The 118,916-nt window shown below is 41.3% G+C and overlaps 8 protein-coding genes across 9 annotated transcripts in view; 4 read left to right on the top strand and 4 right to left on the bottom strand.

The window, feature by feature from the left end:
- Positions 1-11,549: 11,549 nt before the first annotated feature.
- Positions 11,550-16,925, top strand: nms (neuromedin S; the record flags this gene model as incomplete). The annotated part of the gene is made up of 6 exons (XM_084084115.1): positions 11,550-11,564; positions 14,091-14,147; positions 14,754-14,780; positions 15,092-15,142; positions 15,725-15,799; positions 16,920-16,925. The coding sequence occupies 6 exons, from the start codon at positions 11,550-11,552 to the stop codon at positions 16,923-16,925; spliced, it is 231 nt and encodes a 76-aa protein (XP_083940241.1).
- Positions 16,926-17,852: 927 nt separating this feature from the next.
- On the bottom strand, positions 17,853-23,719 carry pdcl3 (phosducin-like 3). Its single transcript, XM_084084778.1, has 6 exons — positions 23,626-23,719; positions 22,767-22,887; positions 21,810-21,900; positions 20,269-20,412; positions 19,130-19,338; positions 17,853-18,798 (listed from the first exon to the last, which is right to left on the bottom strand). Exons 1-6 carry the CDS (start codon positions 23,629-23,631, stop codon positions 18,650-18,652), a joined length of 720 nt encoding a protein of 239 aa, XP_083940904.1. The 5' UTR covers positions 23,632-23,719; the 3' UTR covers positions 17,853-18,649.
- A 4,162-nt stretch (positions 23,720-27,881) lies between these two features.
- LOC311064279 (E3 ubiquitin-protein ligase TRIM39-like) lies at positions 27,882-29,420 on the top strand (the record flags this gene model as incomplete). The annotated part of the gene is made up of 1 exon (XM_084084113.1): positions 27,882-29,420. One exon carries the CDS (start codon positions 27,882-27,884, stop codon positions 29,418-29,420), a length of 1,539 nt encoding a protein of 512 aa, XP_083940239.1.
- A 2,664-nt stretch (positions 29,421-32,084) lies between these two features.
- LOC311064826 (EKC/KEOPS complex subunit TPRKB-like) lies at positions 32,085-32,618 on the top strand (the record flags this gene model as incomplete). The annotated part of the gene is made up of 1 exon (XM_084084779.1): positions 32,085-32,618. One exon carries the CDS (start codon positions 32,085-32,087, stop codon positions 32,616-32,618), a length of 534 nt encoding a protein of 177 aa, XP_083940905.1.
- Positions 32,619-35,860: 3,242 nt separating this feature from the next.
- On the bottom strand, positions 35,861-83,500 carry tbc1d8 (TBC1 domain family member 8). Its single transcript, XM_084084761.1, has 20 exons — positions 83,066-83,500; positions 72,435-72,545; positions 71,199-71,317; positions 70,148-70,376; positions 69,480-69,720; positions 61,436-61,643; positions 58,542-58,739; positions 57,389-57,544; positions 55,522-55,672; positions 52,110-52,324; positions 49,907-50,024; positions 46,196-46,481; positions 45,642-45,795; positions 45,144-45,242; positions 44,799-44,867; positions 43,580-43,829; positions 41,852-41,917; positions 41,366-41,452; positions 41,069-41,178; positions 35,861-40,490 (listed from the first exon to the last, which is right to left on the bottom strand). The coding sequence occupies exons 1-20, from the start codon at positions 83,190-83,192 to the stop codon at positions 39,993-39,995; spliced, it is 3,492 nt and encodes a 1,163-aa protein (XP_083940887.1). The 5' UTR covers positions 83,193-83,500; the 3' UTR covers positions 35,861-39,992.
- Positions 83,501-85,843: 2,343 nt separating this feature from the next.
- On the top strand, positions 85,844-93,173 carry cnot11 (CCR4-NOT transcription complex, subunit 11). The gene is made up of 8 exons (XM_084084772.1): positions 85,844-85,959; positions 87,462-87,986; positions 88,470-88,634; positions 88,891-89,043; positions 89,439-89,641; positions 90,610-90,812; positions 91,287-91,383; positions 91,978-93,173. Exons 2-8 carry the CDS (start codon positions 87,632-87,634, stop codon positions 92,173-92,175), a joined length of 1,374 nt encoding a protein of 457 aa, XP_083940898.1. The 5' UTR covers positions 85,844-85,959; positions 87,462-87,631; the 3' UTR covers positions 92,176-93,173.
- Positions 93,174-93,581: 408 nt separating this feature from the next.
- On the bottom strand, positions 93,582-112,330 carry lcp1 (lymphocyte cytosolic protein 1 (L-plastin)). The gene is made up of 16 exons (XM_084084768.1): positions 112,152-112,330; positions 106,569-106,662; positions 105,918-106,066; positions 104,321-104,444; positions 103,949-104,081; positions 103,701-103,782; positions 102,230-102,395; positions 101,355-101,497; positions 100,809-100,904; positions 100,432-100,627; positions 99,338-99,416; positions 97,887-98,001; positions 97,537-97,670; positions 95,971-96,091; positions 94,725-94,849; positions 93,582-94,390 (listed from the first exon to the last, which is right to left on the bottom strand). The coding sequence occupies exons 2-16, from the start codon at positions 106,633-106,635 to the stop codon at positions 94,258-94,260; spliced, it is 1,863 nt and encodes a 620-aa protein (XP_083940894.1). The 5' UTR covers positions 106,636-106,662; positions 112,152-112,330; the 3' UTR covers positions 93,582-94,257.
- A 4,428-nt stretch (positions 112,331-116,758) lies between these two features.
- med11 (mediator complex subunit 11) overlaps positions 116,759-118,916 on the bottom strand; it is a 3,860-nt gene continuing 1,702 nt past the window's right edge. The window contains exons 3-4 of one of the 2 annotated variants that reach the window (XR_014602756.1): positions 117,604-118,208; positions 116,759-117,232 (exon numbers count right to left, since the gene is read on the bottom strand). Coding sequence is in view for 1 of the 2 variants with exons in the window: in XM_084084781.1 (XP_083940907.1) it covers positions 118,065-118,208 (144 nt within the window). In the remaining variant the exon portion in view is untranslated. Of the gene's footprint in view, positions 118,209-118,916 lie in introns of both variants that reach the window. The other variant, XM_084084781.1, reaches the window with a different exon arrangement.

Raw genomic sequence — 118,916 nt, 5'->3', positions numbered from 1 at the left:
CTCGTTGCTGTGTTGTGTTTGGGGGTTTAAAGAACAGTGGGTGAAATATCACTTAACAACAACAAAGCAGCATGCTATGTAAAGTAAAAAAAAAACACTTGTGGACACAAATCCTAATTCAGGTGCCCACTTGTCCCTAGTGCCCAGTTGTCCAGGTGTCCATCTCTCCAGGTACCCACTCATCTCCAGGTGCCCAGTTATCTCCACCCCTAAGTGCCCACTCATCCAGGTGCCCACATGTCCCTAGTGCCCTGATGGTTTTGGTGCCTAGTTGTCCCTTGTGCTGCTGCTCAGCCACAAGATGGCACTGCAAACTTTGGTGAAGGTTAGTTCACACAAAAGTCAGTTTTATAGAATACTATGTAGTATCATATACTGTGTGTGTGTGTGTGTGTGTGTGTGTGTGTGTGTGTGTGTGTGTGTGTGTGTGTGTGTGTGTGTGTGTGTGTGTGTGTGTGTGTGTGTGTGTGTGTGTGTGTGTGTGTGTGTGCGCGAGCGAGAGGGAGACAGTATGGTGAATTTGTGTCACCGTGACCTCTCTCTCTCTCTCTCTCTCTCTCTCTCTCTCTCTCTCTCTCTCTCTCTCTCTCTCTCTCTCTCTCTCTCTCTCTCTCTCTCTCTCTCTCTCTCTCTCTCTCTCTCTCTCTCTCTCTCTCTCTCTCTCTCTCTCTCTCTCTCTCTCTCTCTCTCTCTCTCTCTCTCTCTCCCCCTCTTGTTTCTAGGACACAGACACACTGACTGTCAGTCTTACTGGAAATAATAAGAACAAATTCTCCTTTTCAGGAACGCCGTGCTTCACAAACACATTAAAACCCGGGCACTGGCCAGTACAACCACAGTCTTTTACTGTTGGCCACTGAGCAACTCCACTGGAGCAGTGCCTTGCTCACGGGCACTTCAGCGGTGTTGTGGTAGGGGTAAGTTGTGGCCATTCACTTCCCCACCGAGATTGTTTCTGCCGTTCCGTGTTTGTCCTGGCTACAGCAGGGTCCTACATCACTGTCCCATGATGACCCTGCACTACCTTGCCTGAGGGAACTGCCGCCACGTTTACCAAAAAGAATTGCATTAGTATTTGGTGTTAACCGAGAGTTATGGTGTCACAAAGCCCTATCAATGCTATTTAAAGGGTGCGCTGTGAACCTGAAGATTGCCAGGAAAAAGTCAGACAGCTTCGAGGACAAAGAGAAACCTTCACAGAGGAATGCTGCAAAATGTTCAAAAATAGTGACGCGATGTGGCGCGTTGGAGCTTGTAGATCACCTATATAATTCTCACTATTTTTGTACAACACTGTTGTGCGATGAATTATAAAATAGGGCTTAAGTGGTTAATAGATTTGTTGATATATAAAAAATAAGATACATTTGGTGAGAAATTATCCATAGCTTGAAGATTAACTTTTGATTCAAAAAGGTCAAAGCTTAAGTCCACAATCAAGGTCAAGGTCAAATGATAGGCGGACCAGAGGAGTAATTTCATCCTATTGTAAGGCTGTTCAACATCAGATGTAAGTTTCTGCGTCATTCGTTAATGTTCTGTTCTGAGTTATTGTTTCTACATAAGGGCAGGCCTACATCCTCACTGTGCCTAAATATCTACAAAATACCTGGAGATGCTATTCAGTGTGCTGCCAGCATGATTGGGCTGTAACTGTCCTATTTTATAATGGAGGAAGAAAGCAATGAACTGGAACTCTGTTGACTCTTGAATCTACTCACTAGCCCTTTGGCTTGTTGGCATGCCACACTTATATAGACAAGTAATCAGAGGCCATCTTGTATGACGTCCAACCTAAGTGGCAACCAAGAAATTGGTGTAAATGAGCTTGTGGAGATGCAACTTGAGAGGTCTGGGAACGCTACAGAACCCAGCATGGCGTTTTGAAAAATTGACGGTATTTCATCATCAGGGTGCACTTCAGACTAGCATGCAAGCTATAGAACAGTCCATATCATAGCTGTCGGGCAGAAACCTTGTATCTCCATATTTCAACGTTTTTCATTTATTTATTAAGGCCTAGGGTCGTGCAAAAGTATTGAAAAAAGCAGAGCTTGTCGATCAGATTTTTCCACTATATGTAAAACATTTTTAAAGTGAAAGTGTGTCTGTGGGTTTTATAAATGTTTAACCAATGAAAAGTATCGACAAGAGTTAATACTGAGCGTGTGACTAAAAGGAAAATTTTTCCATTTCCTGAAAAGTTACGTTTTGGACATACAAGGTTTCCCCCCTACAGCGATGATATGAGATAAGGTCAGGCCCTTGAGATCAGAGATGAGGACCAGGCTTTCAGGCAAACGTTTTCCATTCGTTTCAGCTTCATCTTCATCTCGGACTACTTTATTTGTTTTTTTAAATTACATTGCTGTCTCTTTTTAGCAGCGACCATGTAACTGTAGGTCTGTCGCAGTGGTGGAAAGTAACTAATTACATTTACTCAAGTACTGCACTTAAGTACAATTTTGAGGTAATTAGGGTTAGGGTTACTGTACACGAGTATGTACACTTTTCAACACTTTATACTTCTACTCCACTACACAATGCGTCGTGAGCTTTTTGAACAAAAAAAATCAAAAGCAGTTTTATTTGAATGCAGGATTTTTACTTGTAACAGAGTATTTCTACATTGTGGTATTACTACTTTTACCTTTTACGACTTGGTCACAACCATCAAGTTCCCAAAGGGGTCCCCAGCAAAATGTTAACCCCATTTTATACTTCAGAAGTCGAAGAATTGAATAATCTTGAGCATTTTTTGTAACAAAAATCTTCTCAAATGGGGGTCCCTGGTGTAAAATCTTTTCAGATGGGGGTCTGCAGCCAAATACAATCAATTTAGGGGGTCTTCGACATGATCATGTTTTGAGAACCACGGTCTTGCTAGATATTTGAAATGCTGCATCTGCTGTAATGTCGTCTTGGTTCATCCCTGATTGCGGTGTGTGTGTGTGCGTGTGTGTGTGTGTGTGTGTTTGACTGATGGATGGTCTGTGCATCAAGGCAAGTGTGGGTGAAATATGAGAAACAGTGCTGCTTTGATTGCATCTGATTGTTTGATATTCCAGACCAGTGCAAAATCCTCAGTACACAGTCAAATCCTCAGTGTTAAAGGGATATTTCACTTTAAAGAAAATGTGGGTAATTTTATCGTCTTCTCAGGCTTTTGTGAGCCCCCAGACAGTTTTTAAGTTGCTTGATTCAGTACTTAGACATAAGACATTTGATATTCATTTTTATCAGACACGCCCCCTTCCTATACAAACCCATTATAACTTCAAACTCCATTTTGAACATGTTAGATTCATCAAAAACACCCGTCCTTGGTTCTGGTGACTCATCCTACCCTCCTAAGACGTGAGGGGGCCGTGTTTTTTTAATTACTTTTTAAATTTATTTAATATCATTTTTTATTGTATTTAATTGTTTTCATTTTCAAAAAAAAAAAGTAATTGAAAAAACACAGTCTCCTCACATATTAGAAGGACAATATCAGTCACCAGAACCAGAACAAAAGCTCTTTACAATGTGCAGTACATTCACACATTCACACACCCAGTCACACACCGACAGCAGGGGAAACCATGCAAGGGACCAACCTGCTCATCGCAGGATCAGTTAGGGGTCCAGTGTCTTGCTCAAGGACACTTTGACAGGGGGAGCCGGGGATCGAACCGGGTACCCTCCATTTCCTAAGCGAAGAAAATGTAAAAAATACAATGAAAAATGTACATTGTCACAACGTGATATTATCATCACAATATCGATATTGAGGCATTTGCTTAAAAATCCTAGGCTGCCAATCCAGCGTGTCACGGGTCCGAGTCCCGATCCCGACGACCTTTGCTGCCTGTCACCCCCCCCATCTTTCTCACCATTTTCCAGTCATTATATATCTATCAATAAAGGCAGAAAAAGACCAAAACATATCTTTAAAAAAAGCTATATCTATCATGATACGGCCCGGACGGTTGGCGTAGTGGTCCGGGCACCGGGTGCATTTCTCCTTTCCGACATGTCGCCTTTCCGACGTTGACGAACCCTATACCTAACCCTAACCCTAACCCTAACCGCACGCGGAAGCCACTAGTCGGAGTGGTGAGATGTCGGAATGGAGAGTGAACACCCCGGGCACCTAGGCTGCTAATGTTCTAATCCCGATCCTGACGAGCTTTGCTGCGTGTCACTCTCTCTCTCCCCATTTACTGTCAGTCAACTGTATACTATCAGGCAGAAAAAGCAAAAACATTTATCAAATATATACATATATATCATATTTGATTTTGTGCATGTCACCCAGCTCTAGGACTGAAGGTCACCATAAGGACGTCAAGCCCTTATGGTGTGGGGTGTAAGTGAATGTGACAGGGTGGTACTTAATATAAAGCAGAGAGCTTTTATTTTCTTAGGGACATGGACTTGCAATTGAGAGTGTACACCATTCCTCTTGCGAAGAATATTCCATCACAATGTAAAGAGACAAATTGCAAAATGACTTTCTTGTCTAAAACACCTTGGTCAACGCATGGAAAAACAACCAGGTTTTGTTTTCTCTGACGCATTGAACTGCAAACATTATGGAAGAAACAAAAAGAAGAGATAAACACCTCCCGTAAAGTTTCTTGTGGCATTTATCTTATTTTTTATCATAATGCTGGAATAATTACACTATTTGAAGGGCACTTTTTCCAAGCCCCTGTAGTTAATGGCGAAGTCCACCTTACTGGAAGCCACGTCAATGCTCTCTCCTTTATTAACCCAATAAATCTGGCCATCCTGCCAGCCAGCCCTACCTTTAAAATGACCCTTGGTGCTAAAGCTTACGCGGTCGATGGAAGTGTCTAAGGAAACGTTAAAACATCCCAGATGATGAAAGGCGCCGTTTAGCTCCAATTGAGATCAAATCTATTTTTTCCCTGAAAATTACTCCTGCCGATGAGTTTGGCATTCAGTTTTGTATTGTAGTCTGATTGGTGTGTGTGTGTGTGTGTGTGTGTGTGTGTGTGTGTGTGTGTGTGTGTGTGTGTGTGTGTGTGTGTGTGTGTACAAACCGGCATGTGAGTGCATGCACGAATGCATATTTATATATATTTTTTAAAGATATTTCTTTTGGGCTTTTATGCCTTTATTTGACATGACAGTAGGCTGACAGGAAACGGGGAGAGATGGGGGGTAACACACAGCAAAGGTCGTCGGGATCGGGAGTCAACCGACACGCTGTCAAGCTGGATTACTAGCGTATGTGGTATGCGCCTGCCCTGGACCGCTAGGCCAGCGGGCGCCCTGCACAAATGCATTCTTAAGCTAAAGTTAGGTAGGTTATACTTGTGTGTGCACCAATGGCGTGTACCCAAATGTAATAGTACGTATGTTTAATAGTATCCAAGTATAATAGTAAGCATAAAAGTGTAATGCATAATAATAGTATAATAGTATGTCGCACACTGAAAATAGCAGATCTAAAAGCTGTGACACGTTGTGTGTTTATAGATCTGCTATTTTCAGTGTGCCATACTGGTGCGCAACTACAGTATAAATCACCCTTATGAGGCATGCTTTGGCACGCACCTCATCGGTGAGTGTACCAATTCTTTCCTCACTGGCACCAGTCAAACTCACGTCACTGGCTGTGAGTTCAATATGCACTGTATGTTACATGAACGCTCCAGTTGACGTGACACCACAGAATTGATCTGGCTCATTCCTGTGGGTGTTGGTGCGTCGTTGCGTTGTCGTTGTTGTTGTTGTGGAGTCTCGTAACGATCGAGCAGCTCGTCCCTGGGGGCTAACATGTCAAGCCACCAACAAATTGCTGTGGAGATGAATGCGCTCCATTAACTCACTGTTTCTCAACGTTTGGTCTGGGGGCCCATCAGGGGTCCTTACAGGTCTGTAACTGTAATGTTTTTTTTAGTTTTTAGTTTTTTTTGGGACCCCAATCTACACTGTAAAATGCTCAGTGTTAATTCAACTCTGAGGGTACAAATGGAATTAAAAAAACATAAAAAGAACAGGTCTCCGCCAGGACGGGTTGCCTACCCAGGGCCCGCAAACGTTGGTCATAGCCACTTGGAATGGGATCTGAAAAAATCTAACTCATACATTGATCACATGACCCCAGAGATAATGTGTACCGTTTTGGACAAAATCTATAGGAGTAGTAGAAAAAAAGTGTAATTTGTAGAAAACGCAGAAAATGTAGTCTGGCACAAACAGGGCCTATATAAGTTGCGTCATGGTCCAAGGAATCCAGGGAAAAAAAGATGTTCATTGTACGACCTACGGTTCAAAAGCCATATAGGCCAAAACGTGAATATCACATGACTACAGAGATAATGTATACCGCGTGAGGTATACATTATCTGTAGGAGTAACAAAAAATATGTTTAGCAAAAATCGGTCTCATGGTGGCACTATAACTGACCAATCGGTCCAGCGATGCTTGTAGCATGTCGTGCAAAACAGGCCCCTCCAGCAAACTTTGAAAGCCAATCGTAGTCAATCGGAATAGAATCCGAAAAATCTGACAGATACATCTTAATCACATGACTACAGAGATAATATGTTTACCAATTTGGGTGAGGTTTGGCCAAAATCGGTAGTTTTGCAAAGAAAACACAACATGGTGGAAAACTTGTCAGGTAGAAATGGGCAGGGCTTTATTTCATGATTTGAGGCATTTTGTACAAAACGGGCCTCTCCTGCAAACTTTGGAAGCCAATCTCAGTCAATCAGTATGGAATATGGAAAATCCGACAGATCTGTCTTGATCACATGACTATAGAGCAGGCGTTTTCAACAGATTTTGACCCAGGGACCACCATCCTGACTTAGAGCAACCTGGGGACCACTACTATTGTGCGTGGTGGGTCCATCATAGACCCAACCCACTTTTTTCCCGATATCCGATATTCCGATATTGTCCAACTCCTAATTTCCGATACCGATATCAACCGATACCGATATACTGTATGCGGGCTTTTTCACCAAAAGTCAACTAATTGTCAGGAACATCACATATCTAATCAAATAAAATAGCTATAATATCAACATAATATCTAAAACAATAGTTTTTTTTTATTCTGAATGCATGGCCAGGGACCACCTGCAATATCTCCGCGGACCACCGGTTGAAAACCCCTGCTATAGAGATAATGAGTAAAAATGTGCATGATGTTTGGACGAAATCTGTAGGAGTAATATATATATTTTTTTGTGCTAAATTCAGCCTCCTGGTGGCGCTATAACAGGCCGATGTGAAAAATTTAGGGGCAGAGGTTCTGCTCTGGCCTCCAGGGAGTGCGCGCACAGTTTCACGCCGATTGGTCCAATGGTGCCAGAGATTAGACAAAAACACACACACACACACACACACACACACGGACGGACAGCGGTGAAAACATAGTCGGTTTCTGCCCAACCGCATTGATTTGCTGGGGGCGGGGTCCATGCATGTACTGTATAAAGTACAAGCAAGCCTTGAGATTTTCACCTGCCCCTTATTGAGCCTAAACATGAAAAGTTTGGAAACCACTTGTGTGCAGTATGAATTTTTAAGTGTTTCTATACTAGAAATAACAATCAACATTCTCTTTATTGTGAACATGTTATTTTATTCTAAACTGAATAGAGTTCTGCCATAAATGTTTCTGGAATGGTTGCCAGTGGTTACAGGGGAAACACCCTCAACATAACATAAGAAAACGTACACAATAAGGGTTGTATAATGACATCTTGCTCTCTGATAGAACAAGGATGGCGATGCACAGTTCAAATTATTGTGACAAAAGTGGAAAACAATCAGGGGAGGATTATTGTTTGTTGTCAATATGGTGGCTTGTCACTTGAAACCCACTCCGGAAAATATTCCACGAAACGACTCCATTTGACCTCCACCACAAACCACAATGATGCCATTTCGGCACAAGCTCCATTTGACATAAAACTTTATGATTATATATGACTAAATTACATCTTTATAACAGACGTCACATTAATTTACAGGGGGTGTATGGGGGTGCTGTTCCGAGTCACCGTACGCCTGAGTTATGAGGAAAAATATCAATAACATCACTTCACAATAACATCTATATTTTCCTGAAATCTTTAATTTAACTTGGCCCAGGTTTGGCACTTTTAATAAAGAAATCGTACAAGCACAGTGAGCCCAGCAGTAAAACTTAACAACTAACACAAGCAGATTATTGAGCTTTTCTGATGAATCACCTGACTCATCATGCTTTAATAAAAGTAAGTTTATAATGGATGTGCCCCCTGTTCAAGAGCTCACAATGTGTTGTGATGCAATACCCTGTGAGCTTGTAGATTGGCTATTTTCAGAATTATAGTATATAGTATAAAATACGGCTTAAGTGGTTACTCGATTTGTTGATATATAAATAATGTAAAAAATATACAAAAAAATCTGCTTCTCGATTATTCTAATTTATTAACCGAAAAAGTAATCGATTAAAATAACCACTAAACAAATACTCGATAGTTGTCCTACCCCCAATAACAAGTGTTAGAGGAGAACGTCCCCTCGAGGGTCCCTCCTGACACTGTGGCCACACAGCTGTCCTGATAGAATTAATCATCTACTTCTGGAGGGTATAGGTTAAGGTTGTATAGTTCTAAAAGTTCTAATAGTATACCTGCAACGAACGATGTGCTTTATGCATTTGATGTTGAAACCCACAGATGGCTCAACCCAAGGTTTCTGGGACTGTTGCGTGGGGGAAAAAACGTGAAATGATTTATGATATTGATTGTTAAGGGTTTGATTAGCCTACTTCATTGCACACAGTGTCTTGCACCAAGAATAGCAGATCTACAAGACGAGCGTAGATCTATTCTTTGGTGCATTACACCCGCTCGCAACTATGTTACTTTTTCTAGGGCGTCAATTGAATATGGCAAAGGGTCAATATTATGGTCCCTGGTCAATATTATTATATGCTAATTGAAACACATTTCAGGAACATTTTCAGCATAGTTAAACAATTGCAACCAAGGTAGCACGTATCGCTTAGCAAGAACACTGACAGGTGGACTAACGCTTGTGCCTGTTATTATTATTATTGTTAATTATTTTAAAAATGTTGCTTTATTGCTTGTGCCATTATGCAGTGGTGGAAGTGGTGGAAGAAGCACTGTACTGCTTCATGGAGAATTCTAGTTGAAGATGTTTAAAAGATTACACAGTTTTTCATAAAACAGTTGTACCTATCTATAGCCTATGAGGGAAATGATCATTTCCTGACCAGTGATGATGTTGATGCTGTCTAGTCAGGATAATGACCTTGTCAAACCTTAGCTTTTTGCTGAACTGACTCCACTGCACTCTCTCCAGTGGTAGACACTATATATTGTTGTTTTTTGAACATGTCTGGAAAATCTTTAATTTTGTTTTTAATGTCTATATTTTAACACAACAATGCATTAATATTAAAAAGAAAATGTACGTTGTAATTTGTACTTTTGAATACTTATGTTGCATGAAGACTACTTTTGAACACGTAAGTATTTTCTAAAGCACATATTCCAGTACTTCAAGTAGCCTACTCATGAATGAATAATAATACAAAAATAATACTTCTGTATTATTATTAGTATGTGTAGGGTAAGCCTCCTGGAGGAGATGTGCATTCGTCTGAATTATTGGAAAATGTTTATCAAGCATAAGTAGAACTACTTATAGAAGTTGTTCAACCTGGATGTGGCTAATCACTTAAACATCTTCTTTACAACCATAGCCACAACACTGGTTAACATACTGCCTTCTCACTCAACGAAATCTTGCGGGGCACGTCCCGCAAGATTTCAAACAAGCGAGAGTAACCTCTCTGTACAAAAAAGGACGCAAATTAGACCCGGCAACTACCCTATTTCTATTCTTAGTTCTATCTCAAACGTTAATGGAAGAAAATGTAAATGAACATGTTGAAAAGTATCTTACTGAAGAAAAAAAAAAGTACTGGCTTCAGAACATCTCATTCCACTGACACCTGCCTACTCTATTTGACCGACCACATCAAACATGAGGTGGACACAGGCAAATACAACGGCATGGTCATGCTGGACCTCCAAAAGGCATTTGAGACCGTATATACTAAAAACGGAACAACGGAAAGCTGATAGCACATCAGTGAACTATCAAATCCTATCTCCTATCTGGAGGGGAGAGAACAGGTGGTGGAGGTGAACCTAACCCTGTCTTCGCACCTCCAAGTGAGCTGTGGAGTTCCGCAAGGAAGCATACTAGGCCTTTACTGTTCCTAATATATGTGAACGACATGACAGCTTGTGACTGCAATTCGTTCTTGTTCACAGATGACTCTGCTCTCCTGGTCTCGGGCAAGGACAAATTGCAGGTTGAAAAAGCCCTTAGCTCTGAACTCGGTAAACTCTGCACCCGGCTCGCTGATGATAACAAACTATCATTACACCTGGGTAAAACTGAATCCATTCTCTTTGGGTCCAAAATAAACCTCTGCAAGGCCGATGGCGTCACAGTCAAAGTGGGTGACAATGTTATCACAAGAAAAGAGGAAATGATCTACCTAGGTTGAATTTTAAAGGAAAATCTGAGCCATGGTGATAAGCGACTCACCGCTCACCTCAACAAATCTCTCTGTTTTTACTAACCGAAATCAACCGAAAATTACCTGGGTTGAATTTTAAAGAAAATCTGAAAAAAAAGTCTAAGCCTATCGCCAGAAATGCCCCCCACCCCCCAACTGTTTACTGTACACATCTTTTCTTTTTGATTACTACTCGTTTAATATGATATTATTGCATATTATTGTTTGTCTTTAAATGTTTTGATGAATTGAATACTCAGGACCCCAATGGAAACAAGACATAGTGCTTTCTTGGATTTTAATCCTTTTAGCATCCTTTTGTATGGAACTGTACTTTTTTGCAAACTGTTAATAACGAAGGCCTATTCAATCAATCAATCAAGTTCACACCCCTTCATCGCAAAACAGTCTTATAAGTATAGGCCTATATACTGGCTCTTTCCTAGAATAAACTGTGTGTGTGTGTGTGTGTGTGTGTGTGTGTGTGTGTGTGTGTGTGTGTGTGTGTGTGTGTGTGTGTGTGTGTGTGTGTGTGTGTGTGTGTGTGAGAGAGAGAGAGAGAGAGAGAGAGAGAGAGAGAGAGGAGAGAGAGAGAGAGAGAGAGAGAGAGAGAGGGGGGGGGGGGGGGGGGGGGGGGGGGGTACTTACTTGCGCACGAGGACTCGGTTGATGACCAAGGCAGTCACCTCGGAGAGCCGTGGGGACATGATTGGTGATTGGTCACCCTGTGCGTAGTAACGTGGGAGATGATGTTTGTCACCCGTCAAGTTGGAGCCTTTTTAACTGTGGCAGAGAGTCGGTGCAGGTCAGGTGCTCACAGTTTGAGCTCGTTGTTGTAGTGAATAATCATTCGGTGCGGGAGAACTTGCTTAACCTTGGAGCAAAGCTTTGCTGCCTCTCTATTTTTCCCTCTTTCTCTCCTTATTTCTTTCTCTCTATCTATCTATCTCTCTCCAAAGAGAAGAGATGTCCATGCCCGCTGTGAGACAACTGTGTCTGATACATCTGGTCTGGTGGTGTCTCGGATGTTGGCGCTGTGCAACAGCAGGTGAGAACAATTACGCGCTAATTAAGACTTCAGTCAGCTCTTATTCTTTTGCAACTTAGTTATATAGCCTACAGTAGTCTGTGAACAAAACAATTAAATGCAATTAAAGGTAGGGTAAGTGATATTTTTTGGTTAAAACAAAAAGTATTTTGTTTAAAGGTTAAAATACTATATTCTGATAGTAATCATTGCTATAGCGTGTTTTTTTTAGTAACAGATGTCTCCCTGTCTCTCTAGCTCTTTAATAAACAGAAAATACATTTTTCGGTAGGTGTCAAAATCTCAGCCAATCAGGAGAAAGTACCCATTTTTAAGCTTAATTTGTATAGTGTTCCAGTTCCAAGTTTGTCTGCTCATTTCTTAGTGTCATCACTTCCAATTTCACTTGTTTAATCTGTATCCTGATTGAGTTCTCTGTCCTGATTGGATAAAATTGGAAATGAAACTGAAACTGAAACGAAAATGCATTTTCTGTTTTATAAAGAGCTGGAGAGACAAGGAGACTCCTTTTACTGAACAAACACTCTATAGCAATGAGTACTATCAGAATATAGAGCTATTTAACACTTATTTTAACCAAAGAAAATCACTTACCCTACCTTTAAATCTTAGACAATTATGATTATTGAGATATGGTGGCTATGAATTATAAGCTCCTATTCAGCTTGGATTTTGCAATTTTGATTATAGTAGCCCAGTGGCACAGTAACCTATATCAGTGGTACAGTAGCCTAAATCAGTGGTACAGTAGCCTATGTCAGTGGTTCTCTATTCATGTCTATTCTGTCTATTTCATGTCAAGGAAATGTATTTGGCCGTGAACCCTCATTTGAAAATATTTTGTGGTAGGGACAAGGGATAGGCTAAGAAAAGATTTATGTAAAAAAAAAAGGTAAAAAACATACAAAAATAGTTGATCTACAAGCTTCTAGCTCTGCTGTTTTTGAATATCTGAAGTATAACATAGGGTGAAAGTGTATAGCACCAAACTGATTTTGATGCTATATTAATATATTTTTCCGGGGACCCCCTGGAACCCCCTCAAGGACTCCTGGGGATCCCCGGACCTCCCTTTGAGAACCACTGGTTTATGTTACCAAATCAGTGATCAATGAGTATCTATCTAATCCCTCTTTCAGAGTCCTATGGCAATCATTTCAGTCAATGGGAAGATGGGATTACTTTAAGACAGGTAATCTTTTTTTAAATTAATCCATGACATTTACCTCATTTAACTAACAATAGTCGTAATGAATTATTCTATGAATGCATGCTTATTTTTAATTCATTATTGTTGATAGTGATATTTATTGTTGAGTCATATTTTAGTCAGCAAAAGTTAATTGCTTCCATTATGAAAGTTGTTTATGTATTTACAAGTCTGTGCTATTAAAGAGTTCTAAACTATTCCATGCTGTTTTTAAACTTTAAAAAAATATATATTTTTTTTTATGCCTTTTATTATAGATAGGACAGTAGGTTGATAGGAAATGGGGACAGAGATGGGGAGTGACACGCAGCAAAGGGACTTGAACCCACGACGCGCAGTCAGGCTACATTCATTGTAGCCTAGGTGCCCGGACCGCTACGCCAGGGATCTGGGCCTGCTTTTTAACTTTTTAACCCTACTTTACAATTGCCTCGACGGTGGGTGGGTAGGCAGGTGGGTGGACCGACAGCGGAAATCACAAACGTAATTATACAGACTAGCGAGGCGCCCGTTGCTCCGATTCAGACCAAACCTGGCACAATTTACACTGTTCAGAATCTGCCATGAGAATAGCCACACCAGGGGCCACATGTGGCCTTCTACTGCAGCTCTACATTGTGTAGAGCTTGAAAGTGATGGGAGGATTTTTTATCATGGAGTATTACTACAGTACAAAAGTTACATTTTACTCAATTCAATGTACTGTAGGACTACATTATAAATCTAAAATTACTCAAGTAAAAGGGAAAATGGGAAGAATAGCTCACTAATACGAAATACGAGGAAATACGTTTCCTCCATTCCTAACATCAACACATCACTGGATCTAATAAGATGGACTTTTATTGATCCCTGTAGAGAGATTCAGGTGTTGTAGCCTGGGATCAATACCATTTTCAGGTTTCTGATCCGGCCGGGAGCGAGTCATCAGGCGACCGGAACCCACGACCGGAACCAAGGGTACCGGTATCACCCAAAATGATTCCCCGCGATCAAGGGCATCATAATTTTAGGGCCTACCCAATAAAACCCTTGATGCGGCGTAGTTTAGCTTATAGAAATAGTTCATTTGGTATATCCATCCTTTATTCCAACTCGTAGCGACTGGCGAGACAAAACTAGTAGTTATACTCGATTTAGCATTTAATTGCTAACTATCGATTATGTTTTTATAATCGTTTAATTCAATTCGTTTGATTAACTGTTGCACCCCTAATTTCTAATAAAGTGTGTTTTTATTCTTCTCTAGGTGCCTGATATTCGGAGTGATGAAGTGAGGGATATTGAGCTGGCAGACCAGAATGAGGTGGGTTGTTGTAACTTAGTGATTCTAGTGTGTGTGTGTGTGTGTGTGTGTGTGTGTGTGTGTGTGTGTGTGTGTGTGTCCATGGCTAATCTTGGAAACTACTGTGATCAATCTGTGCCAGATTTCTTGTGCTCATTTAAAAACCTTAATTTTGTACTTGAAGTCAGTGGAGAGGCAAATAACTATATATGTTTATAATAGACTATTTGATTAATCAATTCATTCATCATTTATAATTGATTAACTCGATTAGTTCGATTAACTGTTCCACTCCTACTCTAAGTTGTCTGTATCTTTCAGGACTTTACCAACTCTAGTAGCAGTTATGTTTCAAAATGGAAAGGATTTGTAGAAGATCTTGAAACAGGGTTTTCTCAAATGGGGGTATGTCTACCCCTAGGGGTATGCGGCTGTACTACAGGGAATATGTGAGAGAAAGTGGAACATGAAAGCATTTATTTTACTGTTATGTTCAATGATAAATCATCCATCGACACACTTTGCGAGAACCTGCTGATCTGTTAAGTGTTAAAGCAAATTGAATAATTTGCAACTAATATTAATAATAAGACTGTTATTACTCTGTATGATTGTGTGTGTTCACAGGAGGAAGCTCAGAATGTATTCAAAAGAGTAAGTTTCTTTTAATTTACAATACTCTGACTTTTAACTACTTTCAACCTGGTGTCCCTATTTTGGCCATGTCATTATAGGCAAAAATGTCAAAAAACAAAACAAAACAAAAATGTACAAACTACTGCAAAAAATAGCTGATCTACAAGCTCAGAAAGCTGCGTGACGCGATGCGTTGTGAGCTTGTAGATCGGCTATTTTCACTGTCTTCGAACATTTTTGAAAGCATACAATAGGGATCAAGGGCTCAAGTCTTTGATCCAATTTGCTCCTGTTTCAGCGTTAACATGATATATTGTCTCTCCTTTCAGTTTCTGTTTCATTACTCCAAAGCACACAAGGCTGTGGGTGCAGTACAACAGGTAAGCAAAGGCTCACACCTGCATATGAAAAACCATGATTAGTAATCACTAATGGGTTAGGATTGTTTTTCTTGTTCCTTTTTAGAAACACAAAACAACAACACAGAAGCAAACTTATTTAGTTGCTTATGTTAATTTAAAAGGATTGAATGCACTGAAGATATTAGACAAACTGTTCCTTCAGAATAAATCAATAATTGAAATGAGTCTGCTTAAGGGTGTGAGGTGAACATGTAGCTTTTGCAGACATTGGTTTATGGTTTATTTGGTGTCATTACCATTTCCCTTAATAGAAGATTATTGTCTAAAATGTCGATCCATTTTAGACAATCTTGTAATCAGGATAATGGAGCTCTCCATTCTCCTTTCTATTTTTTTACTGGTTATTTGGTTTGAGGAAGTGTTTAAATGTTTGCTGCAAGATGTCGTATGTATCCATTATGGCGATATGAATATATGGAAACACTATGCAGCGTTTTGTTCAGGCCTGAAATAGGCATTGAAGATACATGGTAGTAACATAGTAGCAGACAGTGAATCATTCCACTGTACATAATGAATGAACTATTATGCTTTATCTAGTCCAATTCAGTGCATCCCCTCATGCGATTGTCCCCCAAACTGTCCCAGAGGAGAAAGAAACAGCTGCTACTCCTGGTAAATCATTACAATATTTAAAACCATAACTGTTAAAGTTGCCTATATGTCTCTATATTAAATGTACTGAAACAGATAAAGGCATACTGATGGCTCAGCCAAGCCGGACACATGCATGCGACATAAACGTAGATATATAGACACTGCATTGGCCACTGGCCGTACATCAACGTTGCTGCCATATTAGCTAGGTCAGCTTGCCATAACTCCAATGCAAGAAATAAGCCTGAGTTGTATATAAATATCTGAAACTAATAACCATTACTCTCTACGTAAAATAAGGTGTTTTGGTATGAAAACCCACAAGTATCCTTCTATGCTATATCATCAGGACTACATGTCTGGCATTTGTAACAAACCGAACCGTTTGAAAATAGGTTGAGAACTCAGCAACTTATGATTTTAGTTGTGGAGATACATCTTGCTTCAATTAGACATACATACAAAAAACATGCATAAGGAGGCATGGCTTGATCTAGCCAATATGGTGATCGCAATGACACATTGCTCTAATGAACAGCAGCGGCCAATGACGTATCTATGTGTATATACTGTATCTGTAAACATAAGCCATTGTGTGAAATCGTGTTCAAATCCAACCCACTTATGTTGAATGTCAACCCCCTTTTTCTGTACTTTTCCTGTACAATAGACCTTTTTCATGGCAGCCATGTTGTCATGATAGTAAGGTAAACGGTGTTACCAAATTACACTAATTAATGTTCCATTCCATTTAGTGTAGCACTCAGTGCCATTCCAGTGAGCCAACATGCACAAAAAGCACCTCTGTTTGACCTGAACGGAACTCAACTTTAAAAGGTAGGGCAACAGATAAGGGACAACTTTAGATATTTACATTCTACATTTGTAGACCACAATATCATATAATTATGTAAATGTAATTACTTCAAATTAAAGGTTCTGAAAAGGCAGCTGTACAGGTAGCGGAAAGGAATTGAACAATCATGACATCACAAGTGGAGGAAGTTGCTAGTGGCACTCAATATTTTGACTGTACAATATTGGCCTGAAAATATACATTGCAAATTGCCCCGGTCTGCATGTCAAAGTGTCCCTTAGAATGACACATAACCCGCAACTGCTCCCCATGGCGCTTCAGCCTTAGTGCACACTGCTCCTGATACTTTAAAAGATGAACACATTTCACTGTATATGCTCGTGACAAAAAACGCAAAGGAGTGCAGACTATATTATTATCTGTTTAGTGTTTACTCTACTATTTTGACAAAATGGCTGCTGTGAAAAAGGTTTATTAAACTGAACATCCACAACAAGTTGAAACTGGAATGTGTAAAAATATATATTTATAGTTATCGTTATGCCTGATTTATACTTATTAGAAAATACAGATCTATGACTATCCTTCTTGATGTGGACGGCCCTTGAAATGCTGAAAGAAAATCTAGAAACTTTGAAAGATATCCGCTTAAGAAAAACAGATACATGGACACTGACAAACATTTTCTCTTCCCATCTGGTTAACGATATAGAAGATCCGTGATATCCCAGAGGGAATGTTCTAGAGCCAGGAAACGCCATGAGAGCAGCACGAGGAAGTCACCACCACTTCAGCATCATGCACAACATGGCAGACAGAGCAACGTGCAGCATTTATTCAAACAGAACTTGACGCTTTATGGAAAATAAATGATTATAGATAAAGATAGACCTGGACTGTCATGACTTCCATGTGTCCTCCTGTTTTCAACCACAGCAGAATAACCACTTATATAAATCCTATACTTCATTGACCCCCAGGGGTCTATATTGGGTCTAACCTTTTCTCTAATTCTTAGCTGAAAACAGCCGATCTAGAAGCTCACGCCACACCGTGAGCTTGTACATGATCCATTCTCACATAATGTTCGCCTATTCTATTTTATTATGACATACCCAGAATAGGGATGCGAGGATTCATGTGATTAAAGATCTGGAACTTATTACCGTGTGAATGGTTTAAAGTCATTTTACATTTTGTATCCTCACAAACAAGACACAAAAATGGACAGAAACTCTTTCAAAATACACCCAATGTCCAAAAAAAGTATTTTATAGAATAAATCTTGTAATAATCAACAATGACAGACGATCAGTAAAAAGCAGTTACCAAAAACTGGCATTGATGATGGTAGCAGAGGTCATTTCACTTGTATTTGAACGATTAGAAAATGTATACATACATTCTGTGACAATTATCATCAATCGTAAGGATCCAGAGTTGCCTCTGCTTCAGGAGCGGTGAGAAAACAAAGAATGAATATCAGATGAACTTATTTATTTGGCAATAACGTTCCTTATGGCTGAAGATGATGCATACCAGAAACTAGGGATGCACAATTAATTGCACATTTATAGTATCTCAACGTCCACCAGGGGTCCAAATGGACCCTTATGGGTCTGTAACTCTGAGAGTTAAATACATACTGAGGATATTACAGTGTAGATTGGGGTCCCAGAGATAAAATAATAATTAAAAAAAAAATCTAATGGGGGACTGTGGCCTAATGCATATCAGCTGGTGGTCCTTCAACTGAAAAAGGTTGAGCATAATTACATACTATGAGTATATTATTAGTTTTCATATTGGCGACACTGATATATGCTGCAGTAGTTGATCATCATGAACACATATTGTATTCTCCGGTCAGTTTTAAAACAGCTGCATGTAAATGTATTGTTAACAAGATGGAAAAAATAAAATAAACCTGTGTCCCCAATCGTCCTCGACTGAAATCATAATGTCTAAGTATGTTCCACAGTAGTGACGGAGTCTTCCGACTGGTGTGTGAGTGTGTGTGTGTACGTTCGGGAGGAACAGGAACTTTTCTATTAGTCCTCGTCTTCGGAGTCGTCGCTGTCTTTCCGCGTGGGGAGTGTCGATCTGATTGAGGTCATGAGTTTGTCTTCGATCTGCTTCCTCGGGTTCTCCTCCAGGTCTGTTTTCACGGCTCCACTCTCCGATAACCTCCACTCCAACTCTGGATGCCACAGCCACACAACAGACAGAGAGCAACATGTAAAACCTCAGCATTAGGGCCGTCACAATCGTGATATTTTATTTGACGATTAATTAAGTCACACATAATTGTGTCACACAAATAATTGCGATTAGCGATTTAATTGTGTTTTTGATATTGAACATCGGAACATAAATACAAATCTATGTTAGAAATAATGACGGATATATGACATCTGTTAATTCTACCAGTCTTTATCCAGATGAATAGAAACAAATACTAACAATTATTTAGTCACTATAACTGTGACAGGCCTAGATACAAGGTTCTAGTAGGGGGGTCCCATACATACCTTCAACTTTGAGGTTCATACCACCGAAGACGAGAGGGCCGATAAACTGAGCCTTCATTTCTCCCTCAAAGTACACGAAGATAGTGGGCAGGTTCCGGTCGGGATAGTTGGGGATACAGGTGGTGGAGATGGACTTGACGAACTTGGTCTGGGGGAACTTCCTGGCCAGCATGCACAGGTGCTGGTTGATCAGCGTGCACAGAGGGATGCTGGGAGAACATGGTGGAGAGAACAGAGAATGAACCGGTTAGCAGCCTATTTTTTTCTGCATCTTAAACAAACTGCCAAAATACAAGACAAATGTTATGCACACCTGTTTGCTTATCTGTCTTGTTGGTCAAATAGACTTGTTTCACCAATGAGAAGTTTAAGCTGTGGACTCCAGCCATAGCAGATTGCTTGGCTGAGACTGTTTCATTAAACAGCCCCCATTCATTTCTTTAAAAAAAAAAAAAGATATCGGGGTCCACATGGGACTGCATGGCTCCAATGTGGATCTTGGATTTCATGTGACATCAGGCATCTATGACTTAAATAGTCTGTGACGTATCTATTTATGTATGATTCCAAAATTGGGCAATGTCTCAGCCCAATCAGAGTCCCATTGACTTTGATTATAAAATAGAAATAATATAAAGTGAAGGATTAAAAAATGTACCAACTGATGACACTGCACCAAGACAAATAACACAGCTATTCAGATCTCGGTCACAAAAGAGTAATAGAAAAGTAAAAAAGTAATGAAATAGATATATATCTTGAATTTGCTGCTATAATGATTACATGTTATTATAAGCATCCATGTCCGTAAGAACATGTGGAGGTTGTTTTTGTAGTGATACGTGAGGGGATATGAATTCTCTGCCTTTGACCCAGCAGTGTGCTGCTCCAAGTGAGCGCATGTTGGAGCAGTCTTATGGGTTAACCGACATGAACCCTAGCATTCCTATTCTGGGATAATATATAGGTGAACAATCTGTGGAAATAGGCAAACATTTGGTAAATTAGTATAGTGTATGACTCGGCAAAGGGATTTAACCCCAACCTCCCAAACTCAGGGGCCAGGCTGGACACTGAGCTGGTTCTAAGTGGTTAACAGGTATACAAAGGGCCCATCTACCGGCAGTTGGATGTCTTACCCCTGTTTGTAGAGATGCAGCACCACCCAGATACCCTCACCGGCCTTGTTGACTTCCTTGATGTAGTCCTGTCCAGAGATCTCCGTCACCTCCCCGAACACGTTCTTGATCTGCATCGCTTTCCACTCCGCAAGGCGCTTCTGTCTGAGATGGCAAAATAAGACCCAGAACATACAGACAATTATAAATCTTAAGGTAAATCTAAAGACACATTGTAAAGAATGAAAAATAAGTCTGCCATTATTATAAACCAGTAAGACTCCCTAATCGGGAGATAAGCGACCGTAGGTCACATGTATACAGAAGAGGGCTGTAACGGCGATTGGTTCCTAGTTGTGTGGGCAATGGATAGTTTTGTTTGGTGGTCTAAATGTGGGGTTAGCTGTGACATGGTGGCGTTTATGTGGGCAGAAAACGTGTAATGTGTAGCTGGGGGGCAAGCCCCCGAGTTACGGCATTTTATGTGAGCTGCAGTGGCAGGGGGTCCTCCACTGGGGGCGCCACCACTTTTGCATCCGTTCTGGAGCACCAGGAGTGGGTGGTCCCCGGGAATGCCCCGTGAGCAGCCCCGTTGGGGTGGTCATTTGGTAATTTGTCCACATGTGCTCATTTTTTACACTTGGGGGTCCCTGGAGCTCCGGGGGTCCTTGGAGGGTGTAGTTTGGCAGGTAAGGAGTGTGTGTGGAAAATGTGGCATGGATCGGGGCAATGGGTGCGGAGATATGAGCAGGGCAAAAGTGTGACGTGTGTGACGGAGTGACGGACGGACACCTGGAGCAGCTTTCTGTAGTAAGTGCGACCTACGGTCGCAAAAATGTTTACAACATAAAAAGAAAATACAAAACCCTCTGAAAAGGGGCTGGAATCACATCTAACTCTTATCTGCCTATTATCTGTCTGAAATTCTGGGTTTGTTACTAATTAACAAGCTGTGAGAATCAGTCCCTCCCTCCCCCGATCTTGCCCTGCCTAGAGCTCGTTTTTTTTTTAAGGCAGTTGGCAGACACCTCCACTTTCAGCAGAGGAATGTGAAAAAACATCTGCAGTGACAAATTTCACACAAATACCATTTGCTATGGTCATTTCAAAACCTTTTTTTTTGGCACAGAAACACAGGAAAAACAAATGTGATACTTTCAATTCAGCATATAACACTTCTAGAGAACTTCTGTGTGAGTTACAATTATAAACAATAGAATAATTTATATTATTTATGTTCCTTTCAATTGAAGGTTAATAAGTCCTGAACGGCTAGTGACCCATGTTTTGATTACAGTTAACCGTAATACATTTTTTTTTAAATCACTGCATTCTAATACAGTGAAACTGTACTGTCAAATACACATTTTTTTCTTACCCATAGATTGGATAGTGTGTCAAATTCCAGTGAGTCTTTAAATAAAACTTTAAATTAAATGAATAAATAATTAAAACCCAGCAGGTCTAACATGCAGGCTCTCTTTTTCAGCAGCATACTGCTTCCCATTTATATGCTTACACAGTTACCCAGTAAAACCATGGTGGGACTTTCTCCTCTTTACCTGTACATCTCAATGGCAGCCTCGTCCTCTTCTTCAAACTCGTCCTCGTTGTCGTCCAGCTCATCCAGTGTCATGCTTTCATACGTTTTCACTGGTTAATAACAAGGCAGGTAGAAGAGTCAATTAGACCATATACTGTAAATATACTGTATATACTGTATATATACTGCATATAACAGAATATTAGCTTTTAGTCAACTTGATATAACACTTTTCAGAATAACTGTTAGAAAGTGCTTGACAGCAGTGGTTCTCAAAGTAGTGTCTACCCGGGGAGCCCCAGGGGTCCTTGAGGGGGTTCCAGGGGGTCCCCAGCAACAGTAGTTAATGTAGCATTAAAAGAATTGTAACCATTTTAACACTATACACATCGGCTATTTGAAACTAGCCAAAGAGGAACCATTGCTCTAATGCAGTGGTTCTCAACCTTTTCAGGCTGTGACCCCCCAAAATAATCATATTTGAACTGGGAACTCCCCAAAATAATCATATTTGTACTGGGGACCCTCCAAAATAATCATATTTGAATTGGGGATCCACCAGTCTGAAAAGCACTTGGAATTGTAGGAGTTGAGGCATTACATTTAGTTCGACTCGGTTCCACTGATAAATATTGTGAAAATAGCCGATCTACAAGCTCACAGCGTCTTACGTTGCGAGGCATTGTGAGCTTGTAGATCAGCTATTTACATTTCTTTCCCCCTCTTTCTTATTATTTGACAATTTGGCCAATGTTTGTATAGTATAGTTTGTTGATTACTTTTGATGCAGTAATGGTCTTTTTTCATTTCTTATTTTAGGTATTACAAAGGTCTTAAAAGTCCTTAAATTGTCACTTAACTGTCATCTGGGGATCCCCCAAAAATCATGTGGGGACCACCTTGGGGGTCCCTCCCAACCTACACGTTGAGAACCAATGCTCTAATGCAAAAAAAACAACAAAAACAGCTGTCTTACCAACAGACTGCTGCCGAAGAGCCAGCTCCTCCTCTTCATCCTCTACATTGGGTTTTTCTTTGGGAGGAAGAATGCCTTTCTTCCTCAGAATATCATTCCACTCTGTGTCTTCATTTGGGTCCTGTGGAGGAAATACAAAAGACATTCATATAACTCCTCACAAAGTGAGAAAACACCCCCACCCTATCACTTTTATCACTAAATCAAAGGTTTCACAGGTTTGCCACATTAACATAGCTAGATTAGCTACAGGCTAAACAGAAGAATTCAATACCATAGCTGTACTTAGTCAAATAAATGACCCACATCTTATAGACACGCATGGTAAAAATGTATGTTTAAATGGACCCTTACAGGTCTGTAACCCTGAGACTGTACAAATAGAACCAAATGGACCCGTTACTTTCAAGAGTTAAAGAGGACTGAGGACTTTAAAGTGTAGATTGGAGTTGGAGATTGGAGAGTGAGTTGGGGTCCAAGAGATAAAAAGACAGACAGACAGATAAATACTATAGATACTACAGACAGATAAACATATATAGATAGACACACAGATACATACTATAGATACTGCAGACATATATAGATAGACACACAGATAAATACTATATATAGACAGATATATAGATAGACAGACAGACATACAAAAAACTATAGATACTACAAACAGATATATAGATAGACAGACAGATCCATTCGTGTTTAGCCACCCATGTGGCTAACTAAACAGCATAGGCTAGCATCATAGCCCTTCTTTAGTCGAATAAATGACACACATTAAAGACACGCATTGTGAAAGATTATGTCTCTAGGTAAACTAAAATGTCATGTAAATGATAATAAAGTAAAGGTTTCAAACCTGCATGGTGACACAACGGAGAGAGGAGAGTTCTGTCTGTGTGGAAATGAAAATCACACTGACTGACTGACTGTTGCCTCACACACGGAACCAGAAGGCTCGTCACCGGCGTTGCCAGGTTTCAAGAGAGAACAAGCAATCAGGTCTATGAAAACAATCCCAATAGAAGCGACCGTATGAGCACTAACCTAAATGCATTGGCTATTTGAAAATAGCCGATCTAGAAGCTCACAACGCGTCGCAACGCTCACATCGCATCTTGTAGACCTGCTATTTTCAAATAAGAAATATAGGAATTTCTATATAGGTTTTTCGAAACATTTGAACAACACAGATCGTGTACGGGGGTCCCTGCCTGACACAAAACATTTTCAGTTAGGGGGGACACTAGCTCCAATCGGAACCTCACCCTCCGCTGTATAGCTCCGAGATGAGGTTCCATATCGTTCTCTGCCGTTCGGCTGAAAAATGTCCGCACATTTGCCACTTTACATGTTTCTTACCCCTTTCTGAACATCGTATCCAAAAAGTAAAGGTATTCTGAAATGATCACAGATGTTTGAAATTTTAACTCACCATAAAATCTAACAAACGAGTTGAAAAAAGCACTTTATTCGCCTCTCTCCTCCGCCGGTTACATGTTTTTAAGACATTGCGCAAGAGTTGCGCCCATAGAGATAACATTACTGATTCCCCTACTGGTCAAATGTTGAATTGCATCTTCTAATGCATAATATTATTGAACCGGCTGAGGAGAGAGGCGAATAAAGTGCTTTTTTTTCAACTCGTTTGTTAGATTTTATGGTGAGTTAAAATTTCAAACATCTGTGATCATTTCAGAATACCTTTACTTTTTGGATACGATGTGCAGAAAGGGGTAAGAAACATGTAAAGTGGCAAATGTGCGGACATTTTTCAGCCGAACGGCAGAGAACGATATAGGACCTCATCTCGGAGCTACATAGCGGAGGGAGAGGTACTATATGGGGCTAGGGGGACACATACATATTATATTAAATAATTCGGGGGTCCATGAAATAAAAATGTTTGAGAACCACTGGTTTAAAAACACCATTAGGAAAAAATACCAAATAAGCACACAGCAACTACCATAGAGTTAAAAAATAAGGGCAACTACCAATATTTTACAAGCAGCTTTACAGAAAAAACAAGCCTAAAGTCGCTTATAAAAAGCGGACATGGCAACCCATCCCGTCACCTTAAACGCTCCGGAAGAAAACAACGCTGAAGGGATTCTAAAATAAGTATTGAACACTGTGGCGTGTTGAAATAAAACACACTACCGTGTGTATTTGTACGCACGACTCACGCGGTGATAAATGTCTGTCAGTTATTCTTACTTTTAGTTTTAATAATCCCCGTAATCGTCATTAAAAGCGGTGAAAAAGAACCAACTCTGAGGGGGACAATAATAATGGACGCACCCATATCCGTTTGGTCTCCAATATGTCCATATATGGAGTGGGAGCAGCGCAGCAGCAGCAGCGTTCCATTTGTGGCAGCGAGGCAACAGCTGTAGATACACTTCACACGCACACGCACACGCACACGCGCGCGCACACACACACACACACACACACACACACACACACACACACACACACACACACACACACACACCAAACGTGCGCCTGATCCCCCCTGTTTCAAACATTTTTGTTTTACTTTAAGGGTGAATGCCAGTGGTGGAAAAAGTACTCACATTTTTTACTTAAGTAAAAGTATCAACACTGCAATGTAGAAATACTATGTTAAGTAAAAGTCCGGAATTAAAAATGTACTAGAGTAAAATTACAAAAGTGTTGGTATCAAAATGTACTTAAAGTACCAAACGCAGCTGGGCTTGCAGGTGGTTTGACAGCCACAGCAAACCTACATACTGTGATGTCAGAAACCTTGTATCGCCATATTACAATATTTTTATGTTTTCTTTTTTGTAAATTAATACCCCACTTCGTCGTACAACAGTTTCGCACAAAAGTAGCGAAAATTTAAGATCTAGGCTACAAGTGTTGCATTTTGACAAATTTGAAAGGATTGGGGAGAACGTTTGAACAACATTGACATCTTGTGGTCATTCTGGCTAACTTCACCCTAGAGTGCTTCTCAAGGGCCCTTTTCACTGCTGCTGTTTTGACAGGTAATCGCAGCTGAAGGTTATTTGTTTCATTACATATACAGACCCATAACCAGTATAACATTACATACATATAGGCCCATTGCTAGTTGCTGTACTCTGTCGTCTACCCTGAGCCATCCGACTCTAGCAAAGTGAGCAGGGGTTAAATGAGTTGTAGATGTAAGGCCAAGGCCAAGAAGTACAGCCTTACCAGTTTATTTTGGGATGTCTGGAGCCTTGTTTTTAAGGCCTTTGTGGTGTTATGTTACCATGAGGTGCATGCATAAACGAAAATGTGTATTTGTACTTTACTTGAGTATTTCCAGTTTCCAATACTTTTACTTGTATTCCACTACATCTCAGAGGCAAATATTGTTACAATAGTTGTTAATAATTTTACTCCACTATTTGAAATCTTTATGCTAGTTACTTTGTAGATTTAGATTTTTACAAAACATACATTACCCATTTCGGCCATTTGAAAATAGCCTATCTACAAGCTCACAATGCCTTGCGATGTGAAAATATGTTTATACATTTGAAAACTTGAAATGGGACATTCTGCATAATGAGTACTTTTACTTTTGGTACTTTAAGTACATTTTGATGCCAATACTCTTGTACTTTTACTCAAGTACATTTTGAATTCCAGACTTTTACTTGTAAACGGAGTATTTCTATATTGCAGTATTGATACTTTTACTTAAGTAAAAAATGTGAGTACTTTTTCCACCACTGAATGAAACACACCCGCAATTAATGTGATTACTTTCAGCTGTGTTTACTTGTCAAAATGCTCAGGAAATCTTCCACAGGCACATGTCAACATCCACACCTAGCTGCCTGAACATACAAGTGGAGTGAATCTTTGTGTTGAAACTTGCACCACAGATCAGGTAAGAGAAGGTATTAATTTAATCAAATGTACAATTCTTCACTTGTTTACACAACATAGGCTTTAAGTCTTTTCAAACTGTGTGCTATGGGAAAACACATGTTAGATTAACCACTTGAAGCCTAGTGTTTCTCTTCTGGGGGCAAACATTCTGCAAAACTAGCAGATCTACAAGCTCACAATGCATTGTGTTGCAGCTTGTTGAACTGCTATTTTCAACAAAGAGGTTTGGTCCAGTGGTGGAAAAGGTACACATGTTTTACTTGGGTATCAATACTGCACTGCCAGTACTATACTAAATGTATAATAATATATAAAGTAATAGTATAAAACAAATTATTGAATAAAGTACATAAGTATTGGTATCAATCACCAAAAGTAGAAGGTAGTCATTATGCAGACTGTCTCATTTCACGCAAGTTTTCAAATGTAGGCTATGTATAAAAGTCACTTGAAAATTGCAGTTCTACAATCTCACGTCACATTGTGAGCTTGTAGATCTGCTATTTTCAAATGGCTTAAATGTGTCTATGGCTGAAGTGGTTAATGTATGTTTTGTAATACAAATCTACAAAGTAACTAGTAACAAAGTGTTCAAATTGTAGTGGAGTAAACCTACAATATTTGCCTCTGAGGTGTAGTGGAGTAGACCTAAAAGTATTTATTGGTATCAAAATGTACTAAGTAGAAAGTACTCATTAAGCAGTTTTCAAATGTATAAAACTCTTTTGAAAATGGCAGATCTACAAGCTCACATTGTGAGCTTGTAGATCTGCCATTTTCAAATGGTTGAAATATACATGGCTTAAGTGGTTAATGTATGTTTGTAATAACAATCTACATGGTAACGTTTTTCAAATGATTGTAGTGGAGTAAAAGTACAATATTTGCATTTGCCTCTGAGGTAGAGTAAACATACTGGAAATACTCAAAATTGTAAAGTAGTTACTTTACACCGCTGCCCATGTCAACTATATGTAAGGTTTGAACACTTAAACCTTATACTTAGTTGACAAGATTCCTAAGGGCTCTATACTAGGCCCCCTCCTCTTTTTGCTCTACATTAAACATTATTGCTGAAAATGTCCGCTCTACAAAAGCTCCCACAGTGTTGTGTAACGCTATGTGTTGTGAGGGGCAAACACTAGGGGCAAATGTATCTACAACTGAAGTCTGCTTAAGATTAATATCATAAATGCTTTGTCTTCTCTCTATCCAGATATGGCAACTGCCAGGTTTCTTCTTTCTGACGAGCACTTGCTCTGTGCGATATGTCTGGATGTGGTCACTGAGCCGGTCTCCACACCATGTGGACACAACTTCTGCAAGGCGTGTATTCAACACTACTGGGACACCAAGGACATTTACCAGTGTCCTCTGTGTAACGCAACATTCCCAACCAGACCTCGAATGCAAGTCAACACTGTCTTGTCAGAGTTGGCTATAGGACTTAAGAAGTGGGCTGAAGTTCGAGACCAATCTGCTGACGATGTTCTTTGTGACATCTGTTCTGTGAGGAAGGACATGGCTGTCGTGTCCTGTCTGGTATGCCTGACTTCTTTCTGTGAGACGCACCTGGAGCCACACCAGAGAGTTGCAGGCCTCAGGGGCCACACTTTAACTGCTCCTGTATCAGGTCTTGAAGACAGGTTGTGCAAGAACCATCACAGGCTCACTGACCTCTATTGTAAGACAGATCAGACTTGCATTTGTGTTGTTTGCATGAACACGCACCACAAAGATCACCATATTGTACAACTTGAGGAAGAATCTGAAACCAAACTTGCAGAAGTGCCTGAGATGATGGCCAAAGTCCAGAGTTACATGGACAAAGTCCAGAGCGTGATAAATGCACGGTCACTGATGATCGGCGAGATCAAACGCTTGACCAAGACCGCACGAGTCGTCAATGACCAGCTGAACCTCAACCAGCCAGAGGTTGAGGTTAAAACAGCAGAGCAACAAGCGGAGGGTTTCATTAAAGAACTGAAGGTGGCAATCGCTGACCTCAACAAGAAACGTGTTGAGTTGGAGCATCTCTCTCACTCTGACGATCACCACGGCCTTGTCCTGTTGCTGTCAAGCCTGCCCACTCTGCTAAACGAGTACCAGAAGAACACCATGGTTGACCTCAATCTGCCTGACACCACCTGTGTGATAAGATGTGCAGCTCTGCTGGCTAAGGAAATCAATCTGCAGAGGCTGAAGATCTGTGCAGTGGATGTGACCCTTGACCCAGACACCGCACACTGGAACCTCATCGTGTCCCCCGATGGGAAAGCAGTGATGCATGGAGCAACACCTCAGACTGTTCCTGATGCTAAAAAGAGATTTAAATATCATGCGGTGTTGTCAAAGGAAGGGTTCACATCAGGGAAGTTTTACTATGAAGTTCAGGTAAAGGGAAAGACTAGTTGGGCTGTAGGAGTGGCGAGGGTGTCCGTTAACAGAAAGAGACCTGTCAGCATGTCTGTTAGGACTGGCTGCTGGGTCATGGTGCTGGATGCCGGCCAATATCGCGCATATGGCCCAGTGTCGTCTGCGTTCAATCTGTTTGCAAAGGAGAAACCACAGGCTGTCGGAGTCTTTGTAGACTATGACGTGGGACAGGTCTCTTTTTATGATGTGGATGCAAACACCCACATCTACACTTTCTTTGGCCAGTGCTTTAGTGAGAGACTGCATCCATACCTGTGCACTCAATCTGATCGCTCTCCATCTGATCTCAAGCCTCTGACTATCACTCCTCTCAATGTGTGATGGTAGCTGCCGTGTCAAATATTGGTAATTGTTTTATGTTAATACATAGGCGTTATGATTTTAATTTATTGGGTTCTTTCCCTCGACAGTGTGAGAACTAGTGTTTACTCACTGGTCTTTAACAACATTGCACTCAAAATGTAACTGACATTCAGTTTTGAGTATATTGTGTTACTACTTTTAAGGCTTAGACTTTTAGATGTTAGTCCTTATACTGTCTTTTAACTTAATGGAGTTTTAAAATTGTCTTTGAATTGTATTTGTTTTGTTTTAATAAAGCCTATATTTTACAAGAACATGGATTTCTTTTTTTCCTTATTGAAACCACTACAGCTTACCGGGGAGGGGGTCTTATTTACCTATGACCTGCGACGCCTAACAGCAGAGGGCATCAAATTGAATTTTGTTAACATCTACTTGTAGCTACATAAGATTACATTATTTTTTGTATAGCTTCTCAGATCATTGCAGCGGTACGGTAACCTGATAAACATCACTATAAGAAATTGTTCATTCTAAATTGGATAGTCAGTCTAACCACAATGTTATACTTTGTTGTGCAATAATGGTGTGAGGAAAAATGGCAAAATAGCTGATCTACAAGCTCACAACATGTGATGTACAGTATTGTGTTTGTAGATCGGTTATGTTAACTTTTTAAAATCATAATCAAGGCAGACAACCCTCATGCACTATGGCAGTCAGTTAGTAGCAGCAAATGGACCAAAGTGTCTGCACCTAATATCGTCAGCATGTGACTGTATATTAGTACAGCTATACATGTTGGCAGTCAGTGTACAGTAGCTGTGACATGTCCAGGGGGGTGTGCTTGTACATCAGGCCATCTCACGCTACAGAAACAGCAGACAGGCTCCTGCCCCTATCGGCTACTTATGCAAGTGCATGTAAAAACTATTTGAATCAAATTTGATATACGTATATTCCTTGTAGTTTGCTGACAACTTGGTGATCACCCCACTTGTCACCTTTCTTCTCTCAACCATCCTTTGTCTTTTGAGGATAGCTAGTAACGGCTGGATAAAAGTGACGGACACATTTTGTTATCAAGTCATCTTCATAAATAGTCATTTATAAATACCAGCTCAGTGCAGTGGCCTTATGGAGTGTCTCCCTGAGACTGGGAGTAATACCAAAATCTATAAAAATTATACCTAATGCCTCCCTGCTTGGCACTCAGCATCAAGTGTTGGATTGGGGGTACGTCCCTGTGACATACTAGCGTCATGTCCAGGGGGTGTACTTGTACATCATAGAAGTTCGGGCCGCTATGCGGCCCGAACGTCTAGCGTGACGCGGCGTCCACTTGGCAGGGCCACATTACCGGCACCTCACAGTGTGAGAGAGAGTTTTGTGCTCCCCTAAATCCACGCCAGGCTATGAAAATACCCACTTGACAAACAGGTGACGTGCATGACCTCTGCAATGACCAAAACCCACTTTGTGATTACTCACACCTGGCATGGCAGACCTGTGAGCACGGACCTCTGACGTCACGCTCATGTCACACGACTCAGCCATAACCATATAAAGAGTGGAACTTACACACACGGGGACAGGAATGATGCAACGTACATACTGACACACAGATTCAAATTGTATTATAGATGCTGCCTCACACTAAGGAAACAGGAGATCCTGACCTATAGGCCACATGGCTAGGGAAGCATTGGTTCTCAAAGTGGGGGTTCCAGGGGGTCCCGAGCAAAAAAGTAGTTCATGTAGCATCACAATCATCTTCACCATGTTTGGAAACCTTTGAATAATTTAGACAGTTAAAGATCAATTTCCTGTTTCTACCTAAGAAATATTGCAGCTATAACAGGCCCACGTGAAACATTTGGGGCAGAGGTTCTGCTGTGTGTGCACAGTTTCATGTCGATCGGGCCAACAGTGCCAGAGATTAGCTGTCCATAGACGGACGAACACAGTCACACAGACGGACGGACAGACAGACGGGGTGCAAATATAGTCTCGGCCACGCCTTCGGCCTGGCGGAGACAAAAATAAAGTGGTCATTATGAAAAGTAAATAAGCATATGTGGACGAAAACAAACATGGCAGATTACAGAGAGGCGCCCATGGCCACTCAGCCAAAAACACTAAATTAATATTTTCACTTATCGCAGGAGGGTTAGGGTCGTTTACGTACTACTCTAATAAACTGTATAGAACCAGTTGTATTGGTGGGTAATTCATATTATAATTATATTATTGAATGCTTGATCAGGGCTGAAACCGTGCCCAAATTTGGAGTCACACATGAGCTTGAGAATGTGACATTGATGAGTGACGTCAACAGTGAATGATGACATCATCAATGATGTCGTCAGTTTCTCTCACCCCTGTGATGTCTCAGAGCAGTGCTTCTCAAACATATTCAGGGCAAGGACCCCCAAATTGACATCTATTTGGCCTCGGACCGGATATTTTGTGCCACGTTTACAAGAATTTCCCAAAACTTTCAAAAACAACAGATCTACAAGCTTACAACACATCACAACGCTACGCATTGTGCGATTGTGTGTAGATTGTGACATCAGTGCGTAACGTCACCAAGTGACATCATCAGGGCCTATGTACCTTGCTAAATAAAGTCCTAGCGATTATTGGTTGGTGGTCCCCATGTGTCCAGGAGAGGATGTCATGCACTCAACACAGGAACTAGAGCTCTATCCAGAGCACAGCGTCACTCAGCTGCTTTTTAAAGACGTGAGAAACGCAGCCGAACTGAGACGGAGTGCCGTGGAGGGTCACATCAAGTGTGCCCTGGTCAACCCAACAATGCTACTGAATCCTTTCCAAGTGCTGATAGCCGCAAACAAGGCCGTGCACTCGCAGAAAACTGGCAAGATGAAGACCAGAGGTTTGTATTCAGAGATCATCTTCAATCTGTCTCCAGGTAATAACATATCGGAAGCTTTCAAGAGGTTTGGCATCAGGGACAGCGATGACTCCGTGCACGTGACTGTGGTTCACTCCAAAGACGAGTCACGTGATCTTCTTCTCTCGGACATCGTGGCTAAAGTGGACGGACGACAGCTTCCTGTGGAACACGTCTCGATGCTGAGCGGCCTCGACGAGATCAAGAAGATGTACAAAGTCACCGCGCAGGAGGAGAGGTGTGGGTCTCTGTTGGATGCAGTCATCTGCAGGATGGCTACCAAAGACGCTCTGTAGCTTCACAAACTCAATTCCGGGGGCCACCAGTGGACAAACTTAACCTTTTACGGGTCTGTAACGCAAGAGATTGTACAATGGGTTATCTCTGTGGCCACAATAAAATCCATATGGATTGTAACATTAGAGTTGATCAACCAAAAAACAACTGAATGGAACAGAAATGAAAGTCATAAAAGAAAAGGATGTTGATAAGATTGGTAAATCTGGACCATTTTGAGTAATCATAATCTATTTCACACAATGACATGGCACTTGACAGATTATGAATATAGAATGTGTTGGTCACAATTGAAACCTTTAACCTTGGTTCCATCACATTACATTTGTAACCTGTACTGTACTCAATCAATTAATGCACATGTAGGGCTGCAACAGTTAATCAGACAAATCAATTTAATCGATTGTAAAAAAAAATGTACATAATTTGGGCAAAAATAGCCCAGTCACATTGTGCCGAGTAAAATAACGCTTAAATAATTAATCCATTCATATAAAAAAAATTGAACAAAATATTAAAAACCTGCGCTTCTCGAATATTCAATTACTACATGTATGAAAACATGTGTCGACTATGACGGTGATGGTGTCTAAAGATAGTGACATAGCGACCGTAAAAGACTACCAGAATCCACTAGATTCCCAAATCAACCTAAAAGAACTACAAGACAAAATAAAAACACTTAAAACCAAGAAGGCCTGTGGGGCAGACGGTATTCTAAATGAAATGATAAAATTCACCGACCTCAAATTCCAAATGGCCATACTAAAACTCCTAAATATAGTGCTCAGCTCTGGGATCTTCCCTAGCACATGGAATCAAGGGCTGATAACGCCACTCCACAAAAGTGGAGACAAATACGACCCAAATAACTACCGTGGGATCTGTGTAAACAGCAACCTCGGAAAGATCCTCTGCATGATCCTCAACCACAGAATCCTAAACTTCCTCACAGAAAGCAATGTCCTGAGCAAATCACAAATTGGCTTTCTACCAAAATATCGCACAACAGACCACATTTACACTCTAAACACCCTAATTGACAACCAAATAAACAAAAACAAAAGCAAATTATTCTCCTGCTTTGTCGACTTCAAAAAAGCATTCGATTCAATTTGGCATGAGGGTCTGATGTACAAACTATTGGAAAGTGGCATAGGGGGGAAAACCTATGACATCATAAAATCAATGTACACAAACAACAAATGCGCAGTTAAAATAGGCGAAAAGCACACAGACTTTTTCCCCCAAAGCCGAGGAGTTAGACAGGGATGCAGCCTGAGTCCAACACTCTTCAACATATATATCAACGAGTTAGCAAAAACGTTAGAACAGTCTACAGCTCCAGGCATCCCCTTGGCAAACACAGAAATCAAATGCTTACTTTTCGCAGATGACCTGCTGCTGCTGTCTCCAACCAAGGAAGGACTACAGCAGCAACTTGATCTCCTACACAAATTCTCGCAGACATGGGCCCTGACAGTGAACCTAACTAAGACTAAAATCATGATATTTCAAAAAAGATCCAGCCGCCAAAACCATCAATTTTTCCTAAATACGATCCCACTAGAACAAACAAAAAACTATACCTACCTTGGCCTAAACATCAGCAGCACAGGGAACTACAACCAAGCTGTAAAGGACCTGAGAGACAAGGCAAGAAGGGCATTCTATGCTATCAAAAGAAACATCAAAATAGACATCCCAATTAAAACCTGGCTTAAAATACTGGACTCTGTGATAGAACCAATTTCCCTCTATGGTTGTGAGATCTGGGGACCATTAGCAAACCATGACCTTGAAAAATGGGATAAACACCAAACCGAGACCCTACACACAGAATTCTGCAAATCCATTCTCCGTACCCAGCGAAAAACACCAAATAATGCATGCAGGGCAGAACTAGGACGATACCCACTCATAATCAAAATAAAAAAGAGAGCACTTAAGTTCTACAACCACCTAAAAGAAAGCGACCTAAATGCACTCCATAACAAAGCACTCACACACAGCGAAACTCTAGAGAGATGCCCCCTCAGCCAGCTGGCCATGGAACTCCGGGCACAAACACAAACAGAGTCACGAGATAGAAAACCCATCGGACCAAACAAAATTATAAAACAGCAAAAGGAAAACTACCTGACACATTGGAAAGAAGCAACACAAAAGCAGAGTAAACTAGAATGCTATCTGGCCCTAAACAGAGAATACGCAGTGGCAGAATACCTGAGCACCGTGACCGACCCAAAACAAAGAAAAATCTTAACTAGATACAGACTCAGTGAGCACAGTCTTGCGATCGAGAAAGGTCGTCACAGGCAGACCTGTATCCCGAGAGAAGACAGACTATGCACCCACTGCACACAAAAGGAAGTGGAAACCGAGCTACACTTCCTAACCGTCTGTCCATTGTACCAAGACATCAGAGACACATACTTCCCACAGATTACAACCACACACAGAGACTTTGAAAACATGACCAACGACAAAAAACTCCCATATCTGCTGGGCGAAGTACAACAATGTGCAAACACAGCAGCAAGATTCGTGAGTTGTTGTGATAGGAGAAGGATATCGAACGGAACACAACCACCCTAAAGACTAATCATTGTGTATATTCCTGCACTATACCTGCACCCAGTGATCTTGGTACATAGAAATTGATCTATTGAAGATTCTGACTTTCAAATGTACATTTTTTGTTTTGATTGTATTGCTGTATTGTTGTATTGTGCTTTTTGCTTTGGCAATGTAAACGTATGTTTTCTCATGCCAATAAAGCCCTTTGAATTGAATTGAATTGAAAATTGACATTGGTACCAGTGCTGGACAAATCAAATGACACCTTACTTTGTTTCTCTGCTACAGTATATGCTGTTTGATACTCAGCTTTTATTATCATATAATATTCTCCCTACTCAAAGAATTCATGGGATCAATCCACCCAGTCTTGGTTTAAACAACAAAGAAAAGACACAGACGGAGGGCAAAAATCTAAACAAAAAAACGTAATAAAACATTAAACAGAATAATCTCACAGATTTTAATGTTGGTGGGATAAAAACACCTCACTGATCCAAACGTCAAACCTTATTGGACAACAGCAGTCAGTCTGTACATCTAATCAGCGTGGTAATATAAAATATCAGGTGATATCGGCTTGGTGGTTGGTCGACAAGGGACAGGAACATGTACATTGGAGAGAAAGAGAAAAACAGGCACAGAAACCATGCTTCAGGAAAACTGTAAAACAAGCTTTTATAGAACTTAACATTCAGCAATACAGTACAAGAAAATATATAACCAGGTGTACATTTTCAGTGTATCACATTCAGGATCGTGTTCTTTGAAGTCCTTAGGCACAACTGAAATATTTGGCAGTAAATTAAAGGAATTAACTTAACCCCATTTAACTCAACTTTTCAAATAGATGCCCTAAAGATTATTGTACTAAAAACACTGTTGTATTGCTTCATCTCAATAAAAATAAACAAACGTAAGAAAAAGGTTTGTTCCCATTTTGTCAGAGCAATTATGAAAATTTTCAAACTCGTCTATAAATACGGAACAATCTTTCCTTCCCTTTACAATGGGTAGGCAGGAGTTTTCACGTGTCGCATCATAACATGTCTATCGCATTTAAAACAGTCTATTCATTAATGTCATCCGAGCCCCTTTCACACATCGCCCCCCCCCCCCCCATTACCACAAGTGTGCCGTGCTATACAGCAGTTATTCTCAACCTTTTTAATTTCAAGGGCCACCAGTTTGATTTGCATTAGGCCACGGACCCGTTGCTGTGCAGTACATACCGTATTGTAAGATTTGGTTTTGCATACTGTTCGCTTCAGGTACAGTTAAGGCACACAAACATAGAATTAGTCATCATGACACCTTCAGTCTGTCTTGGCAGCGATGACATTCTAATAGTCACTTCTGGGAAAATGTACCCATAGGTATGCACCAGGGGGTGACTGTACTGTACCATACTGTAATAGGCCTGCTACTGTGCAGGGCTGCAACAATTGATACTTTCCTTCGCGATTATCCTATCGATTCCTTTTTCGAAAAATTGAGAAGCACATTTTTGGAAAGGGATAACATTGATTTATATCAACAAGTCGACACGACACAAAATAATTCAAACTGATTACTTATTATCATCGACTAGTTCGATTAGTCTGAATAACCACTTAAGCCCTATTCCGTACCTCGCCGTACAATGGTATTACGCAAAGATTGCGCAAATATCCAATAAAATTCATTGTGAGCATGTAGATTTGCTGTTTTCGCTAGCTTTGAAAAAGTTTGGAATTTTCATTTTCCCCCCATTTCCCCCCCCCCCAAATATTTTTTAAAAATAATGGTGTAAAATTGATTAACTGTTGCATCTCTAGTACTGTACCATGCCCAGATAGTAGATGCAGTATGGGTACAGTACGGTATATCGTTGCTATAGGGCAGAACCCTCTTATCTCCAACGTTTTTTCGTAAATGAATGCCCTACTTGATCATACTACAGTGTCACACTAAAGAATCATTAAGTAGCAGATCTGCAAGCTCTTTTTTGTACATATGTATGAGTGAATGGCCTTTAGAAAGGGATCGGAGACCTGGTACTGTATATACGTAGGTAGTACAACGGTATCACTTGCCTTTGCGGCCAAGAACTGATTTTTAAGCTAACTTGAAAATCGGAATTTGAATTTGGCAGCAAGCGAAACCATCTTGTGATGGAGAATAAATTAAGTTTAAGAGTCAGTTAATATCACTCAGCTACGATATAAGACATTATGCTAAATCAGTAAGCTGCTCGTAAAGTTTATGAACCTGTAATCACACACTTGAATAGAAGCATACTGATTTTGCATCATGGTCCAGCAGCCTATACTGTATGTAGCCCTGCACCATTAATCACAAGAAAATAATATATCTGTAACTTCCATAAACAATACATTTAATAAAGAGGAAAGGTTTTACAGGCCTGCTTTGTGGTTCTGGGCAGAATCCTGGCCCACAAATCAAATTATGTCACAGCGAGAGAAAAGCGAGAGAAAATAATGATGTGTGTTCAAATTGACCAATACTTACACCCCCCCCTTCACGCTCTTCTGTGTATGAAAGATTGTCCCACCTATACCATCCAATCCAATATTTGGCCAAGAATTAATTAATATATTTTAGTATCGTGCAGCCCTACCTACAGTATGTTTGTGATTCATGTCGATGGCATTGATTACCATGCATGTTTTCTATGCATCAGCAGCTTCTGAGGCCATCTTGTTCCCACAATGCGAGACCATCAGTTGTCCTGGTATTTCGATCAGTCTTACAGTGAATGTCGCACCTGCGCCTTTTTACGTCAAGCCTGTGAGGTCTAAAGTGCTGCTGGCCTTTCATTGCTTAAAGCTCCTTTAGGGGCCATCTCCACAGAAAGTGGTTCTTTTTTCTTTTTAGCTGCCAGCGCTTTTCTGCCACGCATTTCTATGGTACAGACGTGCTGGAGTTCTCCTCTTCCTATAGTGCCGAGCATCGCATTTCAAGTGCTCTCTCCGTCCAGCATTTTTTGAGAGAGCTTTGAGAGTCCTTGAACCCATCAATGTGACCGTTGTATGCATATGGTTGGACAGACAGGTCACAGATCATTGAGCAGAGGCATGTCACTCAGTGCACGTGTAGCGCTCAGGACATGATGAACAAAGCGCCCGTCGCTCAAAACAATGCTTTCTGTGGACAGACACATCCCCTATTGCAGTGGTTCTTAAACTTTTTCGTGCCAAGGACCCCCAAATTGATATGTATTTGGCCGCGGACCTCCCCATCTGAAAATGTTTTGTGCCAGGGAACCCCAGAAGAGAAGATTTACGTAATTTCTTTTTTAGGTTTCCAAACTTTTTTTCTCCAAACATTTTTTTTTTCCAAACTTTTTGTTTCATCAAAAATAGCAGATGTACAAACTCGATCTGCTATCTTTGAATAGCCAAAGCATAAAATACGGATAAAGTGGTTAAAATGATTGTGACGCTATATTAACTAATTTTGCTGGGGACCCCCCTGGAACCTCCCCAAGGACCCCACTTTGTGAACCAATGCCCTATTGTGTACTATGGTCAGGTGTCAGTTAAAATATGGTGCTGATCCAAGTATGTCATGGTTAGGGATGGGACGATATGAAAATGACATGTCACGATTACTGTGGCAAAAAGTATTGCGATTAACGATATTATCGTGATAATCAAAATACGCTTAAAACTTAAAATGGCACTTTTGTTAAACCACCTGAACCCCCTGCATCCCTATTCTGGGGGGAAAGTTCTACAAGCTCACGACGTGTTGCGTTGCAACACGTCGTGAGCTTGTAGATCTGCTATTCTTGGCGAATCGATTTGTGTAGAGTGAAATAAGAGCGTACCAAATGTGCTCTGTATAGGTCAGTTTTATAAAGTATAGAGGGTTTAAGTGGTACTGAATTTGCAGCTCAACAAAAGCAAATTCATCCTAGTGTATGACGGAGGAGAATTTCACGATAAATTAAAATCTCTGCGATACGATTATTGTCAGCGTTTTTTTTATCATGAGTAACAATAATAATAATTATCGTCCCATCCCAAGCAATGGTCTTTGGAGACATCTTTGATTCAATAGTGAACGAGTCCTAGATTCCCATTCATCACCCACACATCTTTCCTATAATATCCAATCTAGGGGAATTGACAGTGGTCACATGGCCACTGGCAGGCACTTGAGCATGAACCTTCAACTCAACCATGCCCATGTGACCATGAAACCAAGGTGCTCATAGTCTATACATCCACTGGATTCTGTGTGCTACAGTATATATTGCTTTTTACACACCGCCACCCTCATTACAGATTATTATAATTTTTTTAAACGTTTTTCTTAAATTTTGGTTAATTTCTTACGACAACATAGTATGAAGAGCACATATAAAGTATCAACTTGTATCATTAAATGCAACAGGTTCATTTGAACTCTTGCTTCGCTCCATACTTAATAAAATAAATTGGCTGGTCTAGTAGAGCAGAAGTGTCAAGGAGGCGACAGGCTCAAGGCTCACTACAGCCATCTAGTCAAAATGTCTCTGATCAAGACATTGAACCCTTATTTAATGAACAGTAAGTCACTTTCAATAAGAGTGTTGGCAAAACGTCTAACGTTAGCACGTAGTCCACACCGGCTGGACGGAGTGTACAGCACTTCCTGGTCTGCATCTGCAGTGCGGCCAATCATACCGTAGCACAGCTACGATGGCTCGGTTGGCGTGTCACATCATACTTATTCAAACCCATTACTGATCGCAGATTTTCCTACTTCAAAAGTAAATTGGGCGTTTCATCGCTTCGCATTTGGGATCAGCTGGTCCGTTGTTGGAGCATCAGCAAACCGGCGCGTTGGTGGTACTGCTTCTCCTTGGCCTCGGCTATCTTGGCCGGCAGCTGCACGACCTTCTCGAAAAAGTTCACCAGCGCCTGTTCCGTCAACAGAGAGGCCAGTATCTGAGCGTAGCTGACTGTCCAATCGCTCTCTACGCCGCCGCTAGTACTGCCGGCGCTACCGGTGCTTTGACAACGCCGGACACTGTCGTCACACTCTCCCTCGGCGCCGAAGACCGCGTGGTCTTCTGCGAGCCCCCCGGTGGGCGTGAGGGCGGCCGCTTCCTGGCCGAGCCCTGCCTCTTCCTGTCCGCCGCCGCTGACCTCCGAACCCGCGGAGGAGCGGCCGCGGTGACCCGCCTCGCCGATCTGCAGCACCAGGCTGGTCACTGTGGCGATGGCCTGGAAGAGGTCGTTCTCCTCGGGGTGGCCGTGGAACATGTTGCACAGCGTCTTGCAGAACTGGATGAACTCGTACTGCGGGGGGGCGGGGGGGGGCAAAGAAATATACAATCCGGTCACTGGGACAGATTGAACAGACAATATACAAGATGTTTTTCATCAATTAAAACCAATTGTGTCTTCTCCTTAACACATTTTGGGAGGGAACCCCTTTTTGTTACAATACCTTTCAGGACAGGAAGCCCTTTTGGGGTTCCTGTTGCTACAGTATGTACAGTATTTAGCAACGTACATTTTTTGTAATTTTTGAAGTTTTTCAGAAAAAAGGTCAGGATATAGAAGGCGTTTTTAGAATCGGCCTCAGGTCTAAATGGGTTAAGGCACAAGATCTCTCTTAGACAACTCAGCGTTTGTACTAGTTATCTATCATATCGTTGCTGTCGGGCAGAAATCTCTTATCTCCATATTTTAACTTTTTATGTTTTTTTGTAAATGAATGCCCTAGTTTGTCATAATACCAGTGTCACACAAGAGTAGCAAAAACAGCAGATCTACAAGCTCAAAACGAATGTGAATCCTGAAAAGTCCGCTTTGGACACATTCACCCGACAGCAACGATATAGTGTATGATGAGGTGTTAGTAATGCATGTACCTGGTTCATGAGTGGTAGTGGCTTCTCCACGCCCTTCTCCTTCTCTTTGGCCAGGTCTCGTAACATCTGCTTCAGCTGCTGCTGGTAATCCTTCACCTCCCCGACAACACCTACGCAACACTTACATGTTAGCACTGCTGTACCACACAAATAAAGGCCTATAGGTCTACAAAGGCTTAGCCTTGCCTAGAGGGCTGTACAGACATACATACCCAGTGGCGGAAGAAGTATTCCCATTTGGGACTTAAGTAAAAGTAGCAATACCATAACGGTACATAGAACAGATTAGACACATACCCTTGGGTAGGTCTACGTAGAGGGGCCTGGTGGTGGACATTAGAGGGCCGTTCATTGATGCAGGGTCATCCTCAATTTCTGTCAGAGCTGCAAGGAAAAGGACACACACATATACAGTACTCCCCACTTTATATGAACGTATGCAGTAGTGAATGTGAATGAAAAGTAGAATATATGTCCCAATCGGGCGGGGAATATAGTTAAAATCATCATTGCCGATGGGCTGGACGAAGGGGGAGCGTTCATTTTGTTTCACTCTCAGTCTCAACTGAATAAAGAATGCTTTTACAGCCATGCCCTTTTACGCCACTGACCAGAAGGCACGCATGCCGCCCTTGTGAGGCGCGTCCTAGTGAGCGTACAGATAGACACACAAGTCAGTCAGACAACATAACTAACCCATGGCCGTTATGTTGATATGATTTCTTTACAATGTCGATGGATTAACCAATGAGGAAGAATGGAAAGTGAAACATTATGTTTTACCTGGTGGTATGTGTAGACGATACAGCAGCCTTATCTTCAGGTTCAGGTCTTCACAGTAACAAGTGTCTGACACAAGGAGAGAAAAAAAAGAGAGTAGTGTTGTGACGTTTGCGAGCGATTCGTTCAAAGTGATACGTTCCCTTTGGTGAACGGGAACGAACTCGGTCACTCCCTCAAAAGTAATCGTTCCTCGAGTCGTTCATTTTCCTCTGCGTGGAAAGCCAAAGATAACAGGGGGGCTGTGAGGCCTTGTTTGTTTGTTGGTAAATTTTAAACATGCTCTACAAAATCATAACTGGCTTTCATCCACTGTCTGAACCTGTATGTTCTCAATGTGGTATCATCTTGTCCTGCGATTCTCTCTTTTATTTATTTATGAATGTCCAAATATGTCAATTTTGACCATGACTGTGATCTTTTGACCCAAAAGTGAATTCATCCTTTTTGGGGGCAGCTTACTGACAAATCGCTCAGAGTTTCATGACATTTGGAACAGCCATTGATAAGTCATTTTGTTAACAGATGTACAGGACTGAGTCAGGTAACACCTGATTCATACTTGGTTGCACGCTGTTACGTACCAAAAATAGCAATTCTAGAAAGCTTACAGTGTGAGTGCTTGTAGATCGGCTATTATCGATCAGGCTTAACAGAGAGAAGTGGAAGCCCATGCACTTACATAAAAACAATCCCTCAACAACAAAGGAAACAAAAGAGTGATAATAAATCAAAGAACCTGTATGATGCCGTTTTGTACGCAAGAGATACACATTCCATAGAGAGTTCCCTGTGGGAACCTAGTGTCCAGTTTTATTTTCAGATTGCACTACTGTGGAGCAGAGCCATGTCACGTTCTCCTGAGCGCTGTGACTTATTGATTCTGGTCCCTAAAAGCTTCATGGGCATCAAGCCAGATAGACTGCATACACTACAGTATATGAAAGTGGAATGGGCAGGGAGCCAGTGAGTATCAATTAACACACTTTGCTTGTAACGAAACTTGGTTGCCTCAGTGCTTTGGTCTTGGGGAGTTGAAATGTTTTTAGATAAATACTATAGAAGTGTAGTGATATTTGATATCTGATATCACTACACTTGATGACAAAAATTGCGATTTGAAACTGCCACAGAAGAATGTGTTTGTTGTGAAAGGAAAATGTTTATTATGTTTACAGTTTATAAGAGTTTATACTTAATAAAAGGTAGGGCAAGTGATTTTCCTGTTAAAATACGTGTTAAAAAACGATATATTCTGATGGTAATAATTGCTATAGACTGTTTGTTCAGTATTAGGGGTCTCCCTGTCTCGCCAGCTCTTTAATAAACGGAAAATACATTTTCAGGTCGGGGTACCAATTTTATCCAATCAGGAGAGAGAACCTTCCCCATAAAATCATAATGTGTTTCTCTGTCCGTCCTTCTCTCTCCTCTCATTGCCTCCTCCTTGTCTCCTATCTCTAACCCAAACGTTTTAGCTCGAGACCCAAAAGAGACATTTGTCTCCTCGGGACACAAAGCCGATCTACAACCTACTTGTAGATCTGCTATTTTCACTACTTCTTAAAATTAGCAAAAGTATTTTTTTAAGGAAATTTCTTTGATTTAGATTTTTTATTGTTATATTTTGAAATATAAATATAAATGCTTTTGTTGTTGTAGGAAACGGAAAAAAAGGGATATTTACTCGCGACCCATAAACATGGTTCCTGACCCACTGCTCTGACCTACCCAGCCACCCAGCAAACTCCCTGAAGGTGACGAGGCTGTCCTTGTCCTGGTCCAGCAGCGTGAAGGCCCTGTTGGCCACCGTGTCCGTGTGGTGGCTCCCACACAGCCAGGGGGCCAGCAGCACGTACAGGCTCTTGAACTGGGCCCGGTCCACGCGGTACTGCTCCACGTAAGGCCGGCCTGAGTCGTGGTGCTGCAGGGCCTTCGAGGTGCTCCCGTCGCCCCAGTACAGGTTGATGAAATGCTCTGTCTGGAGAGGAGAGGGAGAGGAGGTGGTGAAGAAGAGAGAGAAGTGAGGGAGAGAGAGTAACGGCAGGTTCACGGCACGCTGGACACAGAAGTGCTACAAATTGATTTGATTGATTGATGTTTGTCATGGAAAAAAACCTATCAATGTATTTGGACATACTGTATCTGTCAAAAGGATAAAACAAAAAGAGATGGGTAACAGAGACATGCAGAAAAATAAAATCATTCATAAATACATTGACACAATCAAATTCATACCAGCAGCATCGCATTTCACACCTCATTTCTTGTGTTGGGGTGTGAAGCTCAAACAGCTTCCCAACATTTATCTTTAAGGGGGTTGTATTCGTGAAACATGCTCTGACTGTTGTACAATTGCCTGCATTTCTCCACTTCAGTGCAGGTTAAATGTATTCCTAGTGCTCTCTATATAATATGTATGTTCTATTGTACTGATACAGCCTGAAGATGGTGCTGTTTGCTTGTTTATGTTTGGTCAATACAAGATTATCTTTGCCTGTGTGTCTGACAACAACATTATGTTGTGACTTCCTGGTTATTACTGAATGAGAAACCTTCATAGCCCTAACATGTTTGTTTATCCAATTCTGATGCATTTTTAATCTGACATATTGTCAGCAACGCTGCGCTCTGAAAAAAGTAGATAGAAGGTGAAACCACTGCTGTATATCTTCAGAGCTACACACACAGTGTTCACGGCCCAATCTGCTAAGATGGGCCCCAAAAGGAAAGTGGCTGGCATGCCCTGCGCTTCGTGTTGAAAATAGATGATGAGCTTGTAGATCGGCTATTGACTTATTGAAACATCTTGTATGGGGTTCCCTGGCACTTGATAAAATCATTTCACATGGGGGTTAATGTGTGGGTCCTTGACATGAAAAAGTTGGAGAACGGGTTTGGTTCTCAGACTAGACTACTGTAAGCTGTAAGCATACAAAGACAACAGTACCTTGAAGAGGTCAAAGACATCAGCCAGGTCCTCTGGAGAGATGGACACATCAGGGGTCACCACCCTCAGCTAGGAAAGGAAAGGGAGAGAGAGATCCGGTTTGTTTGTAGAAAAAACGAACCACTTTAACTTTGATAACATAACTTCCCTTATGTTTCAGCCAAGTTGTTTGAACTGGATGTCGCTAACATTAAGAAAGGGCACATGTTCAGTGATGGATACATAGAGGGGGGGGGAGAGAGAGAGAGAGAGAAAAGAGAGAGAGAGAGAGAGAGAGAGAGAGAGAGAGAGAGAGAGAGAGAGAGAGAGAGAGAGAGAGAGAGAGAGAGAGAGAGAGAGACTCACCGCGTTCTCTTTGGTGGTGTCTTCATGTGATTGAAGCACCTGGATTCTATGTCTGCATCTCAGCCTCTCCACCTGCCTCACCGTCAAGTCTCCAAATTTCTGTAAGCAAGAGAACAACAGTAAATATCTGCACTTGAACAAACAGATGTGTGTGTGTGTGCACATGCACTGTCAATCAATCAATCTTGATTCATATAACGATCATCAACTTCATTATATGAAGTTGATGTAGTCTAGTACTATATTATAGTACTTTTCATACATAATGATGCAGCTCAAGATGCTGCACAGTACAGTAAAAGTGTGCTGACATCCCGTTTGATGTGGGAAACATTTCATCCATCATGGAGTGTACTGCTGCGTTTCATCACACGTACATTCCATTTCTCCTCTCCCCTACCTTGCTCTCCTCATTGAACCGTCTGTTTTTTTTACACACACACACACACACACACACACACACACACACACACACACACACACACACACACACCTTACCTCATATGAGTCATTGATGAGCTCAGTGATATTTGTGTGTCCTGCAGGGGGGGCACTGGTGGGGGTTTCCTCCAGAGCAGGCTGAGGGGAGAGGGGAGGAGACGAAGAAGCAGAGGGGGGCGACTCCTCTTCACTCCTCACCTGGTCTAGAAAACTACAAAACAGATCACATGACAGTAAGATTAGAAAACTACAAAACAGAGTGCAGAACATGAATATTAGGGGACTACATCACTGGCATTCTTTCACACTAAGGGGCGGTGTCCACATAGAACACCCTTTGAGTTGGCAGTGCCAGTCTTCCATGTATTTATATGGTAAAGACACACTGGCGCTGACCATTGTGCTTCAGACAGATGGTTCTTTGATCTCGCGAGGCCATGTGTGTTACAGGGGCCAAGGGCCACACCAGAACTCTAGATTATTATGACTTTCTTTTTTAATTTGAACATTACTTTTCACATTCAAACGTTATTATTATTTTGACTATAATACGTTAGAATATAGAACATTCGTTGCCAGCCCTACACAACACTACACATAAACAATATCACCTGGTAAGAATCATGAGGGCTTGTCCGTCATCGGCGCTGGCGCACAGCTCCTCCGTGTTTGCGTCCAGCACGGCGAGGCCCAGCTGGAAGATGGCCTTGATGCCGTGGAGGAAGAAGCAGTCGACCACGCACACGGCGCTCCGGAAGGGCATCACGCTGAGGAAGAGGGTGAGGAACCAGGAGAGGGAGACGGACGACAGAGGGGACAGGTCGGGAATGCTCTCGGCCAGCACCGGCAGCCGCTCGCGGATGAGCTCCTCGAACACCGACTGGTCCACCTGGGCGCCTGGAAAGACACAACATAATGTGGCTGTCGGGTGGAAACCTTGTATGTCTAAAACACGTTCATTTTCAGAAAAAAAGAACCCGTGTTCTAATGGACCCAATGTAAATTTGTTATTATTTAGTCACAGGCTCTTGTTAATATTTTTTATTAGTTCAATGTTTATAAAACCCACAGACAGACAATCACTTTCTTGTAGATCAGCTATTTTCACTACCTCTGTGCAACGCGGTCTTACTTTTGTGCAACATTGTCATAAGACAAAGCATAAAATTGGGCATGCATTAATGGAAAAAACATAAAAAGATGAAACATGAAGATAAAAGGTTTTAGTCCAACAGCAACGACATGACATAGGACATAAGATAGACACATGACGCAAGACTTAACCACATTAACCCTGGCATCTCTATTGTGGCCATGTCATTATAGGCTAAATTTAGGCCTCTATGAGTAATGAGTATGATAATCAGCCGTACGCCAGTGTTGCTTGACAAAAATAGCCGATCTAAAAAACTATGTCTTCTACCAAGTAGAAACCAGGCTGAAGTGTTGAAGTTGGCATGCTATTTATATGTGAATAACTATCCATGTATGTACGTATTAGTATGCTGTGCTTTACGTGACAAACCCAACATTAAATGCAGTTTCATACGCATGTGTTGGCGGTGTTGCCAGACAAAAATAAAATTAGATCAGAAAAATATGTCAAACCTGTCTTTTACCTGTCGAATTGAATCATCTTGATAGATCAGACACATTCATCATAGTGATTCAACAGAAGACGGCTCGAGAAATGTTAAACCATTCAATGGCTAAAAACGTATTTCTCTATTCTTGGCAGCACTACAGAGCAACAATCTACCCACAAAAATAAATCAGATTGCTTCGGAAAGTCATTTTAGAGTGGTCTAAAAAACTTTAGTGTCCAAGTACTGCAGTATGTCACCTTCACGTTTTAATAAGCTTTTATATAACGCCAAAAAGCCATTTTGCTCCTTGTATTTACATAGATTTATATATATGGTTTGTATTCTGCTTTTCCCATTTAGTTTTGTTGTTGGAACACAACGGTTATAAGTCTTTTGTTTTGTTTTCTTGTTTTCTTGTGGGGTTGCTTTTTATTATCCTTGATGATTTTTAACATATGCAAACAACTGCAGTGCAGTGTTATATCTGATTTAACAGTCAAATAAACCATTTATTCATTCATTCCTAACACACACACACACACACACACACACACACACACACACACACACACACACACACACACACACACACACACACACACACACACACACACACACACACACACACACACACACACACACACACACACACACACACACACAGGACACAAGCCACTGCCATTTCAAAGCTACATGTATAAAGACACACACACAACAAAACATCCGCTTTCCAACAGACATTGACAGACAAAGGAAGAGGACATTGTTTCAAATAGACCTTTGCGTGCTGTAAATAAACGGCTGCACAAAGCACAGGAAATCAGCCATGTGGCTTAGCGGTGGTTGACAAGCCTCAGGGGCTGTTTGTCGAAGCCGCTGCAATGCTTAAATTTATACTCTGTTGTTGTAGGGCTGGGCAATTAACTGAAAATATATTGAAAACAATACTTATTTTATTTATTTATGTATTTTGATTTCTTATATATCAATGAATTGACACAAAACTAATTTTAAATATTTCTTATAATCAACTTAATCGTTCTTCAGAGATTCAGTAATTCCTCAAGAAAATTGTTTCATCAAAACATTCAACGCAATAAACGAGTGGAGCATTTAACCAGTGTGCGGACCTTATTCATTTTTATTTTCCGTTTGTCCTGCACCTGGACAGTGGAAACTGAACTGGTTGTGCTTGCACTATCTTCCTTATGAAAGTTGTCTGGTGCACCTTTTAATTTAGATACTCTGTTGTGCGAGGGTGTCGCTTGCCAAAAATAACAGATCTACAAGCTAACAAGCGACAACAAGCATGAACTAGGCCACTGGTTCTCAATGTGGGGTTTGGGGACCCCCCCAGGGTCGAAGTGTCCCTGAGCAAGACACTTGACTCCTAACTGCTCTGCTGGTGCTGCCCCTGTAGTGACCACTGCTCCTGATATAGGATGGCTTAAATGCAGAGGACACAATTCACACTGGCCACAGTTACATGGACAGTTGTATTCGGAATGAATACACTTCTATTCGGAATGGATGAATTCATTCCGAATAGATTTGCTCATGTAAACACCCCAATTGGAATAGAATATTCCATTCCAGTCTGACCCGAATGCATTTTCATTCGGAATAGGAGGGGTGGTATAGACCGTTTGAATCGGGTTAAATCAATCGGAATTGACCATGTAAACACTTTATTCCAAACGCTCCTGTCCGTTTGGAATACATGCATTCCTTTGCGCATGTCTGTGCTTAGTAGGGCTGTCAGAATTGTCCAAAAATGACCTATCAAATCTCTAATTCAGCCACGGTTGGTGCTGAGAAGCGCTCGCTCCTGCGGGATAAAATTAATGATTCTAATAGCGTCATTTAATAAGCCTGTAATGGTTAAGCCCAGACTTGTCCAGGAGAACGGACGCTCTGAGGATTGCTGGGATCTTTTTCTAAACAGGTATTTTAGTCCTCAGTTTTTAAAAAGAATCCCTGGCCACATGACCAAGATTTTTTTTTAAAATCCCTATCCACACGTAAACGCAGAAACGCATTGATCATAGACTGTAGTGTTGCGCTCTCTCTCTCTCTCTCTCTCTCCATTTATTATTATAATGACCATGTGCGAATGCGCGATGACATCATCGTACGGTACCTACATGAGAAATGTGACAAATACTATAGGCTAGCCTACGTTTTACCGTGTCTGGTACCAATACAAAAAAAGAAACTGGTCTGAACTTGTAGATCTGCTACTTTTGCATTAAAACGGCGATGACAAAGGAACACAGGCTTGCACCGCATACAACGCTGCCTGGCCAGGAGTCGGTGCGTTGCTTACCGGCCTGCCTACGACCGATAGACCTCCGCCGCCACGGAGGCACAAGGGGGCTATTGCCTCCTCCCATGCCCACCAGGGGAAGCTCTGCTCCGGGTAGTGGCCCCTGGTCCATGCCCGGGCGTAGGCGGGAACCACTTTGCGCATGTCAAAAGTTATATTCTGAATGAATGCTTTGGTCGTGTAAACGAGGAATACTTTTATTCAGGTCCCATGTAAACAGGTGAGTGGATCAGATTCCTCTATTCAGAATGAGTTAATTCGGAATGAATTCATTCTGAATGAATACATGAGTGTCCATGTAACTGTGGCCACTGTATGTGCAAATATACAATGACAAATACCCCAAAGGAGTGGGGACCAAATTATAATTATTATTGCATTAGGAAGCTGCTTGGAGCGCTGGCCCTCACCTATGACCCGGCGGTTGAAGTAGTCGGGTAACATCCTCTCACACACAGCAACCAGCAGCCAGAAGGCCTCTTCCTCTTTAGCGTAGAGCAGCAGCACTGATGCTAGGATGTTCATAGACTGTAGGGAGAGAGAGATGGATAGATATAGATATAGATGTGTGTGTGTGTGTGTGTGTGTGTGTGTGTGTGTGTGTGTGTGTGTGTGTGTGTGTGTGTGTGAGAGTGTGAGTGAGTGAGTGAGTGAGTGAGTGAGTGAGTGAGTGAGTGAGTGAGTGAGTGAGTGAGTGAGTGAGTGAGTGAGAGAGAGAGAGAGACAGACAGACAGACAGACAGACAGACAGACAGACAGACAGGGAATGAGAGAGAGACAGGCGCCGATGCCAAGATATTCACAGAAATAGTTGCCCGGGAAAGGGTAGTCTGGAGCTCTCTGCTGGAACCGTTGCCCCCGCTTGGGATAAGCCGTTATAGACGGCTGGATGGACTAATGGATGTATTTTACAGTGTAAATTGGGGTCCCAGAGAAAATGGAATCAAATGGGGGTGCATGGTCTAATGCATATGAAACTGGGGGGTCCTTGAAATTAAAAAGGTTGAGATTCACTGCTATAAAAAGGTGGATTAGAACCAAAGATGACAAGAGAGAAACTGCACTGGTTTTAGGTTATCAGTCCCACAGCCAACTAGAATAAGTCAAGATCAAACATGCCCACAGAAATCACCCAGGTAAAGGTGGATCTTCTTACCTTAGCAGCAAAGATAAATGAAGCTAAGGATCTTATGGGTGGCCAGAATGAGAAATAGAATGCTGTTTGCTGACTGAGCAGGGGTCTTTTCTTAACGTGATTCTGACCAAATAAATTATGTATTGATTTATCAAAAACACATACCATTTCCAGCTCAATCAAGTCAATAAAAATAAAATGAATCAAAACAAAAACAAAACAATCAGTATGAAAAGAACAACCAACACATTCCGTCCCCCATACTCTTGCTATGCCAGTCCTATCCTATATCCATCTATCTTATGATTCTATGTATTTTGACAGCATTCCTATAAATCAGGCATAAGGGTGAAGGGAAATACAAGGGGAACAAGGAGAATACAGAGAGAAAAAACAGAGCGAGTGAGAATGAATAGACTTGGGAGAAATGAACAATACACAAAGTAATAATACTCATAAAACATGACTGACATGTTCATAGACTAGAAAGAATGAGAAAGCCAGCAGGAACACACAGGGTGAACGGTGGAGAAGAAAGAGAGAGGGAGAAAAACAAAGAAGAAATATGGGAGAAAGACAGATAATCTAAATGAATGAGAGAAGGAGTGAAAAGGTGACAGCATGGAGGACTGAAAGAGAAAGAGAATGTAAACAAATGTGAGCGCCACACACGTCCAGAACCCTCATAAATCATGAATACGCTGACATGTCAGCACCGTTGGTACCATACACATTTCTGAAACACTAGTCCAAAATGGCTGTCCCACTAGAGATATGACTTCTAAAGAAAACATTTAGAAAAGTTATCTCTCTGGAGAGCACAGCAGCCATTTTAAAGAATTTAAAGAATTTCTGTACTTTATTTTTCATTCATCTATTATGGAGTCGACATTAACCGATGTGGTTGAAATTTACAAGAATTGGGGTTGAAACTAGCACCCCCAATCCTGCTAGCCTGGCATGGCCAGACTAATATCACTGCGAAGATATTAGTCTGGAATCTCTGTATGGAACCTGCATTTCCAAGGGGCGGATAAAATAAATCTATTCTTTGCAGCTAATGTCCTAGTTCTACAAGCATTGTTGTTGTGAAGCAATTTGTACTAACATGAGTGTTTAAAAAGTTGGCTATTGGCATACATAAAATCAAAGCAGCGGTAAAGTCAAAGCCGGAGAGTAGACAGTGAGTGAATATGGGAGACTGGCAACAGATATAGGCTAAATACTGTATGCTTCCATTTACAAACATAAACGGTTTTCCGTAGCTTTTAAAATATATTCATATAAGACACAGCATTGTAAATGTATTGTCTAACAAATATTCCTATTCAAATCTGCTTAATTCTTTTTTTAAAATGCTTTATTTCAACTTTGAAATTGCAGTATAAATCAAGGGTATCGCCACAAAAATGGGGTCCTGATATGAAAAAAGTTTGAAACCCCCTAGTTTAACGAATTCATCCCTGTATGTTGCATACCTGGCAGTAGCCGATCTTGGGGTTGCGGTGGGCGTAGGCCGTGAGGACGCGTCGCAGGGCAGCGATGCCTGTGGGGTTCTGGAACGCCGGGTGGTCCGGTAAGGAGCGGTGCAGGTCTCTCTCGATCTCCTCTGTAGCCAGGCTGGTGTGGCCCATAGACTTCTGGACCAGGTCTGTGTAGTAGTCCCTGTGGGATCCCAGGTCCGAGCACGCATCTATAGGATAGAGATTTGACAACTTGGGTTTAGTGGGCATGTTTAATCTAGAGCCAGACCACACCATTATTTCACTTTTTGACAACATCTGTATCAGCAGTTATGCAGCTGATGAGTCCCGAATTATGACCAATTTCAACTGACGTCCCTGGCTTAGGTGACTCACAAAATGTGATTTTTTTTTAACATTTTAGATTTTTTTAAAAGATTAATTTCTTTGCCTTTTTCTGCCTTTATTGATAGGAACAGTAGACTGACAGGAAATGGGGAGAGGGATGGGGGGTGACACGCAGCAAAGGTCGTCGGGATCGGGAGTCGAACCCGCGACACGCTGTCATACACTGGATAACCAGCCTAGGTGCCCAGACAGTTACGCCAACCGTCCGGACCCACATTTTTGAACATTTAATGATCAAAAATAGCCGATCTATAAGCTCACAACGCGTCAGCTATTTACGGTATTTTTGCACAACACTATTGTACGACAACATATAAAATAAAGCTTAGATACAGCTTTAGTCGATCAAACTAATCAATTTAGTCGATTATAAAAAAATCACACCCAGTGTGAAGTGGGCGGTGTGTGGTCATCACAACATGACTCACTTTAAGAAAAGGATGAATGACTTTTTTTAAAGTCCATACTGCTATTCATAGGGCTGCACATGTGTCATGTGTTTCGCTAGCCAATCACAGTCCTGAATTTGCAAAGTCAGCCAATCACATTACAGTTAGTGGTGATGACACTAGCTGTAATGTGATTGGCTGACTTTGCAAAAGTATCGATTTGCATTAACAATGGAAGGGTTAGGGGGTATAGACATTTTTTGGTCGGTGTCCAAAACTCACTTATAGGGGGTGGCTACACCTCCCCAAAAACATTGGAATTTTTATTGTTTCTTGGAATTTGTTGATATAGAAAAAATGTAACAAAAACATTTAGAAAAACATGCTTCTTGATTATCTGATTAATCGAAAAAGTAATCAATAGAATAATCGCTGAGAAAAGAATCGATAGTTGCAGGCTAGCCCTACTCTCTTCTTGCCCCCCACCCCCCCTCCCCTCCAGAGCATGCACTCAGCTCTCCACTCCGCTGGCTTGCATTCCGACATAGTGATGAGATCATAGTCTATTTGTGCGCGATCTAAATCCTGCCACTCTGGTTTTTACATTACATCAACATTCCACTTCACCGAAATAGTGGTGCAGGAAATAAGCAAGAGGCTGGTGAGTGAATTAAAGGCCTTGCGAGCAACGGCGCAGTAATTAACCCATCCATCACTGCCACGCTCAGGGACGGCTTGTGGGTACGTGAGTTTTAGTGGTTGTGACAGATTTAGACGGTGAGAAAGAACGAGTAAAAGAACGAAAAGAAAGAAATAAACACCTGACCTAGTATATCCCGGCACTAGTTTGTTAGTCAGGACACTGACGCAGGCTTGAATAGGTGACGTGCGTTGTGCAGGTGACTGCGGTCAAAGTCACGGATGTCAAAATACCGAAGACATGCGTAAGACAACCGTGTGGTTATGCAGTACATAAGAAATTCATCTACTTTTTCAACATTTATGCTTTTTAAAATTCATGGCAGTGCCACGGAGAGAGAGACAGAAAAGGCAGGAGAGAGAGAGGGGATGACATGCCAGCTGCGGGAATGACTATAGCCTTATCTATGCGATAAGAACTCTTACCAGGTGAGCCACCAAATTAAGAACTCAAATGTTTTATTTATTTCATGCTCGCTTGGAGGGGCCTAGGCAGGGGTGTATCGGTGTTTTTTCTTTTTTTTTTAAGTAATCTAATGACGTCACACGCACGGTGTGCGCGCATTTTATTTTACCTTAAAGTAGGTAACATGTTTGTATAGGAAATGTTTTTTAGCTTAGTTTTAGTCTTTTTAAACTAATACAAATTCAAGGAATGCCATGAATTATAGAGCTGAAACTAAAAGTTTGCTTTGAACGAGTATCTTTCTCGGCGGTGGCTGAGGCATTTCTGCGTGCAGATAGGATACTGGCAGCAGCGGCTACTGAAGCCAAGATGCTGTGGTGCTTACCGTGTAGCCTATAGAATAGATGCAAGGAGTGAGGAAACATTTTCACACTCACTTGTAAACCTGTTATGCAAAGTAGCCATTTGGGTACTTGGCTCGTGAATCTAGGAGGGAGCGCGTTCCAGCATGCACGTGCGTGCACTGTACCGTGCCGTACCTTGCGGGTGAAAATTTTAGCGGCCACACGCTGTGGTACTCCGTGTGGCCCCCATGACACCACTGGGCCTAAGCGGCCTCTTCTTTTGTTGACTGATGCCTCGGTGGGGTGGGTCCTGGCAGTTTGACTCTATGCCTCAGGTAGTGGGCCTTGGCAGTAGGACTCTGCTCCACAGCGGGCAGAGAGACACTGAAGCAGTCGGGAAGTGAAACCCAGCAGTGAAGCAGAACACCGAATAACATGTGTTTGCAAAGTATCATTCTGACGTACAGAGGAAATGTCGGCTGGATGCACAGCAGAGGATATGTCATGCATGACATGCTCTGCCGCTTTAGTTTAAAGTACCTCAGAGCAATACACACACACACACACACACAAACGCACGCATCAGCAGCGGTGAGCGGATTGCCGCAGTATGGAATTCCGCTAAATGGGCATGTCCGAGGTATGAGTGACACCCTCGTAAATAAGCACGCTGCGGTCTGGCGTGGACTCCGCTATTCTGGGCGGCTCAAGCCAGAAGCCGAGCTCGGTACAAGAGCCCACGGGCAGGAAGGAGAAGTACAGACACTCGGTGCTCGTCTCTGGCAAGCTTGTTTGTGAATCTACACGTTTTAGGTAATGAATAGTAAACGTAATAGTAATAAATGTAGTTACTCAATCTTTATTCATTTCACAGCTACAACTGCTAGTAGCAGTCCGATTTGGGTGTACTCTACGTCTAGTCCGCACCTATTTCAGACCACAGTGTGCTTCTGGTTGGCTGTTGCTCTGTCTCACGTCACTGCGGCAGCGGAAAAAAGTTGAACTTTTCTCAAGCGTTTCCGCTTTTAGCTGGCTCCATCTCCTGCCGCAGCAGGGAAAGCAGCAGTGACAATGCATGTAACCTCACCACTTTCTCAGAACACGGAATACTGCTGCTGATGTGTGAATTCAGTGTCACAGAGAGCACCCCACACAAACGCAAATACAGTACACACACTCACCAGACAACGTCATCCAGAGCTCCCCCCGTAGCGACTCGGGAATCCCTGTGGCCACCAGCTTCTGGATCTTCTCCGTGCGGAACATGTGGACCCCTCGACCAAACTCTAAGAAATGATCGTCCCATAGCCTCTCCTTCACCTGGTCCAGGCTCTGCAGGTCACACAAACACACACACACGCACACACGCACACCTCAAGCCATGAAATGTGACTGACAACTGAACGCTGTTACTTTTCAGAAAATGGAAAAAAGGAATCGGTGTTCCAATGGACACGATATAGTTATTATTTAGTCACAAATTCATAGAAACCCCCAGATACACTTAAACACTTTTTTTGTCGGATAGGCTATTTTCCCCACTTTTGTATGACAAAGGGCTTTCATTTATGGAAAAGACAAAAGATTTAATATGGCCAAGACTTGTGCTCAACAGCGACTATATACTGTATATCGTTGCTGTCGGACAGAAACATCTTATCTCCATATTTTAACTTTTTATGTTTTTTCGTAAATTAATGCACTACTTGATCACACTACAGCGTCACACAAACGCACAAATGCAAGATTGAAACGCGCAGCAAAGCGAGCTTGTCGATCTGCTATTTTTGAATTTGAATCCTGAAAAGTAACTGTTTTGGACATACAGTATGAGGTTTCCACCCGATAGATGATATTCATGCGCACACATACGCAAAATTACACCTACCCACACACTAAAATCCTCAGTCTGTATGATTGTATCTCAGATTCTTATGGGTCCGTTTGGTTAGATGTTGTACACTCTCAAAGTTAAATGAACACTGAGGATTTGACTGCACATCTAATATTCCAGTATTACTGACACAGAAAGTGGCTTGTCAGCAGGTTAGAGCTGGCTGCAGTTGAAGGTCATGTCACTCAACACTATGAGTGTACCCAGAGATCAATGCAGAGATAAATAATGGATGCCACACACAACCCCACCCGCCCCTGCCGATCCTCCACCCAGTTTACTCCTTCAGTGCAGTCTTGGAAAATAACTAAGTACATTCACAAAGCAGATATATGAAACATTAGAAAACCAGATTCTGCATTTTATTCTTCTTTTTTGAAAATAAAAATGTCAACTTCCTGCTGATTTTTGCCATTTGTACTAGGAAGACCCAGACTAGAACTGTGGATCTGGATCTTCAAATAGTAAAATCAACAGGAAGTTGACATTTTCATTAAAAAGAAAAAGAAAAACCTAGCTTCATAATGTTATACATTGTCAGAATCCACTTTATTTGCCTTTGTTTGTGTGATAAGAGTGACTTTGAGACCAGTTCCACTGTGCAAGCCAATGAGGAGAATGTTTTGGAATATTAACTACACAACCCAAACCTCTACCCAAGTTTAATTGTGCTTTAACCCATTCAATCCGGGAACGCATACCGTGTCATTTTTAGATGTTTCGCTATAACCGTTATTTTATGCTTTGGGCTATTCAAAAATAGCAGATAGCAGCTCATAGTGCCACGCTACGAGCTTGTAGATCTGCAATTGTTTTGAAAGATCTTGAAAATGTGTGCAAATCTTTGAATATATATATTTTTTAAAGCGAACATTTTTAACTCAAATCTTTGCTTCTGGGGGTTCTACAAATGTCTTCTAAATCCTAACAGTTTTTTTTTTTTTAAACTTATGTTGCTACATATCAGTGGTTCTCAAACTTTTTTCATGTCAAGGACACATTTTCACGATTTTGAACAGCCATAGAAATCTAAAGTGACACATATGCGTTCCCGGTTTGAATGGGTTAAGCTTATAAGCGATGGTGACGGGAACTGATCTTCTTGGAGATCACTTCTTGTAGGTTAGATGAGGGACTCTACAGACTCTTCTTACCTTGGTGTTATCGTTGTCTGGTCCAGTCTGGCTTTGATGGAAGGCTGTCATCAGAGCTTCACTGTTGACGGTGTTACGGAGAGCCTGCTCCTCCGCCTCGTCGTCGTCACAGTACATGGTGTCATAGTAGAAGGTGTAGTAGGGAGCAGGGTTGCTCTAAGGAAATAAAACACATCGTTGCTGTCGGGCAGAAACCTCCAAAATCTCCATATTTAAATGTTGGTGTTTTTTCGTAAATGAATGCCCTACTTGATCATACTACAGCGTCACACAAAAGCATCAAAAGTAGCAGATCCACAATCCCCAAGCTTTGAGCTTGTCGATCTGCTACTTTTGATACTTTTGTATTTAAATCCTGATAAGTAACAGTTTTGGTCATATGAAGTTTCCACCCGACAGAGACTATATATACTGTACATGGATTTTAAACAATGTAGAGACAAGCCTACTGTAAACTGGCCACTGACTTGTGCCTCACCTTCGAATGGAAATACACTGCAATCTTTATTAATATTTCCCCAATAAACTGTTTCACAAGAACAATGTTGGCATAAAAACGTTACCTTTTACATGCATAGATTAACTACACACCGCACTGGCATTAACAATGAGCTACTACAACCATCTACAAAGAGGAAATGAAAGTGAAAAAAGAGTGAAGTAGGCTATTGTTGATCATCTATGCATGTAAAAATAGTGTACACCTGTGTCCTTGTTTTGTTCCTGGATCAGACATTTCTTCTCCCAAAACTTGATGCAAATCGTTTGACTAAAACACAAATCTAAACAAGCAAGCAACAAAAAAAAGGAACGAGATTAGCTGTGCAAAGACGTAGCTTGTAGACACATAAACACAAAAAAAAAATCTCTGTCTCCTGTCGGAATACAGTATAATCAAATCAAATAGAAACACCCGATAGCCCAGGGCAGATTAGGTAGGACAGTGGTTCCCAAAGTGGGCTCCAGGGACCCTCAGGGTTCCTTGAGTTGGTTCCAAATGGATGCTTACAGGTCTGCAACTCAGAGAGCGCGCAAATGGAACCGAACGGACCCCTACGGGTCCGTTCGGTTCCATTTGCACGCTCTCTGAGTTATGGGGGTCCTTGAAATTAAAAAAGGTTTGAGAACGACAGAGAGGGGTCAAGGTCCATACCAGTGCTCTCTTGCCGTGTGGTTTGCTGCGGAACATGTCGTGTTTCCACTGCAGCGTGCGCAGTCTGGAGTTCATGCTGTCCACCAGATCATCCCTGTCATGCAGCTCGATCAGCTGGAAGGCCTTCTTACTGCGCACGCTAACGATGACCGGGTTGGGCAGCAGGCTGGTGCTCTCCGCTTTCTCTATGGACAATACCTGGTAGCAAAGACATAATGGAGAAACTACTGTACTGAAATGAGAAACGGCTATAGAATCGAGTTACCCAGCAATTAACCACATGAACCCTAGCGTCCCTATTCTGGGGGCGATTCGGCAAAAATATCTGACCTAGGTTAGATTATGAGCTTCGGCATAGACATTTGGTGCAGAGTAAAAAAAAAGGAGCGGACCTAGTACAGAGCCCTGGGGTACGCCGGTATATATTTGAAAAAATAATATATATATTTAAAAAAAGAAAGAAATGTAAACATGTGAGCTTATAGATCTGTTATTTGAAAAGAGGATTTAAGAGGCTAACAAAGCCTGCTGTTTGTACATAGAGTACACTACAGTATAGTATTGTGGGTTCCTGCATAAATAGGAACAGTGTTTACTGATAGGTTGGTTTGTTCACTATATTTACACAAGTGAGGCTTGTATAAACGATGAGACTAACGGACTTCAATTAATCAATGTAATCAATCAGTCTGTCAGCCTGGGAATATGCACCCTTGTGACTCTGTTATGTAACATTTGAACAGTGACCTTATTTGAACATCTGCCAAAGTGCAAACACATTGTGTATATGTACGTGTGTGTGTGTGTGTGTGTGTGTGCGTGTGCGTGTGCGTGTGCGTGTGTGTGTGTGTGCGCGCGCGCGCATGTGCATGTGGGTGTGAAAATTGCCAGCTAAGGGCAGGCTAAACTACTGCACTGCAAAAGCATGCCAGCTGATGCCATTTACATTACTGACACACTAACAATAGACAGCCATCGGGTCCTCCAGCTTTGCTCTAGTAGTTTGGATTAATTCTCTTGTGATTGTTTTTAAACAATGCGTCTCAGAGTGTATAAATGCGTTTGCAAATGGTAACAAACACATTTTGTGCAGCCATAACAGCAAAGTTTCACATGAGCTTCTATTTAAGTCCCAATAACACCATGTATGCTAATAGTTCTACAGTATGTGTTCTTGTACCCTTTAGCAACGTGTTCTTAACCACTTAAGCCTTATTTTATACTTCATCATATGATGGCGTGGCACATAACTGGTTTCAGATAGGACACATTTATTTCTAAATCAAAGGGAGCCCCTTGTCCATGACCCTTTTAGAAAATGTTGCGACCCACGTTTGGGTCCTGAGCCGCAGGCTGAGAAACCCTGCAGCAGTGTACTGTGTAAACCTGACAGCAGCGTCCTTGTGTTACACTTTAACCAGCGAGTGGAAGAGTCAACATGGACTGTTTAACAAGCCTGCCACAAGAGCACCAGCACACAAACCATTCAAGGGCGTCTTCATGTGTTTAGCCTAGTCAGGTTTTTCATTTGTTTAAAAATAACAGCGGGCTGGGAAATAATATCAATATTATATTGATATTGTGATATACGAGACTAGCTATCGTCTGGGGTTTTGGGATATTGTAATATGATGGTTTTAATCACTTTGGCATGTTGAAAATGTTGCAAAAACAGCTCATTAGCTGTATGATAAATATGATACAATATACATATAATATAAATAGTATTTAGTCAATCTACAAGCTCATTTCATGATTATTAATCAAAGATCCCATTGTGTAAATGTTTTGTGAATGCACTAATAATAATCCCATTCCCCACAATACCATATCGATAGAGGTATTTGATAAAAACCTATTGTCATATTTGATTTTGTCCACATCGCCCAGCCCTAATGTAATGCTAGCACTTGTTTTTTTTTCACTTGTTTTTTTCCCCCCAATTGTTGATTTCCAACTTCTTCCCTCTCACTGGCATCTCTGACACTTACGCTTTGTGGGTGGCAGGCAGTAGCCAAGTGCTTCAAGCTGTGGTCTTGTAAGGTTGCCAGCTCAAATCCAAGACCAAGTGGACAATAGGTCTTGTCAATACATTTGTCCACATGTGTCCTCTCCCAGCAGCTGCTGTATAGAATAGATTACCTTGAGCAAGGCACGTACTTAACTTAAATGGTTCCATTGGAGCCTGTCGGTGGCCTACAGCAGATGATTGTGGTTGTTTTGTGCAACTCCCAGGCGTGTGTGTGTGTGTGTGTGTGTGTGTGTGTGTGTGTGTGTGTGTGTGTGTGTGTGTGAGAGAGAGACACACACAGAGAGACCATTCCCTCTCTATATCCCTCTTTCCCACTCTGAACAAATGAAAGGTATTAACAAGAACTAAATAATAACTACATCGGATCCACTTGAACACAGGTTCTTTTTTCCCATTCCCTGTAAAGTAATGGTTTTGGACATACAAGGTTTCTGCTCCGACAGCAACGACATACTGCTCAGGATCCTTACTGAGGCGGGCAGTGGTGTAAAGTAACTAAGTACTGTACATTTACTCAAGTACTGTACTTAAGTACACTTTACTGGAATATTTAACATTTTCAATACTTTTACTTCTACTCCACTACTTCTTAGAGGAAAATATTGTACTTTTACTCCACTACAATTATATGAAAACTTTAGTTACTTTGTAGATTTTGATTGTTATTACAAAAAACACTAACCACTTCAGCCCTATATATATATATATCGGCCATTTGAAAATAGCAGATCTACAAGCTCACATTGTGACCTTGTAGATTGGCTATTTTCTAAAGATTTTGTATACATTTTGAACTTGTGAATGTGAACATTCTGCACGATTACCAACAGGTGGGGGTGTGTGTGTGTGTGTGTGTGTGTACCTCTGAGAGGGGGATGAGCAGGGTACACTGGCCCTCCTCTCGGCTGGAGAAGCACAGGTAGCTGTCGGTGGTGTAGAGGGTCCCGGCGCTGTGACGGCGGTTGTGGGGGGTCCAGACGGAGCAGGACGCCACCTCGTAGAGCTTCTCGCCGCGGGGCAGCCGGAACAGAGCCAGCACGTACTCCCTCAACATCTGCTCCTCCAGCACCCTGCATGGGGAATGGAGCGGGGAAGAGTTTAGACAGCGATACGCTAACAATGGAGGCGGCGGTCAGAGATTAAAGCAAAGCGTTGTTGTCAGGCAGAAACCTTGTATCTCCACATTTCAACTTTTTATGTTATTTCTGTAATTTTATGCCCTACTTAGTCATACTACAGTCTCACACAAAAGTAGCAAAAATAGCAGATCTACAAGCTCGCAACGAGCTTGTAGATCTGCTATTTTGTTTTAATTGTTTAACACATTGACGTCTATAGACGTCAATTCAAATCCAGCGCTTCACTGCCATTGACGTCTATAATTACGTTAGAGTTAGTTATCTTCCGCAACCGGTCAGTGACTCTCGAAGAAGAAAAAACCCGGAAATCACGTGATCAAAAAGAAAATCCAGCACGTCGTCCGGTCTAATGTCTGGTTTAACGTTATCAATGTGTTCAGCACTGATTTATTTTCCCAGATTGCATTTTTGGTGAAAACAAGCTATATTCAACTGCCGATAACTAAAGAACGGAAGATCGCAGATACAAATTATTTTTTTCCGGATGACAGAAGAGACCCTCGTCTTTCCCCCCAGACATCTGATGTTTACATCGTTATTGAAAAAAGAATTATGTGGGTCTCAAAACATTAGTGAAAACGCTGGCAGTGGCCGATTAATTCATTGATGAATTCACGGCAGTTAATGTGTTATAAGTGAAAGTGGTTAAGTCTGTCTGTGGGTTTTATAAATATTGAACAAATGAAAAGTATTTACAAGAGCTTGTGACTAAATAATAACTACACTGGATCCTGAAAAGTAACGGTTTTGGACGTGTGAGAGGTTTTTGCCTGACAATGATGAACTAAAAAAGGAATCTCACAACTGAGAGGTTTCGTTAGGCCAAGTCCCAATCTGCGATTTGCGAAACAGGGTGAAAGCAGCCCCCCACACACACAATATCTTAACAATTAGTACAAGATGTGAAATGATGACATTTTTGGTTTTAATCATTCTTATCATTCTTATCCTGTTCCTGCTGCCAACCAATCACAAATCATTGATTGAGGCCTTTAACCTTTGCTTTAACTATCGAGAGCAATAGAGTTTTATGGAAGATGCTTCCGAGCATGTATTCTATTGCTAGCTTGATCACTTCAAATACTGTTTAATCTTGAAGTAAAAAGTATCTACATTATTATTACTGTAGGGATTGGCTTTACCGAAAACATGGTGCAGCAGTGTTTAAGTCTAGCTGGCCTCTGTGGAAACCAAATGACTGAGAACTTTAATCCAGGGATGGTGTGTGTGTGTGTGTGTGTGTGTGTGTGTGTGTGTGTGTGTGTGTGTGTGTGTGTGTGAGAGAGAGAGAGAGTCTGACCTAGAAAGATATTTCGGTGGGAAGAATAAGCAGCTCCGGCTTGGGGGATTTTTTAAGCAAAAACTAGCTGACATATGCTCTGTTCACTCGCCATTCTAAAGCCTAAAGGGAGCCAGGGGGGGTAGGCGGTGGTTCTCACCCTGTGGGCCGGGGGCCCACTGGTGGGCCACGAGGATATTGCAAGTGGGCCCCAAAATAATTGGTAATGTAAATACAACATTCATCAAATGTTAAGTATGCATGTAAATAAAATGTCACGGCCAAGATTTCATTGTGATACCGATAAATAGTAACTTAAAGTATACTACGTTAGTAGTTCCATTGATCAAACAAAAGAAAGGCATGGGTTTCCGAGGCTACATTGATTGATCCAAGCCGGAACACAATTGATTTGAAAATAAAGAAAATGCCCACCCATCTGAGCACTTAACACGGCAGTCGATAGGCTCAGATGAGTGGGCCGTGATTTTTTTTTTTTTTTCAGAAAAGGTTGAGAACCACTGGGATATAACATACAGGTGTGTGTGTTATGTATGTTAAAAAATAAAAAATAAAAAAAATTATATATATATATATATATATATATATATATATATATATATATATGGAAAAACAAAAGTGAAACCACAACATAATATGAATTTAAAAAATCTGACATTTTGTTGCATGTTCCTGTAGATTCATCAGCATACATGTGAGAAACAACATTTGTGTGCCTCTAGGTTATGATCAGCAATGCACTGACCTATTTGACTGACAGCCAGAGTGCCGTTTCTGCTTGGAACTGATGGAGGTTATGCAGTCGGGCAGAAACCTTGTATCTCCATAATACTTTTTATGTTTTGTTTTCTTTCGTAAATGAATGCCGAGTGTTGCGCAAAAGTAGCACAAAATTGCTGATCTACAAGCTCACAACGCAATGCATTGTGAGTTCATGGATACACTGTATTTCAGACAACCATTAAAAGCTCAGCGTTGCGGTCCAGAGACTATTCTGGTCAATCATAAATAGGCCAGGCAGCTGTTTACTTCCTGTTATGGGGTTGAGGTATTTATTTACATTAAGTTACTAAGAATGGTGGTGGAGGAGGGGCACAAATGGCTCCCGTTTGGGTCAAGCCAGCTGAACTGGTATAATGTTTATACATGGGAGAGGTGGATTACTGACTCGCTGGACTCGGATGCAGTAAAGGCTAGGGCCGGGCTTTATGAACATGTGCTCCGTTTATCCGTTTCAGTTGAGTGAGAGGAGGACTCGTTCGTTTTTTGTCGTACGACGGTGTGGCGCGCCGAAAATAGCCGACCAACAAGCTCACAACACGTAGCGTGCAGTGGTTCCCAAACAATGGGCTGGGGACAATTTTTTGGGTCACGGAAAAATGCTTATGGGTTGTGAGTATTTTTTATTCTATTTTTTTTTTTACATTTCCTACCAAAATAATAATAAAAATAATATTTGAAAAGATAAAAAGAACTTAAAAAAAGTTAGAAAAAAACAATCCCCCCAAAAAAGGAAAAAAGGAAGTGAAAATAGGCAATATACAAGAGGGCATGTAGATCGGCCATTTTCATTATTTTTTAAATAGGGCTTTATGTATTTTAATAACATTTTTTAAGTTTGGGTCCCAGGGAGACCCTCAATTTTGCTTTTGGTCTTCAAGTTGTAACGTTTTAGAACCCCTGACATAGTGGACGCGTCGTTGTGATGTGAGCTTGTTGGTCTGCTATCTTCGGTGTGACACCGCCATACGGTGGAGCATAAATTAGTCATAACTATAAAACGATGTCGAAGCAAAGCGCCCTGCCCTCCCTCCATGACTGACAAACGTAACACAAAGACGGGAGAAAGATGAGTCAGGCAGACTAACAACAAGCAGACAGTTTACCTTTCACCTACAAAAAAATGCAACAAGGTGAATTTACAAGATACAAATCACCTACACACTCATGCACCCCCCCCCCCCCCCCCCCGACACACACACACACACACACACACACACACACACACACACACACACACACACACACACACACACACACACACACACACACACAGGGTATAATTTCCCACAGGATGCAACAGTGCCAACTGAAGTGCCTCCCAGCTGCTATGAAACAGACTGTGATTTATAGCGTACATACATTGTTACAGTCTATACACGTTTTATTTTTTTCGGGGTTTCTTCTCTTAATGCATACATTAGCACATTCTTTTTTTGTTTGCTTTCTTTTAATGTATATTTGCTATTTTTATCGTTTAAACGTTTATGTAATGCACTTTGAGCTTATGTATTGTATGTATTATTATGTATTACTGATTAATTACTGATTAACTGAGTACAATGGACCACAATCAATGGAAACAAGCCCCCTGGGGCTTTTTGTGTTATCCTTTTAGCATAACCTTTGACTGTACTACCTGTACTGTTAACAATCCTGCTAATAAAGTATGCAAACAATCATTGAATCAATCAAAGCTGCATGTGTTGTATGAATTATTACACACATACATAACATTATTATTATTATACAAATGTCAATGAACTTTTCCAATCGTCTCATCGCCTCAAATGGTTTCGGTTCACCATGGATGACAATTGTAAACAACATGTTGTGACTTGCCTCTGTGTCTCCGCTGTCTGGAAGCTGATTTTGCTCAATTCCAATTCACACACACAGCCCATTAGACATTATGCATAGAGTATACCGTTGCTGTCGGGCAGGAACCTATTATCGCCATATTCTAACTTTTTGTGTTTTTTTGTAAATTAACGCCCTACTTGATCATCCTACTGCGTCACACAAAAGTATCAAAAGTAGCAGATCTACACGCTCGAAACCAGCGCGAAGGGACACGTTTTGAGCTTGTCGATCTGCTACTTTTGCTATTTTTGAATTACAATCCTGAAAAGTTTTGGACATATGAGCTTTCCACCCGACAGAGACAATGTACCTGCTCACAGCTCATCATTCTTCTGTTGTATTCTCACAGTCAAACAGAAATCACAGCAGAAACAAAAACCCATTATGTACCCTATCTCATCTTCCAATCTCTCTCTCTGCAGTTCTACGTGCTGCTATCTATGTGGCCTATCCATTTTCACGGCGTGGTTCTGTAGAAGACTAGCAGTCTACAAGAGGTCTGCGTCTGTCCCCCTGTGTGTGTGTGTGTGTGTGTGTGTGTGTGTGTGTGTGTGTGTGTGTGTGTGTGTGTGTGTGTGTGTGTGTGTGTGTGTGTGTGTGTGTGTGTGTGTGTGTGTGTCCAGATCTCGTAAACCGCTGGATTAACCCAGGCCAAATCTCTAGTTTGTTTAATATTTTTGGAAATATTTAACTTTTATTTTATAATGGAAGCTTGTCTTAAGGACCACTTCACCTATTTTCAACCTCATCTTCATATAATTGGTCCTCACTCTACTTCTCATTGGTGGGATGTGGACAGTTCAGAAACCTACCTACCAATGACATCATCAATGGGGATTCCAAGGTAATACAACAACACCCTTTCTCTTGTTTGAAACTACCAAACCCTCCTTTGAGACAGATAAAGATAGATAGTAGATACCGGTAAGTAGATAAAGATGGTACCATCTTACAATGAGCATTAGTGAGGACCAATTACATGAAGATACGTTGAAGATGGGAGAAGTGCTCTTAACAGTCGTTGTCATTGTTGCAGTCTAAACTGCACATCACGCAGTATGCATTTAACTCTTCAGATTCCACAAGCACTTAAAAACCTTTATTGTCTCACAGAGACACTGTAATTGGACGCAGCATTCTACCCACGTTGTCCATTCATGTCCCGAGGGTGCTGTCTGCTGACACATCTTTATGACCTCATCACGGTCATGATACGTTGTGTGTTTGAACACTGTAGACGTCCCAGAGCAGTAGCTTTTAAACAAGAGCAGTGCAAACACACCTCGCCACGTGCGCGACATTATGACTCAATCATTTTCATGTCAGTGACCCCCAAATTCATATGTGTTTGGCCACGAAACTCCCATCTGAAAATATTTTGTGCCAGGGACCCCCATGAGAGAACATTTTTGAAAATCTTTCTCCGATTGTTCAAAATCTTTCCAATTGTTTTAAAAATAGCAGATCTACAAGCTCAAGCTTGTAGATCGGCTGTTTTCGCATGGCAAAAAAAGAAAAATGATTGGGCTAAATTTGTACATTTTGCTGGGGACCCACTGGAACTCCCTGAAGGACCCCCGGACCCCACTTTGAGAACCACTGATGTGGTGCATGCAATGGATACAATCATACATTTCCCTGAATTAACCATTTGAAGCCCATTCAATACTTTGGCGTACGATGGTGTACAACAATAGCCTACGAGCTCACAACGTGTTGTGATGCGACGTTTTGTGAGCTTGTAGATCTGCAATGTTAACTTAATTAATAATAATAATAATAATAATTTCAGAAAATAGGGACACCAGGTTGAAAGGGGTTAAAAAAAAAAACGGAGATCCAAATGGCAATATACTTTCCCACTCACGTTTAAAAGATAATGTCTCATCGTCTCAAATGGTTTCAGGACGCTATGTTGATACACACTTTTAAGAAACATGTTGTGACTTGCCTCCTTTGGTGTCTGGTAGCTGTTTTTGCTCAATTCCAAGAAACTACAAAAAGGATATACCGGTAGTACTTGTTACTACTTGGCTGTCATGTCTATTGTTTTCTGTCAGGCACTATTAAGAATTCTGACCCATAGCTCAGGATTTGTTGCTTATTTGTTGTTCATTCTCATCTCTTGAGACTAACTAGAGATATCTCATTTTCATATCATTCTGTGATAATTTGTTTCTGCTCTATTGCTCCTAAGGATCCCTTAGGAGCAATAGAGAGATGAAAAAGAGAGGACAAATCTTGTATCAACATCACAGTGGATTTTCAATGCTCACGTTAAAAACATTACCACCTAATGGCCGGCAATCAAAACAGTGCCGATTCCTCGCCTACAATGTCTCCCTCTCAGCTTTCCTACAGTCTAGCCTATCTCAAGGGACAAAATGCAAAGCGGAGTGGGCTGCACTCAGTCTTTGGCTGTAAAGCAGATCAGTTTCAGTGGGACACGTATGGACGAGAGGAGGAAATGGAACGGATGCCTTGTTCCACTTTCAGTGAGCATGGTGGATTTCAGAAGTACCTGGGTTAAGATCTCCCTTCGACATAAAATCAGAGTGTAATGCCTACAATAACCATGCATATTAACTACATTAACCATGCTATCCCTATATTGGGCATGTGATTATAGGCTCTATTGGTTTTTCATATTAAATTAAATTTCATATAAGATTTTAAATATTTTTCAATAAAAGCTTATCTATAAGCTCACAATGCGTCACAATGCAATATTGTGTGAGCTTCAAACATCCTAAGTATAAAATGGGGATTGAGTGGTTAAAACTAACTTTGTTCCCTGCCATTTCTCATCTCACGAGGAGAAAAGCAAGGAAATGTACTTCCCCCGGAAGCTGTCTTTTTTTACCAATCGCGACAGTTTTCATGCCTGGCGAATATAAACACAGCATTAACATAACTTCCTTTGGCTGTACTTCCGCTTAGACACTTTCAGAGGCCGTTCTCGTCCAGCATGCATAAATAGCAGTTAAACCCTACATACATAATTGACCGTGGTCCCCCAGGGCTCTGTAGTACTTGGTCCGCTACTTTTTTCCAACAACACCAATGTCTTTGGTGAAAATATGATATGATCTACAAGCTCACAACTATGACAGACGTCAACATTTAAACATACCCACCATCTTAGTGGTTCATTTCAATTTGAAAGTTTGAAGTTAAAGGACCATGGTGGTCAGGCATGTTTAGCCCACTGACTGTGACTCACAGTATATTTGACTATCATACTGACAGGCTGCTTTAAGAATTTTGTATTATTATTATTATCATTAGTTTTTTGAATACTTTAGTTTTTGAGGATTATCTGTCTTCTGATTCATGTATTATACTTATTGCTGTATTTGAATGACTCATTCTACCTGTTGAGAACTGCGTTATGTATTCTCGGCTACATTGAAAATGAGGGCTTGCCCCTCAACTGTACTCAAGAGTATAAATAAAGGTCATGATGATGACGATGATGACAAGGATTTCACAAAATGTTCTGTGGGTTGTTCGATTTTTGGGAGATGTTTGGGAGAGTGGGATCGTTTACAGTGATATATTTTTATCTCCTAGCACAAATCTCAGTGCAGGAACCTGCGATATATAAATACAAAATTGTCCTCTGAACGTCTATTCATCAAATTCTACTAAACTTGTGGGGACATTTGGCCCTCACAAGTACAGTAAAACAAGTACACACACACACACACACACACACACACACACACACACACACACACACACACACACACACACACACACACACACACACACACACACAGACACACACACACACACACACACACACACACACACACACAGACCTCTTAGTAATGCGGGTGGGTTGCTGCAGGATATAGTCCAGCTCCAGTCCTTCGCTTTCCAGCAGCCTTCGGAGGGCGATGTCAGCCAGCTGACCTATGACCCCGAAGGCCTCGTCCAGGTTCAGGAACATGGAGAAGTCCCTCTGACGCTGCCTGGTGCTGACCCGAACCATCTCTGTCATCAGGCCCGCCGATACGCGCTCCACGCGAGTCACCTCCGCCCAGGGGATCACGAACTTGACTGCAGGAAGAGAACGTACTTCATGTTTACATACATACTGTACTTTCACTGGCATACTGACCACGTAGTTGGCCAGAGCACATATTAACCACTTTCAACTTGGCGTCACTATTTTGGGCATGTGATTATGGGTGAAAATTGTTCAAATTTGTTTCATATATATAAAAAATATAACAAAGTACATAGGGCTTTAAACCTTCCAAATGTTCAAAATATTTCTAAAGTTGTAAGATCTACAAGATCACAGAGGGTTGTATGGGCTAAGTGAGCAATTGTCATTGAAACGAGTAGGCAGGTATTTTTGTGCCCTCTCTCTCTCCAGATATAATATAGCTCAATGTAAAGGTCAGCCTTATGCAGCTTGTAGTGTTTTTACCCTTCCGTAATTCTGTAAAATAAGCCTAGGGTCCATTTAATAGAGACGGACCTTCTTTGCCCAGCAGGAAGGAGTAGAAGGCCATGTGGTTGATACTGAGGTAGAGGAAGCCCTGGCGAGGCACGCGGCCCTTCCAGCAGCAGCACGAGTAGTGGGTGACCAGCTTCTCCGACGGCGGGAGGCCAAAGTGCCGCTCGAACTTCAGCAGCGCCTCGCGGAACTTTTCCGGGTCTTCCTCCTGGGCGGCCAGGCGCCCGCGGGCCTCTTCCGCTATCAGGCCCTTTTGAGGCGGGGTGCAGAAAACATGGGATGATGGGAGGAGACGAGAGAAGAGAGGAGGAGAGGAGACAGGATAAACAAGTGAAATTGGATCTGATGAAACAAAAAAAACAGGCAGCCAAATTGGAGCTCTATGAAATTGAAGCTGATAAATGATCTTTATGGAGTTCTCTCTCCTTATTGGATAGAACATGGTATCCCGAGTCCCGACCTGATTTTATTTTCCTGATTACTAAAAAGCTGGAGAGACGGGGAGCCCCCTGTTACTTAACACTCTATAGCAATGATTACAATAAAACTATAGAGCTTTAGTTTTTAAACATACCACCTGCACGCCCTTTAAGATTTGTTCATATTGTTTTGCTGTTACAGATGAATGTTTTACATCAAGTTAGCCACAATACAAATCCAACAACAGTGGTGATACTAAAGGTGTTAAAATAAAAGTTTATTGTTTAAAAGTTGAAGAGCTATATTCCAATAATAATCATTGCTATAGACAGTTTGCTCAGTAACAGGGTCTCTCCAGCGCTTAAGTAAACAGAAAATAAATGTTCAATGTTTTCAATGAACAAGCACTCTATATAGCAATGATTGCTGTTATTATAGAGCTAACACTTATTCTAACAATCTAATACCACTTAAACCACCTTTAACCACATGAACCCTAGCGTCTCTACTGTGTGAACATTCAGAAGTCATTTTGTGAGCTTGTAGATCGGCCATTTCTAGAGAAGATATTGGGTTTCTACACTGTAGACGAAGGAGGCGTGCGTCTAGTATTAGACCACCAAGAGTATAGGGTTTAAGTGGTTTAACATACTTTGACTTTGCCTTTGACGAAGCTGGCCACATCCTCCTTGTTCTCGAACACAGACAGAGAGTGGAGCAAGTTGTGTAGCAGCCAATCCCAATGCTTGTTCACTTCCTCTATGGCAGCCCCTGAGGGGAAAAACAACGACAACAACAGAGGACAGGATTTTTAACATTGTGCTTTAATAAGACCGGGAAAGCCTATATGCTGTTATACCTTTAAAACAAGGAAAGCATCTGTGTCATTTTAGATGTTGCGATATTATATAGCAACAGCAATTTCTTTTACATTTTTGAAAAAATCTGAAAACTTAGGGTAGGATTTAGAAAGTGTTCGGACGCAGGTCTAAATGTGTTATAGGGTATATCACTTTAAAACACTTCTGGGGTCATTTTATCGTCTAGTCTGGCTTTCGTGTGCATTGCTTGATTCAATAATATTTACATATTTGATATTCAGTTAATCAGAAATATTCCACTCCTATATTGTAGGAGCATTCGGCTTCAAGTGCTCAACGTGTTGTTTGTTATGCTTGTTTAACCTGTTCCAGTTCAATAATGCAGGTTTTATACCTCTGTCTACATCCGTCTAACTTGCTTCTTTCCTTACTAACTTTTCTGCTCAGTTACGTCCTGCCGTTACTGCTTTTTGCCTTAATTACTGTATGTCCTTTCTTTAAGGTTTTGTGCTTAGTCTGTACACATGTTTTCAAAGACACCTGTGCTGATGTTTTTTTTCTTTTTTAAGTCATCTATATTCAACCTCTTTCAAACTGGGGTCTCTATTTATTTATGTTTTAAAAAAAAATACACTGTAGCAGATCTACAAGCTCACAATGCGTCGCATCATCACAATGGGTTTATATAGGAGGGGGCGTGTCTGATCAAATCAATATCAAATATCTAAATATTGAACCTGGGTTGCACACAGAGTAGACGTTAAATTGACTCCAGAAGTGTTTTAAAGTGAAATATCCCATTAACTAGTGCATTGGTTCTCAAAGTGGGGTTCGGGGACCCCCAGGGGTCCTTAGGGGGATACCAGGGGGTCCCCAGGAAAATGTGTTAATATAGTGTCACAATGATTTTAACACTTAAACCATATTTTATACTTTGGCAGATCTACAAGCTCATAGCGCGTCACTTCGTGCCGCGCTATGAGCTTGTAGATCTGCTATTTTAGAAAAAGGAGAGGAACTACAGTATGCAAAACAAAAACAGAACAGATGTTTTGAGTCAGCCTCACCGCTAGCGATGACCCAGCTAATCTGGGAGCCAGGAACCTGGAGGAGGATTCGGAAGGGCGTGACCCTGGCGTTGGAGTCCAGCACCGTGTCCAGCGCGCCCACCAGGAGACCTGAACGCAACAGGACAAAACACAATGGCAGGAGCCTGCTGTCACATCTTCTAAAAGCCAGTGGCTCTCATCGTGGGGGTCCTTGTGAAATTACAGATCTGTAACTCTGAGAGTTACAGATCAGAGTTAAAATAACACATTTTACATTTTAGATTTGGGTGTCACAAGACTTATAAAACTGAGCGGTTCTTGAAATTAAAAAAGGTTGAGAATCACTGTTCTAAACATGTACTTTATATGGATGGCCACACACAAGCAGCAAGCAACACAATAGGTGCATTTGCATACAATGAGCTCACTAATGGAGCTTTTCCCCTGCATGGAACTGGCTTGACTCGACTCTCCTTTTTTGGTTTTCCTTCTTTTTTTTTTACCTTTATTTACCCAGGGGAGGTTCGCTGAGCATGAATGCTCTTTTTCAGCAACGCCCTGCTTCGCTCTCACACAGACACACAGACACAGACACACACACACACTTAAACCTTGGAGCTGACCAGTACAACCACAGTCTTATACGGTTGGCCACTGAGCATCTCCACAGGAGCAATAGCGGGTTCTATGACTTCTGTGTTGGCCCACCCAGATTTTTTTTTTCCTGCCGGTCTGCGGGACCGAACCGGAGCGCTATTGGTCACAAACGGCCTCCTCAATTTTCCATTAGGCATTAAGTATCTGCTACTTTTCATGCCGTGGCACAATAGGGGCTGAGCCTTCCAGAAGTCGCATCACGCACATTTTGTAGGCCACTGTTGTACAACAGAGAATAACATAGGGCTTAAAGTGACACTATGTAACGTTTTTTAAATGAATAAAATGTAATTCTGTCCAATCTGTATGGTAGAGTATGTTAATACAATATAACTTTACAATATAACAATTGAGGTGGTTGTATTTTGTCTCCCTGCTCTTCTATGGAGACATTTAGATCGTGTCAAAGGTCATGTCCCGCCTAGACACAGGATCTGACACGAATTCTGACCTGATGGTCAAGATTCAATGTATCCCCTGAGCAAGCAGGCGGGCTCTATTAGCTCAATGGTATAGATTTCAGCACAGGAAACTGGGTTCAAATCCGGGGTAGAAGAGGAAAGTTACATAGTGCAGCTTTAAGTGGTTAATCGGACTAATTGATTTAGTCCATTATAAAAGATCTACTCGATTCATTGACCCTGCTTCTCAATCAATCAATTAACCTACACGAGAAAGATTACGTTATATTTTCGGTTATTTTGCCCATCCCTAAAAGGCATTGCACTCAAGCTCATAATAGTCGAGCTGTCTCACAAATGCAAAATGTGAAACTAACTAACTCACTGAGTGCAGATGGAGTCATCTTGAGACACAAAATCAATAGCGTTCACATGTAGCCACAACACTGGAGTCTATTATTATCATCAGCCCTCTGACAGAGCACAGACATTTCACAGCCTGATGTTAGAGAGGAAAGTCAAGGGGTTCAGCTTCTTGGAACTGGGAGACCGGAGACTTATCAGAGTCTGGTCCGAGTTTATTTTCCGTCATGCCAATTATGACTGATGTGCAAGATGAATCATCTCTTTTAATTATAAATCTAAAATCATCAGCACAGCACGTACAGTGTGGTTATTGACCGGGGTCCCCCAGGGTTCTATACTAGGCCCTCTATTTTTTCCCCTCTATACCAAACCTCCGAAATAAAAAAAATAAAAAATCAGCGAAAAATGCTGATTTACAAGCTCACAACGCGTCGCCAAGCGACGCGTTGTGAGCTTGTATCATACAAGCTTGTATCAGCTTGTATCAGCTTGTATCAGCTATTTTTGCCCCCCGGAATAGGGACACTAGAGTTTGTGAGGTTCGTAAAGCACTTCAGATCATTCACTGTATACCTATCAGCGATTCCGACAGACTGTCGATGATCCATCTCCAGGAAAATAGAGATTCATTACCAGCTCTGTGGCTGCGACAATCCTAGTCTAGGGAATAATGCATTGCGACAAACCCGTTTTCTTTTTATAGATTTGCATGATTTTACAATGAATTATTTTTCTTAAGACATGATTTTTAAGGCATGATTTTAGACATTTTCAACTTGACATGTGGCGCAAATCAATAAATAATCTAAATCACAATGAATAACAGAACCATTGTAGAGGGAACTACCAACAGATTAAACAGGGCATCAGACAGGGCAGATATAGAGAAAAGGGAGGGGTGATTTTCTCTGACTAATCTAGCAGAGTCTCATTTAAAAACAGCAGCTAGTTAATGTGAAATTGGGCATAAAAAAATAAATAAAACTCCAGACACAAATTTAGGAGAAATTCTCAATAGCATCAGGCATGTGGATTGGACGACTAAAGAGAAGAGTTGGTTTTATGTTTACCAAACACTACGAGGAATCTACCCAAAGATATCGTGCTTTCTTGTTAGGACCCTCAGCAAAATGCAACCTAGACACAGATGTTCAGAAGAGCAACCCTCAGGGGAGCCAATATCTCAGACATGAACAAATGGAAACGGTCCAACCATGCACACAAAGACAATGGGCACACGTGCGCAAAAGCCGCGCATGCAAACCCACACCTCTGTAAATCTCATTAACCCATTCAATCCGCATCTGAAAATCTAAAAAATCTTGAACATTTTGTGCAAATCTTTGAATACATATATTTTTTGAAACACAGCTCAAAGTCCTTGCTTCTAACAAAATATTTTACAAATGTTCGCTTTAAAAACATATATATTCAACTATTTGCACACATTTGCATGATTTTTCATGATTTTGCATGAAATAGCAGATCTACAAGGTCATAGCGCGGCACTCGATTAGCTTCTATATCTGCTATTTTTGAATAGCCAAAGAAATCTTAAAATGACACAGATGCGTTCCTTCCTTGTCTTCTGAATGGGTTAAAACTCCCTTCCCACAGCCCGGTCTCATCATGCTTGCCTTTATGTCTTTCAACCGCAACTAATAAGCGTCACACTTTTCCACTTGAGCAAAAAACTTGCAGCACACTCATCCCCGTTGTTCACTAATCCTAAATATGTCCTCTGTGGAGACTCACACTGTCCCGCCATGTCCATTATTAACAGACGGTAGCATTTCAAGAAGCATGTAGTAGAAACAGGCGTCTTATTTTCTTCAAGAGAGATTCACCTGGGACGGTCACGGCAGTGGCTTAGTTAGGAGACAGAGTGGCCGCTTGGGAAAGCGGAAGGTTACCGGTTCGATGCCCGGCTCCCCACTGGGTCACTGTCCTTGAGCAAGACACTGAACCCATTAGTGCATGTGTAAAACACATGACTGAAAGTCTAGTCTATACACACCCGAGGCATTTTTTTGCACGGCCCAGAAACTTTTGAACTGCTGTTTATATCATGAGTACATGATACAGTAGAAGTTAGAACATGAATTTGTATTTGTTTTTTAGAGCATTGGTTCTCAAAGTGGGGTCCGGGGACCCCCAGGGGTCCTTGGGGGGTACCAGGGAGTCCCCAACAAAATGTGTTAATAAAGCGTCACAATCATTTTAATCCCTTTATGAATCTTTTATACTTTTGACAATTTTTTTTTAATCTTGAAAATGTGTGCAAATCTTTACATCTTTTTTTTAAAAAGGCGAACATTTTTAACACAAATCTTTGCTTCTGGGGGGTTCCTGGCACAACATATTTTCGGGTGGGGGTCCGCGGCCACATACAGTACATATCAATTTGGGGCTTGTTGACACAAAAAAAGTGTGAGAACCACTGTTTTAGAGTAACTAATAATGTTTTTACCTCTTTCTCACCAGTTTAGTAGTGGTTATGCCAACTGATTCCTCCCCACACACATTTCTGTGTGTTGTCAGGGAGAATGTAGAGCCTCCGTCCCGCCCAACACTCCCTGCTGACAGGTGCTGCCCCAGCCTGTAGGGAGGTACGTACGTGTCTATGTGTAGTGATAAAGATCACCCTCCTTCCCACCCGGCTTCCCTCCCCCAAACGCGGGCCAATTATGTTCGTAAAGACGCTCCACAAACAGTGGATTCCAACCCCTAGACTCCATGGTGGTGGGCAGGTTTAAACACTGTGCCACCCGAGCAGAACATGAATGTTACACTGCATCATTTTTTTAAATTCGGAACGAGGTTGATTCTTCTGAGCTTTACACAATCAACCCGTATGAATGGAGCATGCAAAATATTCGCCTGCAACTATTTCACATCATCCTATCATTCTATTCATCACGCCCCCGTGTTGTAAAGGCCTGGAGTCAGATCACTATCTAGCTGTGTTTACAAGCATTCCCGTTTCCACCTTTCCACACAATGCACAAGCACACCAACACATGGGCATGTGCAACCGTGCACACACACACACACACACACACACACACACACACACACACACACACACACACACACACACACACACACACACACACACACACACACACACACACACACACACACACACACACACACACACACACACACACAGTATGTTTGTATTACTATACTTGTGAGGACATCCATATTTTAGGACACCAATTTAATCAATGCCCTTTTCACAATTTTTACCATAAGCTACTGTAAATCTGAAAAATTGCAGATCTACAAGCTTGTAGATCGGCTATTTTTCGGTGCACGACACCAGCGTGAAACTAAGTATAATCAAGCCGAATGCTAACTCTAAACCTAACCTCTAAATGTCTAATCCTAACCTGAATCATTTCCTAATTGTAAGCCTAATGGAAACATCTTTTCAGATCTACAAGCTCGCGGCAGATCTACAAGCTCATAGTGCGGCACAGATCTGCTATTAGATCTGCTATTTCTAAAATCGTGAAAATGTGTGCAAATCTTTGAATCTTGTTTAAAGCGAACATTTGTAACTCAAATCTTTGCTTCTGGGGGGGGTCCCCGGAACAAAATATTGTGAGATGGGGGTCCGCGGCCAAATTACATATCATTTTGACATGAAAAAGTTTGAGAACCACCGTCTTATTGCACATAAAAGACGGTTCTGGCCCGCAGCCTGTTCCAAAAACCACATCTGAAGTCTGCCAACCCAACAACACAAAGCTCCCCGTGTCTCCCACACTGCAAACCACTCCACCACACAGTACCATAAACTATCCAGAAAGGCAGTCTTTAGAAATCATTGTGCTCTCTACTACCTTACAGTCACATTGTTGGGGCTATCACTGTGGAGATGTTGACACTAAATCTGCCCCCCCCCCCCCCCCCCCCCATCATTGTGCTCTCTACCTTACAGCAGTGGTTCTCAAACTTTTTCATGTCAAGGACCCCCAAAATTAGGCCACGGACCCCCATCTCAAAACATGTTGTGCCAGGGACACCCAGAATAGAAGATTTGTGTTAAAAAATTCAAATGTATTCCAAATTTTGAATTTGAGATATTTCAACTAATTTCTTGTATATATCTGCCATTTTTGAAAAGTATAAAATAAAATGGTGCATTTATATAGCGCTTTTATCCAAAGCACTTTACATTGATTGTGCCATTAACCCATTCACATACACATTCATACACCGATGGTGGAGGAAACCATGCAAGGCACCAACTTGCTCATCGGGAGCAATTAGGGGTTCAGCGTCTTGCTAAAGGACACTTCGACACTAACTCTGGGGGAGCGCCCCAGCCCGGGATCGAACTGGGAACCTTGCGGTTTTCCAGTTCACTCTACCCGGCCACTCTACCCCTGAGGCACTGCCGCCCCAAATAATAGTTAAAGTGGTTAAAATATTGACGCTATATTAACTACTTTTGTTGGAGACCCCCATGTACCCCCCCAAAGACCCCTGGGGGTCCCCGGCCCCCACTTTGAGAACCAATGCCTTATAGTCACATTGTTGGGGCTATCACTGTGGAGATGTTGACACTAAATCTGCCGCCCCCCCCCCCCCCCCCCCTCACCCCCATCAGCCAACTAGAACGGCTTTACAAAAGTCTAGAAGAAAAGTGCAAGATTGAAGAAATAATCACGTGCCCGCTAAGGAATTTGGCTCAGTGCCTACAGCAGTGGTTCTCAAAACGTTTTCAAGTCAAGGACCCCCAACTTGATATGTACTTGGCAGCAGACCCCCATCTGAAATGTCTTGTGCCAGGGACCCCCATAAAAGATATGTGCTGTCAAAATTATTTCAAATAATATTCCAACATTCTCGCTTCTTTTTTTAATCGCTCTCAGATTTGTGTTGTGAGCTTGTATATCAGCTATTTTTAAATAGCCCATCTAATATATACTAGGATTAAAGTGTTCAAACTGATGTTGATGGTATATCAACACATTTTGATGGTATATCAACGCATTTTGATTGACTTTGAGAACCACTGGCCAACACAGTACTAACTACTGTAGATATCTAACTACTGTAGATATGCTTTGTTTGAAATGAGAAGAAGCAACAAAGAAGATGCTGTTGAAATGAAAGAGTAGTCACGTCAGGCACAGATGTTTTCATGTCCAACCCTTCCCTGAAATGTGTTATCATTGGTGTGATGGGGAATGGAAAGTATTTGATGATATGAACACTGACAACACATTTTCACCTGTTTGTACTTATTGAACCAGTTATATACACTATAAGTGTTTGGTGGTCTAGTACAGTGGTTGTCAACCAGTGGTCTGGGGACCACCAGTGGTCCTTGAGGGGGTACCAGGGGGTCCCAAGCAAAATATGTTAACATAGCGTCACAATCATTTTACCCATTTAGCTTTGGCTATTCAAAAACAGCAGATATACAAGCTCATGCGCTTGTAGATCTGCTATTTTTGAAAATTCTTGAAAATTTGTGCATATCTTTGAGCATATTTTTTTTTTAAAGCAAACATTTTTAACTCAAATCTTTGCTTCTGGGGGTCCCTGGCACAACATTTTCCAATGGGGGTCCGCGGGCAAATGTATATCAATCAATTTAGGGGTCCTTGGCATGAAACAGGTTGAAAACCACTGGTCTAGTACTGTAGTTTATAGTGCTGCATGTTCCTGCTGTGCTGTATTGTCCATGAACTCTGTCTGTATTCCTTTGTTAATTGTTTAATGTCGGCTTATCACTGTACTACCCGCTAAGGCCAAACTCCCTTTATGAGTCTCATATTTGCCAATAAAGTGTTTCTCATGCTGACTGTGATAACCAGTGGTGGCAGAAGTTACAGATTTGTTTTTAACTTCAGTAAAAGTAGCAATACCACTACATAGAAAATACTCTGTATTCCAAAACGTTTGGCATCAAAATACACTTAAACGTTTTTCTACCTGATCAACAAGCTCACACGTCGTGACATTGTAGTGCTACTGAGATTGTAGTGGCTAATGCATGTTTTTTTTATTCATTAATAACTTAAATCTGCAAAGTAACTAATAACTAAAGCTGTCACATAATAGTAGTAGAGAAACAAATAAGTACAGAATTTGCCTCTGAGATGTAGTGGAGTAGAGGTTTCAAGTATCAAAACAATGGAAATACTCAAGTAAAGCAAATTTACCTCAGCATTGTACTTATGTACAGTAATTGAGTAAAGGTACTTAGTTACTTTACAACAGTGGCATACTATAAAAAATATCAAAGGCCAGGCCTAAGGCCTTTCATATAATTACAGTATACGACTTTTACCACAATCAGAATGAGAACCTGTATACAAACAATGTCTAGTTAAAGATCTAACTAAAAGACACCGCCAATGTCACCTTTGACCTGTGGAACAGTAGTTAAAACTAGGGCTGGGCAACACGACGTCAAATCAATATCACAATTATTTCACACTTTTGCCTTGATTACCATTAATGAAGGAGTATAAAAAAAGTAGATCGACTAACTATTTTTGTACGACACTGTTGTACAACCAAGTCTAATACAGGGCTTAAAGGGCAAGACCACTTTGGTAGAGGTTTGGGTTGTACATAGTTACCTTGGCATGATGTAACTCCAAAGGTGGACAAGAAAACAAAAATAATTGCTCCATTGATTAGAAATTGATGATTCACTCATTGACTTACATTGTATGGTGAAACAGCTCTCACTCAAAGTCACTCTTTTAGCACTTAAACGAAACACAAACAAATTTGATCCAGACAATATAGAACATCACCTGACCAAACCCAGTTTTTTTTTTTATATATAAAAAAAAAAGTAAATTTCCTGTTGATTTTACTATTTGATGATCCGGAGCCACGGATCCAGTCCGTGTTTTCTTCCTAATAAAAATCACAAAATCAACAAGAATGTAACATTTTTACTAAAAAAACAAACAGTACTGGGTTTTGTGACGTTCTATATCGTCTGAATCAACTTTGTTTGCGTTCATTTACGTGCGAAAAGAGTGACTTTGAGAGCTGTTTCACCCTACAATGTAAGACAATGAGGATCATATTTTGAATTTGCAATTTCTAATCAATGGAGCAATTATTTTTGGACCACCTTTGGAGTTACATCATGGCAAGGTAACTACACAACCCAAACCTCTACCAAAGTGGTCTTGCCCTTAAGTGGTTAATCATACTATTCGATAAAATAAAAATATATTAGAATTATTTTGTGTCGATTCGTTGACATGCAACTAAGTAATTATAAACAAAAACACAAAAACCAGCTTCTCGATTATTCGATTAACCTACGTGAATAAGATTACGTCGGTTAGAGATTATACATTTTGGTTTTGATCTATAGTTTTGGTTAATTGCCCAGTGGAAACCATCATGACATAAACATGTACAGTACAATGCAGTCCCTGGACAGGAAGAGCTACTATTCTCTTTTACGAGATGAGGGAAGTCCCGGCGAAGGAAAGACTAAAACAGGATGAATTATCCATCTAGCCCCGTGGTTCTCAACTGTGGGGTCTGGGGCACCCCCACGAGTCCCCATAGGGGGGTCCGGGGAATCCCCAGCAAAATGAGGAACAGTTACATTTCACTACCACCAGCTGTAAAGAAAACATGGCATGGAGAGAGAGAGAGAGAATATCAGGGTACAACTTGTACAATACAATCAAAGGGCCTTCATATGGAAACTGGCTGACCTGTGAGTCAAGCAGAAGCAATGAGGAAAATATACTGAGATGATATAATAGCTGAGATAATATCTCTGAGCTGCAAAGTAATTACATAATGAGAAACTAGGGTGGGGTATTCTCCAATAGCAATATTTCAGTATATAACTCAGTATAAAACGTTATTATTTTTAACCAATCTATTCGATGAGCCAAAGAAGAGGGGACAACCGGGGGTCCTTAAGGGGGTTCCTGAGGGACCCGAATGACTCCCCAGCTAAATTATTGATAGTTAGGAACCAAATAAGAGTTATGGGGGTCCTTGGCCTATGTATGTATATAAATAATGTAGGTCCAGTGGTATAAAGTAACTGTACTTACAGTAAGTACTATTTTGAGTATGTGCAATTTTCAATACTTTTACTTCTACTCCACCACACCTCAGAGACAAATATTATACTTTTACTGCACTACAATTATTGACAACTTTAGTTACTAGTTACTTTGTAGATTTTTATTATTATTACAAAACATACATTAACCACTTCAGCCCGGCCATTTAAAAATAGCCGATCTACAAGCTCGCAATGCCATGAATTGTGAGCTTAGATCTGCTATTTTCAAAATAATTTTATACACTTGAGAAGTTCAGGACATTCTACATAATGAGTACTTTCTACTTTTGGTACTTTAAGTACATTTTCATACCAACAATACTTTTGTAAGTAAACATACTTAAGTCCATTTTGAATTCCGGAGATTTCTTGTAAACAGAGTATTTCTACATAATACATTGCAGTATTGCTACATTTACTTGAGTAACATTTTCCACCACTGTGTGTTGAAATGTAAAAGTTAAAGACTGTAGTCTGCGACAACGACAGTGTCCATATGGGAACAGAACAGGAGTTGAGGTCAGCCCCGTTTGAAACCTCTCCCTCCGCTGTATAGCTCCGAGATGAGGTCCCGCTGCGTAAGGTGCAGGCAGAGTGCGACACCGGCGAACGGTGGCCAATATAGTTGATTCTTACCTTAAAAAATAAAGGTAAAGGTCGTCCCCCTTGCTCTAAGATGTTTGACATTTTAGCGGTCAGGAAAATCTAAGCGACAGGTTGAAACAAGCGTTTACATCGCTTTTTTAGTCAGCCTGTGCCATGTTTTCCCAAAGCAACCTGAACGGGAGCACTACTGCGTATGCGGACGGAGGTTGACCGGCCACAGGCTGACTAAAAAAGCGATTTAAACGCTTGTTTCAACCCGTCAGTTAAAATGTCTTGACCGCTAACATGTAAAACATCCGAGAGCAGGGTAAACGACCTTTACTTTTTGGATACGATGTGCGGAAAATGGTAAGAATCAACAACATTGGCCACCGTTCATCGGTGTCGTACTCTGCCGGCGCCCTACGCAGCGGAACCTCATCTCGGAGCTATTATTACAGCGGAGAGAGAGGTTCCGATTGGAGCTAGGGTTGCGGTGAGAAGTGGGGAGGAGGGGGGGGCGTTTGTTTTTGTTTGTGTCTCTAGTCTAGTCGTACCTGAGATCTTCCCCGCGGTGTCTCCATGGCCTCGTCTGCGCTGCAGGAGGAAGAACCCGTTGGACTTCTCCGTCAGCCACAGCTTCAGAGCGTTCTTCAGCAAAACTTCCTCTGGATTGAGCCACATATTACTTTCCCTCACGAAACCATTTATACACACACGGGAGAGAGCGCGCGTGTGTGTGTGTGTGTGTGTGTGTGTGTGTGTGTGTGTGTGTGTGTGTGTGTGTGTGTGTGCAGTGCGAGAGAAAGAAAGAGACGCAGAGAGAGAGACACTCGGAAAGAAAGTAAAACAAAAAAATCTTCCCGTTGTCAGCTCCAGAACACGCCTTTATCTACTTTAACAGTAAAGTGGACGTCCATGATACTGTGCGGTTCCTCCTCTAGTAGCGGCGTTGTGGTGGACTGACTGGGTTCATGCTTTCTGTTTCTGTCACTCCCGTCCGTCTCCTCCCCGTCCAGCGCCGTCCAGCGTCCACATTATGCAACTGTTTCTGCTTCTCACCGAACCAACCAGCGTTGCCAGATTGTGCGAGAGAAATAAGCAACTAGGTCTAGGTAAACGAGCGCAAAAGAAGTGACCACCAGCGGCCACATGAGCACTATTTGAACATAGCAGATCTACAAGCTCACAACGCGCCGGCTTCGCAAAAATCTTGAAAAAATGTAGGAAATATCAAATCCACAAAATCTTGTATGGGGTCTTTGGCACAAAATATTTTCAGAAGGTTTACAAATACATATTTTTGGGGGTCCTTGACATGGAAATGTTTGAACACCAGCATTAGGAAACAATCCCAAATAAGCAACTTTACAATAAAAAACAAGCCCAAAGTCGCTTATAATAAGCGGACATGGCAACACTGCAACCTTGTAGTTTTACCCAAGGAGTATGTTTGAGGAAGGAGAGGTCACACTCACGCAACACATTTCTCGGCCAGTGGTTTTTCAAAGTGGTGATGATAGCCGCTAGGCGGCGCCAGGAGGCCAACAGGAAAATAGAGGAATATGAAAGAGACAATAGAACAGAAACGTATATGGCCACTAGGCGGCGCCAGGGCAATTATGGCAATAGGCTCTATGCACAGCAGCCATATTGGGAATCAATGAATTGGGCCCCTTCCTTACTTCCTTCACAGGTGTTACCAATAATACTAATTAAGGCTCTGTTCCATTTAGTTTAGCACAGTGGTGGTTATTTTCAAGGACCCCCATAACTCTGAGAGTGTACAAATGTACACTCTCAGAGTGACACACCCACCATAAGGGGCCATTTGGGAACCAAAATGGAGTGTTTCTATTGAGCCAACATGCACAATATCAGCACCCTGTCCAGAATGGAACAGAGCCTTCATTAGTAGCATTGGTAACACCTGTGAAGGAAGTAAAAAGAGGCCCAATTTCTTTCCAATATGGCTGCTGTGCATAGAGCCTATGGGCTTATTAATTTTGATTGAGATGTTTATATGGAGCATTTTTATTCGGTTTGAGTGTTCAATATCAGGGTCCATGTAATGTAAACCCAGACTTCATTCATTCATCAGACTTCCAGTGGTGGAAAGTAACTAAGTACATGTACTCAAGTACTGTACTTATGTAAAAGGTACTTTTACTTTGCTTTTCCAATTATTACAAAACATACATTACCCACTTCAGCCCTATATATTTAGGTGCATTGTGAGCTTGTAGATCTGCTATTTTCGAAAGAGTTTTCATACATTTTGAAAACTTGTGAAATGGGACATTTTGCATTATGAGTACTACTTTTGGTACTTTAAGTGCATGCTAATACTTTTTGTACTTTAACTGAAGTACATTTTCAATTCCGGACTTTTACTTATTACTTATTTCTACATTGCAGTATTGATACTTTTACTTAAGTAAAAAATCTGAGTACTTATTCCACCACTGCAGACTTCCACTTGACCCCCCCTACTCGCTCCCAGTGCATAGATTGTGTTCTGTGTGACCTCTCCTTCTTTAGTATACTCCTTCACGCGGACCGTTGGCCCTTTAAATGCCTTTTATATTACGTAGTGCGACGATAATAGAAATATCCCATTTTTCAATATATCCAAGTTTTCTGTTTCAATGGTATCATTGTAGCCTATTTTTCATCAATAATAATAACAACAATAATAATAATAAAATACTCACTACATTTGGAAAGTAAGTTGCCGGAGTTATGTTTGGTTGGGGGAAAAAAGGATTTTGGAGTTGACATCTCGTTCAACTATTAAATATTCTTAAAAGTGGCATTTTAGATGCTAAATAATAATAATACTAAATTGAAACAAAGTTAAAGGAGTAGTTCACCCCCCAAAAAATGACTTATTTTCGATCAATTACACACCCAATGAAGCCTTGAATTCATGGATATGTTTTAGTTTTTTCCAACAATTTGATGACCAGCAGAAAGATGCTTATGTCTCCGGTCAAAATTATTGGCTCAGAAATGCAACAAAAACAAAAGAATCCCCATGAATTCAAGGCTTCATGGGGTGTGTAATCGATAAAAAAAAAAGTTTTTTTGTGGGTGAACTACTCCTTTAACTCTCACGAGGGACTACAGAGCAGCAAACCACAACAACACTGACTGCATTTCCCACAATGCCACGCGGCCGAAGTTCAAACGAGAGAGGTCGTCAAATCGGGCAACTGCTGCGCGCCGGTGTCGCGCAGCGGAAAACAGCGGATCTGCAAGCTCACAACGCGGGGCTGCGCCACGCGTTGTGATCTTGCAGATCTGCTGTTTTCGCTGCGCGGACATATCAGCCATAGCGCTTCCATAGTGTTGTGAAAGGAGCCGAACATTGCATACCTTTTTTTTGACAGCTACTAAAATCGACTTCAAATCGTTCCAAAACGCCTCAAGGTGGACACGCGTCGGCTTTGTGAGTCTATTATGTACACTTTGAATTGATCGGTTGTGACTTTTGTCACAATTATTTGATTTAAAGACACACAAATGACCGCCCTAGGTTTCCAAAGAGTTAGCTATAGCTATATATGCTATTGCTAACTTACACATTGTGCTAAACATGAATGAATGGAGTTTGTTGACATGTGTTTCCAGTGTGGAGAGACACAAGGTCTCTGTTGTTGTTTATTAGTTAGTTGATCTTCACCAGTGTGATGGAAGAAGTACTCGCATGTTTTACTTAAGTAAAAGTATCGATACTGCAGTGTAGAAACACTGTTGTTACAAGGAAAAAGTCTAGAATTCAAAATGTACTTGAGTAAAAGTACAAAGGTGTTGGCATCAAAATGTACTTAAAGTACCAAAAGTAGAAAGTACTCATTATGCAGAATGTTATTATAGCCCATGTTTAAATAGGACTGAAGTGGTTAATGTATGTTTTGTAATAATAATCCAAATCTAAAAAGTACTAGTAACTAAATTTTTCAAATACTTGTAGTGGAGTAAAAAGTACAATACATGCCTCTGAGATGTAGTGGAGTAGAAGTAAAAGTATTGAAAATTGGACACACTCCAGTAAAGCTTGAACAAGCTGATTTTAATGACTTTGTGTGCTGCTGGGTACCTTAACATTATACATTATCATTGATAGGTTAGCAGTAGTTCTCAACCTGTGGGGCGGGGCCCCCAGGGGGTCACCAAATTATTTTGAGGGGTCCCCAGATGATGTGCTAAATGTGCAACATTGTTTTCTCACTCAAAAGTAAACAAACCAACATGCAGTATAAGTGTATACATGGTATCTGCACATTTCTAAAGTGACAATTTAAGACCTTTTTAATACCTCTAAAATGAAAAATAACACCATTACCGCGTCAAAAGTAATCTATAAAATATACAATATACATTAAAATGGTCAAACATTGGCAAAATTACTACATGCTCAGTTGCTCACTATGCAAGGCGTTGTGAGCTTGTAGATCTGCTATTTTCACAATATTTATCTGTGGAACCGAGTCAAACAAAATGTATGCCTCAATGCCTCAACTCCTACAATTCCAAGTGTTTGTCACTGGATACAGTGACAACCAAATATGACTATTTTAGGGGGTCGCAGCCTGAAAAGGTTGAGATTCTCAACCTTGAGAACCACTAACTTAAAGTATGTTTAACTCAGTATCTAAATTGACAAAGTAAAAAAGCTAATAATAGTGGAGCAGTACAATATTTGAGTAGAAAAACAAATTGAAATACTGTAAGAAAGTAAATAAAAGTCAAATTAAACATAAGTAAAGTAAATATACTAGTAACTTTCCACCAGTGGTAACTTATAGTTAAAGTAATGCTGTAAGACTTTCAATTTAAAAAGTTGTTTTTGATATAGGACAGTATTTTTCATATCAACCAATCCACATAAATGTGTTGTGTGGCTACTTCTTCATTTATCTCTCTCTCTGTCTCTCTCTCTATTTTTAGTCGTGAGTGTCCGCCGCCCCCCCTCCTCCCCACACTGAGAATCGCAGTGCGCACAGACAGACGCTGTGATGACCACGTAGCCCACCAGAGGAGGCGTGGCCAAAGAATACTCCCCCCTCCCCTCCCCTCCCCCCCGCAAGTGGTGACACAGTTATGACTTCAAGTGTTGAATGATAACTACAGTGCCGTTCGACCTCCTCGACATGACGCTCGCCCCCAAGGAGCTGTCCAACCTGCTGGGCATCATCTCGGAGGAGGCCTGCACCAACACCTTCGAGAGCCTCTCGTCGGCCTTCCACCATTACTTCGGCAAGGCGGACCACTTCCGCGTGGGCTCGGTGCTGGTGATGCTGCTGCAGCAGCCCGACCTGCTGCCCAGCTCGCCGCAGCGCCTCACCGCCCTCTACCTGCTGTGGGAGATGTACCGCACCGAGCCGCTGGCCGCCAACCCCTTCGCCGCCGTGTTCGCCCACCTGCTCAACCCCTCCCCCGTCGGCGGAGAGGAGCACGAGAAAGTGCACTCTGGTGGGTCTGACAAAACGAAATGTAGAAATGGATGTGGTAAAGAATCCTTTTAATGTCGATTTAACCGCTTGAACCCTAGCATCCCTGTTCTGGTACGAATATTCGGTAAAAATAGCAGATCTACAAGCCATTCGGCCATTATGTAACCTTTTTGATGACATCGGTTGTGTAGATCGGTTTCCGATCTACACGCTCTCAACGTGTTGCAAGCTTGTATATTGGCTATAGTGGTTAAATAATGTTCAGTTCATGAAACTGAAGTTAATGGTTATATTTTGTTTGAAATGTAACAAAATATTAAGTGAAATGTTCTCAAATAGAAGATTTTGCACTTTTTCTTTATACAAAATATCGGTAATCTGTGGTCCAGAACTCTCCAAAATCGGGATTGGCATCGTTCACCTAAATCTGGCATCAGTCGGGCTCGACTCTTGTGGTCTCTTGATGTGTAACTGACTGTGTGCATTGTGTGATCCCTTCCAGGTTTCCTGCCACCCATCACCCAGCCAGAGAAGTTCTTCCTGTCCCAGCTGATGCTGGCGCCGCCCAGAGAGCTGTTCAAGAAGACGCCCCGGCAGGTGTCCTGCATGGATGTCAGTAACATGCCCCAGTCTATAGACATCAGTGGACTGCAGTTGGCCTTAGCAGGTACATGGAGCTAAACATCTAAACCAGTGGTTCTCAAACCTTTACATTTCAAGGAAGCCAAGAATGCTGTTAGACTTTTATATTTTGTAACTGTCGGTTGGAAACCTTGTATGTCCAAAACCAGCACTTTTCAAAGGTGACAGGTGCCGGACAGCAATGTTGTTATAATATTTAATATGTTAGCTACTGTTTCACTAAACATTTAGCATCGTTCACACTGTCCAGGTTTGTAATCATAAGCATGTTATGTGTACAGAGCGCCAGTCGGAGCTGCCCACACAGAGCAAGGCCAGTTTCCCCAGCATCCTGAACGACCCCGATCCTGATTCGTCCAACTCAGGCTTCGACAGCTCAGTGGCCAATCAGATCACAGAGTCTCTGGTGACGGGACCCCGCCCTCCACTAGAAAGTGAGTAAGCAAGCATTGCCATCACAGCTTTTAACCCCGCTTGAACCCTAGCGTCCCTATTCTGGGGGGAGCATTTGCCGAAAATAGCCGTGAGCTCGTAGATGGGCTATTTTCGGCGAAGGGATTTGGTGTTGAGAGAGGGGAAAAAGAGCGGACCAAGTACAGAGCTGACCCCGGTCAGCAAAGTATTCGTTTTCTAAATATAGAGGGAGTAAAGTATAGATCAAAAGAACGTACTCCAGGACGTGGTCGCTAAAACAGGGCGTGTTTGACACTGCTGCCATTTCCCGGTATTCGATATTATAAATCTGATTAATCGATAAAGTAATCGATAGCATTAGTCGCTAAGAAAATAATCTATAGTTGCAGCTCTAATCTCTCTCTCTCCCTTCCAGGCCACTTCCGTCCAGAGTTCATCCGGCCGCCCCCTCCCCTCCACGTGTGCGAGGACGAGCTGGCGTGGCTGAACCCCACGGAACCGGACCACAGCGTCCAGTGGGACCGCTCCATGTGTGTGAAGAACAGCACCGGAGTGGAGATCAAACGCATCATGTCCAAGGCCTTCAAGAGCCCACTGTCTGCCCAGCAGCAGTCTCAGGTTAGGGGGAAGGGGGTATGGGTGCCAGGTAGGGCGTAGCATATTCGCGCGAGCCAGACTGTTGCCTCCTACAATTTTCAAATGCTTCCGTCATGCAGTCTGGAGCAACGGAGGCTCTGAAAATGATCAGAGGATAAAGAGGATGTGACGCCTCCTCCCCGCTTCCGTTTCGTCTTTACAATTGCGCAAATTTGTCCTAATATAAATCAAAATAATCGCAGCACATATAGCTTGCTGCTTATCAGAAATGGAAATTCTAAAATAAAATGTAAAGATATTTTAATATACATTTTCGTGAACGGAAATGACGAACAGATGACAGCTTCCGTTCTCAGCTTTCGGGATGTTTAGTTCCACAAGTTCTCTATATAGCATTCGGAGATTGTGGAATAGTTGTCTGGCTACGCGAGACTAGGCGCAGCACGACCTGTTGTGAGCTTGTAGATATGTTATTTCCAGTGTGTGACACCCTTGCGCAACTAAGTATAAATCAGGCATATGCATCTCTTCATTTGTTCCCTTCTGCCTCTTAGAGGGATAGTTTGACTTTTTTTCTATCAATTAGTCACCCCATGGAGACTTTGGAGAATTCATGGATATTTTTCATTTTTGGTTGCATTCCTTGTAGGAGACACAAAGGAGACTCTTTGTGTCTCCTACCGGAACCGCTGCCGGTCATCACATTATTGGCCTAGGAATGCGACAAAAACATGTCCATGAATTCAAGTCTCCATGAGGTGACTAATCGAAGAAAAAAAAAGTCATTTTGGGGGTGAGCTATCCCTTTAAAGTCATACTGTATAAACCTTTTCAGTTGAACAAGTTATTTAACACAATAGCCATTCCACATAAATTTGCCAGAAATGTATATAGTTTCTGAAAATGTTGGATATCATGTCACAATTAGAATTTAAATAAATCATTTGGCTCCTCTTTCCTCTCCTCCCTCCCCCCACCCACCCCTGTAGCTGCTGGGTGAGCTAGAGAAGGACCCTAAACTGGTGTACCACATTGGCCTTTCGCCGGCCAAGCTGCCTGACCTGGTGGAGAACAACCCGCTGGTGGCCATCGAGATGCTGCTCAAACTGATGCAGAGCAGTCAGATCACAGAGTACTTCTCGGTGCTGGTCAACATGGACATGTCTCTGCACTCCATGGAGGTGGTCAACAGGTTAGTGGGACCAGTAAAGGAAGCCCAAATTATGCTTGACTGTGTGCCTTGTCATGCATGTGTGACACCGGCACCCAACTAAGTATAAATCACTGGTAACCTAATAGATTTTGTCTGTCTTTCCATTTTCCTTTTTGGGCAAACATTTGATGACGTGTGGAACTCCATGTTGGGCAAACGTTGGGGGCGAGCTTGTTGCGAGCGTTTCACCCAGAATAGGGATGTATAAAGTATAATATAATGGAAACATATTCTCATCCTATATCTCAGGGGGAAAGATTTACATATTTTCATACCGTCATATGACATAAGATGTTATAGAGTAACAATGTCAGCCAGGGGTGCCGTGGATGAAAAAGTTATTTACAGGAGCGCCCTGAGCCCAAAACGTTTGAGAACCCCTGTTGTAGAAGACTGTGAGTGACCTGTTTCTTAAACCAGAACATTAAAGGTTTGTGTGTGTGCATATTTCAGGTTGACGACAGCTGTAGACCTCCCTCCAGAGTTCATCCACCTCTACATCTCCAACTGCATCTCCACATGTGAGCAGATCAAAGACAAGTACATGCAGGTGAGGAGAACAGGACACTTCACAGTCTCAGACAAGAAGTGTTGATTTTGACAGCACATTTTGATTTAGTTTTAATCATAGTCTTCTGAATACAATTTCATTTAGTTTTAGTCATCTGAAATGTTTTAGTTTTAGTGGACTAAATATCATAAGATTTTAGTCGACTAAACGTACAGTTGATTTATTCGACTAAAATGTATTTTGGAGGTGCTTTGATGGCATTGTAATGCCTGATTTTACACTTGGTTGCGTGCTGAAAATAGACGATCTACAAGCCCACAACGCGTCGCAGCGCGACATTTTGTGAGCTTGCAGATCTGCTATTTTCAGAGTGCAAAACCCGAGCGCATACAAGCATAAAATGACTTGTCTTTTAGTTCTACTGGATCTCTACTCCACTACTACCCTAACATTTTAATCTAGTTTTTATTTGCTGACGAAATTGTCAATATATTTAGTCTTAGTTTTAGTCATCATAGCTTAGTTTTTATTTTGTTTTCGTCAGTGAAAAAAGGTAGTCGACTGCAGACGTCAGTCATTTGAAAGATGAAATTCATGTATCTCTTCTGCACATCCGATTCCTTTTCCCTGCAGAACCGTCTGGTGCGCCTGGTGTGCGTCTTCCTCCAGTCGCTGATTCGCAACAAGATCATCAACGTGCAGGACCTGTTCATCGAGGTGCAGGCCTTCTGCATCGAGTTCAGCCGCATCCGCGAGGCCGCCGGCCTCTTCCGCCTCCTCAAGACCCTAGACACGGGAGAGAACCCCACAGAGGCCAAGCCTGCCAAATAACGCTCCCTACAGAGTGCCTGTAGAGACGGGAAAAGTGGCCCTAGCTGCCATTTCATGCCCCCTGTGTTAAACGGAGAACGCCCACAGTGGCTTGGTACATAGACCCCGCCCCCTCATCCACTCAGTGATCATTGGGTTTCCTCTATGCTGGTTCTCAAAGTGGGGTCTGGGGGGGAGGACCCCCAGGGGTCCTTGAGGGAGTTCCACATCAAAATTAGGAACAGGTTAACCACTTAAGTCCTATCTAGAAAATAGTGAAAATAGCCGGTATACAAGCTCACAACACAACGTGTTGTGAGCTTGTAAATCGACTATTTTCACTGGTTTTGAATATCTTTGCCCATGAAAAGCCCAAAATAGGGACGCCAGGTTGAAAGTGGTTAATTTCACTATAATTTTACCAGCTAGAAGGTAAGAGAGAGAATGTACTGTTTAAGAACGACTGTTCAGATCATAGGTTTCACTCTCTCCACCTACTGTACACTATAGACAGTTGTAGAATTATGTACTTAAACTAATTTAACAGCTAAGATCTTCTCTTGGGGGCCCCTGGCAACAACATCTTAAAATGTGGGGTCCGTGGCCAAATGCGTAACAACTTGGAGGTCCTTGACATGAAAACGTTTGAGAACTACAACTGCTCTAAGCATCTTTGATATTGATAAGGGCTTTATTCCCAAGTTAAAAAAAAACTATTATGTTTTAGTTAAGATGCTTTTGGGGAGCTCAGTAGTTTGGGGAACACTAGCCGAAGTGAGGCTCAGTATTGTAAATATTTAGTAATCTACTGTAATCATCAGACTCAGATCTTACTGTTCTCTCCAAGTCATCTGCAGCTCCATTCAAAACTTACTATTTTTACTTATCCCTTTTCTGGAAGAAAAATAAGAAACTATGGACTTGATTTGAAAAAGGTTTTTCTCTCCTTTAGAGACTGATGCCTATGTTATTGTTACATTAAACAAGGATTGAAAAGAAGTGTCTTTCAGGTTGCTTGCTTGTGCTTTCATTGGTTTGTCTTAATACGTACACTACACCAGCGGTTCTCAAACTGGGTGCCATCGTAAATCCCAAGGCACAGCTGTATTTATGAAGGAGCAATTTACAAGCCCACGACAACACGCCTCGATGCAACGTGTTGAGCTTGTAGATTGGCTATTTTCGTTAAAGCATTTAATGAGCGTAAATTCTTGCTTCCATGCTCAAATAAGGGATGCCACATGCCAGGTTGAAAGTGGTTAGAATTTGCACAAAGTACTGATAAGTAATTTCCTTTCACTGATATGTTTAATGGCTGTGGCTAGCGATTAAGGGGCTGGAGCTAGGCTAAATAATGTGAGGTTGTCACACCATTTGAGAAACACTGCTCGAGGCCACCCTTTGACCATAGAAACTAATCAGCACAGTTTGATAGAAAACATCTTTATTTCATATATTTGCGTTATTTGGAATGCATAAACCAGTGGAAATAGTGGGCTAAATATTCTTAAGTGGCAGAGAGCATCCCTCTCCCTGTCACACTCCTACAAATCTTAGAAGTACCATCGGAAATGTTACATCAATGCTGTTATAAGAGTCATATCTGTGTCCTCTTCAATTTAAACCACAAACCTGGGGGGGGTTGCTTTTTCGGACAAAGTAAGTCCACGCACATTTCATTTTCATTTTCATTCGTCTTTGGCAGTGTCTTGTTTATAGGTCACTGCCACCATTTCATTTTGTTTATCATAATCGTCGCTGTCAGGTGGAAACCTTGTACATCCAAAACGGTTACTTTTCAGTAAATAGAAAAAAATAACCTGTGTTCCAATGGATCCAATGTAGTTATTTAATCACAAGCTCTGGTTAATACTTTTCATTAGTTAAATATTTATAAGACCCACAGACAGACTTGACCACTTTAGCTTCAAACTTTGTTTGCTCAACACTCTTGTATGACAAAGTAGGACATACATTTACAAAAAAACATAAAAAGTTTAAATATGGAGATACAAGGTTTCTACCCAACAGCAACGATATGTATTCTGGTGTCACGATATCCTGAAGATAACCAATTTGCATATGAGGATGTTTAATTTGGACTCAGGCTTTCTTCATGCCGTGTGCCACCAGGCAGGCGAACACCGTCATCACCATCTTTGGTTTCACCTCCACCAGGTCTTCTGGCAGAGCGTATACTCGCGCACCGATTTTCCTCGCCATGGAGATGGCGTACCTGGCAACAAAGTAACAACAAAGATAGAGGACCGTTAAGAGTTGCATTACTACATTTTGTGTACTTTTATTATCGGCAAATCTATCACGCAGTTTGGTCAAACTGGGCAGATAAACAGTCTACAAAAAAAAAATGTGAGAGAATATGCTGTATAGCGGTGGCAAACAAAGGAGAAAAATACTGTATAATTTTAAGGCATGGCAACTTGTGTACAAAGTGTATTTGTATAGCATATTTCAACAAGTCAATTCAAAGTGCTTTAAATGAAACATTAAGCATTAAGACAGCAACAAAGTAGTTGTAATTCCTAAGAATAAAAATAAACCAGACATACTTTGCGTTGTTGAGTTTCTCTTCCTCCGTGAGGTCCTCCGTCTTCAGCAGGTCGTAGCGAATAGAGCCAGGCTGGATGGCGTCAATCAGGTCCAGAACAGGCATGCTGGTGCTGATGGCGCCATCCTACACACATACAAAACGTATATCTTTGGTGTGCAACACGCGCGCAGCGTAGTATACAGTAAATCACCCCTAAGAACCGGGGCGGATCAGGTGCTGATGGACACATACTGTACACTACATACTGTTGTTATTGTACAAAGCAAGTATAGAGGTATACACAGTAACAGTCCTGAGTGTTAATTCATCCAAAGTGATCCATAAATGAACACTCAGGATGTTACTGTGTACCTAATGAAATGCACAGCTATTCAACTGGTTGGTTGAATTAAGCACTGGTTAATGCAGCCATTATCCTGAAGAGGGCAGCATCCTCTACAATTTAGGCATTTAGCAGATGCTCTTACCCAGAGCAACTTACAAGCTCGGTTAACACATACATCAAATCCAGATAGACAGTGTAGTGCCTCAGTAAACTAGGATCACGAGTAACCCAAGAACCTTGTACCTAGCGTCTAAATAAGCCTATCAAAAATAATAATCTGTACATTTAAATTATAGGATACCAGGTACACAATGAACCTAGCATCTGTTTAAATAACATACTATCTAAATTGTAAATTGTAACATTGTGGTCAAGAAAAACTCTAGGTAAAATAGCATGCATCCACTGGATGCAACGTTAGTTAGTTAATGCATCTTTTTGGAATAAAACGTGGCATATGGTGCAGCATGCACACCTAAAAAAACATCACTGCTATGGTATATACACTGTATAATATGACCTCTATAAATTGTCTTTCTAAGCTTCCTACTCAGACAGCAGGGATACATGTATTGCCAGAGGAGAGAGTCTTAACCCCATGAACCCTAGCGTTCCTATTCCGGGGCCAACTATTGGCAGAAATAGCAGAAGCATCACAACATGGCGCATTATGTGCTTGTAGATTGGCTATTTTTGGCGAAGAGATTTGGTGTAGAGGGAAAAAGGAGCGGACCAATCCCTTGGGACCCTAGTCAACTAAGTATATAGGGTTGAAGTGGTTAATCCCCCCAAAAATACTGCAATGTCCTTTTCATGAGATTTAACTTGTTTCATTTGTGTTCCATTAGCTTGAATTCAGTGACAGAATATAATAGGCCACATGTCATGAAAACAGGGAGTAGCAGTAGAAGAAGCTCACCTTGAAGCCACTGAAGGTGGGTTTGCCCGCCTGTGTGAGCATGCCATTGGCCCAGGACACGATGATGTCATCATTTACTTTCTGACCTTCCCCCAGGTTCTCCAGGATGTTCAGTGTGTACCTGAGGAGACGGACAGCATTCAGTAACAGAAGAGAGAGACTTGCGATAACCGGGTATGTGCTCACCCAAACTATGTGCACATAACAGTTGAGACTTGAGGCCGCAACTGGCACTACAGTTTGCATAACCTGTGGCATAAATTTGAATACTTATTGGCGAAAGTAAAAAGATGAAATCAATTTAATTTGACCCCACTTCATCTTTGATCCTGTATTGACTTTGTGAGCACCTCATCACTACCTGGACTGGAGTCCTCACCCGTTGAACTCTAAGAAGCACTCGGCTCGCCTTTGTTCTCTGAAATCGATTTCGGATCGATGTACTGAAGAGAAGAATGCATGTGAATGGCCATGTTCCCACGTAACTGTAAAAGTCCCCATCCACCGATTGGTTATTATGTCACTAATCTCTCAAGAACAGATTCAGAACTGCGCTCAAAAGTTAAAAACGCTGGGGGCTGTTTTTCCTTTTTTTTTTTACCTGGGATCCCAGATTGTTATGTCACTGACTGTAGGACTGGGGGTTGTTGCCGACACAATTGTTGAGATTCTTTTAAGCTTCTGCACTTTATTGGCCACACACGTGTACATATTGGTGCACCAAGTCTATATAGGCTATGGATAGCCCAGTTTTGTTGGGTCTGCTGCTTGCTATGCGTTTAAATTCAAGTAATTTATTACTTTGCAGTTTGCACCATTGAGCCAGCTCTCTCTCTCTCTCTCTCTGCTACAAAAAAACATCACATACACACCTGGCCTCAGTTATACTACATCGTAGGATGGCGTCACTCAGCAAAAATAACAGATCTATAAGTTATCAACGTGTCACTGTCCTATGATGGAGTCTAAATTAAACTTGTGGCCGCCCTAATATTAAGTCTGTGACCGTTTTCTGGGAAAGTTTTCAAAAAGGTCAGTCAATTTAAGTTGTTTGAACTAATATGTGCATCAGCAGGCCTAATAAATCAGGTTATAAGAATGTACTGTTTATTAGAAATCTGCATCTGCACCCAGAATCACAGTTATACTGTATAACAGGTGTAAGGTAAACCCTACTGGAAAAAACTCGTATTGTATCGGTATAGACATCAGTCGATTTGACCATGCAAATAATCAGTAATAATCGGATATGGACCAAAATGTCACTATTCTGCCTCTCTAATGCAAAGATATTGAAATTGCACTTGTCACTTGCCAGAAACATTTCTAAATGCAGATTCTACAGAATTATTTTTAACACCTTAGTTTGTGTTTTGATTTGTCTGTTGATTAATTTATCTCTAAGTCTTTTGACTTATTTATTTGTTGCACTGTGCTGCTGTAACGCCGCAATTTCAACGCATCGCAAAGGCGACGAGTTGTGAGCTTGCAGATAGGCTTTTTTTTTTTAAATGTACCATCCTGGATTTTGCTGTGATTAGGAAGTGGTAGCAGCGATTTCTTTACCTCCTCATGAGCTGCCAGAGGAGTGCCAGGGTGAGCTTGCGGTTCCCTTCGTTGAGGTCCTGTCCCGCGATGCCCACCAGAGAGAATTTAGCCTCGTTCTTCCCCAGCGCCACTGCGTAGTTACAGTTCTCCAACTACAAGACATGGACGTGTCAAGGTTCATTCATGCCTGATTTACACTAAAGTATAGATTTATACTAAAGTATAAATCAGGCTTTTAGTCAGATTGGACAATAAGGCGTCATTGTGACTATGTCTGTGACTATGGCATCCATAAGCCTCTCATACATTCTCCTCCAAGGCCAAAACATGGAAATAATACAAACTTTCATGTCTAGATTCTCTTGTACCTTCTTCATGTTGCCTCCAAGTTTAGAATAGGGAGATTTGTTGACTTTGTCCCAGTTTACTGGAACATTGATCTTCTCATACAGCTGGAAGATGATTAATGCATCATCAAGGTCTCTGTAACACACATGCACGCACAGTCAAAATATCACTGGTATCACACAACATTAGGCTGATATGACTATAAACAGGAGGCCTGTAGCCGCTCATGTTATGAGCAACTTCCTGTCAATAAACTCAGTGCATGAAGAAGGTAGTGCACGCACATCCGTGGCCCAGGTGCAAGACACGCAAACGTATCACAAAAAGAAATAGAGTCTGCACACTGGTGATGCTGAAAATTATGCGTTTAGATCTATTCAGATCTGAATATATATGTCCTGATGACAACACAATAAAAATTAGGGGTGTGCCGATATATCGTCCCGCGATATATCGCGATACGTTTTCGCGACGATATGTATCGTTTTGGGAAAAAAAAATATCGTTTTTGAAAAAAAAAAAAAATTTTTTTTTTTTTTTTTTTTTTTTTTTTTACAATCATAATAATCAGGCATGCAAACGGCCCCGAAGTGAAAAGAGTGACAACATGTTTTTTTTTCGGGTCAGGTGTCATACTATTTGGATTCAAAACGGCTATTGTAGCTGAAAAGCTACAAGTTTGCATGTCTGAATAATGCAAAAACAGAATTATTTGTTTGCATTTTCTTTTTTTCTCCTCCATATATTTTCATAATAAAAAAAGTGCGTATCGTATCGTATCGAAATCGTATCGAAGTTGTGAGCCAAATATCGTATCGTATCGTTTGGTGAAATTAGTGTATCGGCACACCCCTAATAAAAATACAGCGAAGCTTTTTCAGCACCACCAGTGTGCAGAGTCAATAAACTCAGCGCAACCATGATTTTTTTTTACAAGTGTTTGTTTTGAGGAGTGCTCATTTTAAATCACTCAACGTACTGCGTACCACCTGTTTCAAAATTGCACACACAACGTCCTGCATAATGGAGGTGCAATATTGGTGAGTTTATCATTTAATACAGTCATATGGGACTTTTAAGTTTCATGAATGGGGCTGTCAATGGAGGGAATTGCAACTTAAGAGGTTCCAAATAGATACCCTCTAACTTGCTTGCGGTTAGACCAGTGGTTCTCAAAGTGAAGTTCCAGGGACGCTCAGGGTTCCTTGAGGGGGTTCCAAATGGACCCTTACAGGTCTGTAATTCTCAGAATTAAAAAAGTTTGAGAACCACTGCGCAACACAAGCTGTTGCCATGAATGAATGCCCTGAATCATGGAAAGGGGAAAGGTGAAGCATTGGCATCACATTGACACCAATGTGACATGACATCACAGACATGACATCACATTCGGGGGCAAAGAAGGAGCATGTGAGCCCCAGGAAAGCTTCCGTAGTTAAGAAATGGTTTCAAAATGAATGAGTGTCCTTACACATAGAGGTGGTTGACACGAGGGTTGACGCCCAGTGAGTTCATCCAGTTTCTGAAGGTGCGTTCCTCCCTGGTCTCACCTGATGGGAAAAGACCATGGTGAAAAGACTGCTGTATCCCCATGGGAAATAAGTCAAGTTAATGAGATGCTGTGTTGTGGGTGGGATGTGGCTGATTTAAGCAGTCACATCTCCAAGAGTCCAAACTAATTGGACTCTGAGCTGGGTAAAACTAAAAACTACAAGACTTACAAGACTAACAAAAATAAACTGAAATGAACAAGAAGTGAAAAATAAAAATAAAGACATGAAAAATACAGAACTATAATCTGAGCCTCAGACGCGCTCACCTAGCCTGATTATCAGACTGAAGCTGCGTGGAGCTTCAGTCTGACATTGGCTCCAGTGTATGCAATTACAAGGGGGAGGGGATTAGAATTGCCCTAAACCAATCCTAAGGGACCCCCACCTCCGACTCTCATTGGACAATGCATTTTGTACCGAATAAATCCTAGGTTCACATTTACAACACCAGACCAAGAGGCAGTCCACTCAGAGAATGGGCGGGGTCGATGGTCTGGAACCAGGCTAGCGCTCACCAGTGGTGGAAAAAGTACTCAAATTCTTTACTTAAGTAAAAGTACCAATACTGCAATGTAAAAATACTCTGTTACAAGTAAAAGTCCAGAATTAAAAATTGACTTGAGTAAAAGTACAAAAGTATTGGCATCAAAATGTACTTAAAGTACCAAAAGTACTAAATATTTGAAAATAGCCGGTCTACAAGCTCACAACGCGACGCGTTGTGAGCTTGTAGATCTGCTATTTTCAAATACCCTATGTATAGAATAGGGCTAAAGTGGTTAATGTCTGTTTCATTATATCATAATTTGCATCTGAAAAGTAACTAGTAACTAAAGTTTTCAAATAATTGTAGTGGAGTAAAAGTACAATATTTGCCTCTGAGATGTAGTGGAGTAGAAGTAAAAGTATTGAAAATTGGAAACACTCAAGTAAAGTACAAATACCTCAAAATTGTACTTAAGTACAGTACTTGAGTAAATGTACTTAGTTACTTTCTACCACTGGCTCTCACCCTCAATGGAGCTCCAGTCAATGTCCTGGTTCTCTGGTTTCTTCAGCGCTGGGTACTTGTTGAACAGGTTGGCCACGAAGGCCAGGTTCAGCTTGGGGTTCCCGCGCACCACATCTGTCGCTGTGACGAACTGCCGTGCCCCCAGTCGCTCCGACTGGACCAGCATGCACTCTGCCCTTTGCAAGTCATCTGTCTCCTGCAATGTGATTGATTGATTTTATTCGGTAGAAGAATTATACAAGTTCAACGCAACTTATAACCAGGATAGACACAAACTGTAATGAAACACTTAGTTCCAAAGTGGTCCTGTACGTGGGGCTCTAACTATCGATATTTATATTCTTAATAAGTGAACTAAGTGATCTATATGCACTTACCCTGAGTCCTGACATGTCGATGGCAATAGGTGGAATGCCCTCCTCATCTCCGCTGGGAGCCACTTGGTTCAGTATGTTGTAGTAAGCCTTAGAGTCCTGCAATTTAAACACACATTATTGTCTCTTATCTTCAGATTCAAGAGTGATTCATGAGCGTTACTGTATGTGTTGACATTATTTGCAGTGATTCTCAACTTTTTTCATTTCAAGGACCCCCATATGCATTATGCCACGGACCCCCGCATGTTATCTCCGGGACCCCAATATACACTGTAAAATCCTCCAATATGATTTAACTCTGAGAGTGTACAAATGGAACCAAATGGACCCGTAAGGGTCCATTTGGTTCCATTTGTACACTCTCAGAGTTACAGACCCGCAAGGATCCATTTGGACCCCTGGTGGTCCCTGGACTCAACGTTGAGAACCATATCACATACACATGGACGTACTATATTCACTATTCAGTATATATTTCCATATGTATATGAATACATTTACAGGGGAGTACATGCACGTGTACTCATGTGTGTCCTCCTGTGTTACCTTGATATCAGAGCTGAAGTTGTTGAGCTTGGGACATCCGGCCTCTTCCAGGTGATAGTTGGCCCAGCGCAGCAGCAGCTCCTCTGGAGACAACTTCATCAGGTCCTCCAGACTCTCCCCGTCACGCAGCAGGGCGATCAGAGCTGTAAAACAGCACATACAGTACACATTAGGGCTGGGTATCGCCTACAACCTCTCACGATCGACACAATATGCATCGCGATACACAGAGGCCACGATATATTGATTTTGAATAATGACCATGTCCTGCAGGATTTACTACACACAAGAGCTCTTGTTTATTAATTAGTCTGTATAACAGCAAAGGCTAAGCCTTAAGTATTGCACAAATTTAAACATTTAAATTTAACTGACTATCCACAACCAAAGTGGAGTGATTCAAGCGACTACGTGCATGGGAACGCACCTTGAGTGCGCAAATGGATGACATCATATTGATGACACACAGAAATTCACCTAAATAAATTCACAATTATGTGAAAACTATTAAAGGGATTTACTTCCTTGGCCTGCGCGCACGCACGCATGCACACACAAAACACACACACACACACACACACACACACACACACACACAATACATAATGTGCCCCCTTTTCTTTGACCTGGCGATAACAAAGTTGGTGTTACATTTTGAGATAACTTCATGCAGTCAGCTGCACACAGACAATGATTGAAGCTCATTTTGAGATATGGTAATAGCACCATAGCATACAAGTACTTATTTAAGTAACTTTATGTGGCACTGTCACACACAGATTATAAAGAATGACGGAGTAAGAATCTTGGACTACTGGCTTCTGAAGATCAACTCAATACACATGCGCCACACAAGCAAACACACACACACGCACCTTCGTTTTTACTGAGCTCGATATCAGCAAACAGGCCAATCTTGATGACCTGCCACAGCAGACCGAGGACCAGGTGCTGCCTGCCTTCCTTTAGGTCCTCAGCTCCGATGTTCACCACATGACAGCCGATGGCTGACGCGGAGTTGAGAGCCAGGTTCAAGTTCTCCTGTTAGGGGAAGACATCCAGGACAGGATCACATGCAGTGGACGACTTAGTATATTTAATAATCCCTCAAGCCAGGCTACATCTATCTCTTCCAAATGAATGCACAGACTGCTGCAGAGCGTATGTAAATTTGCACCGTAAAAGTGGAGAACAGGAAGGCCATTCAAACAATTACGAGACAGTATTCACAATATTTGCCTTTACTGCGATTGTAAGAATGACAGTGATCGGGCTGGACGTGATTGAATGAATCTATGACTTGAACACTGACTGGCATTCAGATTGCTGGGCTGGCCTGGATCTATCCATTACATAATAATTAAACACCAGTAAATGGCAGTAAACTTTTCTAGTTTATCTACTAGTACCACCAAACAATTTAAAGGGCAACCAACCACTAGAATATTTTATTCTAGCTGGATGGGAAAACAGTGAAAATGGCATGTGAAGTTTAGACTGTACCAGTTATTATTAGCCTGCCCTGCCTGCAGCAACACAGCAGCTTATTGTAATTCTTTGTCAGTCTGACTGTGAGCAGTAGAACTCAAGAACAGATGCTGGGACTTTCATGAAACTACTTTGTCACGATCTGTAGGCTGCCCCGGAGACATGGTAAAGTTTTGAGTCAAAAAGTTCAAGGGCAAGGTCACAATTAAGTTCAAGATAAAAAATAAATAAAAAAGCATCTCAGGAACAGACATGAGATGCTGGTGTGGGCAATGTTTTTATTTTAATGTTGCCTGTGGATAAAGTGCCACACAACCACAGTTAAGGCTACAGCATACTTTTACAACTTTTACAATTGCATCATTGCAGAGAAAACAAATGTTGCCTTGCCGAAGTTTGTTTCGGCAGTTCTTGCACCTCCAAGATTGTCTGGACTACTAGCGGAACATCACCGCAATGACACCAATGCAAATTGTTTGCAGAAATTCAGGGTGCAAAGTTTCAGCACTGTGTACCGTGGGCGGAGTCTAAAGCAGAGATCACAATCAATAAATTGCATAAAATAATTGCGTCCACAGAGAACTTGTTCAGTATCAGATAGCCAGGGGAAAAAAAAAATCTTTTGAAGTATGATTTACTTGGTTTTAAGGATAATTAAGTATGTATAAATGCACTGCAGTACTTGTTTTTATGTACAGCCCTTTGGGACATGTTTTGTGATATTGGGCTATAATAAAATGTGGGCTTTGACTTGAAGTCGACTATTTTCAGCAAGCGACACTGCTGTATGGCGCCTTATAAACCAGGCTTAAAACGGTGTTGTCTTGTCGCCAGTCGTTGGTCTGAACTAGGCTTTACCTGTGTGGTGAAGGGTGTGAGTTTCTTCTTATTGATGGTCCTCTCATCTATGGTATCAGGGACTGACAGGTTGATCATCTTACTAAACACAAGCAAGAGAGAGATGTAGTGTATGTAAACAAATCCAGAACATGTGAGATAAGTTTCACAGCACCGCATAGTTCACATAGTCTGTGTAGTCGAAAAGAGCCTAAGTTATGTCTGGTTCTCATTCATTCTTCTAAAAACTTGAAGCTTTCATAGTTTACCATAGAACGATTCCATCACCCATTGCAGTGAACAGGTCGTCGTTGTTGGGGTCCATGGGCAGAAGGTGCTTACAGTCCGGATCATTCTCCAGGGCTTTATTCACCCAGTTCACAAAGGCCACCTTCTCCTCCTCTGTAGATGGCAAAACTTAAGTATTGGTAATATGGTATACAACTGAAGCATTATCTGGTGAATGAAAAGTCAGTGAAAAAGTGGAATATACCACAAAACAGGATGCTAAAGTAAGCCAATCGTTATGCATCTCATTGGCGATGTTTGAAGAACAACCACTTCCTCAGTGAGTCGTTGATTGAAATTGATTGTCCTGGTGACACTTCTGAACCCGTTTACATGTCAAATAGTTATCTGACCTGAATAAGAATGCTGTGTGCCAGACTGCTCAGACGTTCCTGCAATAGCACAGATTCCTTCCTTCTTATTGATGGCTTTCCTGAAGGTTTTAGACACCTCTGAGCTCTTCAGTCCATGAACAACCTGAAGGAAGGACATCAAGAAAACACATGCAAACCACATGGTCAAAATGACTTCACTAAAAATTGAGCACACCCACTTCCAAAAAGGTGTCAGTGGTGGACTTGAAGTTTCAAAAGTGAGACTGTCACCTAAATGTTGGCTAAATGTGTAATATTGCTTAATTAAACTGTATCCAGACATGATCTTCCCGTAGTTTCTTATTCCTGGAAATCGTGCAGTCTAATCGTTCAGTTGATAAAATGACAGGCTTCCCATACAGTATGTGCCAACACAGACCCTCTCATAGACAGCTAGCCTAACTGCAGAGCCATGGCTTAAAAATGTAGTGCCGTTGAAAAAGCTGCTTAAAGCAATGTTGAACTTGAATCTTGGGTTGTATAGTTAGCTTTACATGGACTTATCATCATCCTATAATTCTACAAAGCTCGCTATTTGGCTCTGTGAGTCTGTCTGTGCCCAAAATCTCTTCTCCCCGGTTCTCCTAAGTGGCTGGAGCAATTGATCTGCATTTGCACACAGCCATTGACCATTACCATGTGCACAGAACACCGAAGCCTGTTTTTCTGCTTTCCCCAAATGTCAGCTGTTTACTAGTTTTTGTGTTCACTGGCTCCCGGGTTGCCAAATCATGTGCGTGAAACAAGCGCTGGTGTTGCCACGTCCGTGAAACAAGCGGACCTTGACGCACGCATGGTGCTCATATCCCCCGACGGGTATGGTCTAGTCTATACAACTCAAGGTTCAACCCAAGTTGGGTGGAGCTTCCCTCCATGCAGGACATATATGACGTATGGTGTGTCAGAAAAGCTTGCATGCTTATCAAAGAGTCTAGCCATCCCAACCACAGGCTGCCACTTGGCAAGTGGCTTCGCAGCCACAAGGCCCCTGGCAGTAGGCTGTGAAATAGGTACTTCCCCAAGGCAATCGTGGGATGTTTTTGAATGAGCAAATACACATTTTACTCTTGTGAAATTGTGACGTAACAATCAAAATATTCAATCTTGAATACTGTTAAGTCCCTTTCATACTTGGAAATATTATCCATAATCCCCACTTATTCACATTGTGGACATGTTTGTCTACGTGTGTAGGGCTGCAACTATTGATAATTGTCTTAGTTATTACTCTACCGATTACTTTCTCGATGTGTTTTTTTCGACAATTTGTTTTATTAAGTCAATGAAGTGGCACAAAAAAACATTTAATTGACTTTTTATAATCGACTAAATCGCTTACTCTGATTAACCACTTATTAGCCATATTTAATACTTAATCATACAACAGTGCTGCACAAAAATAGGAAAAATAGTAGATCTACAACCTCGCTCTGCAATTTTACCTATTTTAAAAAACATTTAAAAATAAAGAAAGCTAAATTGTCCCCCAAAGTTGATTCTTTTTATTCAAATCGATTAAATCGTTTAGATCAAGTAAACGTTGCACCCCAATACATGTGTAACTAAGGTAACATACTTCAGTGAACTGGTCGAAGGTGAGCTGGTCTCCGGTCTTGGTGAGCTCCTGAATGATCTCTCTGACGCGGAACCCGGCCAGCTGCAGGTTGGCGGCTTTGAAGAGCTCGTTGAGCTCATCTTTGCTGATGAAGCCATTGTTGTCCACATCTGGGACGAGAGGAAAAGATCAAAGTAAGACAACTTCAGAAGAATGAGAGCACAACTCAAGTCTCACCACCTAGTCACTTACTGGGTGCATGGATCAAAAACAAGCACAAAAATCACCAGCACTCACAACAGCATTATAACAGCACTTCAGCAGACTTCCTCAGCCACTGACGAAACGCGTCCACATTGTATGTTGCCCGTTTCTTAATAAAGAGTAAAGGACATTTAGTGAGTGTTGCAGATTTTTTTTCTTTGATTCTTTGATGAAAAGGTCAAAGTTCATAGATGAGTGTACTGTGACGACGGTGACGAACATACCAGTACCTACGTTTTTGCTATTCATCAAATGACAAAGTATACAGGGCTTAAGTATGGATGTTCTTGGGCAATTTGTCTACGCATAACTGGTACAGTTAAAGTTGCAGTGTGGAAGACATGAATGAATCAATTCTTCAAAGTGAATCAGGCCTCTTGTGCATTGTTCCTGGGCAACTTCTCTTACCAATCTTAGAAAAAGCTTCTTTCAGTTCCTCCATCTCCTCTGGAGATATCGGTGTGGTGGCAGCCATCTTGAAAGTTTGATTAAGCAGCAGGATCTGAAACCACCACAACAGAGGAACACGTTTGTTTAGTTTAACCCCTTGAACCATAGTGTCCCTATTCTGGGGTGAACATTCAGCCCAAATAGATGTACAAGCTCACAAGACGAGTTGTGAGCATGTAGATTTCTTTCAGTGAAGAGATTTGCTGAAGAGGGAAAAAAGCAGGAACAGGTCTGGTATAGACCCCTGGGAGACTCTGGTCAACTATTCATACAGGGTCTAAGTAGTTAATTACACAATGAGGAAAGTAAAAAACAATGATGACATTATAAAATGATAAATTAATTAATGTATTACTTTACAGTTGAAATAATGAATTCCTATGGCTTGTAAAAACATGCTTCACTTTAGATGGTGCCAAACCTTTGTGAAATAAATAATCACACTACCAATTTAAACTAATCACATAACAGCTGTACATATAACAGCACACACACACACACACACACACACACACACACACACACACACACACACACACACACACACACACACACACACACACACACACACACACACACACACACACACACACACACACACACACACACACACACACATTTGAACCCCTAGACCAGGGGTCTTAAGTGTTTTTTCAGGCCAAGGACCCCTTAACTGAGAGAGAGATGAAGCAGGGACCCTTCCATGCAACTTGATAAGAGGATTTCAAAGCTAGTTCACCATATTTAGCCGATTGTCTAATCAATGTCTTTTGACCGTTAAGAGATTTGAGACTAGCTTGAGTGACTATTAAAGATGGGCAAGAGGAGAAGGGGAAGGCCAAAGAGGAGATTTATGGACACAGACATGCAGGTGGCTGGAGTGACCGTGGAAGACGCAGAGAACAGAAGCAGACGGAAACAAATGATCGGCTGTGACGACCCCTGATGGGAATTAGCCGGGGGGTGGATTTTCTTACACATTATCTTTGCTAAAACATGTTGCATTCATGTTAATATGTATTTTCAGACATTTACATACAAAAAGAAAATACTACCAATCGCACAAACGTTTTGCGGCCCCCTCCTGTGGGGCCCCCTATGGGTCCCGGCACGCCTGTTGAAGACCCCTGCGCTAGAGGTGATGGACAGGCATTTTACCCCTGTGCATGTGGAATACTTGATGAAGCAATTTTCGGATTGTTTATTCGTCACGCTCCTGGTGTGTAAGGACCTTTGAGTGTCATGTCTAATCTAACACTTCCTGTTTAACTTCCTGCCCGGGGAAAGAGAAGCGGGGCTTCCTTGTTGATTATCACCATTTAATCATTTTATCAACCAATATTTCTAGAATACAAACGTTTCCTTTAACAGTTATGTTTGAGATAGACTACAGATCAGTTAGCTTACAGAGAGCGTGCAGCAGGGGATTGCTGAACGAAACAGCATCGGTTCTTTGATTAAATTAAAAAAATACAATAACAGTGTGACATACTGTGTAAACTACACTGCAGCAATCAGACTTGTGCATGTGTACGATATGAGTCACACACAGCCAAACACTTCAAACAGTCTTATTACAGTCATATTATGTTACAATCATTTAAGAACAGGATGCAAGAAGCGTGCGGCAAAGGTTTCACACATCAGATGAGGAACGCACTTGTATGAAGCAATTCAGAGAAGAGCAGGAAGTGCTGGTCACATGACGTACGTACAGGAACTGGTGGTCACATGGTGGACGAGACATATTTTGTTTCAGTATGTAATGATCATTGTATGTATGATTCACTGTGTTGCGCTCTTTAACCCATTAACATCCCTATCATTCTACTTTGGCAAGCAGTAGACTTCTTCTTTTCCAGCGCCCAGATGCATGCTAACTCATGCATACACAGTAAAATCCTCAGTGTTAGTTTAACGGGTCCATTTGGTTACATTCTACGCTCTCTGGGCTTAACACTGATTTGACAGTGCACTGTCTCAAAACACACAACCACGAGCACCTCCGTCCTACTCCTTCCATTCAACATTCCCCGCTGGCAGGCACCACCCGAGCCCATAGGAGTACGTGTGCAGTGACAAAGATCACCCCCGCCACACGGCTTCCGTCCCCCGAACACAGCCACTTGTGTTTGTGTATAGACGCTCGGCCAAACCGGATGCACCGCGGTGGATTCGAACCCGTGTACTCCACGGTGGTGGTGGGCAGGTACTTTTATCCCTGCGCCTCTCAAGCGCCCCTTAGGCTGGGTGGAGAGCCTCAACCAACCACATGTGAGAATGGCACACTGGGTGGAGAGCCTCAACCAACCACATGTGAGAATGGCACACTTTAAACTAGGCCCCACGTATCCTCAAGGCGTGAAGAACAGAAATGAGCAATTCAGCTTTCCACCGTGAGTCACACGCATTACACGTCACGTCAACAACCCTGAAAGAAAGACTGGTGGCAAGCGAAAACTACTTCCACAGCACCATCTAGAAATACACATTTAACCTAGGGCTGGGCAATATGGACAAAACCAAATATCAAAATATTTTTGACCAAATACCTTGATATCAATATTGTGTATATAATATATACAATTTAAGTCCGATTTCAGAAAATCTGAAGCACAATGACCACCAAATATTCACAGTCTACACCTCTGTGGGTGTAGGTGTGTCAAATTGGTTTGGTGATGTGTGTGCCCTTTGATTGGCTGATTGGATGTAGCCAATTGGATGTAGCCTGGCATCCACACCCGTGAGAGGTGTAGCCTATGTTTGGTGGTCATTGTGCTTCCAATTTTTGTCCTGAAGAAGGTCTATGGGCCGAAACGTTGTTCATAAATAAAGTGTTAAAATATTACAGTATACAACATTTCAAAAAGTTGCCCACGACATTCCCCGGATCATAACACACTGCTATGGAAAGTTTCAGCCCATTCTGACCTACAGTATGGTATGGACGTGCATAAACCACACACAGATAGTGGGCTCACTCTAGGAGAGCACCCATTCAAGTTTTATTTTTCCATTATTCATTAGTGGACTTACTTGATCCTCGTGAGAGAGTCCAGTTATGTTATCGTCACTATTCTTTCTTTATTATTTATTTATTCTCCTCAAAACTAACTCTGCTACTACTTTCACCTAGAGGTTTTGTTCAGACTTCAAAATGCCAGTCTCCTTTTTGAAATTTAAAACTTATTGACTTGTTGTTGTTTTTTTTATTTAGGCTATAAAGTCTGAAATAACTGGTTTGAAAAGTCAGCGTGACAAAGCATAAAATGTACAGTATTCTTACTTCTTATGTTCAGTTATTTTTACATTTTTGTTTTTGAATCTGTAAGATCCTTGTTTAGAAGTTGCTACAGTATATAAGTATTTGTTTCAAAGTAGATTCTGTAAAAATATTATATCATAATTACATTCCTTTTTTTATCAAAAAGTCACAAACAAATTGAATTGTAGATGACTATTATTCATTGATCACCAGCACAGTGGTCTTGTTAGTTAGTTGCTAGTATGTCCGCCCTGATATTCGGAGGTCTGGAACCTCTGGGTTCAATCCCCGGCCAAGTCATACCGACGAAGACTATAAAATGGCACCCAGTGCCTTTCTGCTTGCCACTCAGGCAAGGGTTGGATTGGAGGTAAGTAAGTCCCTGCGACATACTTGCGTCCACGGGGTATACTTGTACATAAAGCTACCTCACGCTACAGAAACAGGAGACTTTCAGGGGAGCACATGACCCCAAGATGTGATACTGACTGTTGTTTATCATTATACAGGCTCACAACTAGACATTTGAGTGTCAATGTACAATGGATCTGTGGATAATATTCTGATAATTAATAAGTTGGTAAATAACTAGCCTTGGGATCCAACGGTACTAAAGCTATGTGGCCCATGGGAGCGGAGCATAAGCTTAAACTAAACACTGATCTAAACCCTTGAATGGAACCAACTGTTCTCCAACATGGAGCATTATGTACAGTAATGCATGATGCGGTTTTATAGGTGTACTGTCTGTAAACTGTGTTAACTGTATTGTTTTTTAATTGTCTGTATTGTATTGTTTGCATTGTATTTAACATCTTGCCCAGAGACCGCAGATGCAAATTGGCTATATGGCTAACTCTGGCCCAATACTTGTGCATGGCCCCTGTTCAAGAAACAAACAAATACAATAGAAAAGAAAATCAATAAAAGTTGACACCAGGTATAAAGGACTGAGTGAATTTATAACAGCAATTTCCACCATACAGTAGGTGCTTGTAGACCATAAAACAGCACAGTGCCTTATCTTATCACCCAGTTGGCATCTGCCGTGGTTTGAGCTTCCATGGGAACATTTGCATAGGCAACGGCAAATCGCAGTTTAATCGCACAATATGCTTTGGTTTCTCATTTGTTACCTTAATGCATCTTAATCCCTTCACATCATCTGTCAGTGTCATCAAAGTCAACGTAAAGCTCTCATAACAGTGTTGGGTTTTTTTTAACACGCGTTTGGATTTGTGTTTTCTGTTAGCAGTTGAACAGAGGCTGCCCACAAACTTCCTCTTGAGCTCATTGCAGCATGGTCACACTTCTGCTCTCTCCAGGGCCCTGTTCTGCTTCAGCTCAGTGTTCATTTAAAGCTGTACTATGCAACTTTGTTTGTGTGTGAATGCAATGTTATTTTGTCCAAATCTGTATGGAAGAGTATATACCCATTAAGACCGGGAACGCATCTGTGTCATTTTTAGATTTCTTTAGGCTATTCAAAAATAGCAGATATACAAGCTCATAGCCCGGCACCGAGTGCCGCGCTACGAGCTTGTAGATCTGCTATTTTTTGTAAAATCGTGAAAATGTGTGCAAATCTTTGAATATACATATATATTTTTTTAAAGCGTTAAGATTTAGAAAACATTTTTTTTAATCGGCCTCAGGTCTTAATGGGTTAATACAATATGACTTAATACAATTGGGGTGGTTGTATTTGGTCTCCCTGCTTCTTCTATACTATCTGGTTTATGTCTGGTTTGACACGATTGGTTGAAAAGTGGTACTGGCTGAAGGTCAAAATGTAATTTAAGTCTGGAACCCCCTTTTCTTTTTCTTTTCTTAACAAGATAATATCCAGGGTGTCTTTCATTAGCGCTGTCCGTTCATTATGTAGAAGGATTTGAGAATATACACAGGGAATGTACAAATGCAACCAAATGGACCATGACCATAACCATAACCCATTTGTAACTTTCTGAGTTAAATTAACACACAGGATTTTACAGTGTACTGTTAAGGGGAAGTGCAATCACATTGATTTACACACATACAACACTCTCTCATCTGCTGAAGCCTATAAACGTATTCAAAGCTATAACCCCCCCCCCCCCCCCCCTCCCCCCTCCCTCTCTCTCGCTCACACACACGCACACACACACACACACACACACACACACACAACACACACAACACACACACACACACACACAGAATATTTCTCACTTAGCACTGCTCTTCGAGGCCTTTAGGGCCGAGACGGACAGTGTTACATCTTCAGTTACCTGAGAGGTGAGATGAGGAGACTGGTTGAGCACTGGGTTGACTGGGTGTGCGTGGGGTCCTGTCTGTCTGTCTGTCTGTCTGTCCGTCTGTGCTCTTCAGCTCACGGTTGGCTGTGCTCGGCTGCAGCGCTGCTCCCCGTATGACAGGCACGGTGCAGCACGGCCACAACGCATCTATTCAAATCTACGAGGAAGGAAGTGACACGTTACACTTCAGAAAGAGGAATGAAAGACGTTTTGTCTTTATATGGTAACGTGCTGCCTGCACAGAGAAGGCTATCAAGGTGAATGGAGGCGTTTAGAGGTAGTTTAGTGTAATGCACTGTCTATTGTGGTGGCTGATGAGTTTAAGTTTACCAACCACTAGAATCTAAATCCAAATTATCTCAAGTTTGGATCATTTGGATGTCCATTTCTATTCTAAATTAGGAATTTAAATTATTCCACAAGAGTGCCTTGGTCTCATCCCTTTTTTTTGCATCAACTTTGTCACACAGATGCCCTCCTTTCTCTCTTTTTTTTGCAAATTAGGAGTGTTGACATGGTGGGGGGAAATGGGGAACAACAAGATCTACAAGCTCATGTGACACGCTGTGAGCTTGTAGATCAGCAATTTTTTAAGGTTTTGAATAGGGCTTATACAGTAATGTGGTTAAAAAAGTAAAGTTTACGTGTTTTTTTAATCTATCAAAAAGTGTTTATTTTTGATTTATTTATATGCTTAAAAGTTGAGCCCATAAAATGTTTTGCCTCATTGGAAATGGCTGATCTAGCGTCTTTTCAAATTGGGGTTCCGCAGCCAAATACATATCAATTTGGGGGGGTTCTTGACATGAAAATGAAAATGATTAAGAACCACTGCTTTGTGCCAGGACGTGTTTGGCGGGGGTGCCACAGTATGGTCTGGTGGCAAACCCCCAAAAGGTGGTGGTCAACTTTTAAGTGCGAAACCAGGACGTACGCAGGCTGCCTCCTCGTTGCCTCTCCCCCTGGTGTGGGCTGCTGTTGAATACACACACCCTGGACGTTTACAATGATTACACCAGGTGATTCTTTTATACGTTTATGGGTTTCTTGTAAGTAGCATAAAAGAACATTGTAATTTGTACTTTCCCTACTCATGAAAAAAAACCACCCCACCCAGTCTTTCTCAGATAGTTGTCTTTGATCCTTTCACACACAAACAATCTTGCTTTATAGTGTTTGACCCAATCTCAGCTCACAGTTACGCTTGCCTGTCACTGCACTACAGCCTTACTTTGAGTCTTGAGTGAAAATAGCTGATCTACAAGCTCACAACGTGTCCGCATCGTGACACGTTGTGAGCTTGTAGATCGGCTATTTTCACCACTTAAACGTTTTTTTTTCCATGGGATTTTTTTAGAAAATGTATGAAATTCTCTGCTATTTTCAATAGTTTGGGTCCTTGGAAGAATTTCTTTTTTTGGGTCTCCAGCTAAAAAGTTTGGGAACCACTGTTCTAGGCACTTTTTGATAACATATCGGTCAAAACAGCGGTTGTCAGTGGTCTAGGACTCTCCAATATCAGGATTGGCATCGGAGCCATAAATCTGGCATCTCTTGGGCTCTACTAGACAACTATTCACTGTTCTGTCTCACAGCAAGAGGAAATGAAGCAGCTGTCATTGGAATCTAATGCCAGGCTTATACACCGTCGTACGACCGCTTATAAATTAAGCATAAGGCACAATCAGAGGGGGGAACAGGGGGTTTTGTCTGAGGGATTATGTATGTTTTCATTGCCTTTGAAGTTTGATTAAAAGCTTACTGTGTGCATTTGTGTGCGTGTGCGTGTGTGTGTGTGTGTGTGTGTGTGTGTGTGTGTGTGTGTGTGTGTGTGTGTATTTACAGTATGTATTTGCAGGCCCACTTCATAGCATGTCTTCCTGACCTGATTCCACTGTTACAGTCTCTTGTGTAAGTCAACTGTCCTTCAATGACCTGTCTGTCTTCCTCATAGAGGTGAGACAACAGCATACCGTTAGCCTCAAAACATAATTGCCTAAGTCATATTTTTAAGGTTTTCAGGAAAGAAGAAATGAAAAATTAAAATCTGCCTAATATCATGAGCAAAAAACTCATTTTGCCCAAGTCATGTGTATCTGCCTTTATTCAAAAAGTTGACTTAAAAGCACTTTCTGCCCAAGTCATTTTGTCCAAAAAATTACTTTTATTATGAGGCTTATGAGGCTAACGATACACAAAATGTATGTGTCTGTACATATTCTGTCAATCTCTTTTTCTTTCTATGTCTCCATTATCCATCTTAGTGGTTCTCAAGTGGGGTCCAGGGGCCCCCAGTGGTCCTTGAAGGGGTTCCAGAGGACCCAAGCAAAATTATGAACACTTTAACTTTACCCATATTTTATACTTTCGAAAATAGCCTATCTACAGTACAAGCTCACAACTCGTCACAATGCGAGTTCTGCTAAATCTTAAAACATTGTGAAGAATTTGGATTAAAATAGATTTCTGTTTTTTGTTTTACACAAATCTTTTAGTATGGGGACCCTGGCACAACATCTTGACGTTAAAAAAGTTTGAGAAGAATTGATTGATCCACTAAGAACCACTAATATATTTATTTTTAGTCTCTGTATTTTACTCACATGGACTCTCGCTGTTTCTGTTCTCCTCAAAGGTGGGAGGCGTGAAGAGATGTCTGTCATTTGTCCATATCTCTCTGCTCTCTGCACTGTGAGGTCAATGAGTTGACTCACCTGGAGCTGCTGGAGGTGAAGAGGTCCCTGCAGACATCAGTCTGTTCCTCTCCTTTTGGAAGATCTAATCCCTGTCATCTGAGTAACAGCCAGTAGAGGGAGCCACAATGTCGCACTAATAAAGACAATTCCTTCATTCTTCATAGGCTGAAAAACATTTAAGAAAACATTACCCCTAATTACCAGGTATTAAACAGTAAATCAAATACACACACACACACACATATATATACATATACATATACATATACATATACATATACATACATACATACATACATACATACATACATACATACATACATACATACATACATACATACATACATACATACATACATACATACATACATACATACATACATACATACATACATACATACATACATACATATATATATATATATACATACATACATACATACATACATACATACATACATACATACATACATACATACATACATACATACATACATACATACATACATACATACATATACATATATATACATATACATATACATATACATATACATATACATATATATATATATATATATATATATATATATATATATATATATATATATATATATACATACATATATATATCATGGATCGTAAGTACATAATTTCAAGTTCATCAAGTACACCTATCTATCAGAAAACAACATTGTTTTACATATACCTTAGCCTATAAGGAAACAACAAAATTATATATTAAGTACACAGAAACTAGATGGCAGAATACAGGATAGTTATTAGTCAAGTATCCAAATAAAGTTTGCATACTAATTACTGTAGCTACATATTACTAAGAAACATCACAGTATGTGCAAGAAAATACTATAACAATTGCAATGCAGTGGGTGGAGACCAATAAAAAAAATATTCTGACCTGGTGTGGAGGATGCCATCATCTACCTGCTACACAGAGACCACACACACCTGGAGAGGCCACGAAGCACCGGCATACATACAACATTGTAATAGCACCGGCATACAACAATTTTAATAACATCTTAGAATTAAATGATAGTTTGTCTATTTCATTTTAATTGCCAACACACTTAACATTGTTCAGCTTGTTGGTAGGTAGGATGAACCCCTCCCCATCCCCTCAAGGCTCTTTTCAACTACATATTGTAACCCAGAACCTTCCATACCTGAACATTTTCAGAACTCGTGAAGTTGTTTGTTTAGGTTTCTATTTTATAACCAGAACCACCCCTGAAAGGGGAAGTATGTCATAACATTTTTAAATAAACCTAATTAAAAAAAAACATGAATAGCCGATCTACAAGCTCACAGTGCGTCGCAATCTGCTATTTTCACTGCTTTAGTAAGATTTTAAAGTCTGGGTCCCCAGAGTTATTACCACCTCCTGAGCAGGGCATAAATTAGGTTCTGAGAACCTTATCTGAAACCGAGCCATGGCGTATGGAAACAAATGAATCCAGAACCTGTGAAATACATTTCACAGCACTAGCACGGTTTGCATAGTTGATAGTTCTTGTAGGCGTAACCAACCGTATGACAAGCAAGCGGGAACGTGAGGAGCACATTCAGCCACAGAGTCATCCCCTGGCACACAATAAAGTGACTCGGACAGTCCTTTGTGCACAACCAAGCTTGACCCTTATGGGAACTTAAGACCACTGTTGTGAGCTCTTAGATCAGCTATTTTTGAAAATCTATTACTTTCACACAACTGAACAGATATCACTACTGCCTACTTTCTTTCCTGCATCGGCAAACACATTGTTCCGTTTTGTCAAACAGTAATAATGTCTCTCATGTTATTTATTACAGTATATATACTTATACTGTAGGCGAAATAAAAAAACAAATGGGCAACAATATTGGGAACAATATAGGCAAAACGCCTAATTTATTTTAATAAATCGTTTGCAAAAGGCTTTGTTGCCATTTTAATTTCTTTCATTTTCATTTCCAAAAAAAATAACTAGTTTACTTAGTTTTCTTAATATTGATACAATTTATTAACATCAAACCAATTTTGGATTCCTAAATCCATTTCTAAAGCATACAAAAGTTACTTACAAAATAGTAAAAATGATCTGCAAAAAATACACATTTGAACAATTTTGCTACATTGCAAAACCTGAAACCTATGTAAGCACTGAATCATGCAGGACCTCTTTTATTTAGTCTTTGATCCAGTATATTGAAGTGTGTATTGTATGTTATGCATTCTGTGCTGTAAAAACAACATACAGTATCGTTCGGGTCCCAACGGCTGCAACAAAGGACTTGCGTCGGGGCAGCCAACCACCCTTTGGCTGTGTCTGAATTCAGTCACTCATTCACTACTTACTCCCTAGAGCAGTGTTTATCAACCTTTTTGGTGCCAAGGCACACCTGGCATAGCCAAAATATCCCAGGGCACACCTAGAATTTAGCGGCTGGCCCTGGGTGCATCTCTTCTTTGCTGGTGGAGCTCTCATCATCTTGTAGTAATAATACTGAGTGCCAAAGCATGTACCCTGTGCCCCTTTTATACAGTACCAGGTAGGACAACATATTTGCATTCCTATGGGTGATGGTCGCTACACTGAATGGCCGTATCGATTGACAGACAATCACCGCTATTGTTCTCAAGGGGCTGGACTTTCTTCAAACGTCGCGGCACACCTCAGCAGTACTCGCGGCCCAAAATTGGGCCCTTTGCCAGGGTTGATAAACACTGCCCTAGAGGACTACAGTGAACTCAACAGCGGGAAAAAAAAGAAAAGAAAAAAAACACTGCCTGTACGCTACATTTCACGGTGCATTGTGGGATTAAATGAGTCGAATGCATTGGGTAAAATAATGATCACTATACATTCGGACACTACTACAAAATGGTATAATCACTATATAGTGAGTAGGCATTTCGGACACAGCCTCCTTCCCTGCACAAGGATGGAGAGAGGGAGGACCGTGGTTCCTACTGAGCGCTCGTTTGTAAACTGCATAATCAATATGGTCATTTTGGTAATATTATGATACATTGTAGAACTCTAGGGGTATTTTGGGCTTATTTTAATGATCGATGCTTTTATTTCATCATGGAGTCACATACGGTTAAAGATTGGAAAAATGTACATGTACACTACAGTACCAAAGTGAAAGATTTCTTCAACCCCCCCCCCCCCCCTTCTCTGTCTCACGTCTGCTGGTCCAACATGAGCTCACAGGTGTTTCCCAGTTCTCCCAGTTTGACCTTGGCGTACTCTGCACGGTTCAGGGCCATCTGACAGTCCTTCCTGGCTGAATACGTTGAGCCCTCATGAGGCTGACCTGTAGCCACCTGGGTTGGAGAGTAGGGGTGCAGCAGTTAATCGAACTAATCAATTTAATCGATTATTATTATTGTGATGGCCACCCTAGCAGCCACACAGTGAGACAGCATATACTGTATGGTAACTTTTGTTTTTGGTTTATTCATTTGGTTATTATACATAACACAAGAAAAAAACACAGATAACCACGCACATTATTGTTGTGTTTTATTTGTGAGTTATGGAATTTGCATTTAAGTTGATTCAGTTTTCTTTGAGTTTCCAGTTCTGTGGGAAGCTGCTGGAGATGATTGGCTGGCCAGAGAATGGGGAACCAGCTGCTCCATATGTGCTTTTAAAGAACTCTTAAGGACAATTGGACTGCACCACATTCTCTCTGCACCATGGGGAGGGCAGGGGTTTATTTTTGTTTGATTTTGTTATTAGGTTTTGGACAAATGTGTTTTGGGGTATTTCAGTTGGATTGTAATTTCATTAGTTAATCTTAGTTAGTGTTGTATGTGTTTAGGTTGTAGTTATTTGTAGTGTGTTTAAATTGTAGTCTTTGTCTAGACCCTTTTTTAGTTACTGTAGTAGTGGTCTGACAGCCCACTATGCAGTAGATGTTCCTCTTATCTGTCATTATGGTTATCAGTTGTGCTGTTCAGTTCAGTTTTTGTTCAGTTGTTTAAGTTGATCTCATTTGTTTTGGGCTGACTTTTTTAAAAGGGGGAAAA

This window comes from Gymnoscopelus microlampas (genome assembly GCF_963454915.1).
Source record: "Gymnoscopelus microlampas genome assembly, chromosome: 17".
Taxonomy (NCBI): domain Eukaryota; kingdom Metazoa; phylum Chordata; class Actinopteri; order Myctophiformes; family Myctophidae; genus Gymnoscopelus; species Gymnoscopelus microlampas.
This window is presented reverse-complemented; position numbering and strand designations above follow the sequence as displayed.

Coding starts and splice junctions, on each gene's coding strand:
- pdcl3 (XM_084084778.1), bottom strand. Junction 21,901..22,766: donor TCTTCGGCAGCAGTCTGTTG/GTAAGACAGCTG, acceptor GTTATTAACCAG/TGAAAACGTATGAAAGCATG. Junction 19,339..20,268: donor CTGCATCTCTACAAACAGGG/GTAAGACATCCA, acceptor ATGTTCTCCCAG/CATCCCTCTGTGCACGCTGA.
- tbc1d8 (XM_084084761.1), bottom strand. CDS start 83,192: ATGTGGCTCAATCCAGAGGAAGTTTTGCTGAAGAACGCTCTGAAGCTG. Junction 70,377..71,198: donor TCGTCAAAGGCAAAGTCAAA/GTATGTTAAACC, acceptor CCGCCTCAAAAG/GGCCTGATAGCGGAAGAGGC. Junction 57,545..58,541: donor CACACGGCAAGAGAGCACTG/GTATGGACCTTG, acceptor TTATTTCCTTAG/AGCAACCCTGCTCCCTACTA.
- cnot11 (XM_084084772.1), top strand. CDS start 87,632: ATGATAACTACAGTGCCGTTCGACCTCCTCGACATGACGCTCGCCCCC. Junction 87,987..88,469: donor GCACGAGAAAGTGCACTCTG/GTGGGTCTGACA, acceptor GATCCCTTCCAG/GTTTCCTGCCACCCATCACC. Junction 91,384..91,977: donor TCAAAGACAAGTACATGCAG/GTGAGGAGAACA, acceptor TTTTCCCTGCAG/AACCGTCTGGTGCGCCTGGT.
- lcp1 (XM_084084768.1), bottom strand. CDS start 106,635: ATGGCTGCCACCACACCGATATCTCCAGAGGAGATGGAGGAACTGAAA. Junction 101,498..102,229: donor CGAGCTCAGTAAAAACGAAG/GTGCGTGTGTGT, acceptor GCTGTTTTACAG/CTCTGATCGCCCTGCTGCGT. Junction 94,850..95,970: donor CCACCTTCAGTGGCTTCAAG/GTGAGCTTCTTC, acceptor GTATGTGTGTAG/GATGGCGCCATCAGCACCAG.